Genomic DNA, 144,179 nt, shown 5'->3' on the forward strand with positions numbered 1-144,179 from the left:
TTTGGCTTATGTCTGGAGCAGATTGACTAATGAAGTGCATGTTTAGAATAGTCATCCCTTCCAGAGAAGTAGGGTCTAGATTAGTGTATTTTCGAATAGCTTCAGCTCATCTCCCTTGAGAAATAGCAGGGTTTTCCTATTTTCCCTGACTTATTTCCAGGAGTTTGTCAAAATTGACTGGCTTTGTATAGACACACATACACAGAGCCTCCATAGCTATTGTTTTCAAAATTACTGCCATGAATCAGGTACTGTAATACAAAGCTCACTAGTTATGAATCCAAATTTTGTTTTGAGCCTTTTTACTAATATTTGTCGAGAAGACATTTAAGATGCTAGATTTTTTGGTAAGGGCACTCTATGGCTGTTTTTTTCCTTTTTTTTATTTCTTCAGTCTTAGGAATTAGTGATGGGCTAGATAATAGATCCTGGAGAGGGGAGATAATAATCCTTTTTGAGATAAAGGAACTGGGTGGAATCTGAACTGCCTCTATAGCTGTATTTCCAGTCTTGGGAGGATTTTCTAAGGACAGTTGCTCTTGATTTCCCAGAAACTGGGTAGTAATTTGAATGACATTATAGGTTGATCTACCTGTCCAACTACATCATAAAGGGACAGAGAAACCACTCAAGTTTTCTCCAAGATGGAGTTTCTGGGGCATATCCCATCCAATTGAAAGTGTTTCCAGTTAGTTAGAATGCACCTGAGGGGTGAGTCTCCAGGGATGCTTGGGGCATTCCCCATGGCGATAAAGCACCGTCAAAGATTTCTTTGTTTCTCAGTTGCAAACCTCAAAAGGAGACCAAAATGGTCACCTTAACTTCAAGAGAGATGAAAGAAAAGGGTCCATTACCTTGAAAATCCCCCCTGAACCCAGGGCAGCGTCCTACCCATTGTTCCTCCTGTGGGCTTCCTATAGCAAGGGATGATGGGGGCATCCCCCAGCATTGCATCCCTTGTATACCTTCTCTATTATGCCTGGCAGTAATAGCTGCCTGGTGAATGGTCCCAGAGGTAAAAGAATAGAGAAAAACAGGGAAGAATTTTCCGCAGGTCTGGGGGACATTCTACCCAATTGCATCCTGGAGCCATTCTCCCAAGAAGGGGTCCGCATACTCATCCAAAGCTTAGGATTTGGTACTTCCCTTGAACTAGAGTCCCGGTTGGGACTTTCCCGAGGTTCAAAGTGTGGTCAGGAGCCATAGGGAGGGATCCCAATCCAGCCTTAGGAAAAGAAACCTGCCATGGGAGTCTTGGAGATTGGCAACTGTCCTAATGACTTAAGTGGCTGACCTGCACCCATGTAAAATTTATACGTTAGAGATAGGATTAGGAAGGAATGGATTAAGTCATTCTTCATCACCCTTAGGCTTAAGGTACTGATTCTCTTCAGGCTGAATGCCAAGATTTACCCCATAGAGTAGCCATGGGCAGCAAATGTGGATTCATACAGCTGTCCAAGAAGGTTCCTGATGAATAAGTGAATTTAGATCCATCCTTGAAAAAGAAGAAGGCACAAGGAAGGAAAGGGCACTTACCAGAACTTAAGCTCACAAGCCCATGAAGCACGCTCCCCGTATGGGCCACCAGAAGGAATGATGCAGGCTCAGTGAGCCAAGGAGTTGAAAGAAAGATTTCTTGGACTCTCAAGGTCTGGTAGTAGTGCTCCTTTATTCAGAGAATAGCATGGGGACAGGACCCATGGGCAGTGAAGAGCTGCAATGTGTTGAGGGTTAGGGCTAAATTTATAAGGCATGGGTACGTGACTTACTTTTACTAGATAGAGGAAAGCTGATGTAAAAAGTCATTAAATGGTATCAGTGCAGGTGGGGTCTGGTTATTGTGTGGTCGTATAACTTTAGATATGAATTGGGTCATATAGATCAGCTTGTAGGCCTGGATGTCCTGGGCTTCTCTCCCTGGGGCAGCCCTGATCCACACCATAAAATCCATCGGGTCATATAGATCGGCATGTAGGCCAGGACACTTCTCTACCTGGGGCAGCCTTGATCCACATCATCACTAGTTGGGAAATGCAAATTGAAACAAAAATGAGACACTCGTTTCACCTACCCGGTGACAAAGAAACATCGATTTTTCTTTACATTGAGTGATGGCAAAGTTGCATAAATACTGGTGCTCTCACACCTTATTGGGAGGAGTGTAAATTGGTAAACCTCTTTTCAGGAAAATTTGACAGTGTCTTCAAAAACTGAAAATAATAATGCCCCATGATACAGGGACCTTCACACACAGGCACACACAGGCATTGTCTGTGGTTATTGCAGCATTGTTGGTAATAACGAACACTTAGAAACAACAAAAGTCCATCTTTAGCAAAGTGGATACTTGAATGAAGTATGGTCACACAATGAAATTCTGTCTCTCATTTAAAAGGAATACACGAGATCCATGACTTAAACACAGAGAGTATTCTTCCTGTTGCGTGAACAAAAGCAGATTGAAAGAGAATATAGACAGGGCAATTCCATTTATCTAAAAAGACACATGCACACAAGATACTATGTAATTTCTACAGGATGTATGTCGAAATGCTTTTTAATATTTTGGGAGGACAAACGCCAAACTCGTCAGGAGACAGGGAGGGATCAGAATTCAGGAAGGTGATCACAGGAAACGCTAGCTTTATCTGTAAAGTCCTTTTCTTTTTTTTTTTTTTAGGAGATTGTGTCATTAAAAACTAATCTTTTTAAAAAATTAGAAGTTCCACCAATTATTCTATTGCCTTCATCCACGTAATAAACACTTTTTGCACCCCTATCATATACCTGGACACTATGGGGATACAAAGATGCAATCCCTGTGAGTCACGCAAGACACCTGGGCTCATGATTAGCAAACAAGGCCAAAACGATGAGGCGGTAAAGAAGCAAAGCGAAGGGCTTAGGGAATTCAGAGGACAGAAAATTGCTTCTCGAGGGTGCAGGGAGAGGTAGATAGGGCAGTAACATCACAAGAAAGTTTCATTAAAGGGAATTACCTGGATGCTGAGTCTGAAAGCTTTGGCAACTTGAGACAAAATCTTGAGAGAAGCAAGAGAGAAATGACACCTTACTATGGGAACACAACTCTAAAGACAGCAGATGTCTCATCAGAAATCATGGAGGCCAGAAGAAAGACACAACATTTAAGTGCTGAAGGAAAAGAAGTGCCAACCAGAAATCTAGCTCCAGTGAAAATATCCTTCAGGAATGAAGGGGATGGGAGGAGGCTAGAATGATCCATGTGGTAATGGATTAGAATTGGAGTGATCAGTAAGAACTCACACTTAATATGGATACAGATAGTTACACTTAATATAGAAATATCTATAGACATGTACATATGTACATGGGTTAGTATACACACAGATCTGTCAGCTGAGAGGGCCCAGAAACAATGACACCCCTGTAGCAACAAGCACACCCAGTGCCCAGATCTTGGTGTCTAATACCATTCTCCGTTAAAAGGAACCAGGGCTCCTTGGAGAAATGGCTGTTTCTAGGACTGGGGTGGGACAGATACAAGATGAGCCTGGAGAATCTTGTAGTGCCAGAAAGTAAGGAAGTGCTCAAAAAAGAAAAAAAAAAAAGAACACATAGAGGGGCGTATATCAAAGGGACATAAGAGCCAATTGAAAGAGCTCCCAATGGCCAAAGCTGGAACGATTTAACAACAAAATACAGTAGTATCGGATAATCCAAAGTATAAAGTAAATATCCACGAGTCCATTCTGATACAAACAAACAACTGAATAAATTAATAAAGGGCGGGTGAAGGGAGATAAGGGATAATTCTGCTGTGCAGAAGAATTCCAAATAAATTAACGTAGATACTCTACTCTAGAGGAGGGGAGCCTATCTCCTTAAGTGTGGCTGCCCATAGTGACTTCCTGCCAAAGAAGACAGTATGGCAAGGAGGGGAGGGGGGGATGTAACTTTACAGTGGGGAAACCTGACAGACACGACCTAAGCCAGGTGATCAAGGTCAACATCGACAGTCATAAATCATGTTAACAGTATGTATTCTTGAGATGATGAGATGAGATGCACTTTACCTCCGTGATTTTCCTCCCAAAAACCTGTAACTCCAGACTAGTCATGAGAAAAATATCAAATTCCAATAGAGGGGCATCCTACAATATTCCTAACTGTACTCCTCGAAACTGTCAAGATCATCAAAAACAGGGAGAGTCTGAGAAAAGGTCACAACCAAGAGGAACCTAAGGAAATACGATGACTAAATATAACGTGGTATCTGGATGGAATTCTGGAACAGAAAAAAGGTCTTTAGGTAAAAGCTAAAGAAATCTGAACAAACTATGGACTTTAGTTAATAACAATATACCAGTATTGGTACATTAGTTGTAACAAATGTATCACATTAATGTAAGACGTTAATTGTAGGGAAAATGGTGGGGGGACTCTAGATGCTTCCTTTTTCTGTAAGTCTAAAAAAAAGTCTATGGATACAAAAAAACTGATAGAACCGAAAGGATAAACAAAAACACAATTATAGTTAGACACTTTAACACCATTTTCTCAAGAGTTGATAGAACAAGACAGAAAATCACCAAGGATATGGAGGAAATTAACATTATCAACCAAAAAGACGTAATCAACATCTATGAACACTCCACCCAGCAGTAGCAGAATACACATCCTCTGCAAGCGCCATAGGTCATATACCAAGCTAGACCATATCCTGGGCCATAAAACAAACCTTAACAACTTTAAAATAGTTGAAATCATACAGTCCAGCTTCACTTGGGGAACAAAATAAGTTCACATTTCTTGTTGACTGATTTATTTAATAAACGTATTTATTGAAGCATAATTAAACCTTTTTAGCATAGAGGTTGGCATACAAAAGGAAATCACTTATAGTCTAGTGGATGAACAAAAGAATGAATGAATCAGTGAATGAACACAAAAGAAATGATCTCATCTTGGGGGCTAACAAGCCCTCTTTTTACTGTTGAGAATGAAAAATCACTGATACTCTAGAATAAGTTACAGTCTTATTTTATTCACGCACGCAACATTAAGTAAAGATACTTTCTGTGATTTATTGGGTTTGGGGGTTTTTTTACAATTCAGAAAAGCTCACAGAGAATCTAGGACACACGGGTTCCCTGGGCAGCAAGAAGGCTGTAGCCCCACAGGGCCAGCAGATGGCGCCAGAGGACGCGGTTCAGCCCATGATGTTAGTCTTGCTTCCAGAGTCCCTGGAGGCGCCAGGCCCCCTCAACCTCTCCCAGCCTTGGTGAGAAGGTGAGCCGGCCCAGCCCTTCCTGGGTGAGGATAACGAGGATGCAGAGACAGCAAGCATAGAAACGCTAATGTAAAGCTTGACTGAAAGGGAGGCAAGGGAAGGTGGTAGCAAGAGGAGTTGGGTGATGGGAAAGATAGAGCACACAGAAATGTGGGTGGGAAGGATGGAGTCCAGTGAAGGGGAGAGGAAAGGAGGAGGCAAGGTCCCCAAGTCTGGGACATGGGATGTACAAGTGGAGGTCACACACTTCCTCTATGTCGGGGGAGGTCAAAAAAGATGGCTATTCGTAGATTTGGTGAAGAAGTTGCCTCAAGTGGCTTCTATTTTGTCTATGAAACAGGAGACCATTTTGCCTGTTGACAGTGAAGAGGCAGGGGGTCTGAAGGTGAAGGGGAGACAGCTGACAAGGGACATCCAGGAGGGTTGCCAGCCGACACTAAGGGTGGGTCTAGGGTTGGCACCATTCAGTTTGGCCTCTTCATTCACTTGTTCATTCATTCTGCAAATATTTGATAAGCTACTATTACACCAGCCACTGTTTTGGACACTGTAACTTACATTTGGGGGGAGGGAGGTAGACAAATAAATAAACATACAAACAAACAAAAATGACAGAGAATGAGAAGGACTATGAAGAAACAGGCAAGGGGAGAGAACAGAGGGTGCCGGGAGGGCTGTGAAAATGGGGGCTTAGGGAAGTCTTCCTGGAGAAGGGACAGCTGAGCAGAGATCTGAATGCAGCCAGGGAAGGACTTGCAAGTATCTGGGGCATACGTTCCTGATAAAGGGGATGACCAGGACCAAGCGCAGGGGGCAGTGGCAGGAAGTGAGAACCAGGGGACAGATCACACAGGGCGTTAGAAATCACCTTTTCTGCTCAGTGTTATGGCAGTCATTGGAAACCAGGGAAGGGCATGACTGGATCTTATTTTTAAAGGATCACACTGCTGCTGGGTGGAGAACAGGCTAAAAGGGGCAGGCGTGGAAGACGGAACACCACGCAGGAGGCTACTGCAGCCTCCGGGGCAGGGAGGAGAGGAGCAGTGGAGGAGGTATGAAGGCATCAGATCCAAGATGTGTCCTGTAGGTGGAGCCAACAAGATTTGCTGATGGCAAATCTGATGATCAGATATGGGGTAGGAAAGAAAAAGGAGTCGATGATGACTCAGGTGTTCGCGCTGAGCCAAATGGTGGTGCCAGTTATTCAAATCGAATAGATTAGATTTGGGAAGGAACAGATCGAGAGTTCTGCTTTGGACATGTTAAGTCCCTGGAAGGATCCTGTAGGCGGTGTTGTGTTGTTTGCTATGCTTTGCTGCGTTTTCACCGGCAGGCGTGGCTCTGTGTTTTTCTCTAGCTGTAGTTATTGGTGACCCAGACACAACTATGGAGAAAGCAGACAAGTGATCCACGATTGAGATTATGTTGATCGGCTTTAACAGAACAAATGGCAAGAGAGTTAAGAAGATTGGAAAGAGACTGAGTGAAATGATAGATAATTGAAATCCCCACTCCTTGAACCAATTTTAATTAATCAGGACCGATCACAAGCGGTAGAAACCTAACCCACACTAGCGAAGCAAAAGGGGAACCAATGGTCCATGTGGCTGGATAGGGCATTGAAGTAGCTCACAAATGGGAAGGAAGAGCTATAAGACATGGTCTTGGTCATGGCCTTGAACTGGGCGTGGACAGATGACTGTGTGACCCCGTGTGCCCCACATGTGAGAGGGGGAAAGTGACAGATCCAAGACAAAAAGGATGAATGGGCTCTGCAGTGAAGGAGAGGGAACGCCCAATCCAACAGATCAAAATCGCTCAAACACTGAGCTCCCTGAAATAAAGTACACCTGACATTTTCCTCCCCTGACAGAGACGCAGTGTTCCTGCAAAATCAGTGTTCAACAACCACCGATAGGATCATGGGAGACGAGAACAGCTTTGCGTCCATCAGCTCCAGTTAAATAGCACGAAGCAGGGCTGTGACCAAGCCCTTCCTTTTTTATATGAAACACCTAAGATGAGCGTAGATGTCCTAGATGCCACCTTAGGAGGGCCACAACTCCTCCTGTTTGCTGAGATTTGTTGACCCTGCACAAATCAGGAGCAGCCGCCACAAACAGCCCAGCCAGTCATTATGAGAAAACACAGCCTCATGGAACTCTACCATTACGTTTGGCAGACCATTCATTAGACAGGCAGTTCTCTAGAAGTGAACCAGCAGCCCACCTCACTCTGCACCTCGGGCTCATCCCAACAGGCCCAAGTAAATGCACGGTGACTCAAACCAGAGGCGCTTCACTCCCACATTTGTCTGTGGGCAAGCAGACATTCCAAGTGGCTCCCATGAAGTGGGAGGCAACATGCTGCTCACCTGTTCCAGCAGCAAGGGTGGGAAGAGACAGCACCTGCCGAGGACCCCAGGCCCCTTGAAGGAACATTTCCGAGGCTTCCACAAAGCCACAACTGAACAGCTTGCTTGTGGATGCCCTGATGCCCACAGCACAAGAAATCATGCAGCCAGTTCTACGTGGAAACCAGTACCAGGAAAGAACTTTCCTCTCAAGTGACCTTCTACAGGCAACAGAATTGTATAGCGGGCGTTGGCGTGGGTTGGCCCAAGCATGCCACATTTGCCACCCCTGATAGAGTCCTCTGGGTTCAGTCAATGTCAAGCCTGCTTCAGAAACCTAGTCACAGCAAGAAACTCGTGCTGGGCCCCTGGTTCATCCAGTCTCTCCTTGCTTCTGAATAGCTCTTGCTTTTATCTGCCTCGAATCTGTTTGGGGAGCTGCAAATCATAAGTGCTGCCCACATTATGCAATTATTTGATGTAGAGGCAGCACACTGCAGGACTGACTGCTTTGGCAAATTCTTCAGGGCCACCCCTCCCACATCTGTCCCCACCTGTGTGTCCCCGAAGCTCCCCCCACCTGCCTCCCAGGGTTGCTCCCTTCCCCTTGAGATGGCATCCTCTCCAAGCTGCATGGCCTTGCACAGCCCCACGCAAATCCCCCCTGGGAACCTCGATTTCCTTGGCTGTAATACAATCCCCATCTCCCTTATGCAGCTGCAGATGCCCAGATGAGGGGACACAGGCGAGGAGTCTGCTAACGGTGACATCCTATGTAAACACAAGGCCAGTCCTTATCACCGGGCAGCCAGAGGGGCATAAGTAGCTCCTTCCTCCCTTTATCTGCTCTCAGGATGCGTCATCTCTGCTGCATGGAGGAAGTTCGCTGGGCCAACACCACCATATGTTTTGGGATGGGAGGGTGGGGGGAAGGGCGTCCTCAGAACTTTTTAAATTGAGTTATATCATACATATAGAAAAGTGTATAAGCCAATGCATTTTTGCCAATGTATATACTCATGCAACCACCACCCAGATCAAGATATGGAACATTTCTGTAACCCAGAAAGTACCCCATACTCCCTCCCAGGCACCTGCCATCCCCTCATTTCTAACACCATAGATTAGTTTTTCAGGTTCTTCAACTTCATATAAAAGAAATCATACAGCATATAGCTTTGTGTCTGGCTTCTTTCACTCAACATGTTTTTGAGGTTAATCAATGTTGTTGCAAACAGCTCATTTTATTCTGTTGGTACATGCTATTCCATTGTATGAATGTCTGCAGTTTGTCCATTCTACTATTGATGGACAGCTGGGCTGTTTCCAGTTTTTAGCTATGATGCACTATGTTGCTATGAACATTCTGGTACATATTTTTGTTAGGCATACACGCTCATTTCCCTTGGGTGTGTACCCAGCAGTGGAAATGCTGGTGGGCACATGGCCAGCTTCAGTAGAATCTGCCACACAGTCTCCTAGTGTGGCCGTCCCCATTTCCACTCTCTGCAGCAATGGCCTCAGAATGTTTTGTTTTGTTTTGTTTTTTTGATGGCACCAGCCTCTTCTCTTCATCGTGCAATAAAGAGAATGAGCCTGCACTGCGGAGTAAGACCTCAGTTCAAGTCTCGGCATCACCACCTACCTGACTGACCTTGGGTGTGTTACTTAACTCTCGGAGGTTTGGTTTCCCCCCCAAGGGTAAACTGCCCTCCCCAGCCTGACTTGGCATCCATGTCAAATCAAGAGACCAGACCATACGCTCAGCATTTACAATTGACACCCTGCCTGGCAGGCGGTCCGCACCACGTGAAAATTCTCTCCCTCCCTCTTGCCCACACCTGAAGCTCCCCATCCTGCAATCACGGACTACTAGGCCCTTTTACCCTCGTGGAGCCCTTTCAAATGCCTATACCTGTGATTCTGGGAATGTGCTTATTACCGTCTTCCCCCACACTTACGTGCCGGGTGCTTCTGTCCGTCCCACCACAGCTAGTGGGGAAAATCCAGGGAGTCGGGAGGGACCGCGCTGGATCAGTGCCTCCCAAGCAGAAGTCAATAGAAGGTGCTTCTCGCAAAGTAACTCTGGGCTTTGACTAAAGTAAGGTCCAAATTTACATCACCTGCTAAGTACTGTGTGGAAAGATCTCCAAGAATCATGTTAATTTAAACAAGCAAAATGCAGGACAGGACAATACTTTGTCACTTTCGTATAAAAAGGAGAGAGAAGGGTATGTATTTATATTGACTTACATCTAGAAATGGATACACAAGACACTAAGAACATGGGGCTGTGGGATCAGCAAGGACTCAGGGCAGGCATGGGAGATGTTTCAGCGTCTTTTATGGCTATTCAGCTTGAACCACATCGATGGATCCCCTATTCAAAAAAATTTTAGGACTGGCCACATGGCCTAGTGGTTGAGTTCAGCGCACTCTGCTTCAGGGGCCGGGGTTCATGGGTTCGGATCCCAGGCACAGACCTGTGCACTGCTCTAGCCCTGCTGTGGTGGTGACCCACATATAAAGGAGAGGAAAATTGGCACAGATTAGCTCAGGACTAGTCTTCCTCAAGCCAAAAACGGGGAGGATTGGCAACAGATGTTAACTAAGGGCAAATATTCCTCAGCAAAAAAAAAAGAAAGAAAAGAAAAGAAAGAAAAAATATATATATATATAAATTAACATATAGACATACTTTAAGTTATGCCTCAGGTGACTATGAATCGCTGACATAAACTCCATGAAGATGTCTGGTGTATCAACCCTGGCAAAGCAAGAATCCCTGTTAGATACATGCATGCAGGTGGGTATGCATATGGGGGTGTGTGAGGGTGGGTGCACATAGGCACAAGTATAGGTGTGTCTATGTTGGACATCTCCATCATAACCTGAGGTGAGGGGGGAGAGGATGTGGAGCCATATCAAGGGCAGTGCCCTAAACTTCCGAGAAGAAAACCCAACCTAAGCTCACACAGAGTTAGGCCAGGGGGGCCCACCTGGCTTTTCACTTCCTCTACCACCCAACCCCTCAACTCTATAGAATTCAAACTCTATCACTAGAGATCTGGAGTAAGAAAATGGCTAAATGTTCATTAAGGTTCCATGCGTGTGGGTCAATGTAGTTAAGTGTAGTATAAGGCTGTGGGGTGGTTTGTCTGGGTTAGAGTGAGTGTATGTAGGTTTGTGTATGTGTATGCAGGTGACTCCATATGAGAGATATGTAGGTGTGTGTGTTTACTCAGCAAAAAGGGCAGAAAAGACTCCCCTGCAATAAGTGGCAGGCCCTTGGAATATAGCAAGTGGGTGACACTTAGAGATATCTCCCTGCCCAAAAAATGGCCAAACTAGCCACCTTCCCAGAAGTCAACAGCAGGCACCCTAATAGCCAGACCCAGGGCTCCATGGCCAGGTGACACTGAGTAATAACACATTAGAGCTTGGCATGGAGCCTGAACAGGTGTCCCCTCCCATGGAACTAACCTTCACTCCACATGGCCATGTCACCCAATCAGGCTCTGAGAAGTCTGGCAAAAGGCCAGCAGGCAGACCCATGCCTGTCCTGAAGGAGCTGGGGTTGGGCAGTAAGGGGCCCTTATCCCCAAGGGGCCTTGCCAGCAGGAAGGCAAACAACCACAAACAGATTGGGGTGAGGGGATCCCCCTTCCAGTAAAGGTAGGCACCTGCTCTTCTGAGGTCACAGCCAGGCTACAGCTCCCCCCACCATCCCCCTACTCAAAGGAGGTACGATTAAAAAAACACACACACACACAAGAGGCTGAGGAAAATGGAAGAGAGGAGCTGAGGAACTTGGGAAGGGCAAGCCTCTTTTATTATCCCAAAATGCAAAGTATTGAAGGCACTTACAATAACAAGGGGGGAGGGGCGGGACAGGGAGGTCAGAGGTCAGATCACAGAGGTAAATCAACGGGCCCCACCCTGGTCACCACCCGGCATGGAGAAAAGGAAAAGCTACAGGGCCAGGTCTGAAGCCAGTTAGGGTGTCTATGCCTACAAAAGATACAAGTCCACTCTACAGAGGATTAGGAAATTAGGAACACACAGCAGCAAGGGGCAGGGCTGGCAGTCACAAGTTAGTGGTTCTTTAAGGAACACTCTTGGCAGTGAGAAGGCCCTCAGGTCCCCTGCTGGAAGAGGTCTCGGTACATCTCGATGAGACGGGCAGCCTCACGCTGGCCAGAGAGCAGAGCACCATGGGTGGTGGAGTAGTATTTGCGGTGGGTGGCCTCACCTGAGAACAGCACCTGCATGGGCTGGGTAGGGGGACAGGGAAGTGTGGGTGGAGGGGCAAGAAAGACCAAGAAGCTGCCTGTCTTTCCCAGAACCTCCCATCCATACTATAAGAGAGGAATGAGCAGACATCTGAGATGCAGGTATTGCTGCTTCTCCAGAGGATGAGGAGTTGCCCATCCCACCTGACCACTTTCCCCTGCTTCTTCCCCAAACATGTAGGCCTCAGTTCTTTCTGTTGTGAGGTTTTTAGGAGTCCTGGCTATGCAGTCTGAGAGGCTCACTGTGCCTCTTACTAGTGAACTCAGGTTCACTAAAAAGGTTTAACCTCCCTTGGCCTTGATTTTCTTATCTGCAAAATGAGTTTATACCACCTCCTTCTGAGGGTGGTCATAAGGATTAAGTGAAATAATGTATCTAAAGCACTTAGAACCTGGAAGAACATAAGCACTCAATAAAGTTAGGTGGTAATTTAACAAACCTTTATGGAGCCCCTAATAGGGTCCAAGGACTGTTCTGGGCACTTGGAAGATAAAAGGTGACCGGGCTGCTGCTTTGAGGAGATTCCTTGCTGGGTGGGGAAGCCAGACACGAAACCCGATTACTAAACAGTGTCAAACATGATGTAATGGGTGTTTAGGCAAGGTGCTGAGAGCCCAGAAAAGAGGCCCACTGTCAGGGGGTCGCACAAAGCTTCCCAGAGGACAGGACCTTTGGGCAGCTTCTCAAAAGATGCTGGGTAAATAAACCGGCAAAGGACGTTTTGGGAAGAAGGAAAAGTGGGGGTGAAAAACACTAAAGCAGGCCTTGTCTAGGGGACACTGAGAATTTTGGAACAGCCACAGCTCAACCTCCAGAAAGCAGGCTATCTAGGTGGAGTCCAGGCAAAGTACAAGTGCACACATTCCAAGCTTGAGTCTAGACTTTATACCAGTGCATCTCAACCTGAATGTGCAAAGGCACCAGCTGAGACCCTGGTAGAAGGCAGTTTTTATTCGGCAGGTCTGGGGTGGGCTGAGTCTACACTTCCAACACGCTCACACATGATGCTGGGTTGTTGGTCCACAGACCACCCACTTTGAGCAGTGAGGCTGTAACCCTCTAACAAGGAGCCTGCAGAGGTGGTTAAGCTGAAAGAGGGGCACGTCCTGTGGCAGAGGGCAAGCTGCCTACTTCCACATCCCTTCTCCTCTTTCTCCTCAGTAACAAAGCCCTGATTTTTAACTGGGTCCACTGCCATCCAGAATAAAGATGATGTGTCCCAGCCTCTCCAGCAGCTGGTGTAGTCATGTGACTAAGTTCTGGCCAATCAGCTTCAAGTGCATGGTTGCTTAGAGACACTGATTCAGCCCCATGGGTTCCCCTCTTTTGCCCGTCTGCCTGTCCCCCTCCTTCCAGCCTGAAATGCAGATGTGAGAGCAGCAGGCCTTTCAGCCTTCTTGGACCACAAGGTGGCCTTGAAGGTGGAAGCCAGGTGCTAGCAATGCTGGGTCCTGACACCTACCTCTGATTTCCTTTTATGTGATAGAAGCAGACTTCTGTCTTAAGTCAGTTCTTTTTGTTTTGTTTTGCTTTTTGTTACATGCACTAGTCCTAAGTGATGGAGGTGACATGAGAAAGTTCGCTTTTAGGGGGATGGTTGTGGCAGGAGTGAGGGCCTTTTCCTCTCTCCCCCTGAGTACGGCTGGGGTAGGCACAACCCACGTTAGCCGAAATCTCTTCACCAATTATGTCACAGAATTGCTTTAACTATAATTCTGTTAGGGTTTTAACGTTTACTGTATGTGTACACTTGGTGGGGAAAACTCAAAATCCATTTTATAGGTGTAGAAATATATACAGTCATGTGTCGCTTAACGACGGGAAGACATTCTGAGAAATGTGCCATTGGGCGATTTCATCGTTGTGCGAACATGATAGAGCGTATTTACAGAAACCTGGATGGTATAGACCACTACACACCGAGGCTCTATGGTACTAACCTTGGGACCACCACCATATACATCGTTGGCCAAAATGCCATTACGCAGTGCATGACAATATAGTTATTTCTCTCAGATTTATTATTTCCTCTCTGAATGCATAGTTGATACAATTTTGGGGATGGTCATTATTCTTAATTTTATTTTCTAAACCATGTTGGGGAAACTTACTTCCATTGAATTGGTGCTGTCCAATAAAACTTTCTACAATGATAGAAATGTTCTATAGCTATGCAATTTAATAAGGTGCCACTAGTCACATATGGCTACTGAACTTGAAATGTGGCTAGTGCAACTAAGGAACTAAATTTTCAATGTATTCATTTAAATTTTAATTAACTAACTTAATTTAATGTGGCTAATAGCTACCTATCGGACAGCATAGCATTAAATAACTCCATTTTTATAACCTCAAGAAAGCAGTTAACATCTCACTTTGATTTCATCTTTTCTTCCAGATGTTAAGTGCACATTTCCTTGTTTCCTCTTTCATTATAGGGGCTACTCCATCCCTGACTCACCTTGGCACCCCTCAGTGAACAAACCCTCCCCCCCCTCCCCCTGGACCAAACACACATCAGGAATAGCCACACACACGCCTCCTCACCCAGCACATGCCTCACGCACCAGCATACCCACACTTACCGCTGTCTTGGAACTCTCCGTGTACGGCAGGGGCTTGGCCAGCTTCTCCACATCTGCCCCACTCGAGCCCACCTGCGTGTACGAATAGGAGCCACGGAAGTAGGGGTCGCTGCCCCAGGCTGAGCGCAGGATTCGCCGAGGTTTTGGAATGTTGGGGTTCCCTGTAAGAGAGTCAGAAGAGCCAAGAGCAGGGAGGATAAGAAAGGGCCACACACAGGAGACACCCCTGTGTCTCCCACTCCACCTCCGGGGCTGCAAGAGGACCAGGCTGCTACAGGTAGGCATGGAGGGTGGAGGGTGGAGGATGGAGAGGGAGGCTGTGGTTCAAGCTGGGCACCCCTCAACGCCTCCTGGTGACTCCCAGCAAAACAGCTCATGTCTCTGAGCCTTAATTTCCCTATCCAAAAAAACATTCCAGAGCATCATGTTTCCCCTTCCCACGTCAGGATTCTCACGAGGCTCTTCTGGGACAGTGGAGGAAAGATGTTCAACTGAAGAATCAGATGGTAAAACACAAATCCATCTCTTAGCAAGACAGCATGAGTAGGAAAGGGGCAATCTGAGGTTTCCTGGGGATACCCAAGATTTTTACCATTCAGCTCTTAAAGAGAAGAAACACAGCACCTATGGTTTTGAGTGTTTTAAGTTCCAAACGGAGGACAGCTTGCAGTTGAGGTACCCGAAGCTGGGACATGGTGCCCGGCAGCAGCTCTCCCAGTGGGCGGGCCACCTCGGTTCACAATCTGGGGAGGGGAGAGCTACCATACCGTTCAGGGGGTTCAGAGGGTCTAGCAGAGGATGGCCAACAGAGAGAGGCCAGTGGAAGCAGGCAGTGGCGGCACAGGGACGCACCTGTGAACTGCCGCAGCATCTCCGTGCAGATCTCAGCCACTGCCTCGTCGTCACACTTCTCCATGACGAGGGCCTCCTCCCCACAGATCCAGCCACTCAGCACGTGGCCATAGCGCTCGGGCGGGTAGAGGACATCGAAGCCACAGATCTTGCGGTACCAGAGCTCAGGCGGGTAGGTGAGGGTGCGGCTCTCCGCCTCGTCCTCCCACACAAACTGTAAGCTGTTGCATTCAGGGCCCCAGAAAGGCTCCTCAAATTCCAGAAAGATCTTGTCGGTGGTGCCAATGCCCAGGCGGTGGATGGCAGCCACCTTCTCCGCGGGCAGGCCTGGCCGGAAGAAGCTGGCGTGCTGCCTCTTGAGCACGCCCAGCGACACCGTCACAATCACGTGGTCCGCCGGGATCACCTCGCAGTCCTCACACTCCACCACCACCGGCCACTGCTCATCCTCCTCCCGCCCGCTCCCCCGGGGTTCCTCTCCACCCTGGCTGCCCTCCCCAGTATCGTGATTGTGGTCACCCTCACCCCGGGGCTCAATCTCAGGGCCCCGGGGCCGGGCCGAGGCCTGGTCCCAGTGCACACAACGGACGGGTTTCCCCAGCTGGATGACGTGGGCAGGGATGCCCTCAGCCAGCAGCTCCACAACCCGCATGAAGCCTGAGGGGATGATGTGGTGGGCGCCGGGGATCTCGGTCCATTCCCCAAAGGCACTCAGGGACACCTCGTCTATGCTGTGCGAGCTACTCTCACAGCTCTCCACCTGTAGGAAGAGCCAGAGAGGAGCCAGATGACCACCAGGGCTGAGCTAGAGTTGGGGCAGGACCTCAGAGCAGCACCGCCCTCCTTGGACCCAGATTCCCCAGAATCAGTCTTCCTCACTCTGTCACCTGTACTTAACAAAGCTCCAAGACAGCAAAGATACCTTCAGGTACTGCTGGATCATGGCGAGCTTCAGGCGCTTGGTGGCCTCCGGGTCGTCAGGGTCATCCCTGATGCGGTTGCGCACCTCCTCCCGGGTGAACACCCCCACGCTGTTCTGACTCTCAGCATTCACTGGTTTACCATGCCGGAAGAACTCCTGGGTCAAGTTATAGACCTGCCAGAGAGACCCAGGAGACTGAAAACACAGCCCCTCATCCCACCTCCATCTCAGACCAAAGGGCCCCAACTCAAAAATTGCCACCTCCCAGGTGTTCCCAGATGTGCTGAGCCCACAGCGCCTCTCCCTTGGTGAATCAATGCAATGCTGAGGCTGCACCCACTGAGTCATGGTTCGAGTGTAGCAAGCTGCCCTGGGCAGCCAGCTTCCTTGCCTCCAGACACCACCCTCTGAGTGTGTGAGGGAGGTAGGATGGCCTGGAGGCTCTCGTGCTGGGCCCCTGCTTAGAACAAAGTGAAACCTCTGGTGCCTGTACAGTCTGCGGGAAAGGAACCACCCCCCACCCCTGCCCCCGGAGGCTCTACACAGCTGAGTGCACCACCCGCTGGAGAACCCAGGTCTGTGCATGTTTCCTTTTTCTAAGAACCAAAAACATGAACCCTTTTCCTGCCACCCCTGCCAAAGCATGTCTGCTCTGCCTTCTCCCAGGAGGGCACTCTGGAGCCGGGGCCTAGCCAGTATTTGGGGGGAGAGAGAGCAGAAGGGGCCCTGAAATCTGATCTCCCAGGAGACCCTCCCTAGCCCTGCTCAGGTCCTCACAACGTGCCCTCTTTACTGCAGGACTCAGCTGCATTTAAGGAAGATGGCCCTGTTGGGCAGGGCATGCAGAGGGGAGGGAGGCCCCAGTGTGGAACGGAAATGGAATGAAAATACACTTCACGGGCATATTTTGGCAAGAACTCCAACCCTCACCTCATCAACAGAAAGCGATGAACGGTCCCTTGGAGCAGGGTTCTACCGCCTCCGCTGCCTGCCTGGTACATAGCTCCCAGGTGAGCAGTGCTGGGTCAGGCATGGGGTGCCAAAGGACAAGGCCTGAGCCCCAGCATTCACTCTACAAACATTTACGGGGCTCTGTCCAGACACAGGTTGTAATGGTGAGCAACACAGACACAGCACCGAGCCCCTGCCCTCACTCGAGCTGGGGAGGCTTTCCATCACTCAGCTGTATCTACATGATGTACTGTGACGTGAAAGAACCCAGGGGTTGTAAGATTAACCTGGACAACCTCGAACAGTCAGGAGGTAGTCAGGGTGGCAGTGGGATGGAGAAGAAAAGTATTTCAGGCAGCAAGAACAGCATCTTTAAAGATGAGGGAGAGGATATAAGATGCGTTCAAAGGGCTCAGTCTCGCTGAAGGGGACAGCGAGGAGAGAAAAAGTTGCAAGAGATGATGGGAAAGACAGGCAGGGGCTGGGGCATGAACAACTAAGAGTCATGTCAAGGACTCTGGACTTTGTCCAAGGCCCTGGCGTCACTGAAGGGCTGTGAGCGTGATCACCCGCCCACTCTCCTGCCCAGGACACCGGCAAATGTGGGCTCCTAGGACAAACATCTGGGGCTGCTGCTGATTAGTGGTGTGTTTCCCTTCGTAAATTGAGTTTGAATTTGGTCAGCACACATTCATGGGAGTGATATCCGCCCTGTCACTCAGCCCAGGTATAGGCCCTGTAGCTACAGAGTAGCTGGCACCCCAGCTGGGGAGTCCAGGGTGGGTTCCCACCCACCAACATTCCACTCAAGAGCAAGGCCTCCACACGAGACAGAAAATATAAAGAAGAGAATGAGTTAAACTGTTCGTTTTCCTCCCTACAGTCACAAGATGCTAGGCGTTTGGCCTTAACTGGAGTCCTCAGCAAATTCCTCACGCAGGACCACTGCCAAAGAATCAGCCTTTCAACTCCCCTCCTCCTCCCTGGGTTGTTTCCTTTGGTGATAAGCAGCGTGGTACCCAGTCCTCAGCCCATGTTGACTAAAGGCCAAAATGCCCAGCTGAGGAGTAACAAATTTAGTCCATCTAAGCGATTCTTTGTGTCAACCACCAACTAGGACAGCCTTAACTGAACGTGGGTTTGTCACATGGGTACAGTCTCCTGTCCTGGGTTAAATGACACCTTCCCAGTGTGACCAAGGGAAAAGAGACAGACCTGTAATGTCTAATACTACTCACCTCAATTCTCATTAAGCACTTTTCATCAGGATCTCATTTAATCCTCATGACATTATGAAGTACGTATAACTATGTTCACTTTACAGGTCAGGAAAGTACAGCTCAGAGAGGCTCAATAACTTGCTCAAATTATACAGCTAATAAATGGTAGAACTAGTACTTAAATCAAGGCAGTCTTGCTCCAGAGATTAAGCTCCATATGATACAACTGCACAAACTCATTTATTTGTTAACAAATATAACACATTCAAATGAGTAGCCCTGCAAAATCATCACCTTTGGAGGGAGGCTGCATATTTTTGACGCCACCCCCAGGCAGGGCTTCACATGCTTAGAGCACACCTCTCAGAATGGCCTTCAGTACTGCAAATCTATCTCTTGACCGCATGGTTAACACCTCCTCCTCCTGACCCAAAGTATCACCCAGAGTGATAACCCACCTCTATCCATCCTACTTTCCATGACTCACACTCTTGGCTTTCAAAAATCAAACCCATGAGCACAAGTTGATAACAATCTACTTTTAAGGACATTTAAAAGAACAAGTAAGTCATGGACCCTGAAAGACACTCTCAAGAGGCATCCATGCTTAAAGCACTCACAACAACCTGGGATCAGGGTATGACTGGTTCCCAGTAGACCAGGAAGCTCTACTTTGAAGAATACTAGTCCTTATCTTCTCATTAAAAATTCAGTCTCTTTGCACATGAGTGCGAACACACAATACCATGGGACTGCACACAACATATTTTGTGAGTGTACACACATAAGACACTGAGTGTGACTGCCCTCCATATTGAGCATGGACTACCCCAAAGCAAGGGTCATTTCTCCTTTCCCATGCTCAAGAGACATAGAAAGTGTACAATAGATGCTTTTTTTTTTTTTTTTTGAGGAAGATTAGCTCTGAGCTAACTACTGCCAGTCCTCCTCTTTTTTGCTGAGGAAGCCTGACCCTGAGCTAACATCCGTGCCCATCTTCCTCTACTTTATATGTGGGATGCCTACCACAGCATGGCTTGCCAAGCAGTGCCATGTCCGCACCCGGGATCCAAACCGGTGAACCCCGGGCTGCAAAGAAGCGGAATGTGCGCACTTAACCGCTGCACCACCAGACCAGCCCCACAATAGATGCTTGTTGACCAATTTACTGACCTGGAGTGCAAGATCCTTATACTATAAAGGACGAGCTGTCAGAAGGCAGGACCTACATATTACCTTGCTTGTTCAGTGCAGTTCACAGAACCAATGAAAGATACCAAAAATATTAACATTTTTAAAAAATCTGAATAAGACAAGGAAGGATGTGTCCCATTGCCACTTCTATCCAACACTGTACTGGAGATATTAGCCAGTGCAACAAGGCAAGAAAAATAAATAAACAGTCTTAGGCTGTGCTGTCCAATACAGTAGCCACTAGACACCTGTAGCAATTTAAAATTAAATTAAATATTTAGTTCCTCAGTTTTATGAGCTACATTTCAAGAGGTCAAGAGCCACATGTGGCTAGTGACTACCATACTGGACAGTGCAGGGCTGAAAACAGCTCTATCATTGTGAAAAGTTCTGTTGGACACTGCTGGTCTAAAGATTAGAAAGGAAAAAATAAAATTCTAATTTTTTATAGGATTACATACATAAAATTCCAAAATATTATTAGAATATAAATTAATATATTAATAGATATAGTATTAGAATTAAAATAATTTAGCAAGGCGGCTAAAATCAATATATAAAAATTAGTTATAGTTCTATATACTGGGGAAAATTAGAAAATAAAGTTCTTTTAAATTACCATTTACAAAAGTATTCAAAAGCAATAACAACAATAATCACCAACTAAGTAATAAATAGTACTAAATAAATAAATAGTACTACTAGCCTAGTAATAAATCTAATAAAAGATGTTCAAGGCCTTTCTGGAGAAAGATGTAATCATGTGTATCAATAATCTCTTACCTAGTACTTCTCACTCATCATCTTCATTCTATCCCCAAATTGCCCTGATTTTCCAAATGTAGGCCCAGAGAGTGTGCAAAGACATGACCGAGATCGTAGACATCCCCAGCAGGTCGCCCAACTCCCCCGACACTGCCAGGGCACTCCCTGCCCCCACACCCTTGTGCCCAGCTGCCCTGCTAACGCCTCACCTCGTTGTATAAATCGCTGAATTCCTCAACCACGTCCTTGGGGATCCTGCGGCCACGGTTGGTAAGGTAGCAGGCCACGCCATTCTTGGAGTAGCGGCTGATGCGGCCCACGCTGCGCTCCCCATCAGTTGTCTCTTCCAAGAGGCCGTTGGCTTCTGCTAGATGATAGATGGGATTCCCATGGGAGCCATGGATCCAGGTGGCTCCCAGTTCAAAAGTGGCGTGTCCTGACGGTGACAATAAGAGGCCCTTAGAGGGGCAGGGACTTCTTCAAAGGGGGCCAGAACACTGCCTCACTCTCCTTCCTCCAAGAGGATCCTTCCACCTCCCACAACAGAGCAGAAAAGGGATTAGATCCCCCTCTGGCAACCAACCAAAGTCTTCAGTGAAAAGTTCCCCGTGGAAACACATGTGGCACAAAATGGGTTCCACTTTATGGCTGAGATAACTGCCCCCCTGAACGACTCTGTGATTTGCCACAGCATCACCGCACTGGATTAGTCAGAAGGTTCTCTTTTTCCACCCCACCTTTTTCTAAGCTAACACCAGACACCAGACCCTCCCACCTCATGGGCGCCTCCCCCTCAGAAGAAATTCTGTGGCGCCTGAGGGTACAGTGGTCCCAGCAAGGGGAGTGAGGTCACCTGTGAGGAGACCCAGGAAGTGACCCTGCCCTCCAGACCCAAGGTCCCCATCTGACCTTATTCTAACACCTCAACATCCCGGTGGCCCAGAGTCTAAGCCCTTCTCCCAGACAGAAAGTGGCCACCTCCCAACTCAGTCTGGGGCAGAGGAAAGAGGGCCAACATCCCAGTCTGGAAGACTCTTCCCCAAGGCAGTCTAAAACAGACTTCCGGAGAAAACTAAGCTCTCTCATCCCACAGCACAGGCGGCAGAATCCTGAGAGGCCGACAGGGGCAGGGGGCAACTCCGGGGCAGGGCTGGGGGCTGCTTCTACCACCTTGTCCACAGCCAAGATGCTCTGCGGCAAGTTGCCTCTCGCCTGGGCCTCAGTTTCCTCTTCTGATGCTGCAGGGACTCTGATGCATTTGTCTCCTTCCCTGCCTAGCTCCCAGGGAAGTTGAAATAATGAAAGGAGAATAGAGAGGAACGTTTTTTGGTGTTTTGTTTTGTTTTGGGTGGCCTGATTCAAGATATCACGCGTGGTCAGTTTTTTGCCAAGATGGTCACAATAATTTCTACTATCCTTACACGCGGCCCTTTGCAACGTGACTTTGCCACTCCCATCAAGAGGTGGAATCTATCTCCCCACCCTTTGAATCTGGGCTGGGCATGTGACTTGCTTAGATTAAAAGAACGCATTGAAAGTGACATTTGTGGCTTCAGACATTCAGACCTAGGCCTCAAGAGACCTCATGGCTTCCACTCTCACCCTCTTAGAATGTGATCACCACGGAGAGAAACCTAGGCTTATCCTGCTGGAGACACAGGGCCCAGCCAAAAAGCCAGTTCCAACCACAGACACAGGGGTGAGGCTATCTTAGACAAACCAGCCCCAGTCAAGCCGCCAGATGACTGTAGCTATGTGGGGGATCCTAGGCAAGACTAGCAAAAGAACCGCCTAGCTGAGGCTTGCCCAAATTTCTGACCCACAGAATATAAGCAAATAAAATGGTGTTGTTTCAAGCCATGACTTTTTGGGGCGGTTCGTTAGGCAGCAATAGCTATCTGATACACCACAAGATGTATACACTGCAACAATCCCCCTAACCCCAGGAACTGAGTATTTCTCTTTTTTGTGCCTTCTTTTTCCTGGGCTGCTTCTAATTAAACCACCAGTTACTAAAAATAGCCCTGTATGCATGTATGTGCCAAACACAGAGCAAGAGCAAACACAATCAACCTCATGCCACAGCCAGTGAGACAGAATTTCCTGGTGTCTCTGGAAAAAGAGGCAGGAATGTGTAGCGCTCTTTGTTCAGGAAAAGTTGGCAGCCTGGAGGGCACGAAAAGCTGAAAATCCAGTGCCCTGCCTCCAGTGGGTTCCTGGGGGCATTTATTCCTAATCCTCCTTTAGAGCCTCAGGCTTGGGGCTCCCCAAAGTGCCTGACCTGAGTTCCCAATAGGAGAAGGGGGCCAGCACCCAGGGGACGGTCCTAGACCTTCCCAGGGCACACCGGGCAGCTCTACGTCATAATCACTGAGCAGTGACGTCCAGGCATGAGGCACCCTTCCTGGCTCCAGACAGTCAGCAAAAGCAGGAACGAGGTGAGCAGCTTGAGGTCAGCAGGAAGGTCAGTGCCCCAACCCCATCCCCCAGGCTCTGCAAGGAGGTAGGGCGGACCAGAGCAGGCCCCAGTCTGAGGATGTTTCCCACCGTCTTCCACGTGCACCTCACCTCTGTCATCCTTGCTACACCCCTGCATCCAAAGGGCATCAGACACCATCTCCATGTCTACTCCACAGTGTCCTTGGAGCCTCTGGTCCTCAATCCCTGCTCTCACCACCATGAGTCACAGCTACCGTCTCACACTGCACACACAACACAGGTACATACACCCTTGTCCAGACATGCTCTCCCCTCTCCTGGCAGGGTCGGCCTGGTCTTCCTCACATAGATCATTCCACACGTATTGCCCCCTCTTTCTTCTATCTACCCAACTCCCACCTTCACCTGAAGCCCTGCCCCGGCTCCCTCCTCCCAGGAAGGCTTCCTGCCTGATGTGTACCCCCTCAGCCTCCCGCAGCCCCATTTCTCCCACCTCGTTGTCCTGTGCCATCATTTCACTGCATGGCAGGTCTCAGCTGTCAGCTACCACTGAGACCGGGCCATTTGTCCCCAAGTCTTCTGCTTCTGTGTCAGACCCTGAATGTTTTAACAAGACTCAAGAACCAGGAATGGAGCCACCCCTTCCCTAAGGCTCCCAGCCACCCCATCAGGTGTAGAGCAAAGAGTCCTAAGACTTCCCTGCTGACTGTCCCCAGGTTTATGAGTGTCTTGGATGGCGCCTTCATCCTCACTGCCAACACAACTCCTGTGTGTGCCAGGAGAAGACAGACACAACCTCACGTACGCCTTCCAGGAAATGTTCTCGGGGAAGACTCCTAATGTGATCAAAGTCTCTGAAAGAAGAGAGAAAGTCCCCATGTCTCCTCAACCTCTGCTTGGTCTAAACCAGACCACCTACTTCTCTGAGCCAGTTGCCACATCCAGCAAAAGCGGGCATACATAGACGCTGCTTGGCCTTGCTGCCCCGTGTGGGAATAGACAGACACAAAATCCTCCGGAGGGTCAATGCAGCCCACAGACTCAGGCCACCGTGCATGGTCCCCCTGGTCCCTACCTGCTCAACCTCTCATTGGTCAGACCCCCTAGCTGGGAAGCCCTGACCTCCAGCTGCATTTCTGGCAATTCCCCACTGGCTAAGACCCCTGGCAAAATCTGCCCACCCCTGGGGTAACAGTCTTACCTGGTTGCTTTCTCTAGAGTCCTCATTACTCTGCAACCTAGACAGACTCACTTCCCAGACAATCCTAAGACCTGCCCACCACCCACAAGAAGGCCCAGAATCCCCTTCCACCTTTGCAGCCCTGAGCTCCTGCTGTGCCAGGCTAGCTCTCAGTCATGATTTACTAATTCATACTCAAAAGTTAATGACCAATAAAAGCTTACAGGATTCCCCTTCTTGTGAAATAGAAACTGGTCCACTCACTGCCAAGAGAGTTTGGTTCTCGGTGTCCCCTCCCTCTTAAACACTGTGAACCTTAGGTCACGTCCCAAAAATGGAGGCCAGAGGCCCACACTGCCACCTCAGACGGCTGCTGAGAGGGCAAATAAAGCTTCTGGAAAATGCCTAGGCAGCATGCATGATGGATCACTTACCCCAGGGAAGAAGCTAAAATACTGAGATTTCAGGTAGGCCCAGGGCACTGGGGGACAAGAGGTGACCTTGGGAGGTGGCTGCACCAAGGTGGCACTCACCGAGTTTCACGCTCTGCACGCGGCCTCCGATGCGGCTGGAAGCCTCAAGCACAGTGACATCCGTGAAGCCCTGCTCCAGAAGCGCTTTGGCTGCAGCCAGGCCAGCCAAGCCGGCGCCGATCACCACCACGCGAGGCTGTCCCCTTCTCCGTAGGCCACGACTGAGAGGGTCATCCGCACTGTCGCCACTGGATTCACAACTTTGCATACCGTCCGCACTCGCCTCCTAGGAACCTGCGGGGGGTGGGGGTGTCACAGCTCACCTGCCCTGCCTTCCCTTTCCACCTGCCCCAAGGGACACTCAAGGGCTCTGCCCTCGAGGGGAAGCCTCAAGCCCTCCCCCTCCTCCCTGAGGACCTGGACAAGCGCCAAATCCAAAAGATGTGGCGAGGGAGGGAGGAAGAGACACAGGGAAGGAGAGAGAAAGGGAGGGCTGCAAGCTGGGCGGCCCCCACCAGCAAGCAGGAAAGCTGGGAGCCCACCCTGAGCCCCTTAAATCCATCAATCTCATCCCAAACCTGCTAGGCACGGCCTCTTCCCCAAGGTCGAGACAAGAGCCGGCCAGAAATATGATGACCGAGAAGGCCAAAGTCAGGAGAAGCTGACCCTGGCACTGCTCACCCTGGACCAAATCAGCCCAGCATGACTGCTATGGTTCAGCTCACACCAACCTGGGGATGCTCACACTGACCCCAGGATGCTTGCACAGACCTCAGGATGCTCGCACAACCAGGATACTTGCACACACAGCACTGGACCCTCTGTTTTCCCTCCCTTGCCTGGCTCTCCCTTGCCCCTTCTCTTCTCCTCTGGCTTTCTGTTAGTCTTTCACAGCCTCAATGAGGTGGCAATTTGGTGGGCAGGACACAGTCCTGCCCTCCCCCCCCCCCCCCGCCCCAGAAAGTGCCACGAGGCCTATATTGGATGAGCCTCTGCTATTCCGGGTAGGTCTCTGGTTGTTTTCCCCAGTCCACCCAGCCCCTTAGTCACCGCAAAGCAGCAAGGAGCCCAGGAAACAGTGGGCCATGAGGACCCGTGGCACCAGAGGCCAGACATCAAATTGACAGTTACGCTAAGCCAGCTTGCTCAGAGACGCCAGGCTAGGGAGCCGATGGCTGTGAGGCCTAGAGGGTCCCTGAATCCAGCCCCAGGGCTGGGAAAGGCTACCCTTCTATTCCCAGAGTGACCACGAGGGTTTGAAGGTGTTTGTGGGCCATCCCGGAGAGCCACTCAGTTCTGATCCTGTCCCTGTTCCTCCCCTGACCCAAACAACTTAGATCCCAGATGCCCTTGCTGAGGTTTCAGTGGCAGAGGTTGCAGACTCTAATAGTATCCAGGATCTAACAACAGGGGAGCAAACGTGGGTGGAAGGTGGCTGCTGGGCAGTGGATAGGAGGCATATAAAAAGCTGTCACCAGGTTGGCCGGTAGCATAATGGTTAAGTTCGCGTGCTCCGCGGTGGCGGCCTGGGGTTCTTGGGTTCAGATCCCGGGTGCAGACCTGCACCACTCATCAAGCCACGCTTTGGCAGGCAACCCACATACAAAGTAGAAGAAGACTGACACAGATGTTAGCTCAGTGACAATCTTCCTCAAGCAAAAAGAGGACTGGCAACAGATGTTAGCTCAGGGCCAATCTTCCTCAAGCAAAAAGAGGAAGATTGACACAGCTGTTTGTTCAGGGCCAATCTTCCTCACCAAAAAAAGGTGTCGCCTATACCTAATAAAGCTGAGCAAAACTGTTCCCACAACACAGCAATCCCACTCCTAAGAATAACACCCAAGAGAAACAGGGCATATTCCATCAGATAGACATGCTAAAGAATATTCATAGCAGCTTTATTTATAATAGCCAAAAAACAGAAACAACCCAAAGGTCCATCTACAGGAGAATGGAGAAATATATTGTGCTATGTGTAGCATATTCATAAAGGGAATATTTTTCAGCAATAAAAAGAACTCCTGATACACTCAGCAATTTAACATCGAGCAAAAGAAGCCAGAGGCAAGAGAGCACCTCCTGTATGACTCCATTTACGTGACGTTCATGAAGAGGTAAAATCGATCTGTGATGACAGAAGAGAGATTGGGAGGGGGAGAACGACTGGAAAGGGTCAGGAGGGAACCTTCTGGGGTGGAAGAAATATGTGTCAATCTGAAGGGTGGTTACACAATGTACATATAAGGATCCACTGAGTTGGGCATTTAGGATCCGTGCCATCAGTGCAGGTCTGCATACCTCAATAACCACTCAGATGTCTCTTCCTGGCGCCCCATAAAACGATGAAAGCTGGCACCCTGACCTCCTTCTCCACCCATCTCAAGGTCTGAGGGCTGAAGTTCCATCCTACTTGCACAGCGCCCTCTAACATCTTTTTATCGTAAGTTTAGCAAAGCGGTCTTTTTCTAAATATGCTCTCAGGCTGTGATGCTGCTCCTATGCCTCCCCCCTCCCACCCACTCTACCTGCCCACGCCACCCCTGGGCAAGGACGGGAATGTCCCCCAACTCCTGCCCCCAAACTTCCTGCACCCAGGCCTGCCCACTCCGCGCAGGAGCGGTTCCCCAGAGGGCCAGAAGGTGGCGCCCGAGGCCCGGAGCCCTCGCCCCGCACCGCCCCGCCCACCCCGGGCAGAGTCTCCGTTCACGGGCAGGGGCTCCCTGCTCTTGGCTCCCACCCCCTTCCAGAAGCCATGTCGCGGCTTTCCCATTCCTCTCCCGCCTCCTTCTGTGCTGCTTTTGTCCCCACCCCCGCACCCCACGGTGTTCTGCCCGGCCTCCCGCGAGCACGGGGCTCAGGGCTGGCTCCAGTCCTTGCCCCACCTCCCCCTTTCCCCTCCCCGCTCCCCCTCTGCCTCCCTCCCCTCCCCCAGGTTCGCCTTCCGGTGGACTAAATTTAGAGGTGAGGGTGTGGCTGCCTGGACAGGCTGCCTTTGCGGCCATCGGGGAGGAAGGGTCCCCGATATGACGCGGCAGCCAGCCTGCTCTGCGTCACGTCTGTAAACACACGGGGTGCTCCGAGCTGCTGCTGACGCCACCTGCCAGGCACCCCGCCCTGCTCCCACGCCCCAGTTCCCAAGCACTGGGGGAGCCCTTGCCTGCGTGCTGGTCTCCAGGCCTCCGTCCCCACCCCGAGCCCGAGGCCACCCCCCAAAACAACCTCTTATACAATGGAAGGGTGGGATCGCTGCAGTGGTTCTCAAAGCTCCCTGGTGGAACGCCTTCTTGAAAAGCTCCCGTGGGGCCCAGGGTGTGACTGGGATGAAACGGGGTCCGGCTCCCCCTGAAGTCTCATCAGAGAACTCCCAGGCTCCGTGGGGCACCACCTCTGAAAACCCGGGGTGTGGATAAGCTGCTGCCTTGGGAAGCCCTATAGGGAAGAACACTGGGGCAGCAGCACCTTCCCGGCCGGCTACCTGAACTGCCTGGCTTCCCAGCCTCCATTTCCTTCTATCGAAGTGACCGGCTTGTCCTCACTACATTGTTGTGACAGTTAAAGGCCCCATGTGGATATCACAAGATTGTCAGCATTTTCAAGAGCCTCATGTGAAAATCATTTGTAAAGTTCTGTAGCTGAATCATGAGCAGACTGTCTTTGGCATGGGGTTTAGGAAGGGATTGTGGGAAACACAGGCCAGCAGGTAGCCTTGAAGATGAACACAGAAAGGACTGTGTTCCCAACATCTCAGAGACCTTGAACTCAAATAGACATCACATGTGGGCGCCAGGCGGAAGCAGGTAAGCAGGGGCCATGTAGGTCACCTGCACCCCTGACCCTCACGGCTAATCCCACAGTCATGTCCCTTTATAGGCCTTGTCCCAGATGGACCCGTCAACCCCTGGGGTCCCCAGGAAGCCAGAGAAGCAACCTGCACAGCCCACAGAGGGCAGAGAGATGAGGAGTCTGCCCTGTGGCTCCCCGCATTGGCCCATGGAGCCAACACACCCTGGGGTCCAAACCAAAAGGGAGAGAGAAAACTACCCAGGGGAACACCTACTATGTGCTGGGCCCTCAGCTAAATGCTGAGCTGGACCTTCCAGCGCCCTGTGAGCTCCAGCTAGGGCGGTGAGGAGCAGGGGAGAAGCAATTTGTTTTCTGCTGGTTTGTGTCATCTTTTCCTTTCCAATACTTTTTTTTTTTTTAATTTTATGAGAAAATGCCTTATTGAGGAAGAAGAAACCCTTAATGGTCCTCGGTGCCTGCCTGCCCTTCTCTCGCCTTCGAGAAAGAAATAAATAAATAACATCCGCTCCTTGATCTGTATGCATAGGAGAAACAGAACACCCTGTACTTTTCGAGCAGATAAAGGAGAGAAGAAAAGTGCTGGCTCAGCCAGGCAGGGAGGAGGGGAGGGGAAGGAGGGAGGCACAGGGCAACAGACACTTGCCTTCTCGATCGGGCTTCCATGGCAAAATGGGGGTGGGAGCCAGGGGCCCCCATGGCTGCAGACAGCCAAGCCTGGTAGCTTCAAGAAATCAGGCCAGCCACAGCATGAGTGTCCCACCCTCTTTCAAGAAGCACCCCTGCCCACCCCCTGCTCTGGCCTTCAGGCCACCACCTCCCCCTGCTGCCCAGAGCCAATACTGCCCTCACTGAACCTGCCCAAGGAGCCAAGCTTGACAGAAGGCAGCAGGGCAAGGAGAGTGGGAAAGAGAGAAGACAAGCCCTGTCCCATGGCAGGGTCACCAAAGAAGGATGGATGAAGACTAGGAGGCCACGCAACGGGAATGGACACTAGCAGCCAAGCATGTGTCCACTGCCACTTCCCCAGCCACCTTCTCTGAACATCCTCACCAGTTTCATTTTGTCCCCCTTTACCCTCTTAAGAAGTGCCTCCTAATCGCCATATACCAGAGACATGTTTTAGTCCTGGCCTCCAACATCTGACAGTCACAACCCTGCTGAGCCCCTCCTAGAAATGCCCAGAACTGAGCTGGGGGCACCGCGCATTTCCTTGTGCTTCCCCCACAGTGCTTAAAGCTGCTGGAGCACCGATCACTCCCAAGACTGGAAGCTGAAGGTATCCTTAGTGGAGGACCTGCCCTTCCTATGGGGTCAAGCCAAGTCAACCCCACAGCCCAAATCACTGTTGCCTCTACCCTCAGCTTCCACAGGTGCCCGTCTGCCTCCTCCATCTGAACCATGCCCGTAGAGAATTGCTGGGCCTGCACAAGTCCCACCCCTTAAAGACAAGCTTGGCCAGACCTCTCATTAACGAGGGATAAAATCCAGCAATTCACGAGCACCTGCTACGTTCCCGCGTGGGAAAGGCCCCAGCACGTCAGCCTCGACCCTCTGGACCCCTGCTGACCTTTCCAGCTTCAAATCTCATTCACCCACCCCCCCAAACATACACACAACCCCTACTTCACCAAAGTCTTGGGCATCCCCAGCCTAGCCCACGTGAAGGCCTGTGGACACGTCTCTCTTGCAGGCATCACAGAAGCTGGGTCTGGGTTCTCACATGCACACCCTGCACAGGGCACTGTGGTCGTGCAGCTGTGTTTTTGAACCACCAGCAAAGCCGGCCTGCTCTAGTGATGTTTCCTGAAGGCACAAGACACCTAGGAAATGCGAGTTCCTGGCACTGCTTCTGCTCTGCAACCACCACCATGCCACCCCTGCCTGCTCTCAAAGCATGGGCAAATCAGACCAGGAACTCCTGTTGCCTGTTATTCAGGAGAGGCTGCAGCCCCACGATCGCTGAGCAGGGCTGAGGTCCCAGGCTAGGCTGGTGACCCTCTCTCCGAGCCCCGGTAGGGAATGGCATGGAGGCTCAGTGGCCCAGCTCAGTGCAGGCACCCCTTCCTCCTCAGCATTGGGAGTCCACTTCAGCTCACCCAGCAAACAGCAGGTCACTTCCTCCGCAACAGTGGGCACTACCACAAAAACGATGCCACGAAGGGCCAGCTTCCCATGTGCCCCACACCCTTCCAAAGTCGCCCCTCACAAGAGACAAAAAATGTCTACCCATCTTTGGCTCCCTCGGAACACAGGCTACTCCCAAATGCGTCTGCCTCCCTGTCCTTCTTTCAAGGTCAGCCCAGGATGAATGACCCATTCCCCAGAGAAGAAGAGAATGGCCAAGGCAGTCAGCCCACCTGGCTCACCTCACCTCACCCCTTAGGGTCCAGACTCTGCGAGCAGAAGCTCTCCAGATTGGGCCCACCCCTTCCAACAAGCAGGCTTCTCCCCTCCTCTAAGCCCAGGGCTCTGGGGGCCACCTGTGCCCTCTCCAACCAACCTTGGGCACTTAACAAGTCTCTCCTCCTAGCGTCCAAGGGCAACAGCCCTAACTCAGTTTCCCTGGAGGGACCCCTCTCTGCCTCAAGCTTCTAACAAGAGGGGAGGGAAGCTGGGGGGTGGGTCCAGGGGAATCTCTCTGGACTGCCTGGCAGGTCCGGGGAGGGATTTGGATTCTCGCGGGCCCCCCAGACAATGCAATTATTCTTCAAATGTAAAAAAATGCCCAGAAATCCCAGACCAGCTGCTTTGCACAGCGGCCTAGACAAAGGGGCTCTGTGTCTGCCCAGAAGGCTCCTCCCACTCCTCAACCCCAGGGAGGGGCTGGGCTCCAACTCCTCCCAGCCAGACCCTTGCCAGCCCCCCTCACGCAGGCCAGCCAGCGAGGAAGTGAAGGAGGCAACATTGCCGGGCCAGGTCCGGCCAGCCACAGTGAGAGGGTGGGGGGAAGAGAGGGGAAGCGTGGGGACAGGGCAGGGCAGCCTGTGAGCCCAGGAGACAAGGGAGGGAGGGGCCCAGAGACCTGGGGTCAGGCCCAGCTCAGTCTCTCCCTTGCCAGGCGGTCCCAGACCAGTGTCTTCCCTTCTCTGGGCCCCATCTAGCCAACACCTCTGAACTCACCCCAAAGACACAGCATCTGCACCCCGCCTCCTGGACATTCTCATCTAAGCCCCATCTGATGCTCGACTGCCTCTAGTCTTCAAGCTTTCCCATCTGTAAAACGGAAATAAGCAGAGCTACCTGGTAGGATTGCTGGGAAGATTAAATGATAGCAGAGGTAAATGTGTGGCCACCTGCCAGGGCCACCTCAGACCAGGAGGGAGAGAGGAGGATCCCCAAAGAGACTAGCACGGAGGTGGGAGCCACCTCTGCCAGTGCCCAGACCATTTCACTTGTGGAAGAATCCCAATCTTCATCTGAGCTCCAATCTCAGCCTCAGCCTTGGTCCCACCCAATCTCAGACTGGACCACAACCCCGACATCAATCAGACTGCCCTGCAGGCTGTGTTCGACTGACCCCCCTCCCTGCCTCAGCCTGCCCATCGTACCCAGTTTTGGGGGTAAGGGGCAGGTATCAGAGATGGCGGCCATTAGCCAACCCCAAGCTCATAAAAGGGGAAAGGTGAGGGTCCCTCATTCCTCAGAGCCCTCCCACCTCACAGGCCAACGTGGGGAAGGGGCTCTGGGGGCTCCATCTTCCATCCCGGCACCTAGACTTCTCTCTGAGCACCATGTCTTTGTTACCCACGTCTCTTCCCTGAATCCAGATGCATAAAGTCCCTAAAAGCCCAACTTGAAAAGGCTTTGTAAGCCTTTTCAGAAGAGAAGCAGGGAGGTTGCACTGCAGGGAGAGGCAGCCCTGGACTTAGTGTACGGGGGACAAAGCAGGGCCCACACCAGCACTGGTAGGCAGGCGGGGGAGGCATTCCTGGAACTCTCTGGGCGGGCCTCTACTTCCCTTGATGCTCTGCAAGATGGGATAGACACAGGTGGATTGTTCTAGGACCCCGACTTATTGCTGCCTGCTGGGACAGACCCTGGAGACTAGAGGCCCCAGCTCCAGGCTAGCAGCCTAGCTGGTGGTGGAGAAGGGGAAGAAAGCATGGAAAGAAGCCTGAGAAAGGCTGGGGTCTTTCTGACGGGCCTAAAGCTCAGCTGGCAGCCTTGATGACTGTGCAGCTGGAGGGAGAAACAGCAGTGGAGGGGGGCCAGGGCAGAGCCTAGGACTGCACTGCTGCCCCCACACCCACACCCAGACAGCTATACCCCAAACTCCACCCTGGAGAGCCCACCTTCAGCAAAGATAAGTGAGTGGGGACTGGCCCCGTGGCTGAGTGGTTAAAGTTCCGTGTGCTCCGCCTTGGCAGCCCACGTTTGCAGGTTCGATCCCGGGCGTGGACCTACTCCACTCATCAGCCATGCTGTGGCAGCATCCCACATACATAGCAGAGGAAGATTGGCACAGACGTTAGCACAGGGCTAAGCTTCCTCAAGCAAAAAAAGAAGAAGACTGGCAACAAATGTTAGCTCAGAGCGGCTCTTCCTCACCAAAATTAGTTAATTGAGTGAGTGGATCCCACTCTGACAATAGGTCACATCAGGTGACGGTCATGATTGCTTCTCAACATCTCCTATGAACCTTTCAAAACCTGGGCCACCCCCACTACTAGCTTCCATCTCCAACTCCAGCTCCTCACCCCCCATGCCTGGTTTCCCATCTTTGCGTGTGTCTGTGTGCAGATGTCCTGTCTGGCCAGGTAGGCAGTCACCTCTCCACACACACGGCCCACATTGTCCCCCTCAGATCCCAGATCTTCCAGAGGCAGGCAAACCCCGCGGCCCTTCGGCTCAGAGAGAGGTCAGGGGTCTGCTGTGGTGATTATGCTGCTCCTGGATGCTCCTGGAAAAGATGAAATTGCCCAGACAGCGGCCTCTGCCCCTAACGTGTATGGCCTTGGAAGAGTCCCTTAGCACTTGAGCCTCAGCTTCCCCATCTGTAAAGTGAGAGTGATCACCTCTACTCTTGAGTGAGGCTGGCCCTGACCCCAGACCCTATTAGCCAGCTTCTTATGTCCCAAGCAAAGTCCTAAAGGCACAGGTTTCACTTCAGCAGCTCTTAGATGAGACCCCAGGGCCTGGATTTCCTCTCTCTTAGCAACACCTGATACACCAACTCTGAATCTCCTTCCAGGAACTCATCAACCACAGAAGTCGGTGAGTCTCTTATACCTCTGTGTTCAAACCACAGAACTGATCTACTGGCAACTACGTTGGTGCAAGACAGCCCTTGGCGTCAGCAGACCAGGCCGTGGGAAGAGGAGGGCTGATGGGAAATGGTGCTCACCGTCACTCACTCCACTGGGAGAAAGTTTTCCTAAAAGGGCTGAATCTGGACAAAAAAAACAGCCTCAAGACCAAGGTTCCAGCCCTGTGCTGAGGCACCCAAGTCACCATGGCCCTGGGGAAATCCCAGGAAGAGACACCTCTCTCATACACACAAACACAATCACAAAAACATACTTACTTGTGTTTCACTTGATGACCCAACTTGATAAATAGTCCCCTCCTTTGGGGACACCTTATAGCACCATAGTTTTCATATAGGCCCTGAAGTCAGATCACTTATTTTTAAATACCAATGGTTTAAACCTCTACCACATATTCAATGAGTGACCTGAGCCTCATCAGTAGAATGGTGAGAAAGAGGACTTGCCTCACAGGGTTGAGTGAGACAATACAACTGCTTAGCCCAGAGCCAGGCATGTAGCAGCAATGGTTCTTAAATTTATTTTCCTACAGGCCCAAGTCTGCACGCTAGTGGGGGTCACCACAGGAAGGGCTGGCACACCAGATGTGGGTGGGGTAGCCACAGCCAGTAGAGAGGTCATAGACCCTCCTGCATGATGGCTCCAGAGCAAGACCTCCAGGCCTCAGAGAGAACACTCCATCCCACAGTGACACCGCTGTGGTCTGACGACAGGAAAGGAACAGAGGATTAGGAGAGAAGGGCCACCCCACTTACTGGGGGCACTTAGACCTACCAGGCAAGGTCTATGAGGCTGTAAGTACAATGACAGGACCATCTCTCCAAGCTGGCCCTCAGTGATCCTCACCTCCTTGTACTAACGCCAGGTGGAGGCCCCTCCCAGGCTGACCCATATAATCAATAGCACAGTGTAGAAACGTGGAGTGTGACTTCTGAAACTAGGTCATAAAGCACATTGTGGCTTCCGCCTTGCTCTCCTGGACTGCTTACTCCAAGGGAAGCCAGTCACCACGTCATGAGGACACTCAAGCAACCCTATGGAGAGGCCCAAGAGACAGGGAACTGAGTCCTACCAACAGCCAAACCATCTCGCCCAGCATGTGAGTGCACCCTGCTAGAAGCAAACCGTCCAGCCCCAGTCAAGCCTTCCGATGACTGCATCCCCAGCCGACATTCTGACTGCCACCTCCCAAGAGACCTTCAGCCAGAAACACTCAATGGCTCCCAAATTCCTGACCCACAGAAACTGTGAGGATAATAAATGTTTACTGCCGCTTTAAGCTACAAGTTGTGGGCAGGTTTGTTACACAGCAATAGGTAACTAATACAGTCAGCAATTCTCTGTCCCCAGAGACCCCCCCCCGCAGGGTAGAGACCCCCAGGTAAAGACCCCATTCTACTTAGGGTCCCAGCTCCCTCTTCCCTGAAATCCAGGGCCAGGGTACAGTGAGCACAGAGCCTGGCCAGACGCTGCAGCTTGTCAGCCCCAGGAGACGGGAACTCCTGCCCAGCCATTGCACACACCCACCTGGAGATTTTTATCAAAGACCAACCCCCAGCTCCCACATAGGTCATCTAAGTCGGACGCTTTGGGGTGGGGTCTCAGCATGAATCTATTTTAAGGACGCTACATGATGCTAATGTACAGTCAAGGTTGAGAATCGCTGCTCTGGAGCAGGCTCCAAATGCAGATTCCAGGCCAGCCCAGAACGTCTGGGGCCTGCCTGTGAGGAGAGGAGGAGGCAGAGAGAGCTGCAAGGCCAGGCAGTATCCAGGGTCCAGTCCCCACCCCCAGCTCAAGCTGAGCATCTCCCTTTCTCCTCCCCTCCCCTGCTGCTGCCCAGCTCCCAAAGCGCTCTGCATCCCATCCCAAGGCAGACAACGCCAACCTCTGCCCATGGGGACCGCTCCCTTTGAGAGGACCCAGCGTGAGGATGGGGTCTGGCTCTCAGTGATCTCGAGGAAGACTCTGTTTCCTCATCTGTAAAATGGGAATTGCCATCACACCTGCTCTGCTCTCTAATGGGTCCTAGGCTCCCACTCAGAAGTCTTTATAAAGATCTGTAAGTTTTGTCTCCCTTAAGACACAGCCCTGCCTGGCACTGCGTTAGCCACAGGGATTGGTTCAACAGACAGGGCCGCAGCCAGTTAACTCACAGGTACACGGGGCGGTGCTAAGGGTTGTGATGGTGAATGCAGGAGGGGACGGTGAGAGGCTTCTAACGGTGGCAGGGAACAGGGTCAGAGAAGACTGCAGGAGAGACAGCAGGAGCGAGCCCCAGGCAGGGGGAACCGCACGTGCAAAAGCTCAGAGGCACTGCTCACACCATGGGCTCTCAACACCGCATTTCCTTCCCAGGACTCACCCTCCGAACCCAGGCTCCATGTGGCCACACTCACCTGACCTGCCGGCAGGGAGGGCCTTCCTTGAGCCTCCCCAAGCCAGTCAGCCACACGCACAAGCTCGCCCCCTGGGGGCGCCCAGGAGAAAAGGCAGGATGGCCTCGGCTCCCCAGAGGGCACAAACCCCAGAGGCAGGGTCCCAACCCTCCAGAGAAAGGGGATGGGGTGGGGAGGACAGTCACAGTCACTCAACAAATGGTACAGGCATTGCAGACAGCGTACTGTGCAGGGTGAAGAGCAGGGAGAAGCTGGGTGGGCACAGGATATCCTGGGGTGGGGAGATGTCTTAAAGCACGGGGGGCATGTTCCAGGCCTGGGGTGTGGCCGGTGGGGAGAGAAGGTATGAGAGAAAATGGGGCCCAAGAGGAGGGGGTAAAATGAGGGCGAGAGGGAGCAGGGAACAGATTTTTCACTCATTCAAAACTGCTTAGTCCTCACAGCCAGTAGGATGGCCACTATCAAAAATAAATAAATAACGAGCATTGGTGAGGATGCAGAGAAACTGGAACCTTTGCGCACCATTGGTGGAAATGTAAAATAGTGCAGCCACTGTGGAAAACAGCATGGCAGTTCCTCAAAGAATTAAATATAAAATTACCCATGACCTAGCAATTTCACTTCTGGGTACACACCTGACATAACTGAAAGCAGGATCTCAAAGAGATATTTGCACACCCACGTTCACAGACAGATTATTCACAACGGCCAAAGGGTAGAAGCCACTCAAGTGTCTGTCCACAGAGGCATAAACAAAATGTGGTATACGCATACAATGGAATATTATTCAGCCTTTAAAAATGAAGGAAATTCTGACACATGCAAAACATGGAGGAACCTTGAGGACATTAGCTGAGTGAAGTCAACCAGTCACAAAGGACACATACTGTTTGATTCCATGTATATGAGGCACCTCGAGTAGTCAAATGCATAGAACAGAAAGTAGATGGCGGCTGCCAGGGGCTGGGGGAGGGGAGAATGGGGAGTTGGTGTTTAATGGGAACAGAGTTTCAGTTTGGGAGGATGAAAAAAAGTTCAGCATCTTGATGGGGGTGACAGTACACAACAAGGTAAATGTCCTTAATGCCACTGAACTGAATACTTGAAGACAGTTAAAATGATAAATTTTATGTTATACATATTTACAGTAAAAACACCAACAACAAAAGTTGAGTGAGTACTACTCTGTGCTGGGCACTCGGGGTACAGCAACAGCCAGAAGCCCCCCCGCGCCGAGGGTCGAACACTCAGGGCTGACGGGGGCCACAAAGAAAGGCAGGGGGAGGGGAGAGGCAGCTGCTCTGTGGCGGGAGGTCAGGGAAGCCTCTGCCGAGGTGACACTGAAGCAGAGGAAGTGACAGGCAGGAGGGGATCAGAGGGTGACCTCCTGGGGACTTGCTGAATGACAGGATGTGGGGGTGAGTGCCAGGGCGGGGTCAGGATGACTTGGGTGAGCAGTTATGACATCACCAAGACAAAGCCTGACAAATTCTGTGTCAACTGGTCATCCCTCTTCCCCTTCACAACAAGCCCGTGAGGCAGGAAAGACGAGAAATAGAGCCCATACAACTGGGTGCAGGACCTGCAGGTGGGAGGAGAGCCCAAGCAGTCTGACGCCGGAGCCGAGCTCTCTCCTCAGGGCTGTCTCCAGAGTTGGAACGCTTCTCCAGGCTGCCTCCCACTGCAGGGCCAAGTGCACCCCCGAACACAGGGCCCAGGGCCCCTCTCCCAGCCCCACTTCATCTGCATCACCTGCAGGCACGGCCCTGCCAGCCCCTGACCTGGGTCAGTGTCCCCGCTCAGAGACCCACCCATCCTGCAGATGGGGCCTTGGAAGCCCAGGAGATGGGAGCTGGCAGATAAGGAGGTGGCTTCCCCGTGGGACTTCTCCTCTCTCCCTGCCAGGAGCCGCAGCCTCACAGTTCTAGGGTGAAGGAGGACAGCCCAGTCAGCACTTTCCACTGACTCTTTCAAAACCACTGACAAGCTCTGAGACAGACTGGTGAGACGAGTGCGGCCCGGGCGCAGTTCCCCCTTGCCGGCCCCACGTGACTCTGCACAAAGCCCATCTGTGCTTTGGCTCCAGCCCCCAGGAGGGGGGCTCTGAGAGGATGCAGGCCCATCCTTTCTCCAAGCCACAGGGTCCCCACTCTGCTGAGCCCAGGCCCTGTGCTCCCTGCCCACAGAGATGCCGCCACCCCAACAGCAGAGCTGAGCTGTCCAAGGCTCACTGGGCCCAGGCTGTGTTTGTGGGGAGGGGGACCCCTCCACTGTAAACTCTTTTCCAGCAAAGCTGCCTCTCCTACGGCCCCTGCTCAGCATAGTTCATCACAGAGGTAGGTGGCATGCATGATCCCAAAATAGGAAAGGAAAACATCTCCCCCACATTCAGCCACAGATAAGCCACAGAGCAAACAGTTACCTACTGAGCTCTTGGTGTGCCAGGGCTCGTGCTGGGCCCTTTCCATTCGTCACATCATTTAATACTCTCAAACTCCCCGGTGCCCATTTTACAGATGAGGCGGCAGGCTTAGAGAGGTCTGCAGATGTGACGGAGGCCACAAGACAGAGTGAAGGGCAGAGCAAGGCTTGAAACACTGAGCTCATGTCCTTGTGCCCAATGCTTGTTCGGTTCTCAGGCCCCCACTCACCTCCCGGGGCGGCAGCCCTGAGGACTGCCCTCAGCCTGGCACTTCTGCCTCACCCCTCCCCACACACTGTGCCAGGCACTCGGGGCTGGCGAGAGGCGTCCCCAAGCCTGGTGGCTCACCCAGCCATGCCACCAAAACCTGGGGCTGCCATCAGGAGGCAGGTGGGAGCGGAGTGGAGTGGGCTGCAGGCCACCCTAGTGTCCCTGCCCCATGGAGGCTGGCTTAAGGCTTGCCAGGCACTCCACTACGCCAGGCCACAGCTCTTGGCCCTTGGCTTCATCCTCCAGAAAAGGGATGCAGATAATGGTCTAATCACTTTTCCAGCACAAAAGAAAATTCAAAAAGCAATTAACTCATACTTCCCTCTGGACAGTCTCACTGGCCCAAGATTTTCTCCTCCTGGTAACTTCAGAGAGGTTCAGCTGTGCTCCTCTAACAAGTCCTAACACACACTCGCCCATAAAGGACTCTCCATAAAGTTCAACCCTGAAGAAGGAACCCCACCGCCTCCCGCCCCAGCAAGAGCTGGAACCAGGTCTGAAAAGCCAATGGTGTTCATTTCAAAATGGGCACGTGGGCCCTGGGCCCATGATTTGACCCATAAAATACCTACGGAGTTAAGACGCTGGCTTAGACAACAAACATATCCTTCAAGTCCTTTGGTTGAGTTCAAAGAGAGACTTAATAACATGCCAACTTTCGAAATCAAGAAATGTCTGGTCTTAGAATTCCATCATCATCATCATCATCACTAGTTTTCACTGAGCACGGCTGACGTGCATGCTAAGCATTCCAGGTGGAATAAAGCAGTTAATCCTCACGTCAATATCCCCATTCCACAGAGGAGGAAACCGAGGGTCAGAGAGGTTCCACAACCTGCCATGTGACATAAGACGCTCCAAAATTCATTTAGTAACATACTAAGGCTCAAGCTTTACTCATCTTTAAAACCAAGGAATGAGTCAAGCTCATCATCTTTTCTTGAGTTACTTTTTCAGATTAACTCAAAAGTTTTGCATTAATTGTGTACGACTTTTTAATTTTCCAAAATAAAGTAGAGTAAAAGAGATCTGTGTATTTAACATTTAAAGTCCTCATTTAAAAATCTCTCCTAAGAATGTTCGCCCACCGGTGGTCCTGAGTGTCTCTGCTTGAATCATCTTAAAATCTAGCTGACTCAAGGTCTAGTTTTTTGCCAGTCCACAAGGAGGGCCCAGCAGCCTGTCCTCCCCGGGTCAGGAGTTTGGGAATCCGGGCTGGGCTGGCCTGAGGGCAAGTCTGGCTGTGGATGGGGAGACAGAACACAGGAACAGGCTCTGAGGGTGAGGCGAGGTGAGGTGAGGAAAGGGCATTGGACCAAATGTCCCAGAACCTCGGTTGGGGACCCAGTCACGCCATCTGCTGGCACTGCCCATCTGTGAAATGTGGTAATAGCTCGTGCCTCGTGGGGCCGTGTGGGGAGGACAGGAACTACAGGTCTGCCGGGGCCTGGCACAAAGTTGGCAGAGGGTGACTAGGTTCTTTGCTCTGTTTTCTAATAAAATACAACTCATTTCCAAGTGCTGCTCCTTCTGGTCTTAAATCACACCTTCCCTGACATCCTCCCCCAAGAAGCAGCCAGAGGATAAAGGAATCTGGACTACAGGGGGCAAGGATTCGGCCACCATGCTCCTGCTGAACCCAAATGCTTTTCGTCGTCCTCCGTCCTCCCGGCCCCTGATTTAGGGAGAACAGGAAAAGCCCCCAGCTCCCGCCTGTCTGAGGAAGAAAGAGGCGGGCACAGGAGGACAAGAGAGTGTGGCTGGCTGGGTAAGCAGCTCACGAAGCATCCTCGGCCAGGGCCTCTCGCACTCTGGCCTCGTCACCACAGCAGCCTGACCCTGCCCCATGACAGCAACCTCTCCTGGCCGGCTGTTTGAGATGCCACACCCCAGGGCCCCCACCTAAGCTGCTGAACAAAGACGCCTCACACCTCAGAGGAAATGAGGTGAGGCAAGAGGCAAGGCAGGGTGGCCTCCCTGACTGTCCCCCCCAGCCGAGGGGGAGGGGCCCTGGAGCCCTCCCCCTTCTCCCCCAACCCCCGCACTTGCAACACCCCTTCCAGGAAGGCAACAGGATGCAATTCCTAACCTTTTGGGAAAATGACTCAGAGCTCTGCGAATGTGAGGATCAGGGTCATAAAAGCAAGCAGACCCTTCCCCGTGCATTGAGCTTGAAGGGGCACAGCTCTTCTGCAAGAAAGCCCAAAGGAGGAGGGCGGGGGCCTGTACCCCAACCACCAGCACTGCACACCCCCGCCACACTTCTCACTAGAATACAGCTCTGATCAACCACTGCCCCGCTCCCCACGGCCTAATGAGTGAAGGCAGGTCCCTGATACCCCAGCCCTGCCCTCAGCCCCCCTGTCTCCACACCCACCCACCGGATCCTGACTCCCACACCCAGACTGAGCCCTCAGGGCCCAGAGTGGCCTGTGAAGTCTCCTCATTCTGCCCAGATCTCCCCACCCTGCCAGCCACTCTTCCAGGGAGCCAGTCCTGACCGCCCGGCCCTCACTCTTTCTCCTCCTCTACAGAAGACCACTCCGTGCTCTGATCAGGACCCCACTCCACGCCTCACCAAGCTCTCTGCTGGCCTTTGTGCCTCCCATCTCCCTGACTGCGGTCTCCTTCGCTGGGTCCCTCCTAGAGCCATGTCTACAGCCATGTCAGTCACACTGAGAGCAGCCAACAGGTATTCGACACCACAATGAGCCTACAAGGGCAGTAATGTTATCCCCATAGTACAAATGAGCAAACTGAGGCACAGAGAGGCTTAGCTTCTTGCCCAGAGGTCACAACCCCCCTCTCTGAGATGAAAGGTGGGAGAGAACTTGCAGAGCAAGAAGGTGGCAGGAGCAGTGGGGTGGGAGGCCCTCCCAGAATCCCAGAGAGACAGGCCTGGCTACTGTCAGGTCCTAAGCACCAGAGGGGTCCTCCCAGATCCCTTCTTCACCCACCCAGTGAAGCAGGGCTGCTGTCGTGAGAACCCAGGGCTGGCTCTGGGCCCCAGGCCCCTCCAGGCCGCCTCTCCCTCTACAGTGCCCTTTTCTTCCACTGATGGTCCAAATAGTACCCATCCAATGAAGTCCATGTGCTCCAGGAAGCTACCGTCCATCCTTCCCTCCCTGGCACTCTAGGACCACCCATCACCCGTGTTTGTGGTCTTTCATGGAGCAGCATCCTTCTGCATCAGCCCTTTCCCACCAGGTGTTTTCCTGGTCAGTGGGATATTATTAGGAAGTCTTCAAAAAAAGATTTCTATGGTGAAATCAGTTTGGGAAACACCAAATGGTTTCTTTTCTGCAGGACTTGTCAGAGCTTTTAATTCTCTTAGCACACTGAATCTCTCACAGGGTAGGGGACTAAATTTGCCAGTTTCTGCCCTTACTTGTCCCCTGAACCCTTGAGGTTTCTCAGAACAGTCTTTGAGAAATGCCACCCCCTCCCACCTCCTCAGGACAGCCTAACACAGCAGGGGGCACACGAGCAGGAATCAAAGTGGGGAGTGACTGGCTTGGCCCTGCGGTCCTATTAGGAGGTATGTGGGACATTTGGGGAGCTCAGCCTGAGAGCCCTCTTGGCACTGCCCAGAGTCACTGAATCTTTGCCCTCAGTGTCGGCCCTTCCCACCTTCCTTTGGGTGAGGTCACTGCCCACCCTCCTGCCAGCATCTGAAGGGGCCTCCTCTGACCAGTGCCCTCAGATACCACCCTCCAGGCCATGCAGAGCCCAAAGCGTAAGGGGCCTTGGGAGATCCCCAAAGCAAGCTGGACAGTGCTTCCGTGCGAACTGCTCACTCTACTCCATCATTAGCATGCAAGGTTTAATATTACCAAAATTAAAATGTATTAAATGCCATTCTGGGAAGATGCAGTGCCCCACCTAACAAACCTGTGACCCTCCCCCATCTCCGGAGGGAGAGGACTGAATCCTTCAATTTACAGGAAACTGAGGCCTCAGAGGGGAGCAGACACTTGCCTGTAGTGGCCCAGACAGGGGCAGAGCAGAGAGAAGCATCCAGGCCTTCCCACTTCCAGGTGCACGGGGGAGGTAGCCCACCCCACCCACGGCTCACGTAACCATCAGCGGCAGCTACGAGGCCCAGGCAAGGGACACTGCACACGCCAGGGGTAGTGGCTCAGCAGCTGGGGAGACTTCGGGGGCTTTAGGAGAAGATGGCATGTCTGGGGCTGGAGTCAGCTGTTTCCCCAATCTCCTGGGCCCCACCCTGGCTGGAGGAAGAGTGCTCACTCCAGATTGGCTACCCATAGGGCCGGGCTCAGCTGTGGGCAAAGATAAGATGCCGTACATGCTGCCTGCATGTCACTCTGCCCTGGGACAGTCGCCTAAGACACCCCCTTGTGGTCTTGGGAGTTCCTCACAGTCAGACACCCTAGAAATCAGGCCTGTGTTCCCTGCCTGAGACCTAAGCCCTGAGAGGCTCCCCACTCCGCCCCACCTCACAGCACAGTAGCCCCCTGCATCCCGCACCCTCTCTACACTCGCCTCTGCCCTGCCCCCATCTCAGCTCTCACACCTCCCCCAAAACAGTCCACAGGAGCTGGGATAGTCCCCTTTACCTGTTCCAGGTCCCACCTGACCTGTGCCTGTCCCTGCACCTGCCTGGCCCCCGAGTCCCCAATCTCAACCCTCGCCACACAAAGATGCCCCATGGACCAGCAGCACTGTACCACCCAGGAGCCTGGTAGAAATGCAGGGTCTCAGGCCCCACCCTAGACCTGCTGAATTAGAACCTGCATTTTAACAAGCTACCCCGGTGACGCACGTGTATGTCAGAGTTGGAGAAGCACTTTTATAGATCACTGCTCTGATCAAGTCATTGTACCCCTGGCCTGTAACCTTCGATGACTCCCCTGGGGCCCAGTGAATCACGTCCAAACTCAGCAGCTCGACAGTCAAGGCCTTCCCCAACCTGGCTTCGACCCACTTCTCCAGGCTTGGGGTCCCACTCCACCTCAGGAATGCCATCCCCTCCTCTGTTGGCCAAAGCCACCTAGGACTTTAGGACTCTCTAAAAGCACCACCTCCTGCAGGAAGCTAGTCTGAAGTACACCTCATTATGTCATACCTGGCATGGCTCATTCTTATTCCCTGCAGAGTGGGGATTCTGTCCTGTGTTCCCAGTGGCTCTGAGTGCCAGGCTAGGGCATACGAGATGCCAGGTGCTGACCGCAAGCCCAGCATCCAGGTGTCAGGAAGTCCACTCTCAGCTCGAGCCTACCAGCCTCAGGATCTGCCTCAGCATTCACTTCAACTCAGCAGAAAAGGACTGGGGCAGCGTGGGCAATCCTCCTCCATACTCCCTGCCAGAGAGCAAGCACTCCAGAGCACCATGGGCCGGGTGTGCTTCTAGCAGCAATGTGCTTACTCAATGCCTCGGTTTCCCAAAATGCAGAAGAGAATGCCACCAGCTCTGCCTCCCTCTTTTCCTGGGGGCTGGCAGGATCTACCAAGATAGAGGAGCAGATCCTCTAAACCCTGGGGCTCAGAATTTGGAGCAAAGAGACTCCATCCCCGTGTGGTCAGCAAATCCTTGCTCAGCCAGCCAGCCAGACCCCTTGGAGGCCAAGTCACCTGCCAACAGGTGTCCGCATGACCAAACAGAAAAGCCTTGCAGGACAGGGCTGCCACACCTTCCTTCCAGCCCCCTCCTTTCTGGCCCAGTTCCTGGGGGCTGCCATCCCATGGGGAGTCCTCACTCCTTTACCCTGGGTCTGCAAGAAGCCACTCAAGCATGTAACCCCCAAGAGTTCTCGGCTTCCACAACCTCTGGGGAGCAAAGAAAGAGAGTCTCTCTATCCCATTTTACAGACAGACAAGAGGTAAGGACAGGGCCAACAGGGAAGTGGACTAAGCTCTTTTCAGTTTGCATTTCTCTGTTCCCCCAGCTCTGCTCCCATGTTCAGCCAGGCCCTACTCAGACCCGCATCCAGGCTCCCAAGGACAAGTCTGAAGCTCCACCTCACAACATTCTAGAAGGAATCCAAAACAGGCCAGTTTATCTGCAGAGCCCCTACTGACCTCCCCGGGCTCCCCAGAGGCAGATGAAGAGGGCAACGGAGCAATGCTAAACCCAGAGGGGTGATAATCTAATGGTGGCATCTCAAACAGGGAGCTGTTTTCATACCAGAAGCAGCTGACCTCCCCAGCACCCCAAAATCACAGTGTACATGACCCCCAACTCTTTGGCCTGGGCTGGGAGCCTCTCCTGGAAGAAAAGGTGGGGCGTGAAGCAGAGAAACCCAGCTGCCCACTCTGAGCGAGGACCCCTTCTCCCTTAGATGGTGTAACTTCTTTCCTACCTCCCCAGCCCCCAAGGCCAGGCACCTCTGGGAGTCAGGAAAAACAACTTGATTGTTAAGAAGCCTTCCGCTAGCACGCATCTGAGAGGCATGAGCAAAGTGGCAAGTGGAGAGGTTTAGAGCATGGATTCTGGAGCCACATTGCCTGGGTTCAAATCTTTGCTCTGTCACTATTGAGCTGTGTGACTGCCTCAGTCTTCCCATCTGTAAAGTGGGAATAAGACCTACCTTATAGAGCTGTTAAGAGGATTAAAGGAGTTAATATTTGCAAAGTCCTTAGAACACTGGCACCCAGTGAGTAGACCAGGGTCCTGGCCCAGCTCTCCGCCTCTGCCTGATTTCTCCCACACAGGATAGCCTCCTTGCTGCCACCTATCCCAGCTCGAGGTCTTTCCTAGGCATGCCAGCCTGACCCTAGATCTGGACCCCCAGCCCCTAGTTTCAGCACTCACCTCACAGTATTGCCTGGGGTCCCTCACCAGTCCCCCTGTCCAGGGCCCAGCTCCCCTCCCTCCCAGATCTGAGGTCCCCTGGCTCTCAGCTCTCTATTCTGAGAGCACCAGCCACACAACTCAGTTCTCAGCCGGCTCCTCTGCAAACAGGAGAGCTGTGGGTGGAAAGACAAGGATCTACAGAGACTCCCAGCCCCAGCTCCTCCCTGGAGCTTCAATTCCCTGCCCTTCAGGGCTAGGTACCCAGCAGTCACCCAAGGCCTGGCCTGAAATAAATCACTGGATGCCCAAGCCAAGTGCCATAGGGAGCTATTGAAGGTTTTAGAGGAATGAGATTATCTAATCAGTTTTCCTAAATCATTCTTGATGCTCTGTTAAAATGGATTAGAGAAGGGCAAATGTAGATTTGGGGAAAGTGGGTAGCAGCTACTACCGCTTGGCCTGGGGCAGTAGCCTAGGGCAGTAGCCGAGGGTGGTAGCCCTGGAGTCAGAGCTGAAGAATAATAGGCCTAAGATAGATTTTGCAGAAAGAACCAAAAGGACTTGCTGTTGGACTGAATGTGGGGAAGGAGGCAAAGGGAGGGGTTGATGCCACCTGGTTTCTTGTCTTTAAAGGTGGGTGGGTTATGGGCCCTTTATCAGATGGGAAGGCCTGTGGAGGGTCACATTTGGGGATTGCAGTCAGGGTTCTGGTTCATCCACGTGAAACTTTTCATCCCAATGAGACATCCAGGACATCATAAATCTTCAGAAGGGTAGTTGGATAGAGAGGCTGGGGCTGGAGATAAAATTTGCTACTTAAAATCATAAGAATGAAAATGATGTACATTTCAGATCTGTATGTCTGTAAATTAATGCTTGATTTTAAAAATCATAGGGAAGAATGAGAGCTTGGAGGGTATGTAAATAGAAGAGAGCCAGCGGAGGGGCGGAGGCTGAGGACAGAGCCCTGGGATCCCCCAACATTTAGAGTTGAGTGGAGGAGTTGTCCCTAAAGATGACTAAGGAAGGGCCAGCCAGGGAGGGAGGAAGAAAACTAGAAGAAGCCAAGAGAGGATATTAGTTCTAGGGGGAGAGAATAATCAACAAGACCAAGGAAGGTCAAGGAAGACCTTCCTGTGGGGAAGACCTTCCTGTGGGGAAGACCTTCCTGTGGGGAAGACCTTGCTGTCGGGGCATGGAAATCACTGCAGACCTGTCCTGGTCTCCAGTGACTCAGTGAAGTGAGGGACCAAAGCCAGGTCAGGTGGGCCGAAGGACCTAAAGGATGTGCTCCAGAGGAGCAGGTGCAGACAGCTCTCTAGAGAAGTTTTGCTGTGAAGAGAAGTGGGGAAGTGGGTGTATAGCTGGGGGAGAATGAGAGAGGAAGGCAAAATGGCGCTATGAAATGGGGGAGAAGGGTGCCAACAGACGTTCCTATGCTGTTGAGCATGATGGGGGGGGGGGGGGGGGGAGGGCGCTCCTCAAACCACAGGCAGGAGAAGTAACTGAAGACGGGGGGACAGGGAACGGCCCACCTTGAAGCCCAAGCAGAGGCATGGGCCTGCGCAGGAACTAGGATGCTTGCCCCCTCCCTCCCCCCACCCCCCCACAACAGAGGGAAAGGAGGCAAAGGCGGCAGAATGCAGATGTGGGGCCTTTACTGCACACACTTTCTTTCAGATGCACGCCACCTATCCCTCCGTTCTACCTATCCCTCCGTTCGCGCCACTCCAATGACCCCCGAGACACCTGTCGTTTCGCTGCTTGCTCCAAACACGGACAAGTTGCCCCCCGCGGACTGGCACGGGATGTGCCACCACCAACAGGTTCTGCAAACAACCTGGGGGCACATTTCACCATCTGGGCCAGCCACTGTGCTTATCTCATCAGGCTGTGCCCCTGCCCGGTGCAGCTCTGAGGGAGTCCACGGGACCCTCACTCGCTCTACTAGAGCCCCAGCCCCCAGCCCAGGGCAGTGGCTGCCCCCAGCCCCTCTCCCAAAGTGAGCCCTCAACACACGCTACCCCTTGCCGAGCAGCCCGTGAGCCCCTCCGTTGGCCCTTCGGAGAGAGCTGCTCCCCACCCTGCCTGGGACCCCGCGAAAAGACCACCCGGATGCCCGGAAGGACGGCAGCCCAGCCTCTCCCTGCGTCCTCGCCGGCACCGGAGCTTTCTCTTCTTCCCCAGCGCCCACCCTCCGGCCGCCCGATTCGTCGTGGGGCGTCAGCGCCCGGCTTTGTCTGCGCCCACGGAGCGCGCCCGCCGGGCGTCCAGGCGCTCCCCTGCGGCTCGCCACCCCCTGCCCGTGCAGCCCCCAACCCGGGACCCCCGGCCCCCGCCCGACGCAGCTGCCTAGACGCGAGCGAGGGGGCGCCGCGCCCCCCGCTGGGAACGCCGCGCACCCCAGCCCTCCGGCCCGAGCGCCGCGCTGGCCGCCGGAGCCCCGGGCCGGCCGAGCCCCGGGGCCGCTCCGGGCCCCTCGCCCTCCCGCGGCGGCCGCAGCCCCTGCCTGCGCCCGAGCGAGGGCTGGGGGTCGGGGACCAGGGGACCAGGGGACCAGGGGCCCGGGGGCCGGGGCCGAAGAGAGGGCGCGCGGTACCTTTCCCTGCTGAGCCGGGGAAGTGAGTGTGCGGCGAGCGGCGCTCCAGCCTCGGCCTCCTCCGCCTCCCTCCTCCTCCAGCCGCCTGGCTTCCTCCTCCCGCCGCCGCCGGGACCGTAGGGGCCCGAGCCAGCCGCCTCGGCCTGTGTGGGGCCCCGCTCCGCCTCGCGTCCCCGGCCCACCCCGCCTGGTCCGCTCCGGCCGGCCCCCGGCTCCGCCTCGGGGCGGGGCCGCGCCGAGCTCCTCCCCGGGCCCGCCCCGCCGGGAGCCGAGGGACCGGAGGCCGCCGGAGCCGGGACCGCAGCGCCCCCGCCTCCGAACCAGGTGCCGCGCTCCCCACCGAAGCCCCACGCCCGCCTCCTCCAGCTGGGCGCCAAACGTCGCCACCCCTGCATCCCCCAGAGAAAAGCTTCCAGCCGGCCCGGGCTAGGCGTAACGCAGGGCCGAGGCGACGAGCAGAGCCAGGACGCGGGCCTCAGTTTACCCGCGGTGTCCAGAACCATGCTTTTGGAAGGTAGGGGCGCCCCTCTCTGCTCCCAGAGCTGCCTTCGCTCCGCAGACCCTCCACGGGATCTCCGTTGCCGTCCGAGGGCTCGTCCCCAAGGGCCACCTCCGATCTCATCTTCTCCCCAACACCGCTGCCTCCGCCTCCACTCCCACCCCCTTCGCCTCCGAGACCTCCGCGTATCAATCTCTAACCCTCAACAGCAGGGCACAGGGGGCACTCGAATCGCCACAGCCTGTCTGTCCCTTCGCGGCCCAGGGCCGTGAGTGGAAGTAGCCTCTTTAAGAAAATATCCTGCACTGGTACCCACTGCCTCATCTTCAGTATAGTAAAAATCGAAGCAAATGTAAATGTGAGGGTCACTTTTTTTCTTAAAAAAAAAAATCAGAATTATTTGGAAATTATTTATTCGTTTTCTATTTGAGATTCTGCAAGTAATGCCCAGGTATCCTGTATGGGTTTTCATTTGTTCTAGTTTAAGTTGGGGGGGTGGGGCAGGAAGCGGGGAGTGCTTGGTCTGTGACAAGTTCACTCTTTTTAACTCTGTGAGCATCTCCAGGGCCTCCTGAAGCTGACAGAGCCCCAGTCCAAGGGGTGCAAGCCTTTGGGGGAAGCCAGGCCCCTGCTCTGAACTGGCTTTCAGGCTGAGGAGGGTGCCTCACCTAACCTGCACCCCAGAGGGGACCCACCAGGCCCCGCTTCAGAGTAGAGGTCCACATGGATCCAAAGGCCAGGAATCCCTGCAGAAATGGGGTTTGATGCTCCCTTGAAGGAGGGACCTGCTTGGGTACAGACTGCAAGGCAGGGATGCAGTGAATTAGAGGGGAGGTTTCTTAGGAGAAAAGGCCTTGTCATTACCCAAGCTATTCCCTTCACCCAGAAGCCTTTCTCTCACCTCCTTACAAACCCATATGTCCCCTTGGAGTTAAACCTCAGGTTAAATGTCACACCCTCCCCGTGAATCCTTCCCTGTCACCAAGGAGAGCAGAATGTTTATGAGTGGGCTCTCGGCATTGGATTTCCGGGGTTTGAATTCAGCTTGCATGTGGCCTCTCTGTGCTTCAGTTTCCTCATCTGTAAAATGGGGTTAATAAATAATACCTACTCCAAAGAGTTCTTGTGAGCATTAAATAAGCATATTAATATGGACCTGACGGGTTACAAATGATGGGAAACTACTCAAATTGGCTTGATGTAAGCAAATAGGAAATTTATATGCTCACACAATGGAAGACTTCCAATGGTACAACTGATCGGGTACCAAGAGACTCAAAAAACATCATCAAGACTTAGTCTTCTTCTCATCTTTCTTCTCTGTTCCTTGCAGCGGCAAGATGGCTGCCAGCAACTCTAGGCTCCATCCTCACAGCCCAAGTCCTCATTTCTTTCAGCTGTCCCAGAAAAAAGCCAAGGTTGCATCAAGTTGGCTCTGAGTGGATCACATATCATTGTTTGGACCTGAATCCTATGCCCGACCCTGGAGATGATCCCATCCAAACCACAGTGATGAAGAGTGAGGAAGGGTGACGTCAGAGCACTGTTTGCAATTAGAAGGTGAATGGACCCAGAGCTGTGTGCCAAGCACACAGAAAGTTCATGAAAAGTATCGGCCATTGTTGAGGACCTTCATCATGTTTCAGGGGTGCCCAACACCTTTTGAGCATTCTTCTTTGTTTGAGGAACTTTCCGTGTCACGAATCCTGCACCCTGTACTCCAAAGCCAGAAGCAGTCTTTCCCAGTCTCCCTTGCAGCTGGGGAGCTGGCATCATCCAGGCCCTGCAACCAAAGGCACCAGGGAGGATTTTCATGTGGAAGAGACCAATGCGAGGAGACACACGTCACCCAGAACCCATTCAGGAGGGCGGTAGCAAGGATGGTGCTGGAGGCATCTGGCTTTAGGGACAACAGTGGCAGAGGTGCTGGAGTACTTGCCAAAGTAAGTTTCAGTTGTCTACTGCTATGTAACAAACCAACCTCAAAACTTAGTAGCTTAAAACAACAACAATTTCTTATTGCTCACAACACTATGGGTTGACTGGACTCAGCTAGACAGTTCTGCTGCTGCATATGATGTTGACTGGGGCCAGCTGGAAGCTTGGCTAAGGCTGGAACTAGGAAGCAGGTCCTAGGCAAGCACTTTGAAAACAGCACCATATTTTCGGCCTTGGTTCCTCCATGGCTCTATTTTAATGTCCATCACCACCACTATCTGTCCCCCCACAGGTCTGGCCTGACTCCTGCCCTTTTCCCCACTCATACCACCAACCCCTGGAAACCTTGTCAATCTCCAGCCTAACCCTGAACAGTAGCCACCACACAGGATTTGGGGAAACCAAGAAAAACAAAGTAAGCCGTGTGTCTCAAATCACATGAATAAAGGAGGGAGGGCCAGTCCAGAAAGGCAGAGCAGAGGGTGGGTGTGTAAACGGTGACCCTTCCTCAAGCCCTTTGCCTTCTCTGGTCCTAACTCCCTCCCCTAGGAATGGGAGCTCTGAGCAAGATGCCTTCTAACATTATCCCCTGCGGGCGCTGCCCTTCTTGCGTCTAGACCTCCCCAGCTCTCCGAGGAGCCATGCACTCAGCTTCAGTCAGGAGACCTCTTCTGAGCCCTGAGTCCATGCCAAGCATGCTGGGCCATCGACGTCAGCAGCAGAGGAGGTGACCTCGGCCCAGCTGACTGTCCCACGGCATCCCAGACATCAGAGCAGGACAGCCCAGGACCTCCTGGCTCTGGTGAGGCAAACTGACCTGGTCATGGCTGAGTGTATGTGCCTGTGTGTGTCAGCATCCTGGTCCCCACCCGACCCTGGGGGGCTGTGGCGGACTGCCTCGCTGACCACAACCCACTGTGTCAGCGACAAGTAAACAGGATGAGTTGATTGCTGCCTCCATAAGCAGATGCCAGTCACCATCTAAACAGGAAAGAAAACAACCCATGGGGAGGGGAGCCCCCGCTACTCTCTGCGATGTAGGAGAGGGGAGGAGGAGACAAACAGAGATGGACAGAGACAGAGAAGCAGTGAAGGAGACAAAAAAGAAAGCCAGAGCTGGCAACTCAGGCAATACTGAAACCAAGGCCATGGGCTGCCGTGTTTCCACCAGCTGCTCTGTGCCCCCACAGGTGCCCCTGCTTGCCAAGCTCCCTTGCCTCGAGCCAGCCCCCACACATCAGACCTCCTGCCCCTCTGCCAATGGAGGTCTCCCCACCCTCCTGCAGGCCCTGCTCAGGCTACAGCTTGTCCTAGAAATCCTCAAGGATAAACCACCCCCAGGGTTTCCTTCCTTTTGCACAGAAAAGTTGCAAAGTGTGTCTCCAGCCAGATATATTCCCAGAGGCTCATCTTCTCCTTTTGTGCCACTACTGAGTCTATTAACGTTGTAGGATACATGATTTGTCCCACTTTCAAATAGGGACACTGAGCCCTTTGTTGGTCCATCTGAGGCCACCAGCAAGTGAGGAACAAATTTAGCCTCCTGCGTCTTAGCCTTTCAACTCCCATCCTCTTTCCTGGTCCACTGATCACTGATCTTTCTTGGCCTGCCTCCACAGGTCTTCGTGGCAATATGTCTTGATAGCAGCACCAAAGGCCAGTGACTCAGGTAGGGGGAGGCTGGGGCTGCCAACTTCCTGGGCGGAGCATTTACCCACTAAACAGACCGTCCTCTGAGTCACTGGGAGGATTGGGAGATCCTGTAGGTTGGGAGAGGCTGACTCATCCTTGTCTTTATTTCAGCTGAGGAGGAAAAGGCCTTACACGTGGGAGATTGGCCAGTTCGTCGTTGTTTCCCCACAGACTTGAAAACTGGAATTGAGCCATGTAGGCAAATGGAGTAGGCCTCAAGAAGATCCTTGTGACAACCCTAGAAGACATGAGCCAGGGAGAGAAAGGAGAGTCCAGGGTCCTTTCCAAACGCTGTGGGCAGGAGCGAAGATCAAGATACACGAAACTCAATATTCAAATTCAGACTCAGAAAAAGTACGTTTGAAGGATGTTGTTTGCCTTGCACAATAATCTTTCATTAGAAACGGCATTCCATTCTCGGCAATTTCCGGGGTTTGCTTATAGATCTGTCACTAGTTAAGAGAGAAGACACCCCAGAGTTCATAGCTCTAGGAACATCTGCCCCAGAGAATGGCAGCTGTGGTCACCTACAAGTTGCAGATCATCCCTAGTGCCCTTAGTTCCTTCACCCTAGTTGAGAGCGTCTCAAACCTTTAGAAATCACCTGGAGAGCTTGTGAAAAACACAGATGGCTGGGCCCCACCCCGAGTTTCTGATTCAATAGGTTTGGAATGGGGCCTGATCATTTGCATTTCTAACAAGTTCCCAAGTGATGCTCTTGCTGCTGGTCCAGGACGCTCACGCTGGGAATCACTGATGGAGTTAGACGCACCTGCCTGCACCCTCTGCCCACACCCCAGAGGACTTGGCTAGAGAGCGCTGCTGGGGAGCACTCCATCTTTATGCCCTTTATATCCCGGACGATAGGGCTCCACAGGACACTCTGCAATGCCTGGTGCACACGCTGCACATGCTGTGGGTGTTGCCTTTCCCACTGTCTGCTATGACTTGTTCACCCCTTCTCTGTCCTCAAACCTCCAACACCTCCTCATGTGCCCAGTCCAGCTGGTGAGGAAGACAGCTGCCATCTTCTTCATTGCTTCTCAATTCATTGAGGAAACAGATGCCATCATCTTCCCAACACCAAATCTTGAGAACCGCCTGCCTGGGGCCCACTCTCTCTGCCCATCCTCTCAGAGATGGAGGAGGTGTCCTGCTCCCACTCAAGGCCATTCACACCACTTATGTCCCTCCTCCTTAAGTTCTCCCTTCTCTTCTTTGTCTTCCCTCACTCCCTTTCTTATGGGAATAGTGGACCATTCCCACAAGCATACAAACATCTTCTAGCATCTCTTATCTTTTTTTTTAAAGTGCTACCCCAGACCTCCTTACCTGCCTCCAGCTACCACCCCATTGCTCACCTACCATTCACAGCAAACCTTCTTCAAAGTATTGTAGCTAGTTCCCATCACCACTTTCTCCCTTCCCAACCCACTGGAGTCTGCCTTCCTTCCTTAGCATGCTGCTGAAACCCCAACAACTCACTCATTGCCAAATCCAGGGGTCCTCACCTCAGTCTCTCAGAAACATTCAAGACCACTGACCACCTCCTGCCGGGAAGGCTTTCTGCTCTTGGCTTCTCCTGGTTTTCCTCCTACCTCACTGGACGCACCCTCTCTGAATGTTGGAGGGCCCTAGTCTTGGAACTGACTACCTCCCCTTTCCTACATTCTCTCTAGCCCCTTGGCTCCAACACGGTGCCTGCTAAATCCACATCCACAAGCCCATGACCACTCCCCTGCGCTTGGATTTTTGTCCAACTCCCTTTGAGCATCTCAAATCTCAACATGCCCAAAATAAAACTCTTGATTCCCTTGCCCAGTTTGAGTTTGTGTTAAAATATGCATAACATAAAATTTACCATTTTAACCATTTTTAAGTGTACAATTCAGTGGCATTAAGTACAGTGTTGTGCAACCATCGCCACTATGCATTTCCAGAAGTTTCTCATCATCGCAAACTGAAACTCTGTACCCATTCAATAAAAACACCCTCTTCCCCCAGCCCTCCCGCCCTCAGCCGCTGGTAACCACAATTCTTCTTTCCGTCTCTCTGAATTTAGCTATTGTGGGGACCTCATATTAGTGGAATCGTGCAATGTTTGTCTTTTTGTGTCTGCCTGCCCAAATTTTTCCTCCTTCAAGTTCCACCATCCCCCAATTGCCCAAGAATACTCCCTCGCAATTAAAATGAGTTTCTGAGCTGTTCTTCCATTTTATTTTTTCAGATATTTGTTTTGTCATTTAAAAGTTTTAAATATAGAAACTAAAATAAAATAGCCAAGAAAGACATAACACCATGCTTCTACCTCTCAGATTTAATCATTGTTAACATTTTATCAGTTGCTTTGCAATTTTTAAATACGAGAATAAGGCATTACAATTCAAATTGTAATCCCCTTTTAATTCCCACCACCAGAGGCAACAATAGGTAAATTAAATATGCATCATCTAGCCAATTTTTATAGTGTACACCTATACTATATTTCATCTAATCAAAGACACCATCATTTGTAAGATGTGCTGTTATTTAAAGCCCCACTTAAAAAGAAAAACACTGCCCGTTAAACTATGACGCAATACTTTGGAATCTTATATTTTCTTTAATACTTATTAAAATAACTCTTTTAGACTTATTTAGATATATATTATTTATCATATGATATTTCATTAGATGTAAAATGCCATTTATTTTAAGATGCATTCTGACTCAGATTTTTAAAAATGTGTCTTAGGATCAATGAATTATGACATCACTCGTGCACACAGAAGAAAGAAATTTCAAACAAAAGAAAATTGTTTAAGTATTCCTAAATCTTCACATCTAAAGTTCAACTCTTCTGCATCACTTTTTTTTTAATTAATAGACTTTAAAAAAAAGCTTTAGATTTACAGAAAAAATTGAGCAAAAAGTGCAGAAAGTTCTCATGGACCCCCTCACCCTCCCTCCCAATTTTCTTAATTTTTAATATCTTGCATTATTGTGGTGCGTTTGTTATAATTGATCAGCCAATATGGATACATTATTATTAACTAAAGCCCATAGTTTACATTAGGGTTCACTCTTGGTGTTGTACATTCTATGGGTTTGACAAATGTATAATGACTTGTATCCAACGTTGTAATATCATACAGATTAATAGTCTCACTACCCTAAAAATTCTCCATGCTCCTCCATTCACCCCTCTCTCCCCCCAAGCCCTTGACAAGCACTGATCTTTTCACTGTCTCCATAGTTTTGCCTTTCCCAGAGTATCATAGAGTTGGAATCATACAGTTTATGTAGCCTTTTCAGATTGGCTTCTTCCACTTAGCCTTAAATGGTTAATTAATCCTCAAATAGTCTTCAAACATCAAGGGATGCCAGTGTGTGGTCATACCACTAAGTCCCTGTACTTTTTGGTGAGCTTATTCTACTTTTTAATAATTTTTAAAATTATTTTCCTTACTAGAATGCAAATGCCCTAAGATATTTAGAGGTTATCCTGTATCCTCACACAGATAAGGAGAGGAAATTTGAGGTAAAGGAGAGAAAGGTCAGATGTGTTCGTCTAATCCAGTTTTTCTTGATTAAGCAGGTGGAAAAGTCACTTGCTAAAAGGAGAGAGAGGGCTGGAGGAAATGGTTCTGGACATTTGACAAGACAACAACCAATGCATTGGATGTATATGTGTGTGTGTAATGAAGAGCATTTGCTTCCATGTCAAAGAGAGTGAGATTGTAAAATACCCTGAAGACGCCTGCCTTTTTTTAAGGTATAAATTATATACAGTAACGATCACTCTTTAGTGTACAGTTCTGCAAGTTTTGAAAAGCTCATCTTATTGTGTTACCACCACTGCAATCAATATATAAAACAGTTGCATTATCCCAACATATTCCCCTATGCCCTGCGGTGGTCAACCCCTCCGCCCTTCCCCAGCCTCTGGAAGCCACTGGTTTTCTGTCCCTACAGTTTTGCCTCTTCTGGAAAAAATGGAATCGTACAGCTTGTAGCCTTTTGAGTCTGGCTTCTTTCAATTAACATAATGCATTTCACATTCATCCATGTTGTTGTGTATACTAATAGTTCGTTCCTTTTTTATTGCTGAGTAGTATTCTATTACATGGGTATACCACAATTTATCCATTCACTAGTTGAGGGACATTTGGATTGTTTCTTGTCTGGGAGATTATGACTAACACTGTTATAAACATTTGCATACAGATTTATGTGTGAATGTAAGTTTTTATTTCAGTTGGGTAAATGCATAGAAGTTGGATTGCTGGGTGATATGGTAGGTATGTATTGCATCTCTTTGTAGTTTTAATTTGTATTTCCACGATGACTAATGACATTGCACATCTTTTCATGTGTTTTTTTTTTGTCATCTGTATATCTTCTTTTGTGAAGTGTCTGTTCAAATCCTTTGCCCATTTTTATTCGGTTGTTTTCTTATCATTGAATTGAGAGTTCTTTTTATAGTCAGTTTTAAAACAGAAAAGCCTTACGATGATTCTATCATGTGTTTCCTTTAAGCCATATTTTTCTCTCTATGGTTTCATCAGATATTTTACAATGAAGGTAGTCATAGTCTTTCTGATGGCAGCAAATACTCTGGCCTTGAGATTACTTTTATCTCAACCCCCTGAAGCATTTGGTAGCAGTGGTTTTATTTTCCATTTCAGAAGCTCCTGAGAATTGGGCAAGTGGCAGAGCCATAAAAAGTGAGTGTGTCTGGCACTGGGAAGTGAATACAATTAAAAAGCATATTTACATTTTTTTTTCTCTTCGTCTATTTTCTACATCTCAGCCCTTTCATCTGAGTTCATTTTCCTTTTATCTAAAGTACTAACTGAATATTATTTAGTGAAGTTCTGCTGGGGAAAAACTCATAATTCAGATGTTCCATTTTATGGAAATGCCTTTATTTCTTCTTTCTTAAAAGACGTTTTAGCTTGGTATAGAATTCTATGGATTTTTTCCCCAAAACATTGAAAATATCAATCCAGTTACTTCCACTGCCATCTAACGAGAAGTAATCTGCTTTAACCCCCTTCTGGCTACTCTTCAGCTTTTTCTCTATCTTTGGTCCTCTATAGTTTCACTATGATGTAACAAGATACAGACTTCTTTTTATGCAGACTGTTTGGGATTGAGCTTCTTGAATCTGTGGATTGGTATCTTTCAATAGTTTCAGCAATTTTTCAGCTATTAGCTCTTCAAATATTGCCTCTGTCTCCATCTTGTCTCTCACTTCTAGAACTTTGATTAAATATATCTTAGAACTTCTCACTATGTTCTCTCAATCTCTGGCCCTCTTATCTGTATTTTCCTTCTTTTTGTCTCTTAAGTTTGTTATCTCACTGTTCAAATAAATGCCCATAAAATGCATCAAGACTAATGTACTGGGTGGATTGGTCACTCGTGTCTCCTGTACATCTGTTCTAGATGGCTTTTAGTTAATCCTCCATTGGCCCAGCCAGCATCCATCCATTATTTTATGCAACCACAATAACATCTTTGGGGAAAATATCATTCTCAGAACTAGCTTTCTAATTTAAAATTAGGGTGACCCAGTTTACTTGGGACAATCCCTGCTATCCTTACGTAAGTATCCACAACTCCCTCTTTCACTCTAAGTAGTCTTTTTTTTTTAAGATTTTATTTTTTTTCCTTTTTCTCCCCAAAGCCCCCCCAGTACATAGTTGTATATTCTTCGTTGTGGGTCCTTCTAGTTGTGGCATGTGGGACACTGCCTCAGCGTGGTTTGATGAGCAGTGCCATGTCCATGCCCAGGATTCGAACCAACAGAAACACTGGGCCGCCTGCAGCAGAGCACACGAACTTAACCACTCGGCCACAGGGCCAGCCCCCACTCTAAGTATTCTTTTTCAGAAATTAAACTGTATGAATACCTTATTCATATTAAATACCATGGCATCTTTTCATTAGCAGGAGCTACATAGAGCATCACAGTGATTTGCTTCTCTTGGTAACCTGTGCTTAAAATATTAATTTCTTCAGTGCTTTGAGAATTGACAGTACAATTTTGAGGTTTTTAAAGAACGTGTGATTTTGTCATCATTCCCTGTTTGCCTAAACTCATAGTTTCCTTTTTTCCCCAATTGAATCATACCACTAGAAATTAAACAGCTTCTGTTCAAAGTCAGCAAAAAGCTTCTGGGAAACTGATTTTCAGAGCTTTAGCAAAGTTTTCACATGACACATCAGTCAAACTGGCCTCTCTTTGTATAGAAATGTCTTTCATCCAATTTGAGGGGTTTGGGAATTTCTACTGCCTTTTGTTGCATTGCTTGGTGAATGACAGGCAAGCTTTTTGGCCACAATACAGTTTCATCAACTTACAGGTAGCTTTATTTTATTTCATAAAATCCCTAGTTGTTGCCTTGCAAGAAACAACAGAATTACAGTGATTCCTTCAACATCGCACAGGTGTTTTTCCCTACTAGTCTCTTTCCGTACATGGAATGTACCTAACTTTTCATTTCCACGCTAAATCCATGTAACATTGATAATAAATATGAAATGCTCATGAACTTCAACACATGATGTGCCAACATGCACATCACTCAAATGTAATGGTGACAATATGAACAACTATGACCAAGTTCATCCACGCTCAGGCAATGACAACTTCACCATGACCTCCACCTTGCCAAAAGCAATCATAAGGTATCCTCAATTGTGAACTGTATCCCAATAACAGAAAGTGCTAAAATGTGAAAAAAAATGTGCATCTTAGCATTGATGAAATACAGTAAAGTAAAATTTGATAGCATTATAAGAACAAATTAACAAATCTATCATCTTTGAGTGTATTTTTTAACAAACTTATTTCAATAATTGAGAAAAAAGTAAATTAAACATTTTTAAGGAGTATAGATTATTTGAACAATAGTATTAGTAAGCTTGATCTAAAGGGCATTTATAGAACTTCGTACCCAACAAGAGAAAAAAAACACCCTTCTTCTCAAGCACAAACATAATATTCACAAAAATTGACTACATAATAGACCACACAGCAATTTGCAACCAATGGCAAAGGCTGAGTGTCATAAATGTCCTCTTAATATAAAGCAATTAACTTATAAATCTAAAAAAAGAAAACTAAAAAACCCACATTTATAAATTATTTTAAACACATTTCTAAATTGGTTATAGATAAAATAAATTTATATAAAATCATGAAATACTACAAATATAAAGCAATAAAAATACTATATATTATTGTATATGGTAAGTGCCCCAACCATATCCCCTTTAACAGGTCAATGTGCTCGTCTCCAGCTTCTATGAGTGTTGCCTGCCAGCAGCACATGGCTGTCCCTTCTCCAGAGAACTGTCCTCAGTTCACAGGAGCCATCTCACCTGGGAGATTATGCCCCCACTTGCCACTCCAACTGGCAATTTATAGCCAATCATTGGCTCAAATAGGGGTACAAAAGCCCAGCCCAGTTGCCTCAAGGTTGAACCAGTTCTGTGGCCATTCATGCTCCAGAGCGCCTGGTGGATCAGGCCCAGGTAGACTCCAGCTGGAACCACATTCTTGCTTAGCTTCTTCCTCTCCCTTATCCAGCTTCCCTCAGCTCCCTTATTCTGAGAGCCCTCTCTCAATAAATCCTGTACACAAGAATCCCCATCTTAGGCTCTAATCCTAGGAAAATGACATAAGATTGATGTATAGCTGTAAGTGATAATATTAGAAAGAAGAAAGACTGAAAATTATTGAGCTAATCAGCCAACATTTTACATAAGGAAAAGAATAATGGAATAAATCCAAAGGAAGCAGAAGGAATGAAATAATAAAATCTAGGAATTAAGTACATACACAATATATAAGAAAGAAGGCACAACTTAATATTAAAATGAAAAAAATGCATAACGATAGAAAAAACAGAAATTTAAACTATAAACAATTCTAAAGTACGAACAACTTTTTGCTGCTAAACTTAAAAACTCAGATGAAATGGGTAACTTCCTGGAAAATCTATCTATCGAAAACTGACTCAAGAAGAAATAGAAAAGCTAAATAATTCTATAACCATCTGAGAAATGTAATCAAAAGTTTAAAAATTTACCCATTAAAAAAGTTTTATAGGCAGTTCCTTCCAAGGATTCAAGTAACAGATCATTCCAATCTCATGCAAAACGTTCCAGAAAATAAGAAGAGAACCTGCCCCAATTCATTTTTATGAGGTTAGAAAAACCTTGATACCCAAACCACAGAAGAACAAAATGAGAAAGAGATATCACTTATAAACACAGATCTAAAAGTTCAAAACAAAATTCTACAAGCTGTATCAAGAAATATTTTTAAAACAGCAATACATCATACCCTAGTTGGATTTACCTCCAGAACTCAGTAATGGTTCAACATTAAAATACATTAAATATTCACCTAATTATTAAATTTTAAAAATATACAAGATTATCTCAACAAAGAAATAGTTTTTAAAAATTTACACCCATAAAAATAAAAATTCTTAGCTATCCAGCAACAGAAAGCCTGGTAAAAGATAACCAACAAAACCTTTCTAAAATATACTTGGGGCCAGCCTGGTGGCGCAGCAGTTAAGTGCACACATTCCACTTCGGTGGCCTGGGGTTCGCTGGTTCAGATCCCGGGTGCGGACATGGTACTGTTTGGCAAGCCATGCTGTGGTAGGCGTCCCACATATAAAGTAGAGGAAGATGGGCACGGATGTTAGCTCAAGGCCAGTCTTCCTCAGCAAAAAGAGGAGGATTGGTGGCAGATGTTAGCTCAGGGCTGATCTTCCTCAAAGAAAAAAAAAATCATACTTAATGGAGAAACATTAAATTTTTACCATTAAAATTCTAGAATAAGTCAAGAAAACCCACTATCATTATTTCTGTTCACCTTATGCTGGAAGTCTGGCCAGCCTCCTTCTGAAAGTTCAGGAAAACTAACTTTAAATAGAAATAAGCAATAGACAATTATCTAGGCCAAACCTCATACAATGTTATCATAAGAAAAGAGAGAATAAGGAGCAAAATAACATCTCTACAGACAACAAAGATGAGCCGGAAAGATACACCCACAAAACAGATTTTAAAATGTAACTACTATCTCTAAATGAGCTAAAAGATAATGAGAAGATGATATCAGATGTGAGATAACAACATGAATCAGAATAGAAAAACTTCGAGGGGCTGGCCCGGTGGCATAGGGGTTAAGTTCGTGCACTCTGCTTTGTAGGCTGGGGTTTGCAGGTTCGGATGCTGGGTGTGGACCTAGCACGGCTCCTCAAGCCATGGTGTGGCGCCATCTCACAAAAAATAGAGGAAGATTGGCACAGATGTCAGCTCAGGGCCCATCTTCCTCACCAAAAAAAAAAAGAAAAAAGAAAAACTTAGAAATAAAGTGACAAGACTGAAGAAAGAATTATAAATAAAATCATTTCAGAAAAGAGGACTAAACTAGAATGAATACAAGTAAACTTCCTTTTAAGGGTACAACCAGGGAATTGTACACACCACTTCCACTTGTACCCCATTAGCCTGGGTACATGGCCACATCTGGCTGCAGAGGAGTCTAGGAAATGGGATCATAACTGAGCAACTAAGTTCCTAGCAAACGCTTCTATTGCTATAGAACAGGAGAGATGACCCCAAAGTTCTAGCAAATGAATGATCCTGTTACCAAACTACGTTCGTGGTTTTTTGGGTTTTTTGTTAATTTTATTTCTGAGTTTTGGTTCAGCTCAGAACTTTTTTTTTTTTTGAGGAAGATTAGCCCTTAGCTAACATCTGCTGCCAATCCTCCTCTTTTTGCTGAAGAAGACTGGCCCTGAGCTAACATCCGTGCCCATCTTCCTCTACTTTATATGTGGGACGCCTACCACAGCATGGCTTGATGAGCGGTGCCATGTCCACACCAGGGATCCGAACCGGCAAACCCTGGGCCACAGAAGCAGAACTTGCTAACTCAACCACCGCACCACTGGGCCAGCCCCAACTAGGTTCATTTTTGCCCGCCGCCCAGAAAGCCAAACACCAAAGACGACAAGATTGCAGCAGAGAGAGAGTTTACTCACAAGGCAGTCACGTGAGGAAGCGAGAGCATGAGTCTCAAATTTTCTTCCCTGAAAATAAGGACTCAGGGATATTTATGGGGTAGGGGGCAAGGTGGTCTGACATGTGGAGAGAGGTGATTGGAGGGGAGGAGAGGTGAGGTAATTGATGATGTGCGCAAGCGTAGTCAGACGTCCCACATCTTCATAAGATGCATATTCACAAAACGGAGGTGTTAGCATGACCTGAGGGTGGAGTTTTTAGCCTCTTGACGTCAAAAGGTTGCCTATCAGACATCTGCACGGCCCAGCTGATGAGTTGGTGGTCTCAAGTGGCCTGAAGTGGACAAGGAGTTCTAATTCCTGAAAAACAGCTCACACACCCATTACCATGGTGACCCAGGCTCCAGGGAGATGTTATCTATAGGAGCCTAGTGGGAGTCAGATAGCATATTGCCTAAGCAGCACAGTTAACAATGGGCGGGTTAAACAGCTCAAAGCTATAATCAGTAATTACAAAAAGGAAAAAACTTTAGTACCTAGATACTTAAATCATCAATGGCTGTTTGCCGGTTTCAATTCCAGCTCAAAGTCCAGGATCTGTGGGAGATGTACAGCTCTCTCCATGAGGTCTAGATAAACTTCTCCGAGGTCAGTGACCTGTAAAATAAAATACAAGTTATCTGGCACCCACTACATGTGGGGCCGTGTACAATGATGCAGTTGAAACAGGATAACTGCAGCAAAACTCTCATTTGAAAAATGGGAGAATGAGAAACACATCCAGCAGCCAGTGGTCCCAGCTACTCCCAAGCCCACTATGTAGGTAAGAGTCACTGCCCTGATGGTGGAGGGAGTTCCTTGTCAGCCCGTTTGGTTCTCCTCATCTCTTCTTTGGCAGTGGCGTTGCCCACTTGGGCAATTTAATTCTTCTCCATTTAAAATGAACACGAAGCATGTGCCTTTCCCGGGTTCTGCACAGCTTTCACAGCTGGCTTCTGACTGGTGTGGGTCTGGGGTTGCTTTAAGGATTACAGACCAGGCTTGGAGTTTCTCGAGCAATCCAGCCCCTTTAAACCCTTAGAAGGTTTCAGGTGGCTTTATCCACACTCAATTTGATGTTTAAGTAACCTTACCCAAAGAACATCTTTTCTTTTCCTTTCTCTTTTTTTTTACATTTGAAAACTCTTGACTTTTATTCGTTGGCCCCTACACTATGTGATATCCTCCCTTATTCAGCTTGACCATAGCTCCCTAAGGGCATATGAAATAATACACATGGATGTTCCAATGTTTGTGTTTTTCCAACACCACCAAGCAATTCTTCAATTCTCAGCGGACATTCACTGGGTGTCCTACAATTTAACTCAATTCTGATACTTCCTGGACATAGTGGCAGATCCCATAGGTTAAGGGTTCAGTCCCACAAGACCGCCCCACTCCACCCCAAGCAACTTCACGTGCCAATCACAAGTCCAGGTTGTTCAACCTGCTATAGATGGGAGGTTTCCAAGACCTCTTCCTTGGGTTTGATTAATTTGCTAGAGCAGCTCACAGAACTCAGAGAAACATTTTACTTACTAGATTACTGGTTTATTATAAAAGGGTATAACTCAGGAACAGATAGATCGCAAAGATGCATAGGGCAAGGTATGAGGAATGGGTGCGAGCTTCCATGCCCTCCCCAGGTGTGCCACTCTCCCAGCACCTCCACATGTTCACCAACCCAGAAACTCTCCAAACACCGTCCTGGTGGAGTTTTATGGAGGCTTCATTGCATAGGCATGACTGATTAAATCAATGGCCATTGGGTATTGAACTCAATCTCCAGCCCCTCTCCCTACCCTGGAGGTCAGGGGCGTGGAAGTGAAGATTCCAACCCTCTAATCTCCTGGGTGGCTCCCCCAGCAACAGCCCCCATCCCCTAGTATCTTCCAAAAGTTGCCTCATTAACAGAAGAAACTCAGTGTGGTTGAAAGAGGTTTGTTATGACTATCAAGACACCTTTACCACTCTTAGCACTTAGGAAATCCCAAGGGTCTCAGGAGCTTTGTGCCAGGAAACCTGGGACAAAGACTAAATATGTATTTCTTATAATAAATCACAATATCACAGATGTGAAGGCAACAACTATAATCTGATCATTGCTGCTGGACAGATGCCCATTTTACAGTCAAGAACCCTTCTGTAACTGCTTGAGAAAGCCTTGGGGTCCCAGTCTTATCTCTTGCTTAGGATGTCATTTCAAAGCCACCTCTTACAGACACATAGGTATCAGGGATGGTTCATCTCCAGGCTCCTTAGTGCTGGGATCAACCCCTGTAGCCATTTGGAGAGGTATCTAAACAACCCTCTTTGCCTCTTGTGTGCGGCCACACCTGGTACAAGAAAACTAACCCCTTTGAGCCACCACCTCAAGGGCTGCAGTTACTTCCTAAACACAATCACATTTCCATTTAGATCCCAGACAGCCAGTTCAAGGCAGTCTTCCACAAATCAAACCTCTTGGGTGAATCAGATACCAGTCTACTGTGTCCTTCAAGCTCCAGGAGCACCATCAAGCTTTCTGAGTGGTGTCATCGAAGACCCTCTCATTTGACCTTGATAAGGGGGAAGCACCCCTCTACCTCATCCAAAGGAGGTAGACCCATCACACAGTGCCTCCAAAAAAATTCTAATTTTCAACTCTCTCTTTCTGCCTCACCAAACTCTTTTATGGGCCAGAGGAGGGAGGGTCATCTAAGGTTCCCAAAGTTGGTTTCTAATACCTCTTTCCACATCCTGCAGAGATGGTTTAACAGCACTTCCTCTGGGTGCTAAGGTTGGGATGGTGCCACCTACTGCCTTAGGACCTCAGCTGAAATCAGGACACAGAGTCTGATCCTGCCATACACATTGACATCCTGCCATATTCAAGGGTGACAAACAACCGAGCAGAGGCCTCCAAACCTCAGGGATATTTTTCAACTGGGAACATGAGGCTAAATTAAGTGCTTCCTCTGTGGGACGGAATGTTTTGGGGGGTGGAATCACTTAATTCTAACGCTTTTTCATGAATGAAAAAATAAATAAATAAAAAGTATTCACCAGGAACATCCTCACCGTTCGGAAATTCTCAACTCGGCTCCCAACGCCACTTCCTGCTGCAGAAGGAAGGTGGGTTCCGTTCCAGATATTCTGGGCCCAGCCTTGGCTGGCTTCCCTGGATGGTGTGTTTATTTGGCAGTTGCCACATTCCTCCTCCACCCCCATGTCCCATCTGAGCTTTCCTCCTCCGTAGGTGGATACTGAAGGACAATGGAAAACGGGGGGGCCTCATTTCAAAGAGCTTTCCCTTCCTCCATCCATCCATCCCCCACTCTCAACTCCTTCCCACTGCTCACGGAGCAAACCCTTACTGGTAACGCCCTGCCTTGTGTTCTGCTAATCACTCAAGCCCCTGGAATCTTGCTTCTGCCCTTATTACCCCATTGAAACTGTTCTTCAATGATAATGTCCTCAGGGGACCTTTGTGCGTCTTCGTTGACTTACGCTCTTGGGATCATTTGACTCATTAACCATTTCCTCCTTCCTTGGCAGTGTTCTTGGTTTCTTTGGCACCAGGTCCTGGCTTTCCTCTTACCTCAAGGAAGGCTTCATGGACGAGGTGGGGCTTGCAGTAGATCCTGAATCTGCGGACCATCTGGACAGGTGAAGCAGTCCAGGGAAACATCCAGTGGAGGGAAATGGCTGGAGGGGAGAGAGAGCTGACTGTGACTAAGCCAGATTGTAGGACATTCCACAAGAAACCGGCCTGGATTCTCAGGAATTTTTACTCTTAGGAGATGCATTCAGAAGTGTTTAGAAGTGATATATCATACCTGCAATTTACTTAACAGATTGTTTCAGAACGTTTTCATTGTTTTCAGAATGTTTCAGGAAAAGCATATATTTATATATATACATAAATAAAGCAAATATCAGAAAATATTTCCAATTTTGAATCTAGGTAGCAAGGTATTGTATATTGTACAGGTGTTTGTCATACTGCTCTTTCATTTTTTTCTGTATGCCAAGAAGTTTCCATAACACAAAGTTGAGGAAATAAAAGCTTTCCTTTGATAATGGGGGTGGGAGAGGAAGCTGGCACTCAAAGAAAAGATGTGGGGTGTTTATAACTATTCTTATGGTTTCATTTTTAATTATCATACACATAACTCATGTTGATTGTAAAAAGTTTCAAAAACGCAAGTAAAAACAAAGACACAAATAGAAATCACCCACGATCACAGCTCTCAGGGGAAACACTGCTGTAAATGTTTTACTATATTTCCATCTGATCTTTTTAGATTTTTATTTAACTAGATTCCCCTTTCCCCTCAGCCCCCGGGCTTCTGATGTGTTTGGGGTCATAATTACCCAGGTTTTGCTGGGTTTGCTCCCAACTCAGAACCCCAAAGTGCCAAAGCAGGAAGGTGGCTGGAGCTCAGACAGGTCGTCCCACTGTCCTGTTCAGGGCCAGCTTCCATGCTCCCAGGGGGCTCCAAGAGGGTCGCAGATGACCGTGTGTCAGCTGTGAGGCCTGAGGCAGAAAACTGGGACTGAGGCAGAGCCTGATGCCTTCCCAAGGGAGTGATGGGGCCTCTGGCCTGGGTTCCTATCCTTCTGTAATGGAACAGAAGACCCAAGCTCACACGTGCAAATATGTCTCTACACACACACATGTGCAAACACACCTCCACATACACAACATGCAAACATACTCTCCCCACACACAAACACACATACACACTACACGCTTGCCATTTGCTCTGATACCTCAGAAACTAATAGGGGAAATTAATTCATGTCTTGCCTTTCTTTTTTCCAAGGACAAAAAAGTAAACATTTTCCCCCTCTCCCTTCTAAGGAAGGGCATTTAGAGGAGAAGAATAATTGACGGCTTTTTTTGTATTTCCAGAGCTCCCTGTGAAAACTATCACTGTGACGTCTGGACCAAAGGTAGACAAGCTGATTCTTTGAGACCACAAGGAAAATGGGCCCATCGCAGGAGTGGCCACCAGAAGCTGCAGTCCAGAGGCCCTCCCAGCTTCCTCGACTGCAGGAGTCCCTCCTGGCTGACTTCAAACCAGCCCACAGAGGAAGGCAACCAAGCATAGCTATCTTGGCGGGCAGGCCTTTGGAATTAGGTTTATTTTTATTTTTCCAAAGCAAGCCAAGTGACATTTTCTTTTTACACCAGGGTCTTGTGAGGTAATTCATACGTGTTGTACCAACAACAGCTCTGGGCACTTGGGATAAGCAGCAACCTGGAGCAATTAAAGTCCAGCTTTGACCTAACTCACAGAGGGACTCCAGAGAGTAATTCACACCAGAGTGTCCCACCTTGAGACAAGGGGTCAGCCTGTTTTACCCAGTCCATCTGTCATTGGCGGAGGCCCACAGCGGGTGGGTGTGTACACAATCTGCCAGGCATTACGGACACAGTGATTCAGCACAGGGCAATGCTCAAGCGCAGGGCCAGCTGGAGGCCGTGGCCGCCAACACTCATTCACAGGAGCTGGGCAATGGGGCAAGTGTGGCTAAAAGGGATCTCGGCAGGCGCCAGACCATCTCCTCCTGCACCTTTTGTACCAGCAAGAGCTCCAAGCTGTTTCTAGAACAGCTCCAAGTGGTTCCCACACTTGGGCAAGCATTCCCTGGAGGACTCCTTCAAATACACGTTGCTGAGCTCCACCCACAAGTCTTCTGATTCCGCAGATCTGGGGTGAGGCCTGAGAACTTGCATTTCTTTTCTTTTCTTTTCTTTTGTTGAGGAAGACTTGCTCTGAGCTGACATCTATTACCAATCTTCCTCTTTTTTTGCTTGAGGAAGATTACCCCTGAGCTAACATCTGTGCCAGTCTTCCTCTATTTTGTAGAAGGGTCATTACCACAGCATGGCTTGATGAGCGGTGTAGGTCCACACCCAGGATCTGATCCCCTGAACCTGGGCCGCCCAAGCAGAGCACACCGGACTTAACCACTATGCCACAGGGCCGGCTCCAGAGCTTGCATGTCTAACAAATTCCCAGGTCATGCTCTTGTTGCTGGTCTGGTGTCCAAACGTTGAGAACCACAGCTCCACACTTTGGGACCCACAATTCCCAGCGACTGAAGCCTGGGTTACAGGAGTAAACGGGCTCTTCTGATAAGGTCGTCATTAACCTTTCATGCTCAGCTCCCTGGGGCACGCTGGTTTGGGGCAGCAGATGGGGGAAGAGCCCAAAGAAAGAGGGAGAGGCCAGGAGTGGAGAAGAAAGCTTAGCTGCCGCAGCGCGAGGCTCTCACCCTGGCTGGGAGCCTGAGTTTCCTGAATGGAGAACAGGAGAAGGAGAGCCCTGGCTCCTTTCCCGGAGGGAACAAGGCCTTAGGCTCTGAGAGCCAGGTTTGAGTCGGCCCGTGCTCCTGGCCTCCACACCCCTCCAGTGGCTCCCGGGGGATGATGCTTACACTCAGCCCCACACACCGGCAAAGCAGGGAGGGAAGGTCTCCCTGCGGCTGCCCGTGAGCAGCCCAAGGCCTGAGAGCAGAAGGGACATGTCCACTGACCCAGCTCATGAAAAGCAGACCCAGGTTGGAGCCCAAGACTTCGAGTGATTCTCCCAGAAGGGAAAGGCCTCCTCTTGTGTGTGTTGTTTCTCCTGATCTCCCTCAAACTCAACAGCAGGCCGGTGGCACAAAGCCAAAGAGCTCTAATCCCATCCAGGGCTCTTTCCTTTGCAAGTTCTGGGAGAACTTTCTCTAGTCTCTCACAGAACTCTTCAGACCCCAGATGTGTGAGCTTTTCCCCACATCAATACAATTCATTTCTCTAGTGGACACTAACTGGGTGTCTTACAATTTAACTCAATTCTGACACTATCTACCTAGAGATAGCATCAGACCCCAAAGTTTAGGACTGCCCCCAACTTCAGAATGTGAATTGGTGCAGCCACTATGGAAAAGAGTATGGGGGTTCCTCAAAAAACTAAAAATAGAACTACCATGTGATCCAGCAATATCACTTCTGGGTGTATGTCCAAAGGAAATGAAAACAGGATCTCAAAGAAACATCTGCACCCCCATAGTCATTGCAGCCTTATTTACAATAGCCAAGATATGGAAACAACCTTATGTGTCTGTCAACGGATGAATGGATAGAGAAGATATGATTTATCTATATATAATGGAATATTACTCAGCCATGACAAAAAAGGAAACCCAGCTATCTGCAACAACTTGGATGAAACTTGAGGGCGTTATGCTAAGTGAAATAAGTCAGACAGAAAGACAAATACTGTATGACCTCACTTATATGTGGAATCTAAAAACACTAAACTCAGAGAAACAGAGAGTAGCATGGTCCTGGGGCATGAGGGAAATGCAGAGATATTGGTCAAAGGGTACAAATTTCCAGTTATAAGATGAATAAGTTCTGGAGATCTAATGTAACAGTATGGTGACTATAGCTAATAATATTGTATGATGTACTTGAAAGTTGCTAAGAGAGTAAACCTTAAATGTTCTCATCACCAAAAAGAAATCATCATTATGTGACAGAATGGAGGGGTTAGCTAACTCTACGATGGTGATCATTTTGCAATAGATGTGTATCACACAACACATTGTACACCTTAAACTTACAAAATGTCATATGTCCATCACAACTCAATAAAGTTGGGGGAAAAAAAGACGACTCCCCACCTCAGATACCAGTCACAAGTCCAGGCCACTCACACTTCTGACCCACCGGCTATAAATCAGAGTTCCCATGCCTCCCTCCTCAGTTCCAATAATTTGCCAATGGCTCACAAACTCAGGGAAACATTTACTTCCACTTACCAGGTTATTATAAAGGATACAGATGAACAACCCGATGAAGAGGTACATAGGGCAAGGTCAGGAAGGGTCCCTCCGTCCAGAGCCTATGTAGGGTCCCCACCCTAAGTTACCTTACTAGCATAAACTCAAGTGGGATAGAAAGGGCTTGTTATGAATAACAAAAGACACTCCCATCACTTAGGAAATTACAGGGGTTTAGGAGCTCTATGCCAGGAATAAGAACAAATATATATATTTCTTATTAGCCACAAGGGAATGAATACTCTGCATAAACTGGCTTTTAAAAAAAGGAGAATTTAGGGACCGGCCTGGTGACACAGCAGTTAAGTGCGCACATTCCGCTTTGGTGGCCTGGGGTTCACCGGTTCGGATCCCGGGTGTGGACATAGCATCGCTTGGCAAGCCGTGCTGTGGCAGGCGTCCCACGTATAAAGTGGAGGAAGATGGGAGCGGATGTTAGCTCAGGGTCAGTCTTCCTCAGCAAAAAGAGGAGGATTTGTGGCAGATGTTAGCTCAGGGCTAATGTTCCTCAAAAAAAAAAAAAAAAAAGGGAATTTATTGGTTCACATAGATGAAAGTTTCCAGGGTAGCAACCTTCAGGAATGGCTTAATCAGGGCTCAAACAATGTCTGTCTCTCAGCCCTGCCTTCTTTCAGGTTCTTTCAGGTCCTGGATTTAAAAGGGCAGCAGCAGCTCCAGACACCTCTACCTCTTAGCAGGTCGAGCAAGAAAGAAACTTTTCCTGGTTTCTCAGGTCCTGGGATCGGCTTTGGTTAAGCTTGATTGGCTGACTGGCTTAGGCCTAGGTCAAAGGTGAGCTAGGGGGCTGAGAGGGAGGGAGGAAAGGCTCCCCAAAGGAAAATCTGCTACCGGGAAAAGGGAGAGTGGAGGTGGAACAGCAAAACCCACAGATAAGCACCTTCGAGAGTGCTGCCTCCTTGTCTGCTTGCCTAGTTGTTTGGTCATCTGGTTGCCTAGATGTCTAATTCTCTGCCTGTCTGGTTACCTGGTCAAAAGGGACCTGTCTCAGGGTGGGGTGCTCTGGTGGAGGGGATCACCTTGTCTCCACCAGGCCCTGAAGCTGAAGAATGAAACACAACTTCTAAGTCCCTGGTTCCTCATTAGCTGAGGATGGGCGGTCTGGTGGACACATTTGGGGAAACATGAGGGAGGGTCCCCACTTCTCCTGTGGGTGCTCTCTAAGGAGCCAGGGAGTGGACCCTGGCCTGAGTTCCTGGATACTCAGCCCTTGACCTGACTGTCTCTGGGGATTGGGGGCTACAAAGATAGATTTGGGGTGCAACAGAGAACAAAGATCCTAGTATCAGTCAGAGTTCCAGAAGCAAAGCGATGCAAATTCAAATTAGGATAATTCTAGGAGAGTTTACTAAAGGGACTATTTATAAAGGTTTGGGCAGCGTATCAGAAGATCTCAAGGGAAGGAACAGTAGTGACAGCTGGATTCTGTGACCGCTCCTGGCCTTCGGGCCAAGTGGGGGGAGCTGTTAGCCAGGAGTGTTAGAGCCTGCAGCCAGAGAGGGCTGAATGGAGATAGCTACCTGACAAGAAGCTGTGACCCAGGACTGCGAGACTGAGACACAGCCTGGCTGCAGCTGCCTGGGCTTCAGGAGGCTTCAGGAAGGACCTGGGGGAATAAATGCCTCACCTCTCTCATTCCTCCCAACCTCCAATTTCCTGCTACTGCTCCCATTGGTTACACCCAACCAGAAGCCAGAGTGCAGGCAGCCCACTGGGGCAGCCACACAGCTCAGCCTCCTGGGGTACAGAGCTGAGTGGAGAAACTGGGAAAGTGGGCCTGGGGAGAGCCTAGAGGAGCCCTGCGTACGAGCAGTGTGTCTGGGGGCTCTCCAGGGACTGCTAAGACCTAAATCCAGAGGTCTGGTGGTTGTCCGGGAAAGAGGAAAGGGGTCTCAAGGGATCAGCCCCACATCCCAGAACAGACAAGGCAAACACAGCAGCAGAGGGGAATGAGTAAGGCCCGCCTGGGGTCAGCCAGGCCACAGGTAGAAAAGGCCCCATACGCTGCCAGGACTCCAGGAGCAGGAGGGGTGGGCAGCGCAGTGAGAAAGGCCAGCTGGGCAGAGAACACTGGCTCCAAGTGTCTCCGAGACAACGGAGCTGAGTAAGGGACACATTTAGACTTTGTGTCCTCATGTCTTCTCTGAGCAGCTCCAGTGCTCCTCCTCGGGGTGGGGAAAGTTGCTGACAAACTCAGACACGCTGAGAGGTAAGGGCCGCAGTCAGAGTGGGCTTCATGAGTGTGACACCTGTGCAGTCACACAGGACCCTATACCTGGCTTCACACTCCACTGTCACTGTCTTGAAATTCTTCATAATTTTTGAAGAAGAAACCCTGCATTTTCATTTTGCATGGGGCTCCACGAATCATGTAGCTGGTCCTGACTACAGAGTGCTAACTTTTTCAGAGTGCCTGGAAAAGGGCAACACTTAACCCTAGGGCTTCCTGCACAGTCACACGGTATGACAGGCTGGTGGCAGAGATACTTAGGCTGAGGAGAAGGGTGTGTCTTGGAGCCTCATACATCAAGTTGTGTAGATGAATGCCTACTGTAGCCAGGGTCAGGATTAGCCCCACACACAACATGAAGCCTAAGGGCAACGCAAATCCCAGGAGGCAGTCACAAAAAGAGTGGGGTCCTGATGACAGTGACTGTTGGACAAGGTCTGTGGCCCTGGCCCTACAGGCTGCAGGCTGAAGGGCTGGGTCACTTCCAGCTCCCCAGCCTGAGATGCTCTGTGTTCCGTGTGCCCACACAGCACCAGCTGCCCTGCCAAGGTGCCAGGGTTATCTGGCAGCCCCCAGTGCCTGGTGTCCTCTTACATCCTATGACACCAACTCAGGCATCTTAGATGTCTGAAAGGGGGTGGGCAGGAGCCAGCTTAAATGGCCCAAGGACGGGAGGTCAGCAGCGGCAGAGCAGGGAGCCACCAGTGAGTGAAGCCCCTTCGGGTCTCCCCTGGGTCTTTCATCTACTTCCTGATATGCTGACACAGCCACCGCTCCTGTGGGTAGGGGGAATCACAGAGATGGGCAAGAGGAGGGCAAGTGCTATGTCACCCCCACAGCAAAAGTCTGAGGACCTATTCTATGCAGAGCACTAACAAGGCCCTCCCCCCAGTGGCACAAGGTAAGTACTATTCTTAGGCTCATTGAACAGAGTTTTATGGTCCTGGCACCACAGTGGGTGCCAGAAGCCAGAGAAAGCCCCAAGAAAAGAGATGCAGGTGCTGGTAGCTGGAACTCATGACGCTGGGGTGTTGGCTAGGGCTCATACAGCATCCACCACACCTGGCCTGAAGGCAGGAGTGTGGACCCTGATTCTATGTTATGCTTGGCAGTGCCAAGGGGAAGCAGAGTTGCTGCATACTGAGCACTGTTTGTGAGACCTTAGGCTAGAATCCCTTTATAAACAAGCTCTCTTGAATAACAGCCACATAAGAAGTCTTATTAATTGCCCCCATTTCACGGATGAGGAAACTGAGGCTCAGAATGATGTGTCTGTCTTGCCCAAGACACACCCAAGATGGTAAATGGCAGAGCTGAAATTCACACCCAGGTCGGTCTGATTCCAGGTAAGACTCAAAGAGAACGAGAACGTGGGGACGTGCAAGATGCCCGCATTAGGAGACCGCTGGGCAGATGAAGGGCCTTTCACGCCATAGGGAGCTGATGAAGAATTCTGAACCAGTGACAAGATTGGGTTTGGGGTTTCAAGAGGTGGCTCAGGCTGTGTGGGAAGAACTGAGGGGGGCTCGGCCAAGCCTGGAGGCAGGAAGGGCGGTGGGGGGCTTTTGCATTTGCGGGTGCTTTTAATTAGACCGTGCTTACCTCGCAATCCTGTGCTGCCCCCAAGTGGTAGTTCAGCAGAATTGATTCCTTCACCAACCAAGCGCGGGGAGCAGACGTTTGTCAAACGTGAGGGTGCCTCACAATCACCTAGAGGGCTTATTAACACACAGAGGGTCTGACTCAGTAGGTGTAGGGTGGGCCTGAGAATTTGCCTTTCTTGCAAGTTCGCAGGTGATGCTGATGGTCTGGAGACCACACTTTGAGAACCACAGGCTTAGTTGCTTTTAAGGGACCGCCCCCGTCAGGCTGCCGCGCAGGGAACAGGGGTTAAAGAGGATCCTGGCCTTTTAGAGCTGCAAACTCAGAAAGGAGACACCGAAGCAAGCGGGGAAGTTTCTGAGGGTGCTGGGCTCCGAGAACGGTTAGGACTCAAAGGAGCCAACTTTCCGAGGAGGCAGGAGCTTTGAGACATCTGTGAAACAGCTGCTTCATTTGCATATGTCATTTCTGCGTCTTTAACAATAGACAGCATTTTTTATCAGTCTTCTAAGCACTTTACATGTCTTCATTCTCACCACAAGTCTGTGAGGCAAATTCTATTATCCTTCTGTATGAGCTGAGTTATAGCCCCCAAAATTCATGTTTAAAGTCCCAACCACCAATACTTCAGAATGTGACTACGTTGGAGACAGGGTCTTTAAAGAAGGAATTACATTAGACTGAGGTCATTAGGGTGGGCCCTAATCCAATATGACTGGTGTCCTCACACGAGGAGGAGTTTAGGACACAGACACACACAGGCGGAGGACCATGTGAAGATGCAGGGAAAAGACGGCCATCTAAAGGCCAAGGAGAGAGGCCTCAGAGGAAATCAGACCTGCCGACACCTTGATCTCGGACTTCCAGCCTCCAGAACTGTGAGAAGATAAATTCCTGTTGTTTAAGCCACCTGGTTTGTGGTACTTTGTTATGGCAGCCCTCGAAAACTAATATACCTTTAGTTTACAGATAAGGAAACAGAAGCACATAGAAATTAAATAATGTGTCCCGTTGCTACTTGAACCCAAGTACTCTGGCTCCAAGCCATATTCTTTTCTGAGCTTCTTCAACTCTCATTGGACTATTCAGATGGTTACCTAAAACTCATCTTACCACACTCCTCCCACTTCCATGCCTTCCTCCCCACTCCAGCACATCCCTCCACCTCTCTGGCCCAAATCAACCTTGTCCCTCCCCTGCCTAAAGGCCTCAATGGCTCCCCACTGCCTTTAAGATTAAGCTTTTCAAAACCACTTGCAGACATCATGACGCCTCCCCCCTCAATACTTCAACATGTGTTGTCACCCCAGAAAGGCAGGATGAATGCCAACAAGTGACATAGCAAGCGAAGTGTCTAGGTGACGACCACAACCACTGGGATGCTGGATCTTGCTTTGCCTTGTTAACTGGCTCTGCTGCCTTCTGGTTAGCTTGTATTTTGAGCTGATCTGCTCTGTGCTGCATTTGCTGAGTCCTACTGATCATTAGTTCTAGACTTTACCAGCCTAAGCTGGAAGTTTCAATAGTTGGCATTTAGGGACAGGAGTATGGGATTGGGGCCCTCCTTGATGTGGCCCTAGGTCGTGTATCTTGGCCTGGACCTACCTATCTGTATGTTTCATCAAATTGTGTGTCTCCATTCCAGCATAAACCATGACTGATGCTAGGCTCGGGGAGACAATAACTCTTACCCTGTGACTGCTGAGCATGTGCCCGATGTCCTGTGCAATATTCAGTCCCAACGGTGCTCGCTCCTGTGGAGGAATGGTCACCATGTGGCCCGCTAGGGTCCACGCTGCTAAAAGCAGACGTCTCGCCAGGACCTCGTGAGGCTTAAGTGCCTCTGCTGCTGCGGCCAATGCAGACATCATGACGCCTCCCCCCTCAATACTTCAACATGTGTTGTCACCCCAGAAATGCAAGGGGTGACAGGGAGAAGACACCATGGTACCCATGGCACACACTTATGAAAAGTGCCTGGAATGCTTTCTGCCTGCCCCTCTTGGAGGGTCGGAGGGCACCATGACCCTGTTGGACAACTGTAAAAAGAACCAAAAAAAGACTCTGGAATCAGTTGCGTGTGGTGCCTTATCTACACACAAAAGGGCTACACCGCTTCCTGCTTAGGCTGCGGTCCTTTAGCCAAAAAGGTAACAATTGCCGCGGAGGAGGCTTCCACTCCTGACAGTGCTGATTGGCAGCTCTCTGGAGGAAGAGACTTACAAATATGAGAAGAGTAGAGGGGACCTGCCCCAAAGTAACCACTGCTTCCCAAAATGCCCTGATACACGGGGAGAAAACAAAAACAGAAGTCCACAGTTGGGGATGACCCGATGGGAAATCCAAAATTTGCTACAAGAAATGTATACAACAAAAGGTGAAAGGGACCAATTGGCTTTTGCATCTCTGCAACATAGGTTCCGAATTAACCTGAACATCTGCTGAAAAGCACCAAGCAGCAAACGTTCATGGCCTTAATCCTGGAGCTTGAGTTATAGTTAGACCAGGGTGTCTTGCTAAATCCAGACGAGATACCCATTATAACCTTAGGGGAAATCACTAAATAGAAAATAGAAAAGAAACAGGTATGCCTCGCTTTAGCCATCAGAACTATTGCCTTACCTAAATTCCCCATTACCCTAAAGTACCCCACAGTGGGCACTGATGCTATCACTCGATGAGCAATAAAATTAAATTAAGTCTTTGGCATTTCGCAATCAGCTTGACAAAATAGGACCCAACAGACCTCCCTCTTGCCCTCCATTTAAAATATTAATATGGCCCAACAGAAATTAAACAGGGCTTTCAAGGGTTAAAACCCATTATACAAGACATTTCGAGAAGGGTGATTATCCACACTCTTTCTCTATTTAATAGCCTGTTCATAAACCTAGAAAGAATGAATGGTCCCTCGCAGTGAATTACTGCGATCATAATGCTGTAATGCTGTGGTGTCACCCATTAAGACCCCCATAACTAATATTATTGAAATATAATCACTCAATCCAACCAGCATCTAGAACATATTTTGCTGTTATAGATTTGGCTAATATGTTCTGTTCAGTGCCCATTTCAACAGCTTCTTCCCCTTTGGAGGGATACAGTTCACCTTCCTGGGGCTCCCCAGGGGGTAACTCAACAGCCCTGCCGTCACACACAATCTTCGCAGACAAGATCTTAACCACATCCAATTTTTTCCAGGAGCACAAGCATGACATTACATTAACGACATCCTCCTCCTCCAAGGAAGTTCTTTTGAACACTCATTCAGGACATACAAATACTCACAAAGGGGATAAGCCATTGCCCTACCACCTCCAATTTATTTTGTCAGCCAAGGGTCACTTCATCCCTGACACTGTCAAGAAACAACTATTCATCCTCTAGCACCCACAACACTAAAACAAGCCAAAGATCTTTTATGCCTGTTTGTGTTCTGCAAGCAACATATTCCTCATTTACAAATTTTCCTGAAGCCCGTGTGTGCTGTTACTCACAAATCAGCCCACCTTGAAAGGGGAGCCTACAACCAAAGGCTCTGGGATCTGTCCAGATTGCATTACGACAGGTATTCCTTTTAATTCCCTCTGCCCCCTGCTGGAGACTCCTTCACTGTAGAGGCTTCCTCATGCTTCTCAAAGTCTCTGGACCATCCATGATGGCCGTAATTTGTCTGTGGGTTTTTGATGCATGCCCTCCCCAGCCGTCACCATATACCATTAGAATGGCAAGTGCTGGCTGCAGACTGAACTCTTCTGGAAACAGATGCTCTCACAGGCCCTGAGCCTGTCATCTCCCATACCCAGCTGCTCATTATGCCTTAGGATGTGATAGAAGCAGCACCACATAAACTTGGCACAACCACTGAGACCTCCTTGCTAAAACAGAAATGGTACCTACAGGATAGAGCCAAATCTGGGCCCTCTGGTGAATTCCACTTGCAAGAGGAAGTGGTCTCCCCTGTCCTCGCCATGTGCCATGGTGCTGGATGATGTCACCCTTGGCTACCTGGGGACCCTCTTGGGATCAACTGAATAAATAGCAAAGAGAGTTCATACACTTTACAAACACCATTCCACCATCACGCATCATACATGATGGAGATCAGTGGAAAGCTGTTGCTCTCCATACCTTAACTGGGACATCCCTGATAAGGGATGGGACTCATGGGTCAGCACAGTTTGCCAAACTTCAGACAGTCGTCTTAGCACTGAATGTCCGGGTCAACAATTGGCCCCATCTACATATTTTTACAGGCTCTTCTTGGAACGTCACCAATCATCTGGATATCTAGTCTAACCAATGGCAGCAACAATAGTTTCTTACCTAAGGTCACCCCCCCTTTTGGGGTAAAGAACTCTGAGACTTTCTTGCCTCACAGATACTCAAAATATAAATCAAGGTCACACATATTTCTCCACACACTAAAAGTACAATTTTACAAGGCCTCATCAAGACACTCCTTATCCCTTTTGGAATTCCAGACATCACTGATATCTACCAAGATACCCATTTCACTTCTCAGAATACACAATACTGGGCTTTTTAAAAAACAGCTTTATTAAAATAGAATTGGCATACCATACAATTCCCCATTTAAGGAAGTCAATGGCTTTTAGTGCATTCACAGATTTGTGCAACCATCACCATAATAAATTTTAGAACATTTTCATTACTCCAAAAAGAAATTCTGTACACCTTAGCATCACCCCTCTGTCTCCTCATCCCTCACCCCAGCCCTAGGCAACCACTAATCTACATTCTGTCTCTATAGATTTCCCTGTTCTGGATACTTCATGTAAGTGGAATCATACGCTACAAGGCCTTTTGTGTCTGACTTCTTTCACTTAGTACAATGTTTTCAAGGTTGTAGCATGAATCAGTATTTTATTACTTTTTATGGCTGAATAATATGCCACTGTATGGATATGCCACATTTTGTTTATCCAGTCATCAGTTGACAAATATTGGAGTTGTTTCCACGTTTTGGCTATTATGAATAATGCTGTTTTGAACATTCACCTACAAGTCTCTGTGTGGTCATGTGTTTTCGTTTCTCTTGGGTATATACTTGGTACGAGCCCTGATATCAGTTCCCCTACATTAAACCCAGCATATATGGGGTTAAAACCAAAGCACTCATACCCTTTCCCTCTTACTTCTCAGCATCCTGGCACCAGAATCCACTATCCACCACAGAGGCAGACAACCAAGTACATCTACGTGTAGATTCCCTTATCTTGCCATCCCCCTCTATGCAAGCAGCCTCACAAGGCTGAACACAGGTTTGTGGGAAAGCACCAACCAGCAAGGCCACAGGCTCCCACTCCCTACAAGTAGCCAGATTCCTCACAACCTTTAAAACCCCTTGTCTCCCATCTTTCGGGGAGACAAGACGAATTTGAGGGCTCACTCTTGTCTCCTGGCTGACTTCACCCAAAATAAAAACACTTTCTTTGCCATAAGCCTGGCATTCCAGTTTTTATTTGGCCCCTCTTGTGCGGCAGGTAAAGAACTTATGTTTATAGCCGGTAACAATTTGGCAAGCCAGCCAGGAGGCTCTTGCCCATGGGTCCGTGGACCCAGGCCAACTGGGATTTCCTGGGAAACAGTCCAGCAGCCACCTAGGTGATTCATTCTAGGGACTGCCCCCAGTACTTTCCACCTGACCCAGCACTGCTGACCATAGGCACATTTCCTTATCACAGGGAAACAGGTTCTAGATTTGTTTGTTTGTTTGGCTGTTTGGTTAGTTGGTTTTGCTTCTGGTGCATCACCAGACTCAATCTGGAATAGGGTAGGTTGCCTCGAGGATGCCTGTAAACTCCCTTCCCCTCCATCTGGGGTCCTTCCATTTACGGCAAGGCCATCTAGGATCTCTTCTGTTCACAGAGGGGCCATCTGGGGTCCTTTCCATTCGTGGAGGGGCCATCTGGGTGGGCATTCAGAGTGGGAACAGTTGTAGGCCTTTCTACCCTAAATCTAGGAATCAGTTCACTGGTGTCTGGTTTTTCTGTGTCTAGATCTATGCGTCTGTCCATCTCTACGTAGAAGTCGCAACACTCTGGCCAGATTGGGTAAGTCTGCTGGTCTGCACACCAAGGTCCCTTTGTCCTTGCTCATTTGGGAAGATCCATGAGGCAAATCTTCATTTACTGGGTGCCGCTGAGTTTAGGACACGGACTAAGTGGGACTGGAAGCAAGAGTTTTGGTTTTCAGTTTTGGTTTCTCTGTTCTAGCTTCCATTTGCTGGCTGATGGTTTTTGGGAAAGTGCTCTTGTTTGGTGTTTGTCTGTTTGTCTATTTTTTTTTTTTAAGGAAAAGTGTGTGGTTTTTTTTTGAAGAAGATTAGCCCTGAGCTAACTGCTGCCAATCCTCCTCTTTTTGCTGAGGAAGACTGGCCCTGAGCTAACATCCATGCTCATCTTCCTCTACTTTATACATGGGACTCCTATCACAGCATCGCTTGCCAAGCAGTGCCATGTCCGCACCCAGGATCCAAACCGGCAAACCCTGGGCTGCCGAAGTGGAACGTGCACACTTAACTGCTGTACCACTGGGCCGGCCCCAAGAAAAAGTGTTGACGTGGGAGGTGCCCCATCTATTCCACCTAAGAGCCCCTTGGGAAAAACCTTGGCTGATTGTCGACCTATAGTTATAAGCCAATGACAAATAAACAAATGGCCATTCTGGGGAACCTCTGTTCCAGATGAGTCCACCTTAAGAGTCACCCTTAAAAGAGAGGATTCAAAACCTCTCAGTCTTTGATTAATATGCAGAAACTTCTAAAAGATGAAGTTATTTAACATGATATAAAATGATCTTTGGTAAATAAGAGCTTATTTAAGTTTGCTGGTTTGATTTAAAACAGACGCCTTCAGAGTTATCAGCATTGGATATGATACAGACACGTTATCTCTGTTACAAAATTTATCAGCAAAAGTAATAACTTAAAATAATAGCTGATTTTGTTTGATGTCTCATGTGGTTTTTGTAGATGATTAAACGTAATTGTTGAGGATAGGTAAACTTAAGAGATGTAAAAAAAGATAAAAGTTATGGAGACACTTTTTAACAATAATTATATGTTATGATGTATATACTTAAAACAACTTAAGATGATGGCTGGACTGCTTTAAGGTCACGCAAAGTTTTTGAGAGTAATCTAAACATAATTATTGGGAACAAACGATTTAGATAAATATGGATAAGAGTTTTGGGGTATAATAATTATGTTTTATGGTATATATGCTTGAAAAAATAACTTCTAAAATCTTTTTGGTAACTTAAAACTAGAGTTTTACTAAATTAAGTTAAATAATAAAATTTGTTGAGTATCTAGGTCATTTTCACATAAGATAAAATATTAAAAATTGATTACTAAGCATAAATTTATCTGCCTTTGGTTTTCTATCTCAGAGAAACTAAAAGATCCTTGAGTTTATTCATATTTTGTACATTCTAAGAAATTTTCTATGAGAAAACACATATTTCTAAAAAGTTTGTATACAAGGAAAATAAAAACATATATTTTCAGTAAGGAAGCTATGAAAAATAGAGATATTTTTGTTTGTTTTGTTAAAAAAGATAAATTTATCCTAAAATAGTAGGGAAAAAAAGGAATAAAACTTGGGACAAATTCTGAATGTAAAAGTAAGTGACAGAAGGTTTAAGGAAGTAAAATCCTGAGGTGTTTCGTGCATGGTCAAGTTGGCTAAGATTAAAGTAAAGCTAATTAAATAAATAAATTTAAATGTCAAAAGTAAACTGGTAAAAAATTAAAATTTGGTCTTCTCTCTCTTAAAAGGATAATTTTCTTAAACTTTTTGTTCTGCATAAAAAGATTATAAAAGGTTTTTTTGGGCTGTTTTAACTCTGCTTTTAACTGTTCTTGTTGCCACATTGGATAAATAACTAAACATTATTTCATAGGAACCTATGATTTTATATGGGTAAACATTATTGATATAAATATTTTTTAAATTGCATAACATTCCTAAAATTCTGATCTGTCCTGATTGTCAGCCATAATTCTTGTTGTTGTCTCAAAGTGTTGTATGTCACAAAAACAGCCAGGTTTCTTTGTCAATTGCCATTTTTAAGTCTTTTGTTGTTTACAGACAGCTGTTTTACTCTGATGTTTTTTGCAAATATGTTTCATCTTCAGAGAGATTCATGGAAATGACTCTGACATTTGCTCTAGAAAACAGGTTTCTGATAAACTTTCAGATTATGAAACTGAGTTAAGTAAAAAATTACAGAACTAACTGAAAAACTGATGGACTCATGAAACTGCCAACAGAAGATCAAGAGTTGGTTACATGAAACTAAAAGAACTGATAGGGATGATTATAATTTTTATGACCTTTCATTTGAGATATTGCTGATTTTTTGACATTTTGTTTTTTCAGATTAAAAAAAAACTTTTTCTTTTTGAGGAACTTTGACTTACAACAATTTGTAAGCAAAATTAAAGCATTCATCTCTTTCTCCCTATCTTATCCCTCCAAAATGTGGAAAATCCTGATGGGTAAATGTTCTTATTTTCATGGCTATATAGTTATTTACATAAGTTCAATAGGAATCTGTTCTTCTTATAGCAGAACACAATTGGAATCACTAGTTATATTACCAAGGCTTTGACTGGAATGTCATATTTGAGAAAAACACGCAAACTCAGATATGACCAGACAGCTTTTGAGGAACAAAGATTGGTTATGGAATAAAGGCACTTGGAAATATTAGCCTGGTACCTTGCTCACACGTTCCCAGCAGCCATCCTGGGTAAGTAAAGAAGGTCATTTGTCTGGCAGGTGTAAGGAACCTCAATATTTTGGGGACCTTGGAAGGGGGAATTCACTCAAATCTGTAGGTATTATAGGCAGAATCTGATGAGAAGTTCTCAGTCTGGCTTTCCTGGCCTCAAGAGGCCTTTAAAATTCTATCTGAGGTTCCTTATAAAAAGTTCCGTCAAAGCAGATTTAAAAGAGCCTATATGATCAATTGCTATTCTTGCTGTACTTACATAAATAACTGGGTCAAGTTTATTAAAATTAGACATTTTTTAAACAAGTGGGTCTTAATTTGGCTATCTTTTGTAAAAATAAGAGTGATTTTGGAGAGAAAAATTATGTTTCAATAGAATCTATAATACACACTCATGGATATTAGGTTCTAGTTCTGATCATTTTCTTTGAGGTTTTTGTTTTATATCTGTTAACTGGACTGGATCCTGAATTCTTCTAGTCTCCTGAAATATCTGGCTACAAATCTCCAAACTAACGTTTTCAATTTTTTCCATCATTTTCATTCCGAATCACTGAGAACTGAACCTGCCCTTTTTTCCTGAAGCCCTGCAAACTAAAGCTGGACATCTTAATATAGACTTAAGAAAGATTCATGCCTGCTGCTATGTAAGCCACTCAGAAATATATGTGAGTGCCCACTGACACCACGAGAGACATTTCAAACTGCAAAAGATGCTTTGACCTTGACTTCTAGAAATCTTGATTGGCTGCTCCCTGGGCTCAGGAACTGGTTTGCAATTTGCTCCAATCACTAACCTTGTTTTTCCTTTTTGTTTCTCCAGAAATACTTCTTATTAAATACCTGGTTACTTACTTATACAATACAGGTCTAACGTTGAGAGCCCACCTACATCACTGCCTTATTAAAAGACTGGTTCAATGAGATGGAACAACCTATGCCCCAATTCAGCAGGAAGAAGCTAGATCAATTGTCACCCCAAATCCCTCAAGATTGAGGAATGAACATAAAATAGCGGGGAATTGATATCAGCCCTAATATCCGTTTCCCTGCATTAAACCCAGCATATATGTGGTTAAAACCAAAGCACTCATCCCCTTTCCCTGCTTACTCCACAGCTTCCTGGCACCAGAATCCACTATCCACCCTGGAGACAGACACCAAGGACATCCACCTGTGGATTCCCTTATCTTGCCATCCTCCTTCCTGCAGGCAGCCTCACAAGGCCAAATGCAGGCTGGTGGGAAAGTGCCAACTAGTAAGGCCATAAGCTCCCCCTCCCTACAAGTAGCCAGATTCCTCACAACCTTTAAAACCCCTTGCCTCCCATCTTTTGGGGAGACAAGATGAAATTGAGGGCTCACTCTCCTCTCCCAGCAGACTTCACCCGAAATAAAAACCCTTTCCTTGTCATAAGCCTGGTGTTCCAGTTTTTATTTATATGTGTGGCAGGTAAAGAACCTATATCTGTAGCTGGTAACACACTCAAGAGTGGGATTGCTGGGTCATATGGTAATTCTATGTTTAACCATTGAAGGAACTGACAGACTGTTTTCCAAAGCGACTGCACTATTTTATACTCCCACCAGCAGTGTATGAGGGTTTTGATTTTTGTATATCCTTGTCAACACTTGTAATTGTCCATCTTTCTTATCATAGTCATCCTAGAGTGTGTAAAAGGGTATGTCACTGTGGTTTTGATTTGCATTTCCCCAATGGCTAATGATGTTGAACATCTTTTCATATGCTTATTGGTCATCTTTATATCTTCTTTGGTGAAATGTCTGTTCAATTTTTTGCCCATTTTTTAAAAAAATTTAATTGTGGTAAAATTTACATAACATAAAATTTACCATTTTACCCATTTTAAAGGTACAATTCAGTGGTATTAAGTATATTCACAATTGTACAACGATCACCACTATCTATTTCCAGAACTTTTCATCACCCCAAACAAATACTTTTTACCCATTAGGCAATAACTCTCCCTTCCCCCCCCCCCCATTCAGCCCCCAGTAATTTCTAATCTACTCTGTGTCTATGAATTTGCATATTTTAGATATTTCATACAAATTATATACATTCATACAATATTGAAATTATGCAATATTGTCTTTTTGTGTCTGGCCTATTTCACTTAGCATAAAGTTTTCAAGGTTCATCCATGTTGTGGCATTTGTCAGTGCTTCATTCTTTTTTATAGCTGAAACATATTCCATTGTATGTATATCCAGCATTTTGCTTATCCATTCATATGTTGATGGACACTTGGATTGTTTCCACATTTTGGCCATCGTGAATAATGCTGCTATGAACATTGGTTTACAAGTATCTGAGTCCTTGTTTTTAGTTCTTCAGGGTATATACCTAGGGGTGCACTCCTAACTGCCAAACCATTTTGCATAGGGGCTACACCATTTTACATTCTACCACCAATGCACAAGGATTCCAACTTCTCCACATCCTCACCAATATTTGTTATTTTCCATTTTTTTATTATAGCCACTCTAGTAGGTGTAAAATAGCATCTCATTGTGGTTTTGATGTGCATTTCTCTATTGATTAATGCTGTTGAGCAACTTTTCATGTACTTATTGGCCATTTGTATATCTGCTTTTGAGAAATGTCTATTCAAGTCATTTGCTCATTTTTATAGGGGGGTTTTTTGTTGTTAGTATCTAGGAATTCTTTATATACTCAGGATATTAAACCCTTATCAAATATCTGATTTACAAATATTTTCTACAATCCTTCTCATTGAGTTGCCTTCTCACTCCATTGATAGTGTCCAATTTTTAATTCGGTTGTCTTTTATTATTCGGCTGAAAAGTGCTTTATACATCCTAGATACAAGTCTCTTATCAGATATATCATTGGCAAAATTTTTCTCCCATTCTGTAGATTGTCTTTTTACTTTCTTCTGGGGTCCTTTGAGGCACACTTTTTTAATTTTGGCAATGAAAACTGGGCTCTTGAACAAGACATCCAACAGAAACTTGACCTCCCTCGTTGGCTTCAGACTGTTACTTAAACAAGTTTAAACTCAATCAAATGAAACATGGCACATTTCAGTCATCAGTCAAACATTAGAGGTGAATTGTAATAGAGTCTGGCTCCATTTTTGATGTTTCACTACAGGCAGCTGTAAAGCCCCAGTCCTCCTTTTCCCCTTCTTTCCCTCCATCTGGGCAAGCCAATAAAAAAATTCAGGCACTCCCTCCTTTGGTGCCATCAGAAGGTTCAACCCATGCAAGCCCCAGCCCATGGGTAGGAACCCTTGCCCCAGCCTCACTTCCAACCACAAAAAAAGCCAAGCCAGTCACCACCCCCAGTTCTCTCAAGCCATTCTTGGACCTGCATAGGAACCTACCCTGCTCTCTCTCATTATGGGAGTAATAAACCCTTTCATACTTTCTTGATGTGAGTAGCATCATTGATCTCAACATAAGAACCAAATTATCGGTGGAGTAGAGAAGAGTCCATCCTACATCTGTGGGGTGATCATAACAACACACATCTCCTAAGAGTCACAACTTTCCCCTACATCACCACAATGCCAATATTAAACCTAACAAAATTAACAGTAAGTGGTGGCAATCATCTAGTCTATATACAAATATCCCCATTCATCCCCAAAATGTCTTCTACAGCTGCACTGCTTTTTTTAATCAGAATCTAATCATTTGTTTGTATTTAGCTCTGTCTCTTTAGGCTCCTTTGCTCTAGAACTGCATCATCCAATGCAGTATCTACAAACCGCAAGTGGCTATTGAGAACTTGAAACATGACTGGTCCAAATTGAGATATGCTGTCTATGTAAAATGCACAATGTCAAAGACTAAAAAAAAGAGAAAAATGTAAAATATGTCATTAATAAATTTTTATATGGATTACATGTAGAATTGATGATATTTTTGGACATATTAGTGCAGCAGGCAGAACAATGCCCCCCAAAGATGTCTGTGCCCTAAGTTCTAGAAACTTACACGGAAAAAGGGACTTTGAAGATGCAATTAAGGTTAATGATCTTGAATTGGTGAGATTATCCTGGATTATCCAAGTGGGTCCAATCTAATCACATGAATCTTTCCCAACTGAGTCAGGGAGATGCAACATGAGTGAGTAGTGACAGTTTTGAAGATAAATAAAGGGGGCCACAAGCCAAGGAATGCAGTGGCCTCTAGAGACTAAGAAAGGCCTTCAGTTTACAGCCAGCAAGAAAACTACTACCTCAATCCTTTACCCTTAGGGTACTAAATTCTGCCAACAACCCAAAGGAACAAGAGGTGGGTTCTCTTCTAGAAGCTCCAGAGAGGAACACAGGCTGCTGACACCTTAATTTCAGTCCAAAACCACCGTACTCAACTTCTGATCCATAGAAGCATAAGATAATAAATTTGTGTTGTTTTAAGGCACTGAATTTGTTTCAGCAGCAGTAGAAAACTATTAATTGGGTTAAATATTTATTTTTAATTAATACTAATAAATTGGTAATTGATTATTAAAATGAATTTTACATGTTTTTAATTTTTAGTGTGACTAGTAGAAAATTTAAAATTACATATGTGACACATTTGTAGTTCACTTTATCTCTATTGGACAGTGCTGATCACATACACACACCCCTTTTTTTTTATTCATGACATGGATGTTTCCAGGGCCCACTCTAGTTTCCCTGCAGAATGTCCCCCATTCCTGACTAGTCAGATTACTTCATCATGATGTCATTTAAATTATTACTCTACCCCCTATATTTCCTGTAATCTGGAAGTTCATTCAACAGGCTTAATTAGATTCGGGTTAAACGTTCTTGGCAAGAGTACTTCAAAAGTGGTGTCCTATTGCATCAGGAGGCTCATAATGTTCAGTCATCTGACTATAAATGATGGTACGTTTGACCACTAGTTAAGGTGGTGTTGTGAGTTGAACTGTGTCCCCCAAAGAGATGTGTTGAAACCCTGAGCCTCCACTACCTGTGAATGTGACTTTTTTTGGAAATAGTGGTTTTGCAGATGTAATCAAACTAAAGTGAGGTCATACTGGATTCGGGTGGGCCCTAATGCAATGACTGGTGTCGTTTTAAGAAGGAGATTTGGACACAAGGACGCAGAGACACACAGGAAGAGCACCAAGTCATGGCAAAGGCAGAAATTGGAGTGATGTGTGCACAAGGCAAGGAATGCCAAGGATTGCTGGCAAACACCGGAAGCTAGAGGGAGGCATGGAACTTATTCTTCCTCAGAGCCTCCTGAAGGAACCAACCCTACTGACACCTTGATTCCAGACTTTCAGCTTCCAGAACTGTGAGAGTTCTGTTTTAAAATGTAATAAATTTCTGTTGTTTTAAGCCATCCAGTTAGTGATAATTTGTCAGGCAGCCCAAGTAAATGAATACAGGTGGTGACCACTAGGTCTTTCTCATGTAAAGGTATGTTTCTCTCATAGCAATTACACAGGTAATGGGGTTTTACTTTGGCATCATGCCAAGGTTCTGTTCCCCATTGGATCTGGCATCTGGTAGTACAGAAAGCAAGGAAGTACTCAAAGACCCATGGGGTGACACTGAAAGGGAAAAGGAGCTAGCTTGAAGGGACTTCACTGACCAATTTGGGAACATTTTTGAGTATCAAAAAGAATAACTATAATTGATTATAAAACACTTTTTTTAAAAAAACCCATGAGTTCATAGTGATACTCAAAAAAGAAAATAAGAATTCAACTAATAGTAAACAAATGTCAAAGGACTGACAGAATAAGTAACTAGCAATCCTGTAACCCCCAGCAAAATAATTAGAATAAGGATAATCAATGGATGCTCAAAATAGCATGTGAAAGTTTGTTGGGGAACACGCCATCAGCTGGGTGTGAACATTTTAACCTGCTTCTTAGGTTCTTTCTCTCTCTGCCATATGGAGGGCCAAAAGTGTTTGCTAGATTTGAGAGCCGTCTTTACTGCTTCTTTCTCTTTCCTTCAGGGCCCAGGCATTACTTTTTCTAAAAGAATCCTCCAGAGCCATGGTCTCAAACACTATTTGTCCCTTGGGGAGCTTCTGAAAATCCTGCCACCCAGGCTGCACCCCAGACCAGTTATATCAGAATGGCACCCAGGTACAAATATTTTCTATACGTTTCCAGGTGGTTCCAGTGTACAGACAAGTTTGAGAATCACTTCTTTGCTTCAGTCTTGAGTGATCCTCACAGGCCAGAAAGTGAGCAAACAAACCTCGTCTATTACCACTTCCAAGAGCATCAGCATCTACACCTGGACTTGATCTGTTATTGTCCTGCCCAGCTTCCCTTAAAGGCATCATGTTTTCCCCAGACCTTCCCTTAAAAGCCTAACTCTACACGTGATCCAAGGCTATTCCTTTAAGATTCACCCTTTACCTTCTTCTCCATCTACTATAGTTGTGTCACCTTGGAACCCACCTAAAATGCCCTTTTTAATATGGCTTCTTTCACTCAGCATAATTAATTTGAGATTCATCTATGTTGTTGCAGGTACCTATAATTTACTTTTATTCCTGAGCAAATGTATTCCATTTTATACCAGAATTTATTTACCCACTCATCTGTTGACAGATGTTTGGGTTGCTCACAATTTTTGACTCTTACAAATAAAACTGCTATAGACATTCACATACAAGGTGTATGTTTAACTTTTTAAGGAACTGCCAAACTCTTTTCCAAAGTAGTTTCGGCATTTTCGTTGCCAACAGCACTTTATGAGAGTTCCAGTTGATCTTTACCTTCAACAATGCTTGTTATGGTCTTTCTTTTTATTTCAGACAGTCTAATAGGTGTGTAGTGAAATCTCATTGTGATTTAATTTGCATTTCCCTAATGACTAATGAGGTTGAATGTTGAGCATCTTTTTGTGTGTTAATTTGCCATCTGTATCTCTTTTTTGGTGAAGTATCAGTTCAAATTTTTTCCCACTTTTTGTTGAGTTGTTGTTTTTCTTATTATTGAGTTTTAAGAGTTCTTTGTACATTCTGAATGCAAATCTTTTATCAGTTATGTAATTTGCAAATCTTCTTCTTCCAGTCTTTGGCTTGTCTTTGCATCCTGTTAACAGTGTCTTTCAAAGAGCAGAAGGTATTAATTTAGATGAAGTCCAACTTCCCAAATTTTTTAACAAATTATGTTTTAGTATTTTTTCTAAGAAGTTTTTGCCTAATACAAGGTCACAGATATTTTCTCCTATGTTTTTTATTATAATTGTTTTATAATTTTAGATTTTTTTAGTCTTTTTATTTTTTTAAAGATTGGTCCTGAGCTAGCATCTGTTGACAAATTTCTTCTTCTTCTTCTCCTCAAAGCCCCCCCAGTACATAGTTGTATATTCTAGTTGTTGGTCCTTCTAGCTCTGCCATGTGGCCTCAGTATGGCTTGCTGAGCAGTGCTAGGTCTGCCCCTAGGATCCAAAATGGCAAAACCCTGGGCTGCCGAAGCAGAGCATGCAAACCTAACCACTCAGCCACAGGGCTGTCCCCTATTTTTTCTTTTTTTGAGGAAGATCAGCCCTGAGCTAACATCTGCCACCAATCCTCCTCTTTCTGCTGAGGAAGACTGGCCCCGAGCTAACGTCTGTGCCCATCTTCCTCCACTTTATATGTGGGACGCCTACCACAGCATAGCTTGCCAAGTGGTGCCATGTCCACACCCAGGATCCAAATCAGCGAACTCCGGGCTGCCGAAGTGGAGCATGCACACTTAACTGCTGTGCCACTGGTCCGGCCCTGGCTATGATCCCTTTTGAGTTAATTTTTTATGGTGCCAGGTATGGATCAAAGTTCATTTTTCTGCATATGGATATCCAATTGTTCATGCACCATTTGTTGAAAATACTATCCTTTCTCCAGTGAATTACCTTTGCACCTTTGTCAAAAATCAATTGACCAAGTATGTGTAGGTCTATTTCTGGACTCATCGTGTTTCATTGATCAGTTTTTCTAACATGATGCCAATCCCACACTGTCTTGATTAATGTCAGTGTATAAGTCTTAAAGTAAAGTAGTATAAGTCCTCCAAATTTGTTCTTCTTTTGAAAAGTCATTTCAGTTATTCAAGGTCTGTTGCATTTCTATATAAATTTTATAATAAGCTTGTCAGTTTCTACACAAAAACCCTGTTGGAATTCTGATTGGGATTGCACTGAGTCTACAGACCAATTTGAAGAGAAATGACATGGAAACAATACCAAGTCGTCCAATCCATGAATATAGTATATCTCTCCATTTGTTTAGGTCTTCTCTAATTCCTATGAATAATTTTCAATATACACATCTTGCACATCTTTTATAAGATCTAGCCCTTAAATATTTCATATTTCTGATTCTATTGTAAACGGTTTTGCTTTTGTTCATTTCAATTTCCTATTGTTCATTGCTAAGACAGAAATAAAATTTATTTTTATATATTGATCCCATATATTACAATCTTCCTAACTCCCTTATTAATTCTAGTAGCTTTTCGTAAATTTCATAAGATTTTCTAAGTAAACAATCAGATGATTTGATGACTTTATCATCTGCACATAAAGACAGTCTTACTTCTATCAAATCTGTATGTCTTTTTTTCTTGCCTTGTTACACTGGATAGGACCTTCAATACAGTGTCAAGTATAAACAGTGAAAACACACGTCCTTGCCTTGTTCCTGAGCTTAGGGAGAAAGCATTAGTCTTTCACCACTAAGTATGATGTTAGTTGAAGAGTTTTCATAGCTTCTCTTTATCAGGTTGAGGAATTCCCCTTCTACTTCTAGTTTTCTGAGAGTTGTTATCAGGAATAGATGTTGGGTTTTGTCAAATGCCTTTTCTTAATCTATTGAAATGATTGTCTATTTTTTTAGTCTATTTATATGGTGAACTACATTAATTGAAATTATAATGTTAAACCCAACCTACCATTCCTGTGAAAAATCCCATTTGGTCATGATCTATTATTGTTTTTATATATTGTTGAATTAGTTTTGTTAACAAGAATTTTACATACATGTTCATGATGATATTGGCCCGTACATTTCTTTTCTTGTAATATCAATCACTGGTTTTGGTATCAAAATAATAGTGACCTCAGAAAATTAGTTGGGAAGTAGTCCCCACTTCTCTTCAATGTTTTGGAAATGTCATACATTAGTCCTAAATGTGTTATAAATCCCCCAATCATTGTTATTCATTTTTCTTTAAGCAGTCAATTATCTTTTGAAGGGCAAGGTTTAAATAATAATTTTTGAAGTCTTTATATTTACTCATGTAGTTATCATTTCCAGTGCTCTTCATGCCTTTGTGTAGGTTCCTATCTGGCACCATTTTCCTTCTGCCTGAAGGACTTCCCTTAACATTTCTTGTAGTGCAGGTCTGATGGTCATAAGTCCTTTGAGGTTTTGTATATCTGAAAAAGTCTTTATTTTGTCTTTACTTTCCAAAGATGTTTTTGCTAAGTAAAGAATTCTAGGTTGATAGGTTTTTTCTTTCAGTACTTTAAAGATGTAATCCACGGTCTTCTAGCTTGCATTGTTTCCAACAAGATATCTTCTGCCATCTTTATCTTTGTTTCTCTGTACATCATGTATCTTTTTCTTTCCTTTTGACTGCTTTTAAGATTTTCTCTTCATCATGGGTTTTAAGAAATTTGATTATGGCATGCTTTAGTGTAGTTTTATTGGTGGTTCTTGTGCTTAGGATTTATTGTGCTTCTTGGATCTGTGGGGTTCTGGTTTTCATCATAGTTGAAAACATTTTGGCCATTCTTGCTTCAAATATCTTTTCAGTCCCCTATTCTCTTCTCAGTCATCTCCTTCAGAGACTCCAACTATACATATATTTGGTTGATTAAAGTTGTCCCACAGTTCTCTCATGCTCTGTTCATTTATTTTCAGTCCTTTTTTTCTCTATGTTTCATTTTTGATAGTTTTTATTTCTATGTCTTCAAGTTTACTAATATTTTCTACTGCAATATCTCATCTGCTGTTAATCCTATCCAATGTATTTTTCATATCAGACATTACAATTTTCATCTCTAGACATTTGATTTAAATCTTTTTAAATATCTTTTACATCTCTACTTGTCATGTTCAATCTTTCCTCTAGCTTCTTTAACATATGGCATACAGTCATAATAACTATTTTAATGGCTTTGTCTACTAATTCTATTATCTGTATTTTGCTGGGTTGGTTTTAATTATTTTTCCTTCTTCAATAGGTCATTTTTCCAGCTTTTTTGCATGTCTGGAAATTTCTTGAGCTTTGTTCTGAGACATGGTTAGATTGCTTAGAAACAGTTTGATACTTTTCAGGGCTTGCTTTTAAGCTTTGTTGAGCAGGTTCTGTTGCCCTGCATTGCATCCCGAAAACTCTCCAGAGAGTAAGCTGGGGCAATTGTAGGGCTCACTTACTTGTCTCCTATCTCTCAGGGCTCACTGTCCTTCACAGTCTAATAGCCAATGTCTTTAGAGCCATTGTTTCATATATTTCTCAAGTTTTTTAGTTGTTTCTGGTGGGAGTACAAATCCAGGCCATCTTGACCAGAAGTATGTCTGTGTGTGTGTGTGTATGTATCTTACCTTTGTTACATTCAGCAAAATGTGGAAGAGAGGAAGTTACCATTGCCTAGGGGTACTAACAGTCATGGAATAATTTGTGTTCACTCAATCAACAAATACATATTGAACATCTGAGGGTCATCTCTTGATTTCATGCCCAATATCCTAACGATGATCCCAACTTTCTTTGAGATAGCACTATGCCCAGCCCAGGTAATGTATCTTGGTAGTCTAAACCTACACTAGCCGATATGGTAGATCCTAGCCACATGTAGCTATTAAGCACTTGAAATGTGGCTAGTCTGAATTGAGATTTGCTATAACTATAAAACTCACAGCATATTTTGAAGATTTAGTGCCAAAAAATTGTAAAATCTCTCCTTATTCATTTGTATATTGATTTCATGTCAAAGTAGTAATATTTTGAATAGATTGAGTTAAATAAAATATATTAAAAATAATTTCATCTCTTTATATTTTTAATGTGACTATAAGAAGATTTTAAATTACATATGTGGCTCACATTATATTTCTATTGGACAGCACTGATGTGAATCGATCATGACAGCATTATTCTGTGTTAGTTAGGGTTTCCAGAGAAATAGAACCAACAGGATGTGGGGGGGTGGGGGGTATAATTATTTATTATAAGGAAGTGGCTCATGTGATTATGGAGGAAGGCAAGTCCGAAGATCTGCAGGTAAGTGGGCAAGCTGGAGACACAGGATAGCCAACAGTTTTGTTCCAGTCCAAAGGCCTGATAACCAAGGAAGCTGATGGTGTCGTTCCCATCTGACGGTTGGCAGGCTCAAGACCCAAGAAGAGTTGGTGTTTCAGTTTGGATCTATAGGCAGGAAACAGTCAATGTCCCAGTTTGAAGGCAGTCAGCCAGGAAGAATTCTCTCTTACTTTGGGTACGGTCAGCCTTTTTGTGCTATTTTGTGCTTTTTGTAATAAGTCTTCAACTGATTAAAAGAAGCCCATGCATATTAGGGAGAGCCATCTGCTTCACTCAGTCAACCAGGTTAAGTGCTAATCACATGGAAAAACACCCTCACAGAAACACCCAGAATACTGTTTGACCAAACATCTGGGCACCCCACGGCCCAGCCAAGTTGACACATAAAATCAGTGATCTTATGTTCCCTGTTTTCCCAACCTCCCTTGAAGCTAGAACTATTGACCCAGTTCTGGGTGATGAGATATAAAGGGAAATCTCCTTGGGGACTCCTAGGAAAATTTTTGCTCCCATAGAAGGAGACAAGCCTAGCACTAGCTTTCCTTGTTTCTTCCAGTCTTATGTATGGATGCGCTGCCTGCATCTTGAGCAGCTGTCTTGTGACCATGAGGTAGCAGATGTGGGGAGAAACATCTCCATGCTAAGGATAATGGAGCAGAAATAGAGAAGGAGCCTGGGTGCCCGATGGTAATGTTGAGTCACTAAAACAATACCAGCAATTGCTTACCTGTGGATTTCTCCTTAGGTACGTAAAATAAATCTTTATTCGTTAAGTCCACTACTTGTCATTTAGTTGTTGTTGTTGTTATATGCAGCCAAACATATTCGTAACTGATACATACTAGTTAGAAGAAGAGTAGTACTGTTTTAGGCATTAGGGGTTACAACAGTGTATAATGCCCTTAGGGGTGGAAAGATACATTTTTAAAGGGCGAGAGGGGAAAAAAGTTAACATATAAATAAGATAGTTTAAGGGGGGCTGGCCCCGTGGCCAGGTGGTTAAGTTCACGCAGTCCACTTTGGTGGCACAGGGTTTCACTGGTACGGATCCTGGACGCAGACATGGCACCGCTCATCAAGCCATCCTGACGCAGCATTCCATATAAGCACAACAGAAGGACCTACAACCATGTACTGGGGGGCTTTGTGGAGAAGAAGAAGAAAAAAAGGAAGATTGGCAACAGATGTTAGCTCAGATGCCAATCTTTAAAATAAATAAATAAATAAGATAGTTTAAGATTTTGATGATTATTATGAAGGAAATAAACAAATAGAGGGAAACTCAGTATGGTTTTATGAGATGATAATTAAACTGAGACAAGAAGTTGATAAGACAAGGAGTTGGCAACACACACCCAAAAAAAAGTGAGAGAAGGATGTTCCAGGGAGAGGAAACAGAAGTGAAAACACCCTGAGATGAAAAGAATTTGGCTGGTCGAGGAACTGAAAGAAGGCATGGGAACAGCGTGAGCAAGGAGAGGGATGGGGTGAGGCTGGAGAAACAGGCAGGCTCCAGATCACGCACGGCCTTGGGGACTATGGAACATAGTTTGAACTTCAGGAGAAACGGGAAACTCTTGAAGGCTTTTTAGTGTCCTAGCCAAATGGTGTTGAGCAAGAGAGTTCTGGTTGCAATGTGCAACGTGGAAGCAGAAAGACCAGTGGGAAGAGCTTCCAGTACATACAAGAAAGAAAATAGATAATCAAAGACAAATTTACGGAGTTAAGATGGGAAATATGGAAATTCGTAGGCAGCAAGATCAGTGTGCGCTGAGACAGCAAAGCTCTCTCAAATTTGCAGTTACCTTTAAATTCACCAGTTACTTCTGTGTTGCAGGAGATGGGCTGATTCTCTCCACTCGACAGAAGAGGAATCTGTGATCAGAAGAAGTGACACCTGGCTCAAGACCACAGAAGTCATTCACAGAATCAACAGCCCCTTCACTCCAGCTTCCGTGCCTGGCCTTCACGAACACTAAGGTTTTCTGAGCCAAATAACCATGCGTTCCCCCTTTAAACCTACCAAACTCTTCGCTTGGAAAACCACTCTCAGTTTTGCCAGCTACAAGTTATTTGACCCCCCTGCCCCAGCTTTCCTCAGTCCCAATGTTCCACTTTTGGGAAACAAGCAGGCCGGAGGGAGAAAACTATTTGGGAATCACCAGAGTTCTCACAAGATCCGCGAGGGGGCAAAAGAGAGTCAATAGACTTGCTGCGATCCTTTCTTTGGCTGCCAAACCCGGGAGACGAAGCGAGAGCAGAGAGGGGGCCCAAATCTGAGCTTGGGTGGGTAGGCAGGGCCGAGGGGAGGCCCCAAAAGCATGTCAACTGTTCCCCTTCCCCTCATAGCTATGGTGGGAAAGCCCTCTGTCACCCCCACTGCTAAGCAGAGGTGTGGTTTCAGCTGGAGTCTAACCTCAGCTGCCAAACACCGGGAGGCAAGGGGGCGGGGTTTATTGCATATCAGCCAGCGATTGGCTACAGGCTGCCGGGGGTGGGGCACATAGCCTACCCTGCACCTAGCTCCCTTTGGGCTAAGGGTAATTCTCCAGAAAGACTGACGGCAGCGAGGAGACAGCACCACGCAGGATGCACAGCAGCTGCTGGGTGCACCCGCCTGTAAGGGGACCTGAGCGAGGCACCAACAGTCCACTTCAGTCTCGTGTCCAATTTACGCCGATCCCCTTCCAGTCCCTCTCCTGCTCTTTCCAGGGCAGGAACAGGGAGTGGCCTATCCTCATGCAGACCCAGATACTGGAAGAGGGTTTTCACAGTGGCTGGAACCAAGTCTGTGGGAGTCTAATGGGTCCTGAGGCCCAGCCTCCCGCAGCTGGGATCGCCTGGCCGGCTCCTCCTCTCCAGGCCCAGGGGAATCTTTCTTGCACAACCTTTGCCTCCTCTCCTGTTTCCTTCCTGACTACGGAGGGATTAGGTCATGCTCTTGGCTTTTGACTTATTTCTTTTTCTCCAGGGGATCAAGCTAACTTTTTCCTCTTTCTGCCTTTGCGAAAAACAAAGGTCCCCGCCTCACCACCTTATCACTTAAACCAAAAGGAGTTCGTGACTTTTAACTAAAAGAATGCTTGTTGCAGCAGGAATACCACATACCAGCTAAGATCCGCACCCAGCCTCTGGTGGCTTTAGGAGCCCCAAGCACAATAATGGCTGAGGAAATCGCCATGGACTGAATCAGGACAGAAACTAAACAGATCTTTTCTCACTTCCATTTCCAAAACTAGGGGCTTGGCCAATCAGATGCTTCCACCAATTTCTTGCAAATGATGCAAGAAAAGCAGAGACAGCGGAGTATTCACCCTGGTGGTGATGGTGGCAGTAACATGCAGTGGCTAGGGGCATCCTGGTGGTGGTAGTGGCAGCCACAGTGTCCCTCCCAGATGCTCCAGCAGCATGGTTTTGATGATGGTGCTGGCTATCCAGCTGCCGCCCGTCAGGCCTGTGTGATTTCTGAGTCTCATTGTTCAGTTGTCCTGTGAGCTAAGCAACACCCTTCCATTAGATTCTTTTTCTGCTCTAGTCAGAGCCTGCTTCTGATGCTTGCAACTGTGAACTAACTGATCCAGTCTCTGAAGGGTTTGGGCAGGGGGAGCTGATATGACCTGTCTTGCACTTTGAAGAGATCCTGCTGGCTTCCGCGTGGTCCAGAGGTTGGACCACAGCTAGGTCAAAGGTGAGTAAACCAGTTCAATGGACACTGCAGGGCTTCCTGGACTAGCATCATGGCAGTGGGAAAAGTTGGATGGAGTTTTGGAGATGAAATCAAATTGGCTTGGTGATGTAATGGATGTTGTAGGAGTCATGATGGCACCTAGGTTTATGTCTTTTGTAAATGGGTGGTATGGTAGATTGATTGCAAAAATGGCCCCATTTCTCTACCCCTCCCAACAATGTGACTTTGTAGCTCCTGCCTTCAAGAGGCAGAGCCTATTTCCAAACCCTTTCAAGCAAGTCTTGACGTTGAGACTTGTTTGGCCAAAATAGCGTGGTAGAAGTGACAGGATATCAGTTCCAAGTGAAGACCTCATGAGGCCATGCATGTTTTCACTTGCTTTCCTGGACCCCTGCACTCACTATGTGAACAAGCTTGGACTGACCTGCTGGATGGCCATTCTACACCAGCCAGCCCCCAGGCAACCCGGCATCTGATCACAAAAGCATGAGTGTGCCCAGCCAAGATTAGCTGAGCCCAGCCGACCTATAGACTCATGAGAAATAATAAATGGTTAATGCTTTCAGCCACTAAGCTTTGGGATGGTTTATTATACAGCAAGAGCTAACTGATACAGGTATACATATGTATTGCCATCCCAACCCAGCCCACCACCCTCTGGCCTTTCAATGTCCCTTGCTACCTGGACTTCTTGCTGTTCTCCTCTGCCTACAGGTTTGGACTTCTCTCTCCCAAGGCTGGCTTCAGTACACTTGAACTTGCTCTGCCCTTTTAATGTTCTCTCTTGGGCATCCCAGCTGCCCCTCAGACCACCTCCTGGGCTTCTCATGCTCAGAAGCCTGCTTTTACCCCAGAATCCGTGGACCTAGCCTTAGTCCCTATTTTTGGCCTTTGGAATTTGCTTTGGTTGGGTCCTCCAACTAGGTGAGGGCTGGCCCCACATTGCTCCCTGAGCCTAGGTTCTCAGTCTCAGAAGTGATCCTAAACCTCAGAGCCCCATTCAGGAAATACCAAGCCTTAACACAGAGCAGTTAGAGAGTCCCATGCTCCCTTGCGCCCACTCTCATGGCCTTACCTTATGCCCTCTGAGCTTCTGTGACTCACTGACCCTCCCGCTACCTCTCTGACAGCATGCCCTCCCCTCTTCCCCACCCAATACTCAACTCTAGGCCCCAGGGGAGCACCAGGCTCTGTGTAAGGCTCAGCCTGTGTGGATATCCCAGGGGCAGAAGTCATCTCTCCCCAGCAAGTCAGAGTCTTCCAGGCAGCCAAGGTTGGGGCAACAGAGGGCTGCAGACTGACCTGAGACCTCTATTTTGCCTCCTGTAAATAGCGATGCCCTAGTCAGTAAGAAAGACAACTTATTGGGTAAAAGCTCATCAACTGACAGATAATTTTCACATCTTCACTGTACATCTTTCCTTGGCAGGCAAGGGGCATCGAGGCCTGGTGGAGACAGATAATTTTCTCTTTCTATTGTGAACTATTCCCAGAGCCAAAACAGGGGTCAGACGCTCTGCAAAGCATGTGCACGGGTTGGATTGTGGACATAAGGGAGGAAAGGAGGGAGGGAGGGAGGAGAAAAGACAGTGAAGACTCTTCCCAAGAACTGGGGAGAGCCTGCCCCATGTCTTCCTTCCTGGGGATTAGGAAGGGGCTGCAGACAAGGCAGATGGGCCTGAATGCACGAAGATGCCACCCGACAGCCTCATTATCTGGGAATGCCCATCCTATCTGTAATGAAAAGAGCTGACTCCCCACCCACATCCACTGCACCTACCCCAGGTGCCACACCATGGAAGTAGCTCGTCCTGGGCTTTCTGTCAAACCATGTCAGAGCATGTTGGGGGATAAATCTCCATCACTGATCCAGAATATGGGGGCCTGTGACCTCTCTGTCCACTATAGCAGCCCTGGGGTGCGGACTGGCACAGGCTACAGCTGCCTTGGGAGATGACGGTCCCAAAGGCTGTCTGAGGAAGCCCTGCTATGGGGCACAGCGCCCTGAGCCTCCTCTGCAAGTGTCTGCCTGGAACTGCAGACACAGGCCCTTCTGAGAGGCAGAGGAGCACACACTTTAAACAGGTGGGGGGAGACGGGGGCCCTGGTGGGAGTCCCCATGAATGTAAAGGCTGGCAAAAAACATGCGAGGTTGAGGAGGCAAAAGAATGAGGGTTAGATCAGACCAGGGGAGCCTGAGGGAGGTTATTCCATGACTTGATACTCTTAGAATCTGTCCTGAATATATAAAAATGGCCTTGGAAAGCAGGGGGGCTGGGGATCTGGCAATATCTTCATGGATGCTGAAGGGAGACACAGCCCAGGCCCTCCCCTGAAGTCTTCCCTGATGAAGATGCAGCAGAAAGGAGGGCAAGAGAGCGAGCTGGTGAGCCCTCATTCCTGTTCCCTCACCATCTGGGACCTGAGAACCAGACCCCGCCTGGGGATGTGTGGTTGCTGCTGCCCGACGGAGGACGCCACGTCAGTGAGTTGGAGGGAGTTGTGTTGGCCACCAGGGGGCAGCTGTGAGCCCCACAGCCTGGCCAACCTGTGCCGCTCCTCTTCAGGGAAAGCAAGCCAGGTTCTGGGTGGCTGAGACCTTGCTTTAAAAATCCCAGCCAGGGGCTACCCCACGGACCCCATGATGGGTCCTCAGGTTGAGAGTGGTGCGATGTCTTCCAAGAAACCTTTGCTCCGATGAGCAGACCCTAACTAACCCAACCAGGTTTCAGAACAAAAATGAGAGCCTATTCTGTAATAACCTGGCCTTGGTGTCACCTCCAACCCTGGCCTCAGACTGCCCCTCGAACCCATTGCAGTCCTTCATTTACTCAACCAATATTTATCAAGCACCTGTACTCAACACCTGGGATTCTTTGGTGAACAAATCAGACAAAGACCCCTGCTCACTTAGGACTTCTGTTCTCTGAAAACAGGGTGCCGTCAAACTATCCACAGTTACCCATGATTGGCCAGAAAGATGTGCGTGGCTCTGAATTGAGCTATTATGTTAATTAACTCACAACCTCAGACAGGTTGGTCAAGTGATTATGAGCAGCCTTGTCTTACAGCTTGAGCCTTATGTCTTCTGATCGTCAGACCAAGAGAGAGCCATGAAGAAGACCAAGGAGGGCTGAGTCTAGGAGAGACCTCAATTTCTCAGTTAGTATGTGACTTCCATTTCTTGAGTATTGCCCTTTATTGTTTGAAAATTGCGATGTGCTGCCATTCGACCAGTGTTTTCACGTAGCAGCAATCTGTTGCTTATTTGGTCTGAAATTACAGGACTCAGAGAAAACTTACACCAGGATTTTATTGTATCATGTAAAGGTCTGGAGAAGGGCCTTTGGGTTCCAGGGTTCAAAATTTCAATTTCTTCTCCCAAAGGTTGGTTTCCCTCCTTGGCTTCTTGCTTTGTTAGTGACCCGATCCTTCCCCAGAGACTATGGCTGGAAATCTCAGTGTCCCATCTAATTCCTCTCTCTCTTTTTGACCCCCACATCCATCCAGGCACCAGCAATTCTACCTACTGAATGTCTCTTGATCCTGTTTCCTCCTCTCCATCCCTACTGCCACTGTACTGGTCCGGGCCACTATCATCACTCACCCACACCATTACTATACCATTGTTGCTTCGATGCCCATCCCAGATTCCTCTTCTGAAGACATACTCTCAAGTCCCCTGCATGGGATTCAGGGCCCACAGTGTGTCCTCCAGGCTCTCTTGCTTCGGCCTAGGCTCCAGCCAAGCCAGCTCTGTCACTGCTGCCTCCCACCTCACCTCTCCTGCCCATCTCTTCCTGTTCCTCAAGACCTGTGCTTCTGCCACTTGTACTTCCTGCCCCTCCTCTCTAACACCTGCCCAACTGGTCTAGCTCCACTTTCACTCCTGCAGGAAGCTCTCCCCAACCGAGCTACCCAAAGTAATCTCATCTTTAATGGCATCTTGTCCTTCACTATCTGAGCTTAACTGAGGCAACGTTTTGTGCCTTAGGGAAGCTGTAAGCTCTGGAAGGCAAGGTCAGTCTCTGCCTCTTCTTTGGCCTAGTCCATGAAGGACTGAGAGGACACCTGCTGCCTGGCAGATCAAGTTAAAGGCATCAGTGACATGGTTAAAGCAATATATGAGACTTCAACTCCCAGAAATAGGGAGTAGATATGCTTTTTCAATCCTCACACTCAGTACAGCTAAAAGCCCTACACATCACATATAAAACAAAAGAGAAAATTCTGAAAGTGGAGAACGGGCAGACCAGCTGGACGTTAGGACCCCAGGAATGACACAGGAGTGGGTTATCTGGGGTTTTTTTTTCTTCATATAGCCCAGAAAGGGTGCTGGAGAAGCCAGCAACCTGAAAAACAATGGACATAGACCAAAAAAACCCCGAGAAAAGCCTGCTCTCTCTTGCCAAAGCACCAAGATAGGGCAGTTCAGCAAAATAGGAATCTTTTAGACCACAGCCATTCTACTCCAGCCTAACACCACAAAAGGAGGGGAAAAAACCCACAACTGTGGCCCCATCCCCACATCATCAAAGGCTGAGTGGGGAGCCTAGGCTACCTTTGCCAGGCTATAAAATGGCACTCCAACCTCCCTCCCCCTGGCCAGGCTGGTGTCAGAAAAAGCTGAGTGGCAAGCCAGGACTTTCATCCCACAGGGTAGCAGTAGAAACCTGGACTTGCACCCCTACCTGGGGATAACAAAGCACCCCTTCCCCTCCCAGTCAGGATGGTGTCAATGGAGACCTAGGAGGGAACCTGAACTCCCACACCAGCCCAACAGTCATGAGGAACTCCTCCCCCAGGCATCAACAGAGGCAGAATAGGGAACCTGGGCTTCCATCCCACCTGACAGTAACAATTCAGCAAGTCCTCCCTCTACCAGAGCGGTGTCAGAGGAAATCTGCTGAAACGGAAGATTTAAATGAGCTCCAGAGACTCATGACATAATATCCCAAATGTCCAGTTTTCAATTAAAAATGATTTGGCAACAGAAACTGATGATTGGATAAAGAAGATGTGGTATATATACACAATGGAATACTACTCAGCCAAAAAAAAAGACGAAATTGGCCCATTCACAACAACATGGATGGACCTCGAGGGCATTATGTTAAGCGAAATAAGTCAGTCAGAGAAAGACGAACTCTATATGACTCCACTCATAGGTGAAAATTAGTATATTGAGAAGGAGATCTGATCGGTGGTTACCAGGGAAAAGGGGGGGTGGGGGGAGGGTACGGAGGGGGAAGTGGTGTACCCACAACATGACTAACAAAAATGTACAACTGAAATCTCACAAGGTTGTAATCTATCATAACATTAATAAAAAAAAAAAAATGATTTGGCAAACCAAGAACCAGGGAAATATCAACTTGGATGAAAAAAGACAATCAATAGAAAAGTGACAATGCCAAAGTAACACAGACATTATAATTGTCTGACAAGAATTTCAAAGTAGCCATCATAAAAATGCTTCCGTGAGCAACTACAAACCCATTTGAAGCAAATGAAAAAATAGGAAGTCTCAGCAAAGAAATAGAAAGTCTCAGGTCTCAGTAAAGAAACAGAAGATATAAAGAAAAACCAAACAGAAATTTTAGAACTGAAAAATACAATAACTAAAATTTTAAAAATTCAATGGATGGGCTGAACATCAGAATAGAGATGACAGAGTAAACTATTAGTGAACTTGAAAATAGAGCAATAAAATTACCCAATCTGGACAACAGAGAGAAAATAGACAAAAAAAAAAAAAAACTAATAGGTCCCCTGAGAGACCTGTAGAACTATAACAAAAGATCTAACATTTGTGTCATTGGAGTCCCAGATGGAGGGAAGAAAGAGGGTGCATCTGAAAGGCATTTGAACAAATAATGGCTGAAAATTTCCTACATTTGCAAAAGACATAAGCCTACAGATTCAAGAAGCTGCATGAACTTCAAACAGGATAAACCCAAAGAAATCCAAATCAAGACACATCATAGCCAAACTTCTAAAAGCTAAAGACAAAGGAAAAATCTTGAAAACAAACAGAGAGAAATGATACATTACCTATAGGAGAAAAACTATGAGAATGATGTCATATTTCTCATCAGAAACCAAGGAGGCCAGAACAGAGCAGCACATCATTTCTCAAGTGATGAGAGGAAAGAACTGTCAGCCCAGAATCTATATTAGGTGAAAATATCCTTCAGAAATGAAGAGGAAATCCAGATGTTCTCAGATGAAGGAAGCTAAGAGGACTTGTCAGCACCTGTCATTACAAAAAATGGCTAAAAGAAGTTCTCTAAACAGAAAGAAAATTATAAAATTTAAAAAAAAAGGAATCTTAGAACAACAGTAAAGAGGAAAGAACAATGGAAAGCACAAAAATATGGGGAAACACAATAGACTTCCCTTCTCCTTTTGAGTTTTCTAAATTGTGTTCGACAATTAAAGCAAAAATTATAACACCATGTGATGTGGTTCTCAATATATGTGGAGTAAACATTTAAGACAATTGCATTATAAATGGAGGGAGGTAATGGAATATAAGGAAGGTAAGGTTTTATACTTCACTCACACTGGTAAAATGTTGATACCAGCAGAGCGTGTTAAGTTATTTAAAAGATTTGAAATCACACATGGTGTGTTCTTTGACCACAATGGAATAGATATAGATATAAATATAGATACGGATAGATAGATAGAAATGTAGATGTTGAAATGTAGATAGAATGTAGAAATGTAGGTAGATAGATATCTAGAACAACTACTTTAAAAACTATATAAAGAGAAATACTACTATAAACAGTATAAATAAATCAAAAACACTATAAAGTCAAAATGGAAGAAAACAGGTAACACATAAAAAGAAAAAGAGAGAACAGAAAATTTAAAAATACAGTGGCAGACTTAAGCCCTAACATAACAATAATTACAATAAATATAAATTATCTACATAACAATAATTACAATAAATATAAATTATCTAAGTGCACCAATTAAAACACAGAGAATGGCTGAGGGGATTAAAAAACATGACACAGCAATAGTCAAAACAAAAACTCACTTCTTTTTTTTTTTTTCTTTTTTTTTAAAGATTGGCACCTGAGCTAACAACTGTTGCCAATCTTCTTTTTTTTTTTTTCTGCTTTATCTTCCCCAACCCCCTGTACATAGTTGTATATCTTAGTTGCAGGTCCTTCTAGTTGTGGGATGTGGGACACCGCCTCAATGTGGCCTACAAGCGGTGCCATGTCCGTGCCCCGGATCCGAACCCTGGGCTGCCACAGCGGAGCACGCAAACTTAACCACTCAGCCACGGAGCAGGCCCCTAAAACTCACTTCTTATATAACAAAACAGGCAGGTTGAAAGTAAAGAGATGGAATAGATCATACCATGCAAACATTAACCAAAAGGAAGCAGGAGTGGCTATATTAATATCAGGTAAATAGACTTCAGGGCAAAGAAAATTACCAAAGAGATTATATAAAGATAAAATGGTCAGTCACCAAGAAAACATAACCATCTTAAATGTGTGTGCACAAAATGACAGAGAACAAATCGATAGAATTAAAGGAGAAATAGACAAACCCACTACAGCTGTTGGAGACTTCAACACCCCCTCCCAACAACTGAGAGAACTAGACAGAAAATCAACAAAGACACAGAGGAACTGAACAATGCCATCAAACAACAGGATCCAATTGACGTTTATAGAGCACTCCACCCAACAACAGCAGAGTACACACTCTTTTCAAGCACCCAGGGAACATCGACCCAGATGGACCATATCCTGGACTGTGAGATAGACCTCAACAAATTTAAAAGAATTGAACCACAATGGAATCAATAACAGAAAGGTAACAGAAGAATCTCCAAATACTTGGAAATTAAACAACACACTTCAAACTAATCCATGGATCAAAGAAGACTCCCAAGGAAATTTGAAAAATGGAGTGAACTAAATGAAAATGAAAATATGACATGGTAAAATTTCTGGGTCACACCTAAAGCAATGCTTAGAAGGAATTTGTTGCAATAAATGTTTACACCAAAAAAGAAAAACTAGAAAAAGAAGAGCAAAATAAACCCAAATGCAAAGGAAACCAAGACATAATAAAGATAAGAGCAGATATCAATGAACTTGAAAACAGGAAAATGACAGATAAAAGCAATGAAACAGAAAGTTGGTTCCTTGAAAAGATTGATAAGATGGATAAACCTCTAGCAAGATGGACAAAAGAAAAAGAGAGAAAACACAAATTACCAACATCAGGAAAGAAACAAGTGACATCACTACAGATGCTGCAGGCATTAAAAGGATAGAAAGAGAATGCTATGACACGTTAATTTGACACCTCAATGAAACGGACAAATTCTCAAAAATGACAACCTACCACAATTCATGCAATATGAAATGGATAATTTGAGCAGCCCTTTAAATATTAAGAAAATTGAATTCATTATTTTAAAACTCCCAAAAAAGAAATCTCCAGACCCAGATTATTTCATTGAGAGTTCTATACAATGTTTAAATAAGAATTAACATCAATTCTAGACAATCTCTTCCAAAAAATAGAAGAGGAGGGAACATTTCTCAATTCATTTTATGAAGCCAGTATTACCCTAATACCAAAAACAGATAAAGACAGTACAAAAAAATTAAACCATAGACCAATATCCCTCATGAATATAGATGGAAATATCATTAACTAAATACTAACAAATAGAATTCAGTAATATATAAAAAGAAATACATATGTATATCACGACCAAGTGGGGTTTATTCCAGGTATGAAAGGCTGGTTCAGTATTTGAATATCAATGTATCCACCATATCAACAGGTTAAGAAGAAAAATCGTATCAATTGATGGGGATGGCATTTGACAAAACCCAACATCTATTCATGATAAAAACTCTGAGAAAATTAGGAACACAGGGGAATTTCCTCAACTTGATAAAGCACGTCTACAAAAAAAATCTACAACTAACATCATATTTAATGGGGAAATATGGAATGCTTTTCCACTAAGATAAGGAAGAAGGCAAGGATGTCTGCTCTCACCGGTGCCATTAGACATAGTACTAGAAGTCTAGCCACTGCAAAAAGGTAAGGAAAAGAAGTAAAATGCACACAGACTGGAAAGGAAGAAATAAAACCGTCCTCTAGTTACAGATTACATGATTGTCTATGCAAATATCGAGGGAATCTACAAAAAAAAAAAAACTTCTAGAACTAATAAATGAGTTCAGCAAGGTCTTAGGACAAAGGTTAACATACAAAAGTCAATCATATTTCTATATACTAGCAATGGACATGCGGAAAAAAATTTTAAATGCAATACCATTTAACAAATTCAGTAAAATCGCAGGATACAAAATCAATATACAAAAATCTGTACACTCAGAGTGAACTATCCAAAAAAGCAATTAAGAAAACTATCCCATTTACAATAGTATAAAAAAGAATAAAGTACTTAGGAATAAATTTAACTAAGGAGGTGAAAGATCTGTACCCTGAAAACTATAAGACATTGATGAAAGAAATTGAATAAGACACAAATAAATGGAAAGATACCATATATTCATAGATGGGAAGAATTGATATTGTTAAAATGTCCATACTACTCAAAGCAATCTACAGAAATTTTTTTCTGTTGAAAATCCTAAAATTTGTATGGAACCACAAAAGACCCCAAATATCCAAAGCAATCGAAATATCCAAAAATCCAAAGCAAAGAATAAAGCTGGAGGCATCACACTTCCTGATTTCCAGACTACATTACAAAGCTATAGTACTCAAAACAGTATGGTACTGGCATAAAAATAGATACATAGATCAATGGAACAGAATAGAGAATCCAGAAATAAACCCACACAAACACAGTCAACTAATCTTTGACAAGGGCAGCAAAAATATGCAATGGGGAAAGGATAGTCTCTTCAATAAATAGTGTTGGGAAAACTGGATATCCATATGCAAAAGAATGAAATTAGACCGTTATCTTACACCATACACAAAAATTAACTCGAAATGGTTTAAAAATGTAAATGTAAGACATGAAACCGTAAAACTCCTAGAAGAAAACCTAGGGAAAAAGTTCCTTGACATTGGTCTTGGCAATGATTTTTGGATATGACACCAAACACACAGGCAACAAAAGGTAAAATAAACCAGTGGGACTACATGAAACTAAAAACCTTCTGCACAGCAAAAGAAGCAATCAACAAAATGAAAAGGCAATCTACGGAAGGGGAGAAAATATTTGCAAACCAGATAAGGGGTTAATATCCAAAATATATAAGGAACTCACACAACTCAATAGCAAAAACAAACACCAACAACAAAAGCAAATAACCCAATTAAAAACTGGGCAAAGGACCTGAAGAGACTTCTTTTTTCCAAAGAAGGCATACAAATGGCCAAACAGATATATGAACAGGTGCTCCACATCACTAATCATCAGGGAAATGCAAATCAAAACCACAATAAGATATCACCTTACACCTATTAGGATGGCTATCAACAAAAAGATAAGAGTAGCAAATGTTGGCAAGGGTGTAGAGAAAAAGAAACCCTTGTGCACTGTTGATGGGAATGTAAATTGGTGCAGCCACTAAGGAAAGCAGTATGGAGGTTTCTCAGAAAATTAAAAATAGACCTACCATATGATCCAGCATTACCACTTCTGGAGATGTGTCTAAAGGAAGTGAAATCAGTATCTCAAAGAGATATTTGCACTCCTATGTTCCTCGCAGCATTATTTACAATATCCAAGATAGGAAACAACCTAAGTATGCATCGATGGATGAATGGATAAAGAAAATGTGGTATTTATATACAACAGAATATTATTCAGCCATTAAATGAAGGAAATCCTGCCATTTGCAACAACGTGGATGAACCTGGAGGACGTTATGCTAAGTGAAATAAGCCAGGTACAGAAAGACAAATGCTGTATGATCTCATTTACATGTGGAGTCTAAAAAAAGTCAAACTGATAGAACCAGAGAGGAGAATGGTGTTTTCCAGGAGCTGGGGAGGTAGAGGATATAGGGAGATGTTGGTCAAAGGGTACAAACTTTCAGTTATAAGATGAATAAGTTCTGGGGATCTAATGGACAGCGTGGCGATTATAGTCAGCAATAATGTATTGCATACTTGAAATTTGTTAAGAGAGTAGGTCATAGCTGTTTTCACCACACAAAAAATTGAGTAACTATGTAAAGTGTTAATGAACTTGATTGTGGTAATCATTTCATAGTATATGTGTATATTAAAATGTCATATTGTACACCTTTTTAAAATATCATGTTGTACAACCTAAACATATACAATTTTTATTTGTTAATCATACCTCAATAAGCTGGTGAAAATACCATTTATAACTGCTCAAAATAAATGAGATATTTGTGTATAAATTTAACAAAACATGTACAGGACTTGTATGCTGTAAACTACAAAATATTGATTAAAGAAGAAACCAAAGAAAATCTAAATCAATGGAGAGACATATGTGTTCATGGATCAGAAAACTCACTATAGTAAAGAAGTCAATTCTCCCTAAATTGATATACAGGTTTAATACAATTCCTATCGAAATCCCAGCAAGATTTTTTTACATATAGACAAGATTATTCTCAAATGTGTATGGAAAGAAATTAACAATTTTGAAAAGAATAATAAAGTGGGAGGAATCAATTCTACTTGATATTAAAGCTTACTATATAGCCACAGTAATCAACAGTGTGTTATTGGTGGAAAGCTAGACATATAGATCAAGGGAACAGAATAGAGAACCCAGAAACAGCCCCACACGAGCACAGCCAAGTGATCTTTGACAAAGGTGCAAAGGGTATTCAATGGAGAAAGGATAGTCCTTTCAACAAATGGTGCTAGAGCAATTGGAGATCCAGGGGCAAAAAGATGAACCTAGACCTAAACCTCACACCTTATACAAAAAGGTAACTCAAAATGGATCACAGCTTTAAATGTAGAACTATGAAACTTTTAGAGGAGAAAATCATAGAACCTAGGATTGATGACCTAAGGGTTCTTAGACATGACACCAAAATTATTGATTTTATAATCAATAAATTGAACTTCATCAAAATTAATAACTTTTGCTCTGCAGAAGACGCTCATTAAAAGATGAAAACATAAGCTACACAGTGGGAGAAGATGTTTGCAGACCACACATCTGGCAAAGGATGGATATCAGAATATATAAAGGACTCTCAAAAGTCAGCAGTTAAAAAAAGAAACAATTCTAAGGCTGGCCCCGTGGCCAAGTGGTTAAGTTCATGCGCTCCGCTGCAGGTGGCCCAGTGTTTCGTTGGTTCGAATCCTGGGTGCGGACATGGCACTGCTCATCAAACCATGCTGAGGCAGCGTCCCACACGCCACAACTAGAAGGACCCACAACGAAGAATATACAACTATGTACCAGGGGGCTTTGGGGAGAAAAAGGAAAAAAATAAAAAAATCTTTTTTTTTAAAAAAGAAACAATCCAATTAGGGAATGGGCAAAAGACCTAAAGAGACATTTCATCAAAGAGGATATACAAATGGCAAATAAGCACATGGAAAGATGCTCAACATCATTAGCCTTTAGGGATATACAAATTAAGACCATAATGAGATACCACTAATACCTATTAAAACAGCAAAAATAAAAAAATAGTGAAAATACCAAATACTGAGAGGATGCAGACAAACTGGATCTCAAATAGATTGCTGGTGGCAATGTAAACTGGTAGAGCCACTCTGGAAAATAGTTTGGCAGTTTCTTAAAAAATGAAACGCTTACCATATAACCCAGCAATTGCACTCCTGGGCATTTATCCCAGACAAACAGTTATCTCCACACACAAACCTGTCAATAACTGTTCACTGCAGCTTTATTTATAATAGCAAAAACTGGAAACAACCAAAATGTCCTGCAATAAGTGAAGGATTGAACAAACCGTGGTACATTCATACCATGGACTTCTACTCAAAAAATGAAATTATTGATACATGCAACAACCTGGATGTTCTCAAGGGCATGATTCTGAGTGGGAAAAAATGCAAAAGGTCACATACTGTATGCTTCTGTTTATATAACAGTCTCAAAAATGACAAAAATATAGGGATGGAGGACACATTAGTGATTGCCAGGGGTTAGGGATGGTGGGAAGAGGGGTGGGTGTGACTCTCCAGGAGTAGAAGGAGGGAGATCTCTGTGGTAACGGAATAGTTCTGTATCTTGACAGGGGTGGTGGTTACACAAATCTACACAAGTGATAAAATAACATAGAACTATACACACTTTGTATCAACGTCACTTTCACAGTTTTGATACTGTACCATAGTGAGGTAAGATGTAACCATTGGGGGAAACCAGATGAGGGTACAGGGTATACGAGATCTCCCTGTACCATCTTTGCAATTACCTGTGAATCTATAACAATTTCAAGATAAAAAGGTTTTTTGTGATTGATATATGGAAATTCACAGTGGTGAGAACCTGGGTTAGACTGGGTTGGGTTTGAAGTTCTGGATTGGGAAAGAAGTGAGCAAGCACAGGTTTTCGATATGTCGGGAGAGGGTAAGAGGAACCAGAACAGATGTACGAATTTTAGCTGTGGCTTACAATACTTCTTCCCTCTTGGTGGTGGAAAGTGGCAGACAGCCTGCAAAGATCTGGAAACTGAAGCTTCCAAGGTCTGCTTACACTGCAGTTTCTGGACCCTAGGGGCATCCCCCACCCTACCATCAGGTTACTCTCTATCCAGAATGCAGCCAGCCCCTCAGAGCCTTGACACCTGAGAAACTCATCTGCGCTGGTCCTCAGTAAGTCTCTAGACCAACTTCTTCTTTGACCAATGGGGAGCTAAGGCTCAGAGATGGGCAGCAATTTTCCCAGTGTCACACAGGTTATTCCATCAGAGTGGGGATGCAAATAACTCTGACTTCTGAGTGCAGATGGGAGGAGTTTGGGATGCAGTGGTGGGAAGGTAGTAAGAGAGGGTGCGGGCAGATCTGTTAAGGGCCCTTGAAATAGTCAAGGTGTCAGACAAGAGCTTTGAGACAAGAGGACTGAGGACTTAGGGATAGATTGCAGGGGAGGGGAGGGCATGAGAGTAAAGGAGGTGTCCAGGCTGACCTCAGCCTTATGGCCCGTGCACTAAGTGCATAGGGATGCCATTTTACTGTGACATGGAAGAGGAGTGAGGAATACTCCCAAGAACAGGATTTTGGAGCACTGTGAGTTCCATCTCAGATCTGCTCAGCTTGAGGCCCCTGGGAGACATACATGGGGAGTTGATTAGGAGACACTGGGCTACTTGAGTCTGGACCTCCAGGAAGAGGTCTGCATTGGTCATTGGAATAACCTTAGAACCAGGCAAACACATGAAAAGAATGTCAAATTTCATCATGCATAAAAAGAATATCCAGGGGCCGGCCCCGTGGCCGAGTGGTTAAGTTTGCGCACTCCACTGCGGCAGCCCAGGGTTTCGCCAGTTTGGATCCTGGGTGTGGACACGGCACCGCTCATCGGGCCATGCTGAGGCGGCGTCCCACATGCCACAAATGAAAGGACCCACAACTAAAAAGACACAACTATGTACCCGGGGGCTTTGGGGAGAAAAAGGAAAAATAAAATCTTAAAAAAATAAGTATATCTGAATCCAGGTGGTAAAGGAACATGAAGGGAGGAGCGGTTTACAGAATTCCAGAATAGACCATCAAGTTGGAAAGAAGTAGCCAAGGAATTGGGAGAGGAGTTATTAAAGTGACATTGATTCCTGATATCAGATTAACAGAATGGAGATAGAAAACTGAGAGTCAAGGCCACTCTCTAATAAACGTACAATCAGTAAAAAGCGTGTGACTCTCAGATCAGTTCAGTGACTCTGCAGCCTCCCACCTTCCCAGCCAGATTGTGCCCCCGACCCCAGCGCCTGCTTTATAGAAATTCTGGAGCTGTAGCACCATGATTCAGGGCTGGGCAAACTGGCACAAACACGCTTTGGTTTATCCAAGTCCACTGCCCCTGGGTCCCAAGTCTGCTTTTGCATCTCTATTTGCATGCTAATTTGCACTGCTCTGCAGACTCTGCCTTCCCCATTAAAGGGCTAGGGCCTCTCTTTCTCATACCATTCTCATGTCTTCCCCCTTACCCCTAAGAAATGTGGGCTTTGGTGATGAAAAAGAAAGAGTCCTCTGTTTGTGGGGTACCTACGCTTCGATATTCATTCAAAATCCATTTATTGAGGGTCCAAAATTCATTAATGAAAACACAGGCTATCCTCAAGGACTAGAGGCCACATCTTGCTTTCCTTTCTCAGTCCTCTAGCACAGCCACAGAGATGCAGAGAAGGATACAACCCCACCCCCACAACGCTCTCAAACTGGAAGCTGAGCTGGTAGAGTAGGAGGAGAAACATTGGGATCTGAGGACCTATACGCTCAGCGTAGGACCCAGCTCCCTGGGGAGGAGCCCAGCAATCAGAACTCCCAGCAACACAGTTGGAGTGACCTATTCACAAAGCACATGGCTGGATAATAAAGGTCCTGAGCAGCAGCGCAGCCTGAGTCCTGCTCCCTAACCCAGAAGGCAGAAGAGGCCCCATGGGACCACGATTTGGAGACTGACACTGTCCTGGCTTCATGGCACAGAGGAGACCCCTCACACACTCCCTGCCCTGCCAGAAAGACTTCAGGATGAGGAAAAGACAAGCTCTTGGGTTTGGAGATGCCTCTTCATCAATGTGCTTCTACATCTACTATTGGCTTAAACCTGACACACCAGCTAAGAGGCCACCTTGAGGCTCCTGGGCCCTTGTTTCAGGGCAGATAAAAATGGAGAGCCCCTCGGGCCCTCCCATTGGATCTAATTAACCTGTGCTAAGCTGCACTGATCACCAGGGCTGCCTCCTGAGACAAGGTTATGTTCATTAGGGACCTGTACGTTCCCGCTCCCCTGCATGACCTCTTGCTGAGCACTGCAGTCTTCTCCACTGGAACTGAGGCCCCCGACACATCCCCCCAGGGATACTCAGGACTCGCACTAGAATCTCAAGGTGCCAAATGTGTGTGTGTGTGTTGCTCTGTGCAGAACAGAGCAGGCATGGCTATGTTAACCTCTGTGGTCACCAGACTCCAAGATGGCTCCCAATGATCCTCTCTTCCTAGTATTTATGACCTTGTGCAGTCCCCTTCAACATTGAGTAGAGCTGGCCAAGTGGTCAGTAGGATATTACAGAAGTCAGTGTGTGTCTTCCAAGGCTAGGTCATAAAAAAGCATTGCCACTTGTCTTTCCACTCTGCTGGATCACTTGTTCTAGGGGAAGCTAGCTGCTGTGTCGTAGGATACTCAAGCAGCCCTACAGGGAGGTCCATGTGGAGAAGAACTGAAGCCTCTCACCAACAGTCAGCACTAATTTGCCAGGTGTGTGAGTGAGCCAGCTTGGGAACAGATCTTCCAGCTCCATCAAGCCTTCCTGATGGACAGCTGCCATATTGACTGCAATTTGTTGAAAGACCTTCAGCCAGAAACACCCAGCTAAGATGTTCCTGGATTCCTGACCCACAGAAACTGAAGATAATAAATGTTTATTGTTTATTGAAGCTGCTAAGTTTTGGCAGTAAGTAACTAATACAGGATGCTTTCATTTCTCTTGGGTAAATACCTAGGTCATATAATGAGTATATGTCTAACTTCATAAGAAGCTGCCAGTTTTCCAGAGTGGTTGTCCCATTTTACGCTCCTACCTACACCATATGCCTGTTCCAGTTGCTTTTTTCTAAGATGCATTTCACAAAAGATAAATGACATTGCCTTTGATTATAGGGCATGGCAAGGTGCAGGACTCCAGTTGCACCAAATTGCCATGCCCTCCTGCCAACCTCCCCTTCTTTATGAACCAACCAATGGGCCATTGCCAGGATTGGAGTGACTCTCTGGTCCTTCCACAGGGCAGGGAATCACCTCCCAAGTGATAACATAGGTGGTCTTGGAAATCATCCCGTACTGTAGAGTTGACAAAGCCCTTTCCCACATGTGCCCAGAGTTCCTCCAGGCCTCACCAGCCCGTGCACACAAATGAGGTTGCATTAATAGGAAAAAACACATTTCATGGGCTTTAACCCCCATCTGCAGACCACAGTGCTCCAGGGCCCCTCAACTTGCCCCAGTTATTTCTGAAAGCCCCCAGGTATCATATGAGCTTAGCCCAGGGGCCCCTCCTGGAAAGCCAAGTCCTTAGAAGCCTCTCAGAGGCAGCACCTCACCCCTGCCCCTGCCACAGTACCCAGAAGATCAGCACTGTGGTCCCTCCTAAACTCCATCCCTTCATCCCCCTGCACTCCCCAAGTTGCCACCCCATACCATAGTAGGTCTGTGCATCATGCAGAAATGGGGGAAGGCCCTTGGTAGTAGATTCTGTCGGAGCTCTGCCCAGATTCCCTTTCCCAGGCCAGTGCACTCATCCACCAGCTGCTGTGAAGGGCCCCTTCTCCTGAGAATTGTCCTTGGCTGATGGGTGACCCTGGGAGATTATACTCCCCTCTCTTCTCCCAACAACTAATTGACACAAGGGCATAAAAGCCTGCCCTCCTTCACTCAAGGGGGGACAACTCTGGGCCATTCATCCCCCAGAGTTCCCCCTGGGATCAGGCTGAGGTTAGACTCCACTCAGACCCCATCCTTGCTGAGCATCCTCCCATGTCTGTTCTGCTTCATTCCCTCCCTTTTATGCTTCTCCAAGAGCAGGCTCTCAATAAATCACTTGCTCAGGAATCCCAATGCTAGCCTCTTACTCTAAGGAAGAAACACAAACTTCTCCCAACTTTGTGTCCAGAACCATGTCACAACATTACCCAGAACTTTACAAAGACCCTCGTGAAATCAGCTGCTGTGTCTGCCTGTAGCCCCTCTCTGCGAGCCTCAGGAGCAGTCCATGGCCAGGTGGGAGTACAGACACCACACCACCCTTCTCCACTCCATCCTCCTCATCCCACGCCATCTCTCTACCAAGAACCCAGCCACCAGCCGCCACATGAACCCCTCACCCGACCCATGCAAGTCACTCCATACAAAGCTGCCTTCTGCTAGATCCCACCTACTAGAACGCCCACTCTGTGTAGTATATCCATTTGACCTTCAAAACAATCCTGTTCAATCACTATTATTAACTTGCGTATTCCACTAGTGAGGAAGTCAGAAGCAATTCTCTACAAAGCTAATGAAGCTTAAGCTCCCTTGCCTGGGACCCTTTCCAAAGTCCTACAAATTTGTTATCATTGTTTTGTATTCTTGTATCAGCTTCAGGCTCCACAAAACCTAACTCAGCTCTTGGGGAAACTGAGGCTCTGAATGGTGAGGCAACTGGACCCAGGACATAGACTTGATGAGCAACAGAAGCAGAACTTGACTCAGGTTTGCTGCCTCCCAAGTTCTTTTCCTGTCCTCCATCCTACGATGCATCCCTGAAGCTGCGCTGGGCCCACACAGGTGGTCTCCAGGACCCAGCTCTTGGCCTCTCTCCACCCTCAGCGTGCAGCCTTCCTGGCTGCCAGCTGTCAGCCCCTCCCTCTGCTCTGGCACATTATTGTGGGAGCCTGCCAGGCAAGAGTGCACTCAGGCAGAGCTGCATCAGGCTGAAAGAGCGTCTACATACGTGCCATCAATGGATACAGACACCCAGAGAGCCTCACTATAACCTGAAATGGGCCCTCTATTTGCCTGTGTCCTTTCTATCAGCTAAGGTGGCAGGCTGATACGGGACCTGGGGGCACTGCAGCAGTTGGACTGTGTATCGATTAGCTTTTGCTGTGTAACAAACCACTTCAAAACTTAGTGGTCTAAAACAATTTAGATCACAGTTCTGTGGATCAGCAATTTGGGCTGGGCTCTGCTAGGCAGTTTGATCTGGGCTGGGCTCCCTTGTACACATGCAGTCAGCTGCTGGGTTGGATATGAACTGGCATGAGCTGGCATGGCTCATCTCTGTTCCACACAGCCTCTCACTCTCCAGTGGCTAGCACAAGATTGTTCATATGACGGCTGGGCAGAATTCCAAGAAGCGAGTGGTGGTGAACAAGGCCTCTTGAGGCCTGGGCTCAGGACCCACACACCATCACTTCCACCACATTCTATGGCCCGAAGCAAGTGACAGGCCAGCAGTGATGATAAACTTGTGTGTGTCAACTTGGCTGGGCCACGGTGCCCAGGTATTTGGTCAAACATGATTCTGGATGTTTCTGTGAAGGTGTTTTTTTTGGATGAGATTGATATTTAAATCAGAAGACTCTGAGTAAAGCAGAATGCTCTCCATAAGGCGGGTGGGCCTCATCCAATCACTTGAAGGCCTTAACAGAACAATGACTGACCTCCACTGAGCAAGAAGGAATTCTGCCAGCAGACTGCCTTTGGAGTCGAAATGCAACTGTTCCCTGAGTCTCCAGCCCACCGGTCTCCTCCATCAGATTTTTGGACTCACCGAGTCTCCACAATTGCTTGAGCAAATTCCTCAAAATCTCTCTCTCAATCTCTCTCTCTCTATAGGTGGATATTTAGATAGATAGATTGATTCTTTCTCTCTCTATATATATGTGTATATATACACACATGCACATATATGTATGTGTTCTGTTTCTCAAGAGAACTCTTACGAACACACTAGCCCAGATTCAAAGGATGAGGAACAGACTCCTGTGGGAGGAGCTGCAAAGCCACATTGCAAAGGGCGAGGGCACAGGGAGGGAAATATTATGGCCATCTTTGCTAATGATCTATCACAGGCTGGGTTTAGGAATGGGATGGGGTTTCACAGGGCTTCTGCTGGGCCAGTCAGGTAGAGCTTCCAGTCATCCCCACCCCCTAATGGGTATCAATGACTTCAGGAACAAAACTATTTCTAAGCCTCCCTGAGCAAAGAGGGACCCCACACCTGGATTTGGGAGTGTGTCTCTCCACTCAGACTAGGGCCTCCATGAGGACTGTGCTGTCTTCCACCATCCAACTCAGGACTCAATGTGGAATGGAGAGTTCAGGTGGAAGAAAGCTGCCCTCCTTCCCCCACAGGATGCAGCAGGTTCTGAGAGCAGCCAATAGCCTGATTTTCTCCATGTGTCCCCCAAGATAGTTGGCACAATGGCTGGGATATACTCGGCCGGCATAAGTGATCCTCGAATGCACAAGCAAATGAGTGGCTGGCTCATGCCACTCCTGGCTTACTACGAGGCAGCAGCAATCTGCTCCTCCACTCTACTGTTCTACCTAAAGACAAGACTGGGGAGGGGCTTGAGTGGGGGAGGGCATACAGAAGTGCACTGCCAGGATGATAGGATTTCCTCTCACTCTCTGAAGCAGGGGAGGCAGGAGTCCAAGCTAATCAGAAGAATATCCAATGTGTCAGTTTGGAAATCCCTCCAGACCCGGCCCAGACCGTCTGTTCAGACCAGCCATTCCATTCTACGGCCACACCTGTCCATTCTATGTCTCTAACTCATCTCTTCTCTCTCCCACGACGACCCCCATTTGGGCTCCAGCCATATCCTGCCTCAAGTCTTTGGCAGCCTCCTTTGTGGCCTCTCTGTCTCCTTGTCTCAGCCTCTTGTCCACCACAATCCATCCTTCCAAAGCGGATCTTTCTAAAACAGGTTGGCAAACTACTATGGACCAAAGGCTGCCCATGGCCTGTTTTTGTGCAGCTTGTGAGCCAAGAACGGCTTTTTAATTTTGTTTTTAAAGAAAACTATGTGATAAAGATGTTCACTAACTCTTATTCTAAACCATAAATCTCATCTTGCTTAAGGGAGTAGCCCTCTGCTGACCTCATCTCACATTCACCACTACACACGCTATGCCTGTTCTCGGTGCCTGAAACATCCACCTTTCCTCCCTCATGTGCCCAGTCAACTACTTACACTTCAGGTCTCATTCTAAATATCCCTTTGGCTGGGTCTTAACCTGTTGGCCTCAGATTGTGCCTTGACTTCCCCTGCTCTGTTCTATATGACAGGATCTGACCACTGCAGGCTCCTATATAGGTTGGATCACAACTGGGTTTGGCCAATGGATGGGAGATAAGAAGGCAAGAAGAAGGAAGAATCCAGAATATTTCCTCATAGGGTCTCCAACCACGGCTGGATCTCATCCACGGTTCCAGCTCCCACTGGGTGACCTGAGCCCCAGTGACACCACCTCCTCCCTCCTCCTCTTCCTCAGGGTGGTGTCAGCTTCCTACTGTTGCTAATCTCTGCGCTTCCCCTAGTTGACGTCTCAGGCCTTCCATGACCTGTGTGACCAATTCCCTGTATTTAATTACTCCTGTTTAGACCCGGGTTTCTGTTTTCCCGGTAGGACTCTGACTAATGTACCATTCCCCCAGGCACTGCTGACCCCTAGATGAGCTCAGGCCCCTGATCCTGCTCAAATAGCATGTTGCGCTCTTCGCTTCGACAAGCACGTACTGGATGCCTATGGTGCCCTAGGTCAGGGGTCACCAAACCACAGCCTGCTCGCCCAATCCAGCCCACAGCCTATTTTGTAAATAAATTTTTTTTGGAATACAGCCACACCCATTCACTTGCCTATTGTCTATGGCTGCTTTCAAGGGCAACCTGAATAGCTGCGACAGAGACCATTTGTCCTACAAAGCCAAAAATATGTACTATCTGGTCTTTTATAGAAAAACTTTGCCAACTCCTGTTCTAGGAAGGCTGTTGCTACTCAAAATATAGTCCCAGGACCAGTAGCCCAGCTTCCCTTGGGAGCTCACTGGAATTGCAGAATCTCAGACCCCATCCCAGACCCACTGAATCAGAATTTGCATTTTAACAAGATCCTCAGGTGTTGATGCCTGAGCTTATTGAAGTTTCAGAAGCACTGTCTTAGGAGGTCACTCTCTCCTCATAGTGCTCTTCATGCTCATCAGGAATTATTGACTAATTAGTTGCTGTCTTCCCTGCTAGAGGAAAGCGCAGAGATTATTCGTGTGTTGTTTTCTGAGGGATTCCCAGCACCTGATAAGATGGCTGGCTCAGAAAATGGCAATGACTCTCTGACAGATAGGTGAAGACAACCATAGAAGCTAAAGGAGGAGAGAGTTTCAAAAAGAGCAGTTACCATTTTTTACATATCAAATTGGCAAAGATCCAGGAATTTGCTAACGCGTGGCATTGGGAGAATAAGGGGAGTAGGCCCTCCCGCATCGCATCTTTAGCACAAGCTCTGTGGGGAGGTCAGTTTGACAATAGTCATCAAAATTCCAAATGCGTGTAGCCTTTGACCCTGCATTTCCACTTGCAGGCCTTTATCATCCAGATAGACTCATACCAGGAGGAAGTGATAAGACACTAAGGTATTCATTGCGCCACACTCCGCAAGAGCTGAAGATGTCCAAAAGATTGGACGTCAACAAGGGATTTGCTCAGTAAGTTACATCATGAAACTGTGCAAGTTTCAAAGAGAAAGAAGGAACTGGAGCAGTCGCCAAGGTATGCTAAATGAAAAAAGCAAACTGCAAAATAGTACATATCAGGTAATACCCAAAACAGAGCAGGGAGAGAAAAGAGAATATATACACTCAGTCATCTTTTCATAAAATATCTCTGGAAGGACGTACACAAAAACTGACAACTTTGGTTGGCCGTGGGAAGGGATCACGGGGTTGCTGGGGACAAGGATAGGAGGAGATTTTTCACTGTCTACACTTTGGAACTTTTAGAATTTTAAAAAATGAAACAAACAAAAAAAATCAAGAAAACCTGCAGAAAAAAATAGAGAAGTGTCAAAAAGTATAGACATTTTAGATGTCTCGTCTAGAGCCTTGCTACTCAAACTGTGGTCCACAGACAGGAAGCATGGGAATCACCTGAGAGCTAGTTAGAAATGCGAGATTCCAGGCCCACCCCAGATGGACTGCATCAGAATCTGCATTTTAACAGGAGCCCCAGGGAATTCAAACACAGGATACACTTTGATACCCACTGGTCCAAGCAACCAGAGAACGGACTCCTAGCAGCACCACCTGGTTTCTACAGTCTGCTACTAACAAAACAGCTGCTTTTTCCCCCTAAGTGGGGCTCCATCCCAGTGAGACACCAGGGCACAGGCCGTTCCCATTATGGGGGAGGTTTTCAGCAGCTCCTCCCAGGCCTTGGCTGGCCCTGAGCCCAGTGCCCTGGCGGGTCCCCAGCCAAGGAGACAGCTCACTTCCTCCTCCTGGAACTGCTGGGACTGCTCAGAACGGAAACATTTGAGAGTTCTCCACTCCCCCAGTTACAAACTCTTTCCTACACGAATAAAGATGCATCTGTCTGGCTCAGGTTTATTCACAAACGGTATTTATTTATCCATCAACCAGTGCCTCTGGGTACCCGGTACCCTGACCTAGTCGTGGAAGGACGGCAGGGGAGGGAGAGCATCAGGGAGGCCCCGTTGGAGAAGGAGGGAGGAGTTAAAGCCAGGAGCTTGGCTGCTGCCTCTGCATCCTTGATCTGCTTGGAACTACTCCAGGCCACATCTGGAGGCCACATCTAGAAGCAGTGACGCCACTGGACTTTTCAGAGCAGCAGGGAGAGGGAGGGAGAGAGGAGGTGGGAGCTGTGCTGACTTCAGTCCAGACCACCTAGGAGTGTGCAGTTGGGGGTGCTAAGCAGGGAGACTAGCCACCACAATAGCCCCATTCCAACTCCCGACTCTCGCTGAGCCCAACATCTTAGCGAGCACAGAGCAGCCGTGAGTGAATGCCCCACACTGTGGCTGTCCTGAGCCTTCCCCCTAGCCCAAGCTGGAGGGACTCTGAACAGGCCAAGCCCTCTCTCTCCTTCTGGATCATTCTATTCCTCCCACCTCCTAATGGCAGCCGTTCCTCTCAAACAGAACCCTGAGTTCCCCTCTTCTCCCTTCACGCTCTCTCCTATGTCCCTCCTAGATCCCACCTAGGTCCCTTCTAGCCACTGTCCCTTGGTGGCTAATGTGTTTTTTTTTTTAATTCACCTGTCAAAGATTTTATTTTTTCCTTTTTCTCCCCAAAGCCCCTGGGTACATAGTTGCATATTCTTAGTTGTGGGTCCTTCTAGTTGTGGCACGTGGGATGCCGCCTCAGCATGCCTTGATGAGGAGTGCCATGTCGGCACCCAAAATCTGAATCGGGGAAACCCTGGGCCACCAAAACGCAACGCGCGAACCTAAACACTCTGCCATGAGGCCAGCCGCTAACGTCTTTTAAATTAAAAACAAAACCAAGTCATAAAACCACTAATAAGTGTTCAGCCCAGAAAAGTTTACAAAATGCTTCCACGTACTGAGCCTCAGTTTGCCATCTAATAGCCCTACAAGGTTAGAATTCCTACCTCTGCTCCACAGAGGGGAACAAGCAGCCCAGGAAATGTTAAAGGTCTTGACAAGACCTCCCAGCCTGTGGGCAGCAGAGGCCTCAGGGCTCAAATGAGCACCTAAACTGCCACCTCCCAAGGCTTCAAGGCCCTTCCGGGGCAAGGCTCTCAATCAGACAGTGTGCAGGGTATTGGTATTTTCAATCTTGCTAGGATTATTCTGACTTAACGAGGGTAGAAATATACACAGAACTACATCCAAAACTGTCAAAGCTCATAAAAGAGTGTGGCCATAGATATTCAATTATAACACCTATTTTCTTTTATTTAGATATCCCTGCTTTTGGGGACTCTATCCCAACATTTTTAAATGTGTAATAAAGTATGTGCTTCTTCCTTGAAACACTACATAACAAGGTCTAGCGGGAACGGGTCTGATAACTACTGTCATTTTGAAATATAAATGATCTTGCAAAATATTTATAACTGTAATGTGATGTGAAAATATTTGTGGCTTTTTTTGGAAATAAAGACTCAGCTGTGTAATTTGTTACCTATATCCATAATTGAAGGAAATGTTTGATTTAATTTAGAGCAAAATATAGATGTGATTTTTTTCCGACTATGTTTCACGGACCCCCTAAATTGTATCGACAGGACCCTAAATTAAGAACCCCTGGTCTAGCCTGTAATATACATAAAAGGCAGGAGCTGCTATCAAATTGATTTATATCCCTGAAAGAGATCAAGGCTAGACCCACAGTGGATGATCAGTAATGGTACGAAAGAACACACCACTGTTATCACACAGACCTGCAGGGTGTCTGACACCACGCTGAGCAGAGTGGGTTAGAATTTCCTTTGTGCCTTTTCTGTTCCATCTTGGTGGCCTCATCAGTTTCCTTCCCCTCATAGAAGCAAGGTCTCAGGCACCTATTAGGAGCCCCTTCTCTTCTCCCCAGGCCCGGGGGATCCCTTCAGTTCTCTCCTTCCCTGTCTCCTAGAACCTGCTGCCTTCTCCCATCTTGCTTGGTCCTCTCTGCCCAACCCTGGTGAACCAACGACGCAGAGCCCCTGTTCACTCGGCAGCCCTATGGGCTTACCCCAGGCCTTGGCCCTCTGTTAGCCTCCTACTCTGGGCCCCTTCCCAGGGGCTCAGAACCCCAACTCCAGGCCCTTCATTATCTAGGTGTAGAATTCACCCAATCTTTGCAGCATCCCTGTGGAGTGGAGACTCCCATCCTCATTGTAAAGATGAACGTGTTGGACACTCTTTTTTTTGCCTCTCGAAAGCCCCAGTACATAGTTGTATATCCTAGTTGTAAGTCCTTCTAGTTCTTCTAGTGGGTCGCCGCCACAGCATGGTCTGACAAGTGGTGTGTATGTCCTCACCCAAGATCGGAACCGGCGAACCCTGGGTCGCTGAAGCAGAGTTCACGAACTTAACTGCTACACCACCAGGCCGGACCCTGGACACTTTATACACCACCTCCAGAACCTTTTGGCCAAACCTCTTCCTCCGGCCAGTGCTGAGCTGACCTGTTCTGGGAAGGCTTTAACCTGACCTGGGCCTTCTCCTATACAGCCAGTGGGACTCCCAAGTAGCCTGTCTGGCCCTCATGCCTGAGCAACCCAGAAATATGGGGAGCTAAGAGTCTGTGGGGCTTCCCTTGACCAGTGGAGGATAAGAGCCAATGGATGAATGCTTCTGCCTTGTGTCCTGAAGCAGAGAGCTCTCACACATGCTTCAGAAGGCTCTGCTGAATGTTGCAGTGGCATGGAGCTCCAGACTTATAGCACTGGCCACCTTGGTGACACATCTTGTATTGGCTCTTCCACCTTCCCTGTTTCACTCCTCCTGTCCCTCCTTCCTGCTCCCTGGGATCACATCCCCAAATATACTCCCTGTTCCAAGCCTTTGTCTGAGGTTCTGCTTGAGGGGAACCCAGGCTAAGACAATGAGGAACTAATGGTCAGAGAACTTAAGTCACTTGTTCAAGACCACACAGCTTGTAAATGGCCAAATCTGATGTGTCTGATGAATTAGTAAATACACATTCAATACAGCTTGATTGACTGATCGATATCTCTCTCAACACAGCTCTGAGGATCCAAACACAGAGAGGGTGAGGATGTGTAAAAAATGTGTCCTTAATTTTTAATTACCCAAGTTTACTAGAACATATAGTTCATGTAAAAAATTGAAAAGATCACAGATAAGGTAGAGGTCCCTTTGGCTGTCTCCCTCTCTAATCCCCAGTTCCTCCCCTGAAACAACTACTTTGTCTAGGCATTTACAGACATGTTTGGTATTGTTTTGTGTCAAACGTTATACTGTAAGCGTGTTCTATGATATGCTGTTTTCATTCGCCAATCTGTCTTTGAGATGTTTCTTTTTGACTGCAGGTCGCGTTTTGAAGTATGGACAAACCACAGTTTGGTCACTCTCTTACTAGCCCAATCTTCTCATATTCACCATTACTAACATTGATGCAATGATGGGTAGACATTTCAAAGTTTCAGATGATTACCATCTGATGTTTGACTTATTTGCATGCCTCTTCCCTGACCCTGGCAGTTACCTTTGAACAGGCCAGACTGTTGCAACTCTAGGAATCCGGACTCAGGAACGTAGCCAGTCCCGGAGCAAGGACCAGAGCATGCAGAACCTAGAGAGAGGAGAGGCCAGGCTCTGTGGTCACTACCTGCTGAGGCTGGATTCTCTTACTTTACGTGAACGAATCTCCTGGGATGCTTGGAAATTAATGCAGATTTCCATATGTACTGACACGGAAGGACCTCAAGATACACTGTTAAGGGGAAAAAGTAAGCTTCGAAAGCGTATGTACCGTATGATTCTACTTGCATTTGCTAAAAGACAACACATAAAACTGTTTCTATATGTGCCGTATGTGAAAGTCTTTAAAAATCTGACTTATTGGGGGCAAATATATTCAAGTATTACTTTTGTAATTTTAAATATATATAAACCAGACTAATAACAGGGATTACCTCTGGAGAGGGAAGAGGGTTTGGGGGATAAGTGAGAGTTCCCTTTATCTGTATGGCCTGAATTTTTAACAAATGCTAGTGTCTTCTTGTTTGATTTAAAATAAATACATTTTACTAATGAGAAATCAGGGCCTGGCATTCTTGCTTTGCCCATTCCTCCACCGCCACCATGTCCTCACTCTAGCCCCAGACGACAATGAAAGTGAAAGGTCAAAGGCAGCCTTCTTATCCTGGGGTCTATAGACTTGGGGAGGAAAAAAATTACACCATTATTTTCACCAGCCTCTACTGATATATAGCATTTCCTTGCATTATGAATGTAGGCCACAAACCACACTAGTGTTAGCAGGATCCAAGACTTTATCACCAATAGAAATCACAGATATGGGGCTGGCCCCATGGCCGAATGGTTAAGTTCGCGCGCTCCGCTGCAGGCGGCCCAGTGTTTCGTTGGTTCGAATCCTGGGTGCGGACATGGCACTGCTCATCAAACCACGCTGAGGCAGCGTCCCACACGCCACAACTAGAAGGACCCACAACGAAGAATATACAACTATGTACCAGGGGGCTTTGGAGAGAAAAAGGAAAAAATAAAATCTTTAAAAAAAAAAAGAAATCCCAGATATTTCCCCATTACATTACAGTCATTGCAGATACCTTAAAATATCACTTGTGAGATTACAATAGATATTAGATTCACTGCTAGATTTTCTTTCTTAGTGTGTTAAAAAGAAACACATACATTATTACACAGAATTTTAAACCATGTTGTTATCTGCATTTCAATGTAATTGGTTCCTTTGTTATCCATTGTGTTTTATTTTATGCATTTAAGAGCGTTATTCAGAAAATGGCTCCACGGGCCTCACCAGCCTGCCAACGGGGTCCACAGCCCAAACAAGGTTAAGATCCTTGTTCTATGTGCACAGAAGGGAGTGCCCAGGCCAGACCAGTTCAGCACCACATGGCCTGAGACAAGAGCCCTGAGCTGGGGGAGCCCAGAGAAGCCAAACCCCAGGACAGCCTGCCCACCCAGTGAGGACCCTCCTTTGGGAGGCCAGACAAGACTCTGGAAAAGGCCAGGCAGGGCTTGGAGGAAGCCCCTGCGGGTTGAGACCTAGACATTCTCCAAAAGACAAGGTCCTTTGGACAAGGCTCAGGGGAACCCAGATCCCAGGCAGGGCAGAGCATGGGGCCAAGGTAGAGGCCTCTGCAGCCAGCTGCCTGCCCACCTGTCATCCCACCTACCACAGGTAAAGGAGCCTCTGGGGGCACCCTGTGTCCCAGCTGTCATCATCCCCATGACCCCTGTGACTGTTTCTCTCAGACCCATCCCAAATGACCTGCTCAGGCCAATTTGAGCACATGTACCAGCATTAGCCTCTCCCTCTACCCCTGGGTAGCAAAATCTTTTGAGTCACAGCTTGGTCCTAAGGAAGACCTTCCCTGCAACAAACACCAAGGGCTGGAGGCAGCAGGGTAGAGGAGGCCAGAATGGGAACAGCTAAGGAGGTCAGGAAGCTCCTCTGGCAGCTTTCAAAACCCAGCACCATGTGTCACGGACCTGGCGTTAGTGGCCTGGGTGTGGCCAGGGCTGTGTCTGAAGGCAGGGGGATGGATCCCCGGACTCTCAGAACACCCGGGCAGAGGTCAGACTTCCCTTTGTTTAGGCAGGTCAGCTTCACTCAACCTTCTCCAGAGGCTGGTTTAGGTATGACTGCTTCATTCTCATCCATCCAGAGACACTGTAGGCTTGCTTTATTGAAGAATAAGTTTCCTTCTACAGATTTGCTTCAGTGCAAAGGAAAAAACAATCTAAGAACAACCAAAGTCCAGACTGGGGCCGGTGATAGATAGTAGGAGAATAGCCATGGGTGGGAGGTACTTGAGCCTCTCCCCCAAAGTCCTGGCCAGTCAGCACAGGAAGGAGTGGTGACAGTGACTCTCCTGGGGGGCAGCCCTTTGGAGATTCTGTCTAAGGTGACTTGTATCTCACCTAAGTGGCACTACCCCATGCCAGCCCATGCGGTCCACCCAAACCCCACCTACCCCCCAGGCCCGGCTCCATCTCACCATCTCCCAGAGCTTCTTCCAATCCCCAAGGCTGCACTGAACTCACATAAGCTGTGAAACTGGGGACAACGGCCAAAGAGAGCTAAAACTCTGAGGGGCAGAGAGAGCCCACAGGATGTTCTTGGCAGTCTCTTAAAGAATCCAGCACCCAAAGAGTGAGCTCGAGTTGGAAGATTCTTCATTTTATGGGTGCTCTAGGCCCCTCTGTGTCTATTATTTGGTACCCATGTCATGGCCGATGTCATTTGGGCACTGGGGACACAAGCGTGAACTAACGAGGTCGCTGCCCTCACAGAGCTGACGTGCTGATGGGAAAGACAGACAGACAGACAACAAACACATCAACCAGTAAACAGACTGTGTCAATGATGGTAAGTGCTGTAGAGAAAAATAGAGCTGGTAAAGTTGGTAGGCCTGAAGGAAAGTAAAGGAGGAAGCCATGTGGATCTCTAGGGGAAGAGCTTTCCATTCAGGGGGAATAGCCAGTGCATAAGTCCAGAGGCAGGAGTGTCCTCAGTATATTAAAGGAACTAGCACAGTGTGACGGAAGAGGAGAAAGGGAAGAGGGGATGATAGAAGTAGCAGGAGAGATCAGATAGGGCTGCGTAGATATGGTAAGGACTGTGGCTTTTGCTTAGAGTGGGTTGGAAGTCGTGAGAGGGTTTCAAGGAAAGATGGAACATGGTCTCCCTTAGCCTCTGAAGGGCTGCTCTGGCTGCTTCAGTGAGAATCACCCAGAGGTGGAGTTCTGGGTGGGGGAGAGAAACAAAGGCGGAAGCAGAGGAGAGGATACTGCAGTGATCCAAGTGTCAGGTGATGGTGGTCCAGCCTGGCTGGTAGCTGTGGAAGAGACAAGTGGTCAGGTGTTTTGAAGGCAGATATGATAGGATTGTTGATGGCTTGTCTGAAGGATGTGAGCAAAGAGAAGAGTCAAGGTTTCTGGCCTGAGCAACTAGCCCAGAAGCACAGTGAGATGGGGAGGACTGAGGAAGGAGCAGATTTAGGGATGCAGATGAGACGTTCCATCTTGGATATCAGTTGCAGCTTCATAGGGGAAACTTGTCTGTCTTTCTCACTGAGGTCTGTGGCTAACCTGCCAGGGAACTTTTCCAGTGGGGCAGGACAGCAAATCAAACCCCATTTCCTGGAAATTTCCTGGAGAAAGTGATGCTTGACCACGGAAAGACTTGTACACAAATGTTCATAATTTCATTCATAAGAACCAAAAACTAGAGACTACTCAAATGTCCATCAACAAGAGAATGAACAAGCAAATTATGGCCTATCCATATAATGGAGTACTATGGAGCAAGACAAATACGTACAACAACCTGGATGAATCTCAAATGCATTACGCAAAGCAAAAGTAACCTTACACAAAAAAGTACAAACTGTATTATTCTTTTCATGTGAAGTTCAAGAACAGGCAAAACTAAGCAAAAATCAGAACAGTCATTTCCTCTGGGGAGGGGGTTGGGATTGACCAAGAGGGGTACAAAGACCTTTCTGGGGTGATGGAAATGTTCTATATTTTCATCTGGGTGGTGGTTACACAAGTATAGAAATGGGTTTAAAAAAATTCATTGAGCTGAATCCTTAAGATGTATACATTTTACTGTGTGTAAATTAAACTTCAATTTTTTTAAAAAAAGAAAAAGCACAATGAAAAGAAAATGACTGTTGGAGTTGGGCTCTATTGAAGCACTCAGCTCCTTATAACAGATCCTAAAAGGATGGAGTGGTGTGGGGGGTTCTTATCTCCTTTATTTTGGCTGCCTGACATCTGAAACCCCTCCTTACATTGGAGCAACCCAGCATCATGAACTTGCTTTCTCTGGGGATGAGGGCTCAGGCCCAGAACCAAGCTCAGCTCTCAGGAATATTTTCCAGAGCTCTGAGTATGGAGTGAGGCCACAGAAAGCAGAAACAGTTGAGAACATGGCCACAGTCAGAGACAGTGGTGCCAGCAGCAGCAGGGCCCAGCCACATTCCTCTCATGGTCAGCCCTTCTGATCACGCCCATCAGTCACCCTGTAATCTTCTAATAAATGCCTCTTCTGCCTAGGCCACTCAGAGCCACTTCTGAGGTTTGAGACCAAACACACTGGCTGGTAAATGCTGTGTGCAAAGAGCCCAGGGCTGAGTGTCAGAGAGATCGGGGTGGTGTCCTAGGTCGCTCTGGTTCATCAAGTCTTGCCACACTGGTGATCAGACAGCCAGAGGGAGCTTGTCCCGTGACCAGCCCAGTTCACGAGCAGAAAGCCATAGGGCAGGGAGAGCCCCTGAAAGGGTGAGAGAGCTACTGAGGGCAGCTACAGGGCAAGCCGGCTCAGCCAGGGATTCTAGCTTCAGCTCTGTAGGTGGGGGCTGTGGCGCGCCAGTCTTGCCGGACTTAAGAGCAGGGCAGGGAAGTTTACGGGCTTGGCCTGAACCCCACAGAGCCGCATCCTCATAACTAGGCTGAGCATAGGCAGAAGCAGCTTTCAAGGAATGAGGGGCCCAGAGCCTGCCTAGGGAGTGTCTCCTGAGGATGAAGCACAGCCTGGGCCTCAGGGAGTCCTCAGCAAGAGGAGGAGACCGAAGCCAAGATGTGAGATGCACCTTCGAGCTCACAGGTGTGTGCACACATGTGTACACCACACACCACACATGTGCACACACACACCACATGCACACACAGATTAGCCTCGTCAAAGAGAAACACAGGAAAAAGACGAGAAAGTGCCAGGGCAGTCCCCCTGACAGGGAAGAAGCCAAAGCAAGAGCTAGCTGTGGCCACGAGGGAGCTTCTGCAGAAGCCTCCATCAGACTGGAATCCGCTATAACGTGTTGGGCCAAACTGAGCAACTCCTAGGATTTGGGTGTACAGTTAGCTAACGCAGTGTGACAAATCCCTCCAAAACTCAGTGGCTTAAAATAATACGCACTTATTATTGTTCAGGAGTCTACAGATCAGCTGGGTGGTTCTCCCTGCATTGTCTGGGATCTCTTTTGTGTCTATGGTCAGCTACAGGTCAGTAGATGTCTTTGCTAATCTTGGCTGGGCTCTCTGACATATTTGAGCACCAGCTAGTGGCTAGTGTAAGATGGCCTCAGGTAGGAAGCTTGTCTCTGCTCCAGTGTGGTCCCTCATCCTCTAGCTAGTCTGAGCTTGTTCACATGGTCATGGTAGCATTCAAGAGAACAAGAAGAAGTACCCAAGGCCCTTTGAGGCCTAGGCCCAGAAAGGACTCAACATCACTTCCCCAGCTTCCATTGACCAAAGCAAGTCACAAGTCCAGACCAGATTCAGGAAGTGGAGAAACAGACTCTACCTCTCAATGGAAGGAGCTATGGATCACATTGTAGAGAATGTGGATTCAGGAAGGGGTGGAGAATTGGGGCCCTTTTTGTGACCACTCTGCTACCTAGAACAATGGCTATCCAGGCATAGAATCTGCCAAACCGCAGGTTTTCAAGCAAATTCCTCAACCACTCACTGGCTGCTTTGAGGATAGCCTCTGACTCTTTTTTCTACAGGAGCCCCTCCCCACGACAGTCCAGACCAGAGTGAAACATGGGGACAAGCTGCTGGGAGCCCTGGAGGTCAGTCCTCATCTCTGATCCTGAGTGGGGACCAGAAGGAAAGATGAGGCAGAAAGGTCAAATGAGGAGGAGTGTGAGGCTAAACATGCCCTTTCTGGTGACAAGGACCCACCAGCAGAGGATGAGAAACAGGGGACAATTTTAGCAACTCTCACCCTCTCTCCTCCCTTACTGGCTTCTCCTGGGCACCAAGCTCCCACCAACACTCCTGACTCACATCACTCAGGGCCCCCTCCTGGTAGAACCCCACACTCCAAAACTGGCCCCCTCCCAAATTACCCCAACTTCTATGCTTCCACAGCTCTTTCTCTCTACTTCCAGCTCTTTATCACTGCCCCAGAGGAATGAATCTGCCAAAGCCTCTCTCTCTTAGGGTCAGGGCAGGTTTGGCCATTGGGTGTCATCTCTAAGAAGCAACAGTAATGATATTAACAGCTTCCATCTATTGTGCACTTACTTTGTGCGAGGTCTCATGCTAAGTGCTTCTCGGAGATTATTCAGGGATTACGCCTGTTATGTCACAGGGACTAACTAGAGCTTTCATTCTCTTGAGAGGGCCTACAAGGCCTTGTCTGCAAGAGTTTGGTGATGAATTAGCAATGTGTGCGATGGTTATGAGAGAGGGCAGTGACAGCAGACACATCTGGGTATGATCTTAGTTTAGGCTGTTATGACAAATTACCATAGACAGGGTAGTTTAAACAACAAATGTTATATGTTTATTTCTCACAGTTCTGGAGGCTGGTAAGTCCAAGATCAAAGTGCTGACAGATTCAGTGTCTGGTGAACCGCTTCTTGGTTTGCAGATGGCCGTCTTCTTGTTGTATCCTCACATAGCAGAGAGCAGATAGAGAAAGCAATTTCTCTTGTTTCTCTTCTTATAAGGGCACTAATCCCATCCATGAGGGCTCCACCCTCATGACCTAATTACCTTCCAAAGACCCCACCTCTTAACACCTTTACATACGAAGTCAGGGTTTTATTTTATTTATTTATTTATTTGAGGAAGATTAGCCCTGAGCTGTCTACTGCCAATCCTCCTCTTTTTGCTAAGGAAGATTAGCCCTGAGCTAACATCTGCTGCCAATCCTCCTCTTTTTGCTGAGGAAGACTGGCCCTGAGCTAACATCCGTGCCCATCTTCCTCTACTTTATACATGGGACGCCTACCACAGCATGGCTTTTGCCAAGCGGTGCCATGCCTGCACCCGGGATCCGAACCGGCGAACCCCAGGCAGCCGAGAAGCAGAACATGCACACTTAAGCACTGCGCCACCAGGCCGGCCCCAAGGTCAGGGTTTTAACATATGAATTTTGGAGTTACACAAACATTCAGTCCATTACACTGTCTGTGCGACTTTGGGCAAGCTACTTCACCTCTTTGAACTTTGGAGATAATAATAGCACCTATTTCACAGGGTTGATATGAAAATTAAATTAGACCATGCTTATAAAGCAATTACCAGAGCACCTGATCTATAGTAAGTATGAAATAAATGTTTAATATTTTAATCATTAGGGTTGTACATAGTCCAGAACAGGGACTATGTGTTCTATGCCCCTAAGGGTGGCGCAGAATGAGACACAGTGTGGCATTTTAAAGAGAACCCCACACTGGCAAAAGTTAGGCTGCTCTGATTTTCAGTGAACAGACTCACTTGGGCTCCTGCGGATTTGAGGACCACATGGATGGCAGATACCGCTTTGGACTTTTACCACTCCCAGCTGCCAGTACCTGTGACTTTTTCCTGAAAGCTTTCTCCGGCCCATTCTAACCATCTGTAACCAAGGAGTTAACATCCTACCCCAGTAGCCCTCAACAAATGACTGATGGGAGTTGGTGTATAAAAACCTCAGCTCCCTTGCCCCTCAGATGTCATAACTCAGATGCGTGTTCTGCATTGTCTCAGACTTCCTCAGCAGGATTAAACTCCAGTCGTCCACAGTGATAACCTATTTTGAAATGCACTTTACATTGGCTTCCTTCTCTTTCCTGTCTCACTTTCTGAATCTCCTACCAGAGGTCTTGGGATCAATTCACACATAAGCTACTTGCGCTGGAATCCTTGTCTCAGGGTCTGCTCCTGGGGGCAAGCAGCCTAAGAGTTCATCTTTGGTGAGGCCGGCCCTGCCAAGCTGGTGGTCATCTGGAAGGTCCACACCAAGCCTGACCTCTGCTCAATAGCTCAAGCTGCCTGAAAATGATGGAACTTTTGGGCTGCTCAATCAGAAACCGCCTCCATCCCGAGGCATTCAAGCTAGAAGACACCTAAAAGGCAAACTTTCTCTCCTTTAAATCCCTCCTCACATATTCAGAGACTCCTCCATGGTAGCTATCAAGGCCATCCTGACATAAGGGCAGGGATAACACATAGGTTTCATCTCGACTGCCACCTCTGATTAACCAATAGAAGCTTCCTAGAGACTTTATCCGGGCTTAGAATAGGCAGACATAATCAGTGATGTCTGCCTTGAGCATTGGAATGGGTGAGCAGTGGCCTTACGTCAACCACTCTGGCTCTAGAAGTAAATTAGCTCCTTCATAGTGAAGCTGCCTGCCTTTTTCTTTCGCATTCCTAGCCCACCAAGGTTCTCTCTGCCTCTTGCTGAGCTACTTCTTCATCCGACTTGCCACATCCCAGACAGCAAGCCTACGTGCTGAGCATGGTTGCCCATTTTCTGGATGAGGAAACTGAGGTTCTGAAATATTAAGTGACTTTTCCAGCATGACAGAATTTACAAGGATAGCACAGAGGTTTGTAATCAGGTCTATCTGACACCGAAGCCCCCACACTATATCCTTTCATAGGGAAGTCAGTAGTAAAGGTTTTTAACCAAAAAGCCCAGCACTCTTCTTTTTGTTATGATAAGAAGCCTTCTGCCTACTGGCACCATGTCCTTTGTGGTCTGTTGCGTCTCCAGCCAGGTGGAGTAGAAGGCTCTTTGGGGGCCAGCAAGGAGCCCTTCCCCCATCCCACAGCCACCCCTAGCAATTCCTCTGCCAGGCGGTGGCTCCACCCTCTGGGGGGGGTCCAGATTCCCTCAGCTCCACCTGGGAGCACCAGCTCTCACTTATTTGCTGTCCTTAATTAAGCAGCTGTCTCTGAAAGGGCTGGGTGCCTCCTGGGAAAGCTGGAGGCAAAATTCTAACTGGAGCAGGTGTGACTGGGGCATTTCTAAACCTCCCAGTTATGGAAAAATCCAACAGAGGCCTTCCCAGGGTGATGACTCAACACTCCCACAGGCAGGGGGCTGCGAATGGGGGCCTCGGACCACAGCCTAGGCCTGAAGCCTGCTCACCAGGCAGCCTCCCTGCCGGGTTTTAGCTCATGCTCTCTCTCAAAGAGCTGCTCAGGACTTCGAGTCCATTCCTGTAGCAGCACATCTGGCCTCCTGCTCCTGAAAGATGTAACTAACTCTCCGCTCTGAGAAGCCTTGGGGATGGGACTTACAGACCCACAGTCCCCACATCCACAAGTGTAGCCGCCAACTTGCCTCTCCCTGCCCCTGGGGAGGTACCTAACTGAGTAGCTTGTTGCTGCTGCCGTGTTTTGTGGAATGAGACAGCAGCAAGGCGGGAGCAAGTGAAGGAAGGAGTAATAAAGCCACCAAGACCTTCCTAAAGGCTGGGACTCTCTCCTCTCCTTAGCCAAGACCCCCTTCCCCCAAGAATGCGTTCACACCTGCCAGCTCACCACTCTCAGCTATGGACAACACGGGGTTTCAACAGGCCAACTTTGAAATCAGCTAGACCCGGCTTTAAATTCCTCATCCCATACTCTAGAATCAGAGCCTGAGACGAGGATTCTTGAGCACATGTTTACTGAGGAAATGATCTCAGGAGAAGGGGAAGGAGGGAAGCAGGACAGGGCGGGGAAGATGCTCCACAAGGATGGAGTCTGAGCAGAGTCTAACCTCAGCCTGATCCCATGGGGAACTCTGGGGGGTGAATGGTCCAGAGTTGTCCCCCCTTGAGGTAAGCAGGCCAGGCTTTGTCCCCCTGTGTCAATCAGTCATCGTCCACACCTAGAAAATAGGGGGTGGGGGAAGGGAAAGGGGATGCAAGTTCCCAAGAGGTTCCGGACAAGGGTGTCAGCCACAGGCAATCCTCCAGAGAAGGTCTCAGATGCAAGCTTTGAACTATATAGCACTGGAGCACCTAGGGGAGAGCTCACTGGCTGGAAAAAGAGATCTAGGTGGGGCGTCAACATTGGCTGTCACGTTGGGCAAGATCCAGTTGACACATCTGTGAAACAAGCATAACACTTACCATACAGGTGTGTTGGGAAGTACACACAAGGCCTCCAACACAAGGTAAGTCCTCAGTGACTGGGAGCTACCATTCCTGTGGATGGTTAAAGTCATTTTAGTACAGAGGTTAATTTTGTGTGTCACTTTAGCTGAGTCATGGGGTGCCCAGATATTTGGTCAGACATTATTCTGGATATTTCTGTGAGGGTGCTTTTGGATGCGATTAACATTCAAATCAGTGGGCTTTGAGTAAAGCAGATTGCTCTCCATAATGTGAATGGGCCTCATTCAATCAGGTGAAGGCCTGAATAGAACAAAAGGTTGACCCTCCTTTGAGTAAGAGGAAATTATGCCAGCCAATAGCCTTTGGACTTTAACTGCAGCCTGGTGGCCCACTCTATAGATTTTGAACTTACCAGCCTCCATAACTGTATGAGCTGATTCCTTAAAATAAATCTCTCTCTCTCTCACACACACACACACACACACACACACACACACATATCCTATTGGTTCTGTTTATCTGGAGAACTCTGACTAATACAGAAAGGAAAGGAGGAGGTCAGCTCAGTGGCATTGTCCCAGGGGCATGTCCCCATGCACCAAGTTCATGACACTCTTAATCCCCACCTGTTCTGAAGCTGAATTCTTGGGAATCGAGACAGCCCCACTCTCCCAGCCTGCCTGGCATCCACTAAGTCAGCTCCTCAAGCAGCCCCTTCAGGCAGGCACCCCGCTCCTCAGGCATCTCCCACCAGTCCCCACCAGCCCTGTCTAAGGTGGTGGGACATGGCGGAGTGGCGAGCCCCTGGGACAGGGAGAGGGAGATCCAGAAGGGGCAGCACTTGGCAGAGCTCACTGCTCCTGCCCACTCCTGGGGAGCACACCAGGATGCTGAGGATCCAGGGCCATCTTAAGGGGCCAGGAGAGGATGTGAGGACCCCCAAATATCCTTCCCAATTAGCTTAGGCTCCATAATGTTCCCCCCTTTCTTCCTGCAGTGAGGGCTCCCGATATCATTAGGACTGACAAATGTGTTCTTGTGCTCTGCCCCCAGCCTCCACAGAAAAGTGAGCCCCTTAGATAGGGGGCAATGGTGACCCCCCCAGGAGGACACATCCTCGAGCCTTGGAGAAAGCATGGCCCTGCTGACACCCTCATTTCTGACTTCTAGCTTCCAGAACTGTACGAGAATAAATTCCTGTTGTTTTAAGCTACCTCGTTTGTGGCACTTCGTTACTGCAGTCCTAGGAAACCAGTACAGCGAGTTTAGCAGATCCTGCCCAACGGTTTGTCAAAGTGCCAAGCACTACACTGCTGAGGGAAATCCAAGGATTGGATTCCAGGAATTGGTGGCCACACCCACACACTGACCTCCTCAGGGATCTGTTGGAGCAGCCAGCTGGACTTCCCAGGCCAATCCTCCACCTTAAAACCATCAACATTGCCTTAACACGGAAACAAAGGCTCAGGGAGGGTTAGTTACTTGCCCAACGTCACACAGCCAGCAAGTGGTGGGGCCAAGACTTGAACTCAGACTGATTCTAAAGCTCAGGTTTTTGTGACACTTAGGATGCAAAATGTATCTCCACCTGACACCACATAGGCAGGCCACCAAACAGGTTCCTCCTGAGAGCTCCATCCTTCTGGCTCACCACACAGGTGCCTCATGCTGTGAGTCAGAGCAGCTGGACAATTTATGAGCCCTCTAATGGGCTAACTACCTGATAACCCGATTATGCAAAAAGCCACATGTGAAACTCCCGCCCTCATAACCACATAATTTATAAGGAAATGAGTCTACCTTCTCGATGGGCCTTTGGCTGCATGCCCTTCCTGAAGGCTCAGGGGAGCTTTTCAGGCCAAAGCAGGAGCAACAAAGAGGTCCAGGTCCCAGAGAGCCTCAGCTGTCCCAGGCCTCCTTCCCATCTGGGCCTCTGCACGTTCCTTCTCGCAGTGGGGACCTGAGGAGGAGGGATGCTGGAGAGGAGACATGACGGAGGAGTCCACTGAAGCCAAGGGGAAAAGGGAGAGAAGGGGGTGGTGGAATGAAGAGATAGACAGATGGACACGAGGGGACAGGGCCTTTCAGCTCCTGCTGCTTGGAAGCTGGAGCTGAGGCAAAACCTACCAAATGAAATAGAGTCTGTCCCATCTATCCTGGAATGCCACACCCAGACAGCAAGGCTGGATCCAGAGTGGGAGAGTGGCCAATGCAGACCAGTTCACAAGGTAGCTGTCCACCCCCCTTTAACAATCTCCTCCTCCAGCTTTCAGGGTGATTGTCCCTCAGTTTTCTTTGATTCTCTCTGACCTCTGTCTCCTTCACTGCTTCTTCCTTCCTTCCCCACGCACCTCAGGAGCATTTATCACACGCCAGGCACGATGCTGGGAAACCTGAGATGAGCAAGACCACACAGTCGCTGCCTCCTGGAGTCTACAATCGAGTCTTTCATCCTTCTGTTGCCTAAATGCCAGTGCTCTCTGAGGTCCTGTCTGCAGCCCTCCTCTCTCTGCAAGACTCTCGCCCAGAATAAGTTCGTTCACTCCCAAGACTTCACACGTCCACCCGCTGGGAATGTCTGTCCCTCGCCAACAACGCCCTCTGGAACTAGCCACTTCCTACCCATCTCAAAAGCTATCTCCTGAAAACAAACACTTTCCCTCTTTTTATTTATTATCGCTAAAAAAAAAGGAAGGAAATTTGACAGAGTTAAATCCCTCCTTTCTCCCAGAGTTTGTTGTTCTCCTGATTAATAAAAATATAGCTCCTACTATTTGCCAGGCCTTGCCCTAAGCCCTTTATGTATATTAACTTATTTAATCCTCCAAACAACTGCAGGGAGTAGGCACCACTGTGCTATTATTTGCTCACAGTTCTTCCTTCTCCCTGTGTCTTTGCTCTGCTTCTCTGTGGGTGGAGTGAGCTTCCCCCACACCACTCATTTCAGCCTTGTGACTTGCTCTGGCGAACGGAATGTGGGTGGAAACAACACGCCAGTTCCGAGCCAAAGACTTAACAAGGCATCATGTGTTTTCAGTTGCCTCTCTTCTGCTTGTGACCTTTGCCATGGAAAGAACACATCCTGGATAGTTGCTGGGGGAGACTAGTGGAGCAGACCTGAACCCAAGCCACAGCCTGGAGCCAAGCCCAGCAGAGCCATAGCCAACTGATAGACTTATGAATGAAAAATAAATATTTATGGTTGTAAAGCACGGGGCTGAGGGGTTGTTTGTTACACAGCATTAGAGCAGCAATTGCTCACTAAAACAATTATTTATCATTTTACACATAAAAGGGAGACCTGCAGAGGTTATTAACTTTTCCAAGATTACATAACTAGCAAGAGATGGAACTAGGACGCATATCCAAGCAATCTGGCTGCAAGTCCCTCTACCCTATATTGACTCTCACACTGAGTATTAGCGTTCCCAAGCATATATATATATATATATATATACACATATATATATACATGTGTAAATACTACATCATATTATTTTGCATGTTTTTAAACTATATAAATACCAACATTATACATATCATTCTGTAGCATGTTTTTTCATTCTGATGATACTTATAACTCTTCTTCATTTTACCTACTACATTGTGTGACTGTATCCAACTTCTTGTGAGATGGACATTTCATTTTTTTTTAATTTTTGCTATTTCAAGCTATGCTGCAACAAACATTCTTGTACTCATCTCCTTGTGGACGTGCAAACGTTTCTCTAGGGTTTATGGCTGGAAGTGGAATTGCTGGTTATAGGGCATGTGCGTCTTCCACTCTATCAGATATTACCAAATTGCTCTCCAAAGTCATACCAATTTGCACTCCTTTGAGCAGGGGGTGAGATTATCTGCTATTCCACTTCCTTGCTCTTATGGGTGCTGTTGGTGCCTCACATAGATCCCCTTCACTAGCGGGCACTCCCCTTGCCCAGCTGCTATGTGTATCGGCTGCTAATGGCTCCTAGATGCCCCCTTGCTGGAGAATTGCCTTTAGTCACAAAGTCGCTCATCTTATATCTCCTGCATGATTCCAGGCCCAGAGTAGGTTTCTATTCATCTTTGTTTTTTGAATTGGGTCCAAAGGCAAGGAAGAAAAGATGGAAGCAAGAGAAGAAAGCCACAGTCACTGTCTGCTCCAGCCTTGGTCCTCCCAAGCTCTAGGGTGAAGGAAGACCTGGGGAGAGGAAGAGGAAGGAAGGAAAGAGGGGAGGGCTCCAAGCAGGAGGAGAGTGGAGAACATATGCTTCAAAGCTGCTTCTCAGGCCAGGTGGCTGGAGGGTGGGAGCTGGACAAGCCTCCCCTGGCAGGTGACAAGAATACTGAAAACCTCACATCATCCACTGCAGAGAAAAGCCTGTTCTGCCTCTGTCATCCACTCGCCCGCTCCCTCCTCCTTCATACTTTCTCTTTCCCTTTCTATCATGCCTCTGACTCCCTGAGTCCATTCACTCACCTCATTTGTTCACTGTTTGTATCTCCAGTGCAAACAACATTGCCCAGGACTTGGTAGCAGCTCAGTGTTTATTACATGAATTCATGGATTAATCTCATTTGATATGCACAGAGGGTTTTTAATAGGGAACAAAAGACTTTACAGAAGTTGCAAATTTCTAGTTCTTCCTCAACCTGTTACCAAACCCAACACTTAACACACATCACACACAGGCACTTCCAAATATGAAACCACAGCCCAACTTCCCATAACAAACCTAGTTTCTCTTTCTTTTTCCCCTCCCTAGTCTCAGAGCCCTGTCTTTTCCTCCCTCTCTGCACTTGTGGACACCATAGGAAGGCTCCGCCCACCCTCTGACTGGCCTGGAGCTCCAGGCCACACTCCCTTCCTGTATTTTTACCTCATGTGCACATTCTTGGCAGCCTTTAAAACTTCTCTCTGTAAAATCCATGGGCTCCAACCACTCTCTGCAGCTCCGCCTCAGATGGGGCCACTTCCTCAGAAGTAGACCCACCCTACCTGTCTCCTCCTACTGTTCTTGTTCCTTCCAGGCCCCTGCTACTGTTGTGTTCATCTCCCTTCCTCCACTTCCCTCCCCCTAGGCACATGTGCGCATACACACACAGACATGTACTTACACGCATGTACATACACACAAACACATGTATACCCACATACACATGTACATACACACATTACATATATATATAATTTTTTATATATATTATATATATGTATAACCACTGAAAATGTCTTCCTTGGTGTATTTCTCCATTTTATATCAGCCCTTTCTGCCACCTTCCCCTGGTTCACAGTGCTGGCTTCCTCTGGACAAGTGTTGCCAATTCACAGCCCCTTTATTCTGGACCCTTGACTTTGGGCACCGTGATAGGAGAAAATCTTCAGGATCTATGGCTAGGTAAAGTGTTCTTAAACTTAAGAGCAAAAGCACAATCCATAAAAGGAAAATTTGATGAATTGGACTTCTTCAAAATAAAAACTTTTGCTCTGTGAAAGACCCTTTAAGAGGATAAAAAGAAAAGCCAAAAACTGGGAGAAAACATTTTCAAACCACAAATCCAACAAAAGACTAGTATCTAGAATATCTAAAGAACCCTCAAGACTCAACAGTAAAAAAACAAAACCAACAAAAACCCTACAAATAATCCAGTTAAAAAATGGGCAAAAGATCTGACCAATCATGTCACCAAAGGGGATCTACAGACGCAAATAAGCACATGAAAAAAATGTTCCACATCATTGGGCATTAGGGAAATGCAAAGTAAAACTACAGAGACCCCTCCTACTTTCACGGCAAAGAGTCCCCAACCTTAGAATTCTTCCAATGGGGCCCTGGGTTCATTGTCCTGGCTGTCTTCTCAGGCCCCACCCCAAAAGCCCCCAAGGCTCCTTCTGCAGCTGTTTTGTGGTATATGAAGGATTCACTCTCTCCTTGGAAGGGCAGGGTGTAGCTGATGCTGCCGGCACCCCACACACCTCCCTTAGCACTCACCTCTGCACACCAAAAGCTGCTTACTGTGAACACCTGTAACTTTCTGCCTGAGGACTTTTCTTTTCTGGCCACAGGAACATGCTCAGTCCACGTACTGGGCAAGTCAGAAGTGCTGGAGAGTTAAGGCCCCCAGAAGCAACCCTCAACCAATGACAAACATAGAATTGGTGGATAAATATCCCAGTAACCTCACCCTTTGGGCCAGATAGCTCTGAAGTGTGTGTTCTGCACTGGATCCTATAGTCCCAATAGGATGGAGGTTGTTGCTCACAGTGGCGTGTCAGTTGATAACACACCCTGTAATGGCTTCCTTCCTTTCCCTGTCTCACTTCTTCATTCCCCTAACAAGTGCTTCCTGGGATCACCTCCCACATCAACTACTTGCACTTGAATTTTTGTCTCAGAATGTGCTTTGGAGGGGAGCTGAAAACAAGATCAGTGGTAATTGCTGATCACTGTGTCAAACCAAATGCTTTGTGCTAAAATGAAAGAAGTCAGGCTTCATACTGCATGATTCCACTTACAAGACATTCTAGAAAAGACAGCCTTAAAGATATGTGGAATTCACTTAGCCCATCCTTGATGTTCACAGAGGATGATCCTAAGGTCCAGAGAGGAAAAGAGACTTGCCCAGGTCCCAGAGCTACTTCAAGACAAAGCCAGAACTGGAAGCCAAGCCTCAATGCTATTAGGCTAGTGCTCTTTCCAACAACAAATGGAATCTCTTTCAGCCAATTTATCTCAAAGTCTGTGCCTCTAAGAAAAACTGGTTATAAAGATGGTACAATGGCAATGGTCATCTTGGTAATGACGATCCTTAACATGTCTGTGTCTTGAGTCTCTCTGCTCCAGTCCTCCTTGGTTTACACTATACCAGCGTCATGGGGATTCCCCAGACCTCACCTCTGTATTGGATCCCTTGATTCCTGTATCCTGTGTCTTTCTCTTTGGTTTACTCCTTCAGTTTGGTAGAGTACATCCTTCAGTTACTTTCTAGAAAAGGAAGCACAAGATTGTGCAAATCTGCAATCGTCTTTATTCCATTTGTTTCTGGATTGATAGTTTGGCTGGATATAGAATTCTAGATTCGAAACAACTTTCCTTTAGAATTTTGAAGATATTACTCTGGTATTCTACCTTCCAGTGTTGCTGGAACAGTTCCAGTGAAGAGAAGTCTGAAGCCATTCAGATTCTTGAGACTTGGTATATGACTCTTTTTTTAATTCAAGCTTGTGGAATCTTCTCTTTGTCCCCAGGGTTCTGAAATCTCACAAGTATGTACCTTGGTTGGGCCTACTTTTACCCATTGAACTAGGCACATTGTGGGCCCTTTCAACCTGGAAATTTATGTTTTTTCAGTTTGAGAAATTTTTCTTGAATCATCTCATTAATGATTTCCTCCCCTCTCTTTCTAGAATGCCTGTTATTCAGATGTTAAACTTTCTGGACTGTTCCTCCTATGTCCTTCTCTTCTTTCCTATTTTTCATTGTTTTGTCTCTTGGATCTATTTTCCGGGAGATAACTCAGACTTTATTTCCCAAATTATCTAATGAGTTTTTCATTTCTTCTATTATGTTTGTTTGTTTTAAAAGCTTATTTTTGTTTCCTGTCTTTTAAAATAGCATCCTATTTTTGTTTCATGGGTGTAATATCCTCTCTTATTCTTGAGAATAAGTCTTGCTTTCTTCCAATTTGCTTCTTTCTGTTTATTTTTATTGTTAGTTTGCTTGTGTGCTTTGATTTGTTTTCATTATTTGTTCTCTGTCTTCCATGTTAGCAGTTTTCCTCAGCTATCTGGTATTCTGTGGCAAATGTTACTAGTGTCCTGCCCATACTCTCAGCTCCTGTGAATGTTCGTTGTTAATGGATCAGAGCTGCCCTCTTTCTCTAGACAATTGACCTCAGCCAGGAGCTGTCTTGCCAGGAGGTTAAGGTCTCCTCTCTGGCAGCCCACAGTCAACAATTGATTAGTATGTGGATACAAACCAGCCCTCTTGCTTCAAGTTGAGATCAACTCTATGATGCAGTTCACACTCCCAGGTTCCCTATGGGATCAGACTGAGGCTAGACTTCAGCTGAGACCACATCCTTACTCAGCTCCTTCCCCTGCTGCTTCTGCAGGAGGTGAGATGTGGGGAAGTGGGGGAGGCTTCTCCTGAGAGCCCACTCTCAATAAATCACATGCACTGGAATTCCCATCTCAGCTTCTGTTTCTAGGGAACCTAAGACGTGACCTTTCGCTGTCTGCTCTTAGAGTAAAGGCCTGAAAAGCTTCTTGAAAGCCCTGAGCGCAAGAGTTGGGCTTGTCAACTCAGAGACTCACTGTTGGAGACGGAGGTGATCATTTGTTGGAAACTCCAATGCCAGCATTCTGAGTTCTTTCCTTTTTGGCTGGTCAGAAATCCCAGAAAAGGGGGCTGGAGCGTGGCTGCCAGTGATTTGGGAAGTGAGCAGAAAAGAAAGCCGATGATCTCAGCCTGCAGTGAGTAAATATTCACTTAATGCTCCTGTTGTTCACATGAAACCTTTGTTCTCAGCCGTGCCTGGTGCCCACACTTCAGAGACCCTCTGTTTAACCCTCTCCAGAGACTGAATCTTCAGTCCTCTGCCTGCTTGGAGAGGGCCCTGCAGCGTGGAGGGTAGGAGAGGGGAACTAGGACTTTAACTTTTTCCCAGTCACCTTTCACCCAGTTCTCCTGATTTTGGCTTGCTCCATTCCAGAGCTATCTGACTGCCAATTCCTTTTTTTTTTTTTTAGGATTTTGCCATGAAAATAGGGCTGTTCTTAGCTTTCCCTGGGTTTCAGCTTTCTTCGGGCTGCTAAGTCAATTACCACTCATCCATCTGTCTTCTAGCTTCCAAAATTCTTTTTGCTAATGTCTCTTCTTCTGTCGTTTCTGCCCTCATGAGTTTGTGTCTTTTTAGAAAACAACTCCTTTATAGTTGTTTTCATGGGTTTCAGGAGGGAGAAAGAGGAAATGTGGGAGCAAAAGGAAACCATCTTAACCTAGGGGAAAAAAAACCTCTGGTGATATTAAGACATTTCCTCCCAGCATGCCCCTCCTGTGAGTCCCTGTGGATGACAGACAGGCAAGCGAGAACTCCAGGGAAGGGAGCCAGAGGCCTGTGATGGAAGCTGTGTCTCCCCTACAGAGTTCAAGCTTCTTCCCCGAGTCACGGCCTTCACCTGCCTCCGAGGGTATAAAGGGCTGAGTCCTGATTACGATCAAGTGGGTTAGAACAGCGGAAAGCCAAGATAAATCAGGGAAGCCTGTCTAGCGCAGGTGCCGCAAGTAGCAGGAGAAGCAAAAGATACTGAGTC

At 47.1% G+C, this 144,179-nt stretch overlaps 1 protein-coding gene and 1 long non-coding RNA gene across 6 annotated transcripts; both read right to left on the minus strand.

Annotated features, from left to right (window-relative positions):
* Positions 1–11,407: 11,407 nt before the first annotated feature.
* On the minus strand, positions 11,408–48,169 carry SMOX (spermine oxidase). Of its 4 annotated transcripts, none has more exons than XM_046679755.1 (8): positions 48,021–48,169; positions 24,563–24,796; positions 20,620–20,846; positions 16,281–16,454; positions 15,359–15,713; positions 14,507–14,667; positions 12,361–12,450; positions 11,408–11,902 (listed from the first exon to the last, which is right to left on the minus strand). In XM_046679755.1, the coding sequence occupies exons 2-8, from the start codon at positions 24,768–24,770 to the stop codon at positions 11,765–11,767; spliced, it is 1,353 nt and encodes a 450-aa protein (XP_046535711.1). In that variant the 5' UTR covers positions 24,771–24,796; positions 48,021–48,169; the 3' UTR covers positions 11,408–11,764. The 4 variants fall into 4 exon arrangements, with proteins under 4 accessions (XP_046535711.1, XP_046535707.1, XP_046535708.1 ...); XM_046679751.1 differs by having other exon boundaries at positions 15,359–16,118; XM_046679752.1 differs by lacking the exon at positions 12,361–12,450 and having other exon boundaries at positions 15,359–16,118.
* Positions 48,170–131,944: 83,775 nt separating this feature from the next.
* On the minus strand, positions 131,945–137,712 carry LOC124248317 (uncharacterized). 2 transcript variants are annotated; one of them, XR_006890975.1, is made up of 4 exons: positions 137,009–137,711; positions 136,682–136,857; positions 134,897–134,971; positions 131,945–134,652 (listed from the first exon to the last, which is right to left on the minus strand). It is a non-coding gene; the product is annotated as an uncharacterized LOC124248317 (long non-coding RNA). The 2 variants fall into 2 exon arrangements; XR_006890974.1 differs by having other exon boundaries at positions 136,682–137,712.
* Positions 137,713–144,179: the final 6,467 nt, after the last annotated feature.

The sequence above is a fragment of the Equus quagga genome, chromosome 12 (genome assembly GCF_021613505.1).
Source record: "Equus quagga isolate Etosha38 chromosome 12, UCLA_HA_Equagga_1.0, whole genome shotgun sequence".
Classification (NCBI taxonomy): domain Eukaryota; kingdom Metazoa; phylum Chordata; class Mammalia; order Perissodactyla; family Equidae; genus Equus; species Equus quagga.

Coding starts and splice junctions, on each gene's coding strand:
- SMOX (XM_046679751.1), bottom strand. CDS start 24,770: ATGCAAAGTTGTGAATCCAGTGGCGACAGTGCGGATGACCCTCTCAGT. Junction 16,455..20,619: donor TCAGCGATTTATACAACGAG/GTGAGGCGTTAG, acceptor TCTCTCTGGCAG/GTCTATAACTTGACCCAGGA. Junction 14,668..15,358: donor GATGCTGCGGCAGTTCACAG/GTGCGTCCCTGT, acceptor ACTCTCTTACAG/GGAACCCCAACATTCCAAAA.